This window comes from Procambarus clarkii, chromosome 22, assembly GCF_040958095.1.
Source record: "Procambarus clarkii isolate CNS0578487 chromosome 22, FALCON_Pclarkii_2.0, whole genome shotgun sequence".
NCBI classification, from domain to species: Eukaryota; Metazoa; Arthropoda; class Malacostraca; order Decapoda; family Cambaridae; genus Procambarus; species Procambarus clarkii.
In genome coordinates, this window is record NC_091171.1 from 17191435 (window position 1) to 17314784 (window position 123350).

Here is a 123350-nt window from a genome sequence, read left to right on the forward strand (position 1 = left end):
TTGTCCTCGTATCCCTTCCAAAGGCCATATAGCGTATCGGTTTCGTAATTACCGTACCTGCAGCCTCCACCGACGAAGGAGAGGCTGAGGTGCGGGATACCTAGATGCTCCTCGAACCTTCTCCAGGTAAACTGCAGGTGTATGCAGGTATCCTCACTCCTCAGCTCACCTAGGTCCTGCGCCACTCTGACTCTACACATCTCCGCCGTAGTGTGAGTGTGAATGATTAAACTCATCAGTTGATCATTCAGTAGGTTTTGTTTCAGCCACTTACGACGATACAGTTAAGAATAGTCTGGGTCGGGCGTTTGAGGTTGATGTGGTAATAACGAGTATTATTGTTGTGGGAAGGGATCATAGAACATAATTCCTGATATTGTTCCACGTGTGAAACGGATGAAAGTATTCAATGAGGAGAATGTGAATATAGTTTTGGGAAATATGAACGGCAGAGAAAGCGCAAGGCCATATAGTGTAAGATATAGAGAAACTATATACCAAACACCGGTGTGGGATGTAATTACAGATGTGGTCCTGGAGCATGATCTCAAGTAGCGTCATTGAGGGCCCTTAATTGTGAGCCGGAAAGTTTCGGTTGAGAGTAACTGGTGTGAGCGGGATCCTTCTCTCTCGGGCCAAGAGGTCCTCTGCTTGTTTACTCACCTAGTTGTGCTTGCGGGGGTTGAGCTCTGGCTCTTTGGTCCCGCCACTCAATTGTTAATCAACAGGTGAACAGGTTCCTGAGTCTACTGGGCTCTATCATATCTACACTTAAAACTGTGTATGGAGTCAGCCTCCACCACATCACTCCTAAGTGCATTCTATTTGTCAACCACTCTGACATTGAAAAAATTCTTTCTAATGTCTCTATGGCTCATTTGGGCACTCAGTTTCCACCTGTGTCCTCTTGTGCGTGTTCCCCTTGTGTTAAATAGACTGTCTTTATCTACCCTATCAATTCCTTTGAGAATCTTGTATGTGGTGATCATGTCCCCTCTAACTCTGCTGTCTTTTAGTGACGTGAGGTTTAATTCCCGTAGTCTCTCATTGTAGCTAATACCCCTCAGCTCGGGTACTAGTCTGGTGGCATACCTTTGAACCTTTTCTAGTTTAGGCTTACGCTTAAAAAGATATGGACTCCATGCTGGAGCCGCATACTCCAGGATTGGTCTGACATATGTGGTATACAAAGTTCTGAATGATTCCTTAGACAAATTTCTAAAGGCTGTTCTTATGTTAGCCAACCTGGCATATGCCGCTGATGTTATCCTCTTGACATGGGCTTCACGGGACAGGTCTGGCGTGATATCAAACCCCAGGTCGCCCCCCCCCCTCTCTCTCTCTCTCTCTCTCTCTCTCTCTCTCTCTCTCTCTCTCTCTCTCTCTCTCTCTCTCTCTCTCTCTCTCTCTCTCTTATCATCATCATCATCATCATCATCATCATCATCTCCCACATGATACGTTGTAGCTGATTTCATTCTCCCCACAATCTTTACATTTGCTTGGGTTAAACTCTAACAACCATTTGTTCGACCATTCCTTCAGCTTGTCCATGTCTTTTTGAAGCCTCAACCTGTCCTCCTCTGTCTTAATTCTTCTTATAATTTTGGCGTCGTCTGCAAACATTGAGAGGATTGAGTCTATACCCTCCTGGAGATCATTTAGTAATATCGGAAACAGGATGGGTCCAAGTACAGAGCCCTGTGGGACTCCACTGGTGACTTCACGCCAATCTGAGATCTTACCCCTCACTATAACTCTCTGCTTCCTATTGCTTAGGTACTCCCTTATCCACTGGAACACCCTACCAGTTACTCCTACCTGTTTCTCCAGCTTATGCATCTTCCTCCGAGGGGGTACTGTGTCAAAGGCTTTCCGACAGTCCAAGAAAATGCAGTCCCAACTTAACTTCCCTTATATCCGACTCATTTAGGGTAAATATCAGATCAAGTATGGCTGGTTCATCCTCTCTTCTTATTCTTGTCGGTCCCTTCATCCTTCTCTTTCTTGCTTAATCTTTGTCACCTGATCATGGAATTCTATTAAGCCTGCAAGGCAAGATTTACCCTCCCTGAACCCATGTTGATGGGTTGTCACGAAGTCCCTTCTCTCCAGATATGTTGCTAAGTTTTTTTCTCACACTCTTCTCCATCACCTTGCATGGTATACACGTTAAGGACACTGGCCTGTAGTTCAGTGCCTCTTGCCTGTCACCCTTTTTGTATATTGGGACTACATTAGCCGTTTTCCATATTTTTGGTAGGTCTCCCGTCTCCAGTGACCTACTATACACTATGGAAAGTGGCAAACAAAGTTTTTCTGCACACTCTTTCAATACTCACGGTGAGATTCCGTCTGGACCAACAGCCTTTCTCACGTCCAGATCCAACAGGTGCCTCTTGACCTCATCTGTTGTAATTTCGAACCCTTCCAAGGCCGCCTGGTTTATTGCCATCTCTCCTAGCACAGTGACCTCACCATGTTCTATTGTGACGACCTCCTGGAATCTCTTGTTGAGTTCTTCGCATACATCTTTGTTAATCTCTGTGTACCTGTCCTCACCCGTTCTAAGTTTAATCACCTGTTCTTTCACTGTTGTTTTCCTCCTGATATGACTGTAGAGTAGCTTTGCTTCGGTCTTGGCTTTATTAGCTATGTCATTTTCATACTTTTTCTCAGCTTCTCTTCTCACGCTAACATACTCGTTCCTGGTTCTCTGGTATCTCTCTGCTTTCTGGTGTTCTGTTATTTTGGAAGTTCGTCCACGCCCTTTGGGTCAGTTCCTTTGCTTTCATACATGCTCTGTTATACCACGGATTCTTCTTTTGCTTATCGGTTTTTTCCTGTTAAACCTGTTTACTGCCTCCTGATACTTTTGGGTGACATAGTCCATCATGTCTTGTACGGACTTAGTTCTGAGTTCTGTGTCCCATGGTATATCTCTTAGGAATTTCCTCATCTCCTCATAATTTCCCTTTCGGTACGCCAGCCCTTTGTTTCGTAGTTCTTTTTAGAGGAGATAATTCCTAGCTCAACCAGATACTCAAAGATCAATACACTGTGATCACTCATTCCCAAGGGTGCTTCCAACTTAACTTCCCTTATATCCGACTCATTTAGGGTAAATATCAGATCAAGTATGGCTGGTTCATCCTCTCCTCTCATTCTTGTCGGTCCCTTGACGTGTTGGCTTAGAAAGTTTCTTGTTGCCACGTCCAGCAGTTTAGCTCTCCGTGTGTGTGGTCCTCCATGTGGGTTTCTGTTCTGTGTGTGTGTGTGTGTGTGTGTGTGTGTGTGTGTGTGTGTGTGTAACCATATGCTACAACAGCAATGAACTGTAGAGATTTCACTTCAGCCAACTAATCTTTTCTGCGTTTTACTGTTGGCATAAAAGCATGACATACTATACATTTACTAAGCATGTATTTTCCGACATTTTTATGAGAGTGCACTTATATAAGGACTATTCCCTAGTGAGTGTGTGGGGTCAAGGGTCGCTCTTTGACCTGAGTTTTGGGGTCAAGAATGTTATAGCAAGTCAAGGGGCTGCTCTGTGACGCGGGTTTTATGGTCAAGGATGGTATTGTGGATCAAGAGACGCTCCGTAACCTGGGCTTGAGGGGTCAAGATTGATGTTACAGGTCAAGGGCCGGTCTTGTGACATGTTTTGCAGTCGTGAATGTCGTTGTAGGTCTAGGGAAGACGGACAGGTCGACAGACGCATTAACGTTACGACAGGTGATGTGTTCGTTCCCCCACGCTTACTCCTATCATCCAGGTGGTGTAAATCATGTACCAAGAGTCCTTATTAAACGAAGCAAGGCGCGTGGCAACCTCACCCGTCTCCTACACACAGACTGGGAAGGTTAGGTTTATGGAGTGCTCTCTGAAAGCTGTTTACTGTATGTGCACATGAAATATATAGAAGCATGTGACGTGATGTGTGGGAGGAGGAGGCAGCATGATGGTCGATACACACTGAATGCTAATGGTGTAGCGGGAGTGCCTGGGTGTGGCCCAGGGAAAGGGTGCCTGGGTGTGGCCCAGGGGGAAGGGTGCCTGGATGTGGCCCAGGGGGAGGGTTCCTGGGTGTGGCCCAGGGGGGAGGGTGCCTGGGTGTGGCCCAGGGGGAGGGTGCCTGGGTGTGGCCCAGGGGGAGGGTGCCTGGGTGTGGCCCAGGGGGAGGGTGCCTGGGTGTGGCCCAGGGGGAAGGGTGCCTGGGTGTGGCCCAGGGGAAAGGGTGCCTGGGTGTGGCTCAGGGGAAGGGTGCCTGGGTGTGGCCCAGGGGGGAGGGTGCCTGGGTGTGGCCCAGGGGGGAGGGTGCCTGGGTGTGGCCCAGGGGGAGTGTGCCTGGGTGTGGCCCAGGGGGAAGGGTGCCTGGGTGTGGCCCAGGGGGAAGGGTGCCTGGGTGTGGCCCAGGGGAAGGGTGCCTGGGTGTGGCCCAGGGGAAGGGTGCCTGGGATTTGGCCCAGGGGAAGGGTGCCTTGGTGTGGCCCAGGGGAAGGGTGCCTGGGTGTGGCCCAGGGGGAAGGGTGCCTGGGTGTGTCCCAGGGGAAAGGGTGCCTGGGTGTGTCCCAGGGGAAAGGGTGCCTGGGTGTGGCCCAGGGGGGAGGATGCCTGGGTGTGGCCCAGGGGGAAGGGTGCCTGGGTGTGGCCCAGGGGGAAGGGTGCCTGGGTGTGGCCCAGGGGGAAGGGTGCCTGGGTGTGGCCCAGGGGGGAGGGTGCCTGGGTGTGGCCCAGGGGGGAGGGTGCCTGGGTGTGGCCCAGGGGGGAGGGTGCCTGGGTGTGGCCCAGGGGGGAGGGTGCCTGGGTGTGGCCCAAGGGGAGGGTGCCTGGGTGTGGCCCAGGGGAAGGGTGCCTGGGTGTGGCCCAGGGGGAGGGTGCCTGGGTGTGGCCCAGGGGAAGGGTGCCTGGGTGTGGCCCAGGGGAAAGGGTGCCTGGGTGTGGCCCAGGGGGGAGGGTGCCTGGGTGTGGCCCAGGGGGGAGGATGCCTGGGTGTGGCCCAGGGGGAGGGTGCCTGGGTGTGGCCCAGGGGAAGGGTGCCTGGGTGTGGCCCAGGGGGGAGGGTGCCTGGGTGTGGCCCAGGGGGAAGGGTGCCTGGGTGTGGCCCAGGGGGAAGGGTGCCTGGGTGTGGCCCAGGGGGAGGGTGCCTGGGTGTGGCCCAGGGGGAGGGTGCCTGGGTGTGGCCCAGGGGAAGGGTGCCTGGGTGTGGCCCAGGGGGGAGGATGCCTGGGTGTGGCCCAGGGGAAGGGTGCCTGGGTGTGGCCCAGGGGGGAGGATGCCTGGGTGTGGCCCAGGGGAGAGGATGCCTGGGTGTGGCCCAGGGGAAGGGTGCCTGGGTGTGGCCCAGGGGGAGGGTGCCTGGGTGTGGCCCAGGGGGGGAGGGTGCCTGGGTGTGGCCCAGGGGGGGAGGGTGCCTGGGTGTGGCCCAGGGGGGGAGGGTGCCTGGGTGTGGCCCAGGGGAAGGGTGCCTGGGTGTGGCCCAGGGGAAGGGTGCCTGGGTGTGGCCCAGGGGAAGGGTGCCTGGGTGTGGCCCAGGGGGGAGGGTGCCTGGGTGTGGCCCAGGGGGGAGGGTGCCTGGGTGTGGCCCAGGGGGGAGGATGCCTGGGTGTGGCCCAGGGAAAGGGTGCCTGGGTGTGGCCCAGGGGAAGGGTGCCACGGGTGTGGCCCAGGGGAAGGGTGCCTGGGTGTGGCCCATGGAAAGGGTGCCTGGGTGTGGCCCAGGATGGCCAGGTTATGATTGTGGGTATGGTTGTTAGCGAGTGGTTGTGTGAATTACGGGCAAAGTAGGAAGATGGCTCATTCATTTCCAGACCAACAGAACCCAATGAGTAACTCAGTCCCCCCCCCCCCCCCCCAGGGTACTGTGCTTGCTCCAGTACTTCTTTTTCATCCTCATATTGGACCTAAACAGTCCAATACGAGGGATGTGGCACCACTCTGCCCCTCCACCCGAGTGCTTGTGGGTCACACGTAAACACTGGCTTCAGGAGGGACCTCTAGACTTGCTGTGATGTCAGTAGAAAACGGGTTGTAAGATTTTTTTTACCAAGTCAGTGGTGGTGGTCCAGTGGTAGTGTATGCGGCTGGCAGTGCTATGGGGCGTAGGTTCGCACCCACCTCACAGCCCTGGTGGATATTTTTCTCAATAGTATTATTGGTAGAAGGGGGTAGTGGGAGTAATAGTGGAGATGGTGGTGAAGGGGTAGCAGGAATTGTAATAATGGAAGTGGCATTCTTTCATTCTATTATATTCTTCCATTTCTATTCTTATCGGGAACACTACATATATATATTGTGACGGTAACGCGTTGGTGTTCGGCTGTTTAAGGCTAGGGGTATGGCCTCGTCACATAGTTATAAAAAAAAATAGAAAAAACTGGAACTTCGTCTGTGGTAAGGTAAGGAGAAGACACACAAAACACAAGTAAACTTTAACAATGAAATTTTAATTACGTTAAATAAATCAAAACATGAAAATAATGCACAAACAAATTCTTATAATAAAATCAATGAATCAAAATAATAAGAATACTTAAATGACACAATGAAAAGTTACGTTAAGTCAAAATAACAAGAAGTGCAACACAAAAGGTAAGTGGGAGGTGCTGGAATATTGGCTTAAAGCCACCACCTCTCTCAGTACACGCTAACGTCTAGCTGGGAGGAGTGCTGGCTACGAAAGCACGGAACATTCTGAGGACTGATGTTGGGGCGACCCCAGACATCAGGTAGTATTGGGGGGCGAGTGCAGGTGCAGCCAGACCGGCGACCAATCAGCGGAGCCGTAGCGATCAACGGGTAGTTTGGTGGTTGGAGTTCGAACAGGTGGCTGGATGCATACGTTTCTGCTCACCCTGGCAAGCCTTGCTGGTGCTGGTGTTGTTGTCGTTGTTTGACATTTCTTCCATAGTCTTTTATATAATTGTGACGACGTAATTATGAAGGGAAGAGCAGGCTCAATCTCTTGAAGGAGATTATTGTCACAATATATATATATATATATATATATATATATATATATATATATATATATATATATATATATATATATATATATATATATATATATGACAATGTCAGACCACGGTCGATATATATATATATATATATATATATATATATATATATATATATATATATATATATATATATATATATATATATATATATATATATCCCAGGATTCTGGGAGATATATTTGATCTCTGTGTTACGTCCTGTTTCTTCATTATGTATCCCGTTCATTGTGTTTGCTCGCTTTTCTGCTTCAAACCCTTTAGCACAATTATCTTTCTTCCAGCCCTTCTCTGTTCAATCTTTACTGTAATACATCTTCATCATCGTTTGTTTTCCATTTCATGAACCATTCCTCGATACTTGTCTCCTCCTTCGTTCTTGTCAGACTTTTGTTTTCCCCCTTATCTCCCTCTCGGCCCGTCCTCCTAAAATGGTGGCACCTGGTTAATCGTACGACCAACCGGGCCGCGGGGACGTTCATCCCCGAAGGAAGCAACAGGTATAGGCAGCTTACGGCAATAATTTTGTCAAACGTACGAAAATGGACTCTATGACTCGAAGAGGTTATAGTGTTTTGTGTTAATGATTTAGCCCAAATAACACACACTCCCAAATATTGAAAAGGTAACCTGGGCAAGCAATCCCAGGCCCTAATCCTTTCTTGCCCGAAACGCTATGCGTACTAGTGGCTTAAGGTATTGTATGTACTACCTCTATAAATCAATCACAATGTTTGTAACTCTGCATCTATGTATGTACTTTTCCTACATAAAATATTATTATTATTATTATTATAAACACCATCTTAGGTCATATTAAATCAGGAAATGGCCGATCAGGAAATCAGGAAAAATAAATCAGGAAACTAAAAACGTTCCTAGGCCATTTCCTGATTTAATATGGCCCTAAGATCGTGTTTATAATAAGAACGTTTTTAGTTTTTGGTTTTCAACATCTTGTTGGTGCCATCTACAAGGATAATAGCACAAAATATGAGCGTTGTTGGCAGCAACAATATATTTTTGTTCGTTCGACAAAATAGTTACTGTAAGTACTATCATTTTAGGACGATGGGTCGCATTTTCCTTTTTTTTTACCGTAGTTGCAACTTCCTCCTCCTCCTTGCCTAACTTGGATGGGGTTCTGGGAGTTTTTCTACTCCCTAAGCCCGGCCCGAGGTCAGGCTTGACTTGTGAGAACTTGGTCCAACAGGCTGTTGCTTGGAGCGGCCCGCAGGTCCACATATCCAGGTATGTGCTCAACTTTCTTCTTGTCTAGGGTCTTAGTCCTGGTTTCTCAACTGCATCTCCCAGCTGCTTAATCCTTCCTGCCTGACAGAGACAGACAGATAGACGGTTGAAAGGCGGGACCAAAGCGCCAAAGCTCAACCCCCGCAAGCACAACTAGGTGAGTACAAACAGGCAAGCAGGCAATCAGGCAGGCAAGCAGAGGAGTGTGCGGGGGTACAGGCGAGGGAGCGAGCGAGCGTGTGTTGATGAATGTGTCAGTAATGAAGGTCATTTAGACTCCCAGGACGATACGTGGGTGTCCATCCACCACCACACAATGCTCGTCCCCTGACACTCCCAGTGTCGCCTCTCTTGTTTATTTCAGAGAGGCTAATTAGTGTGGCGGAGGCGGCTGTCCGGGTGGTAAGGTGGGGGTGGTGGGTGGTGGGGGTGTTTGGTGGTGGTGGTGGTGGGGGGTGTTTGGTGGTGGGGGGTGAGCTAGTAGGCAATGGTGCGGAGTTAGGATGGTATAGTGTTGGTTGTGAGTGATGGGTTATGGTGTGGTTGTGTGATGAGGGAACAGGGAGGGGGGGCAGGAATGGTGTTACGTTACGGTTATAGTGAGGTAATGGGCTAAAAGTTAGAGGTATGTTGTGGCGGCGGGACAAAGTAGGTAATGGTATGATAGTGGGATGGGAGTTAAAGTTATGAAGTGGAATGTCAGCACGAAAGACGTATTGTGTGGTGGTGACGGTGGTGGTGGTGACAGTGATGGTGGTGGTGACGGTGGTGGTGGTGACAGTGATGGTGGTGGTGACGATGGTGGTGGTGACGGTGGTGGTGGTGGTGACGGACGGCGCTCGTCACAGGAGAAAGAATACATCAAGTGAAGTAATGCCTGCTGGTCTGATATGGGGCTGAGGACGATAATTAATGTTTCTAATGCTTTCTGAATGACGTATAGATGTTCAGGTTTATTCTTAGGGTCTGTGATTGAGCTGAGTGGAGATGAGGATGCTTGTGATACCAGCCGTGGGGGGGGGGGGACAGCATCAAAGCATCAGTAGACTCGAAATAACAGACGAGCGCCACGCCAAGTGAGAGGAGAGGGGGGGGGGAAGGGGATGAGACCAGAAATAAACCTCATAAAGAACAGTAGTAAAAAATATTAAAGGGATTGGCTGTGTTAAATATTAAAGGGACACACACACACACAAATCATGTAGTTTGAGACTATGCAGAACGTGCAAAATAGCCGCTTGAAAGTATGGTTATCTTGAGGTTATCTTGAGATGATTTCGGGGCTTTTAGTGTCCCCGCGGCCCGGTCCCCGACCAGGCCTCCACCCCCCAGGAAGCAGCCCGTGACAGCTGACTAACACCCAGGTACCTATTTTACTGCTAGGTAACAGGGGCATAGGATGAAAGAAACTCTGCCCATTGTTTCTCGCCGGCGCCCGGGATCGACCCCGGGACTACAGGATCACAAGCCCAGCGTGCTGTCCGCTCGGCCGACCGGCTCCCTGGTCGGTCGGTATGGTTGCAATACATATACTGAAAACTAAAAACAGGAAGTTTCTTGAAGCTTTTGAACACCTTCCCTCAACGTGTAAGTTGCAATATTAACAGCTCATTGTGTTAAGAAATTAAATTGACAAACGCCTGGAAAGGCTACCAGATAAGCCGGGCAGATGTGCCTACGTCTGACTGTGGGCCAAACATAAACAATCTGGTTGATCATGGCGTTAGTCAACAGGCAGTGATCTGAACCACCAACTCGTAGCAAGAAGGTAACTTTAAATGGCTGCAGACGATGAATCACAATAACGCGGCTGAAGAGTTGATGACCAAACTACTCATCAGAAGATGAGGAGACGACGACGTTTCGGTCCCTCCTGCACCTTTGTCAAGTCGTGTGATAGTGGAGAGGATGAGTGATGAAGATTGTCACCAAAATTGAGGTGGCACAAGCATGAGTAGCTTAGAATAGAGGATTGATTGATTGATGAAGTCACCACAAGAGGCTGCACGGGCATGAGTAGCCCGTAGGTGGTAAATGTTTGTAGTGGATGTGATCTTTTGGTCGTGAAAGGATATACTGTGTGCTGAGCACGCATTTAAACTGTCAATCCTTACTATGTGGCTGCTATCGCGGGGGAGGATACTGCTTGACAGTATTTATGAGGGTGTCCAGCTGCTGGACACTTTATTTGACCAGAAGAGTGGCAGTGTTGATGGCTTCAGGGTGGTTACTGCAAGATTCAGGGACTCTTAAAGCTCTTCTAAGGTCGTTGGTTGCTTTACATTCCAGGAGATAGTGAAGTAGGGGCTTTTCTGTGAGTGTTTGGCAGAAGATGCATTCTCAATGCTTCTTCTGCATTGTGAGATGTGAGTCGTTGTAGGTCTCGAGAGGGTTTCCATTTGTCGTTCTGTGACTGCTTTGAGCCTCTGCGGGTCACATGCTGAAATTTTAACTGGTAATCCTTCAATGATTATCTTTAGACTCGATTCTTCCCATGGAGGAGGCTGCTGAAAGTGTTGATATGGTCTATCAGTGCTGTGGTCTATCAGCGATATGGTGAGTGCCTATGTTTTTAATGGTCCATTTCAAGTCCACTTTCTCTATAATCTTCACAAGATTATCCGTCCATGCACTTGTTCTGTATTCAAGGTTTCTTTGAAGCGATCTGTGTATGCTATCTTTGATTGACAGTCTGGTGGTGGTTCTAATAAGTTTTGCTGTTATGGTGGCTATCCTTTGTTTGATCCTGTTTTCTAAGGCTGGTTAGTTGGTTTACATTCTTAGATTCTCTTGACACGTCCATATAGGTGCTCTCAGCATTCTTCTGGAAGAGAGGAAGGAACGGGCAAATAAACAAGGAAAGTGAGTGAGGTGAGAAGGTAAGAGTAAGGTAAAAGGCAAGAATAGGATGATAGGTACGAATGGGATAAATGTAAGAATGGGATGAGGTGAAAATAAGAGGATAGGAAGAAAATGGGATAGGCTGAGTCGGGTCACGTTTGTTAAGAAGGTTGGAGCATTTAAATATAAATGCTCCAACCTTCTTAACAAACGTGACCTGACTCAGCCTATCCCCCTTTTTTCTTCCCATCCTCTTATTTTCACCTCATCCCATTCTTACATTTATCCCATTCATACCTATCATCCTATTCTTGCCTTTCACCTTACTCTTAACTTCTTCTCTTACCTGTTCCTCACCTCACTCTTTCCTTATTTATTTGCCCATTCCCTCCTCTCTTCCTTACGGGCTATTCATGCCCGTGCCACCTCTTGGGTGGCTTAATCTTCATCAACCTCTCTTCCTGGGCACCGCTCCTGTGCCAGGTAAGTCCACTGCGGGCTCACCATAGTCCGTGCTACTTGCCCCGCTCCTGTGCCAGATAAGTTACGGGCTCACCATAGCCCGTGCTACATGCCACTTTTGTTCCGAGTAGCTGAATCTAAAACAACAACATCCTCTCTTCTATCACACTTGGTAATGGTCCCGGACGGAGCGAAACGTCGTCGTTTCTCCATTTTCTGATGTGTGGTTTGGTCACCATACCTTCATAATTGATGCTCTCTAGAGGGAAAACTTGGCTAAACATCAACCTGTCCTCGACTCAAGTCCATTCCATCCCGCCGTCGACCCCAAAGACGCATTCATACATTTTAACATGCTGTCCGTTCAAAATAGGAATGTTCTCAACTGTAAATTAATATTATAATATATTGGTATATTGTGCATATATAGGTATAGGTTTGGTTCTGTTGGCGATTATTTGTATTTGTAGTACGTGAGTGAAGCATTTACAGCGTTGTGGTTCGAACAAAATTCGTCAGTGAAGCACTTGTTCCGGAAGTGTTCGAACGAAATCAGTTGTGAGTCGTGTGTTAACTGTTTTTCATTCATAAACAGGGGGGTGTGGCGGGTGCATGGAATCACTTTTGGGTCTTTGTTTAGAGGACGGGCTGAGTAGGGTACGGCCAACCCATGAGCTATGGGAAGGGAAAGCTCTCAGCCTGCTAACAGGAGTCCGCAGTCGTCTGTTCCTATAGCCACCTGTGTTAAAAAAAAAAAACACTGACGTGGTCCAGCTTCTGGTGGTGTATTGAGAGCCCCAACGGGTCTCCCTGGGGTATTAAACTCTCCCTGGGGGCTCATAATCGGTTCAGGAAACGAACTATGGGGTTCAGTTCATGAACCGATTATGTGCCTCTGTAACTCTTTACACCACCGCCCAATGAATGGGTACTGGGTGCATAATAAAGAAATTGAATTGGACTTTAAGATATCCCTTGGACATTAATCAAGATATCCCTTGAACATTAATCAAGATATCCCTTGGACATTAATCAAGATATCCCTGGGACATTAATCAAGATATCCCTGGGACATTAATCAAGATATCCCTGGGACATTAATTAAGATATCCCTTGGACATTAATTAAGATATCCCTTGGACATTAATTAAGATATCCATGGGACATTAGGATATCCCTGGGGCGGTAAGATATCCCTGCGGGCGTTAAGATATCCCTGCGGGCGTTAAGATATCCCTGCGGGCGTTAAGATATCCCTGCGGGCGTTAAGATATCCCTGCGGGCGTTAAGATATCCCTGGGGCATTAAGATATCCCTGGGGGCGTTAAGATATCCCTGGGGGGCGTTAAGATATCCCTGGGGGGCGTTAAGATATCCCTGGAGGCGTTAAGATATCCCTGGGGCATTATGCGCAGGGAAACGGGTTGTAGAAAGAGCCCTAAGCAACTCTATCCTTTTGAGATGTATCTTGTTGTCTCAATAAAGGTACTCGAACCTGTCGAGCCGCTGAGCACAGACGAGTGCCACACGTCTTCCACTTCTCTTCGTGCCGTGGTTGTAAGGCTCGTGCAGCTTAGTCGTCCCTTACGTCGCTCTACCGTCCAGCTCAACCACTTGGGCTGGACGGTAGAGCGACGGTCCTGCTACATGGACGTCGGCGTTCAATCCCCGACCGTCCAAGTGGTTGAGGGCACCACATTCCCTTCCACCCGTCCCATAGCAAATCCTAATGCTGACGATTGTTTGATTGATAAAGATTAAGCCACCCAAGAGGTGGCACGGGCATGAATAGCCCGTAACTTATGCTGACCTGTTGTTGTCGTTATAGATTCAGCTACTCGGAACAAGTTCCAAGTAGCACGGGCTATGGTGAGCCCGTGGTGGACTTACCTGGCACAGGAGCGGGGCTGTGTGTGTCAAACTATGCTGTCTGATTGATTGATAAAGATTAAGGCACCCAAGAGGTGGCACGGGCCTATGCTGACCTCCTTCCAAGTGCTTTATAGTCGTAATGGCTTGACGCTTTCCCCTGGTAATTTCTTCCTTATGCTGATTAGCCAAGGCTGAGTGTGGTGGCGGGGCTCGCTGTAGACGTCGCCAGCGTCACAGTAATGGGGCCTACAGGATACAGCCTCTTAGTGTGTCAACTCGATTTAGTGTGGAGCATAGCACGTGTCTCTCGTACGTCTTGAGAGCAAGGAAGATTGATGGGGCACTTCCTCACTGACCCTAATCACCTTCATGATGTATTTAACTGGACCTTGTGAGGTTGAGTTATGAACGATGCGGTCAAGTCGTTTCTGAACATCAGCGATGTATAGTCTACTAAAATTAGGAATGAGGGTCAACCCATCCTCCTGATACAACGTCGCATTTTGACGAATACTCTTACTTAAAGCCAAAAATTGTCATAGAAATGGTAGCGGCTCGCGAAATTGACATACACTGTTCCGTTTTCTGTTCTGGATCCTCTGGTGGTTTAAGGCTAGAGGGGGACATTAGTACGACGGTTTCTTGACGTTGGGAAACCTTCGGAGGACGGGCTGGGGATCACATTGCTTGTTGTTGTTGTTGTTATAGATTCAGCTACTCTGAACAAGTTCCAAGTAGCACGGGCTATGGTGAGCCCGTAACTTACCTGGCACAGGAGTGGGGCAAGTAGCACGGACCATGGTGAGCCCGTAGTGGACTTACGTGGCACAAGAGCGGTGCTGTGTGTGACATTGTTTGTGTTATGATGTTGACCAGACCACACACAAAAAGGTGAAGGGACGACGACGTTTCGGTCCGTCCTGGACCATTCCGATCGACTTGAGAATGATCCAGGACGGACCGAAACGTCGTCGTCCCTTCACCTTCTAGTGTGTGGTCTGGTCAACTTACTTTAGCCACGTTATTGTGACTCCTCGCCTGCTTGTGTTATGAGGATCAGAACGTGCCACGCCAAACTGAAACGCTCAAACGCTAGCTTACCCTCGTATTGCAAGCCTCTGTGACCCTCTTCTGCGTTCATCCCGGCTTGAGAGGTTTTATTATTATTATTAACATCTTTTTTAACAAAGACGGTTTCTTGACAATTTTGCCTAATCTGAGGATTTCGATTAAGTCTTATTAAAGTGAGGATAATGCTGGTATTCACTGTCACGCTAGACTGAGGGGTCATACATAAGACAATAGGTCTAAACTGTAGGCTGAAGCACATGTATACCATGGTTACAATCAATGTTTTAATGTATGGATATGTGAAAACAACTTGAGAGGTGTTTGGGCCATGAAAGATATTGGCAAGTGTCTGTTTCCTTAGACATCCCGATATTTAAGGTCCTTCGCGAAACCTCAAGTTTCGTAAGATATCCCTAAGATATCTTTGGGATATTTTAAGATATCTAAGATATTTTACATATATGATTACGCTAATTATTGTTCCTGCTGCAAGAATTAGTTTTTATTTGTTGTACTTGTATCACACAAATGAGGTTGGTGTAGGTCTTAACTTAGTGAGACCTCTGCAAACATATTTAACGTTAAGCATATTGTTGCACGCGATTTGCATACGTTGCATCGCATTGCAAAAGCAACATAATTAGAAGTAAATTGACCTGTTCTCATTTACTCCCCCCCCCCCCGGCCCCTTCCCTTTGGAAAAGTGGTAATATATTTACTGTCTAAAAGCTTTGTTGATTTTTCCTGTTTTCAGGATCTTGTTATATATGAATATATATATATGATCTTGTTATATGTCTTAGAGAGCTGCCAGCTCAGGATCACTTCTTTGATGTGGACGAACTCAATCATCAATAGGTGCCCGCACTTGTGTGCGTTCTGAGAGAGACAGAGAGAGAGAGAGAGAGACAGAGAGAGAGAGAGAGAGAGAGAGAGAGAGAGAGAGAGAGAGAGAGAGAGAGAGAGAGAGAGAGAGAGCATTAGATCCAGGGGGCCCAGATTTCAGACAATGTTACAGTATTGAATTGGTCCCCCATACCATTTTTGTGTTCCTAATTCTGTACCTTCTACTGAAACTGTGTCGTGTGTTAAATCTAAAATATTTTCTCTTGTAATGCTTTCGTCTTGTTTACAAGTCATGCTCAGTGGTTTCAGAGCCACTATATGGCTCGTCTGGTTTTTCTCCTCGCATTTGCTCTTATTGAATATTTCGTGTATTTCGTGTATTCGTGTATGTATTCGTGTATTCGTGTAAATTTCGTGTATTTCGAGCACTGGTGTGTTAAGGGGCCACAAAGGTTACCATGGCAAGGAATTGTATAAAGCTGTTCTCTCCACACAATGTTTCCCTGATGCCTATAGGGAGGCTTTTTGTTCCCAATATGGCCGCCAAAATGGCCGCCAGGGCCAATTCGAGTGGTATCGGCAAATGGGCTTTTTTACCTTGGGAACTTCTGGCTGAAAATTGCCCAAAAAAGTCAATTGTTCAGAACTTTTTTGTTTTTTTTTGTTTCTCGTACATTTTAATGCACTTCCTCTTTAGTGGTTTACCCGTTATTATTTGTTTCATTGAACATAAATTGGGCTTTATCTACTTTTTATGTTTCAGCTTATGTGATACTTTTATGAGAGCACAAAGGTGTGGTATATATGGCAGCAAGAAGCACAAAGGTGTGGTATATGTGGCAGCAAGAAGCACAAAGGTGTGGTATATATGGCAGCAAGAAGCACAAAGGTGTGGTATATGTGGCAGCAAGAAGCACAAAGGTGAGGTATATATGGCAGCAAGAAGCACAAAGGTGTGGTATATGTGGCAGCAAGAAGCACAAAGGTGTGGTATATGTGGCAGCAAGAAGCACAAAGGTGAGGTATATGTGGCAGCAAGAAGCACAAAGGTGAGGTATATGTGGCAGCAAGAAGCACAAAGGTGTGGTATATGTGGCAGCAAGAAGCACAAAGGTGAGGTATATGTGGCAGCAAGAAGCACAAAGGTGAGGTATATGTGGCAGCAAGAAGCACAAAGGTGTGGTATATGTGGCAGCAAGAAGCACAAAGGTGAGGTATATGTGGCAGCAAGAAGCAGAAAGGTGAGGTATATGTGGCAGCAAGAAGCACAAAGGTGTGGTATATGTGGCAGCAAGAAGCAGAAAGGTGAGGTATATGTGGCAGCAAGAAGCACAAAGGTGTGGTATATGTGACAGCAAGAAGCAGAAAGGTGAGGTATATGTGGCAGCAAGAAGCACAAAGGTGTGGTATATGTGGCAGCAAGAAGCACAAAGGTGAGGTATATGTGACAGCAAGAAGCACAAAGGTGTGGTATATGTGGCAGCAAGAAGCACAAAGGTGAGGTATATGTGGCAGCAAGAAGCAGAAAGGTGAGGTATATGTGGCAGCAAGAAGCACAAAGGTGAGGTATATATGGCAGCAAGAAGCACAAAGGTGAGGTATATATGGCAGGAAGAAGCACAAAGGTGTGGTATATGTGGCAGCAAGAAGCACAAAGGTGTGGTATATGTGGCAGCAAGAAGCACAAAGGTGTGGTATATGTGGCAGCAAGAAGCAGAAAGGTGAGGTATATGTGACAGCAAGAAGCACAAAGGTGAGGTATATGTGACAGCAAGAAGCACAAAGGTGAGGTATATATGGCAGCAAGAAGCACAAAGGTGAGGTATATATGGCAGCAAGAAGCAGAAAGGTGAGGTATATGTGGCAGCAAAAAGCACAAAGGTGTGGTATATGTGGCAGCAAGAAGCAGAAAGGTGAGGTATATGTGGCAGCAAGAAGCACAAAGGTGTTATATATGGCAGTAAGAAGCACAAAGGTGAGGTATATGTGACAGCAAGAAGCACAAAGGTGTGGTATATATGGCAGCAAGAAGCAGAAAGGTGAGGTATATGTGGCAGCAAAAAGCACAAAGGTGTTATATATGGCAGTATGAAGCACAAAGGTGTTATATATGGCAGCAAGAAGCACAAAGGTGTGGTATATGTGGCAGCAAGAAGCACAAAGGTGTTATATATGGCAGCAGGAAGCACAAAGGTGATATAAGCCTCCTCTTCGCCAACTTGAGAACATTGGCCTTAACCACACCACAAACATGGCACCAGTGTTGCAGGACTTGATGCACGGATCAGTCCAACCAAAACGGGTCAAAACCAGAGACCAGTCTGCTCGAATGGTTTTCTGCCTTGTCCAGAATTCGAATGAATGATAGAGCGGGGAAGGGATGGGGGGGGGGGGGACACGCCATGCAGGAGAATCTCGCAGACTTGAGAAACTTGAAGCAGACTTCATGTAATGTCTTACAACCCCAGCTGCCGTTCTATGTGATTAAATTAGCCTCGTAGCAGTCTAATTCTTCCCTTGTATTTCAAGTACAATCGTCAACATAGGCTAGGAATGAACGCCGGTGCCACACGTGTTGCTAATGGCCTAAAATCGCTTGTGTTCAGCCTCCTGTTGTTCACGGTGGTCGAGGCTGCAGGGGGCGCCACCAGCTTCGCGTGTGCCGCTGATGGTATATTGTTATGCTGTGTGCTGTCTATGTGCGTGTGTGTTGTTGAGGTGGGGGGGGGGGTGGAATCATTGGCATGGACTTGCAAATTATTGGATATGTTGTTTTGCTTCTGTTAACAATATGTCATTATAGATAAATAATAGTCTCTCATTGCTCGACTCGTAATTAAATAGTGAGTGTCCCGCCATATACAATTCCTGCTAAGTCCTTAATTCCAGACAAGGACTGGGATGAGCACCTGGTTCGCTATTAAGGTCGGATCTTAAATCACCAAGCCTCGTTAAGCAGCCTTTATAATCAGTGCGTTGGAGTGCCGAGCGGGCCTGGCGGGCCCTGTAGCGCCTGGCCTCCGGGCGGGGAAGATAACGAACTCAAGCCATATATCACACGAGAAACTCGTCCTGAATCAGTGGTTGAGCGCCTTCAGAGGGTGAATCTCTCTAATTGGTGAGCTGGTGATGAGTGACGGGTGAAGGTGGCCAGGAACCCGCTTCATGCCTCCGTCTGTGAAGCTGTCTGAGGCCACCCTCTGACCTTCGTGATCTGGAAGATATCCTGATGGGATTTGTGAGTGTTCACCACAGAGGCTTGCGGTGGAGTTACCTGGTTGATACCTGGTTGATGGGGTTCTGGGAGTTCTTCTACTCCCCAAGCCCGGCCCGAGGCCAGGCTCGACTTGTGAGAGTTTGGTCCACCAGGCTGTTGCTTGGAGCGGCCCGCAGGCCCACATACCCACCACAGCCCGGTTGGTCCGGCACTCCTTGGAGGAATAAATCTAGTTTCCTCTTGAAAATGTCCACGGTTGTTCCGGCAATATTTCTTATGCTTGCTGGGAGGACGTTGAACAACCGCGGACCTCTGATGTTTATACAGTGTTCTCTGATTGTGCCTATGGCACCTCTGCTCTTCATTGGTTCTATTCTACATTTTCTTCCATGTCGTTCACTCCAGTACGTTGTTATTTTACTGTGTAGATTTGGTACTTGGCCCTCCAGTATCTTCCAGGCGTATATTATTTGATATCTCTCTCGTCTTCTTTCTAGTGAGTACATTTGGAGGGCTTTGAGACGATCCCAATAATTTAGGTGCTTTATTGCGTCTATGCGTGCCGTATATGTTCTCTGTATTCCCTCTATTTCAGCAATCTCTCCTGCTTTGAAGGGGGAAGTGAGTACTGAGCAGTACTCAAGACGGGACAACACAAGTGCCTTGAAGAGTACAACCATTGTGATGGGATCCCTGGATTTGAAAGTTCTCGTAATCCATCCTATCATTTTTCTGGCTGTCGCAATATTTGCTTGGTTATGCTCCTTAAACGTTAGGTCGTCCGACATTATTATTCCCAAATCCTTTACATGCTGTTTTCCTACTATGGGTACATTTGATTGTGTTTTGTACTCTGTATTATGTTTAAGGTCCTCATTTTTACCGTACCTGAGTACCTGGAATTTATCACTGTTAAACATCATGTTATTTTCTGATGCCCAGTCGAAAACTTTATTAATATCAGCTTGAAGTTTTTCAATGTCCTCAGCCGAGGTAATTTTCATACTGATTTTTGTGTCATCTGCAAAGGATGATACGAAGCTGTGACTTGTATTTTTGTCTATATCTGATATGAGAATAAGGAAAAGCAGTGGTGCAAGGACTGTACCCTGAGGTACAGAGCTTTTCAGTGTTGCGGGTGGTGGTGGTGTTCACCACAGAGGCTTGTGGTGGAGTGTTGCTGGTGGTGGTGTTCACCACAGAGGCTTGTGGTGGAGTGTTCCGGGTGGTGGTGTTCACCACAGAGGCTTGTGGTGGAGTGTTCCGGGTGGTGGTGTTCACCACAGAGGCTTGTGGTGGAGTGTTGCTGGTGGTGGTGTTCACCACAGAGGCTTGTGGTGGAGTGTTCCGGGTGGTGGTGTTCACCACAGAGGCTTGTGGTGGAGTGTTGCGGGTGGTGGTGTTCACCACAGAGGCTTGTGGTGGAGTGTTCCGGGTGGTGGTGTTCACCACAGAGGCTTGTGGTGGAGTGTTGCGGGTGGTGGTGTTCACCACAGAGGCTTGTGGTGGAGTGTTCCGGGTGGTGGTGTTCACCACAGAGGCTTGTGGTGGAGTGTTCCGGGTGGTGGTGTTCACCACAGAGGCTTGTGGTGGAGTGTTCCGGGTGGTGGTGTTCACCACAGAGGCTTGTGGTGGAGTGTTGCGGGTGGTGGTGTTCACCACAGAGGCTTGTGGTGGAGTGTTGCGGGTGGTGGTGTTCACCACAGAGGCTTGTGGTGGAGTGTTGCTGGTGGTGGTGGTGTTCACCACAGAGGCTTGTGGTGGAGTGTTCCGTGTGGTGGTGTTCACCACAGAGGCTTGTGGTGGAGTGTTCCGGGTGGTGGTGTTCACCACAGAGGCTTGTGGTGGAGTGTTGCGGGTGGTGGTGTTCACCACAGAGGCTTGTGGTGGAGTGTTGCGGGTGGTGGTGTTCACCACAGAGGCTTGTGGTGGAGTGTTGCTGGTGGTGGTGGTGTTCACCACAGAGGCTTGTGGTGGAGTGTTGCTGGTGGTGGTGGTGTTCACCACAGAGGCTTGTGGTGGAGTGTTGCTGGTGGTGGTGGTGTTCACCACAGAGGCTTGTGGTGGAGTGTTGCTGGTGGTGGTGGTGTTCACCACAGAGGCTTGTGGTGGAGTGGTGATGGTGTTCACCACAGAGGCTTGTGGTGGAGTGTTGCTGGTGGTGGTGGTGTTCACCACAGAGGCTTGTGGTGGAGTGTTGCTGGTGGTGGTGGTGTTCACCACAGAGGCTTGTGGTGGAGTGTTGCTGGTGGTGGTGCTACGGCAAGGTGTGGGCCTCCTATTATGGCCATGAAAGACTGTCAAATAAATATCTTGAGAGAGAGTTTCCCTCATTACCGAGGGAGTGGAGCGCCGTGTCGGCACAAAGTGGGAAAAGTGGCTAATATATATATATATTTTTTGTCCCTGGTATTCTGCATTGTTAAGTGGACAAGTGTTCCAGCCAACCTTACAGTAAACCGGTCAGGCTTCATACTGAAACAAGATGAAGGTGGTATTTCATACCCCCCCCCCACCCCCCACCCCACCCCCCCACCCCCCCACCCCCCACCCCCCCAGAAAATTTGATAATAAACCATAGTCTCTTAAGCACAGATTCACAGATTCATAAGCTCTTCACCAACAGCCTGAAGAAACAAACGTAGAATTATAATAATAATAATAATAATTTTTATTTAGGCAAAGGTACATACATAAAGAGATTTTACAAAGTTTGTTGGCTTTATAGATAGAGCTAGTACATACAATGCCTAAAGCCACTATTACGCAAAGCGTTTCGGGCAGTAATTGATAAGAATTTAAGAGAATATAAGAGAATAAGATAAGGACAGCAATTGATAAGAATCAATTGATAAAAAAAAATTCTGCCAATTAGAACCATCTGTTTCAATCGGCCGTTTATTAAACGCCCGTCGTCTGCACCTCGGTGGTACAGTAATTACCCCCTGACGACTTATTAATGCATTGACGGCTCACGGGATGGGTATGGGGTGCATAATAAAGAAATGAAATGGAAAAAAAATGGCGACTTGTTTTAGTGATGAGCGCCTGCCCGCGTGTGGTGGGTAGTTCATGGTGGTTACCAGTACTAATTGCCTTGTTAAGTAGTTGTATTATTTTTTGCATTTACTGGGAACATAATTATAGCAGCCGTTGAATTTGATTTACACTTTCGATTTGAGGTGGTGTGTGTGTGTGTGTGTGTGTGTGTGTGTGTGTGTGTGGGGGGGGGGGGTGTGTGTGTGTGTGTGTGGGTGTGGGTGTGTGTGTGTGTGTGTGGGGGGGGGGGGTATTATTTGGTGATTCTGATATAAGACAACATTTAAGATAAGAATCACATTGATATAAAATCAACTTGATTCTTAATTGTTGAACTAATCGTCTTCTGTTGTTATTTTTCGCTAAATCTTGGGTAATTAACGTGAAAATATTAATGTTGTGTGTTAATATTTTGTGTTAAGATCATAAAAGGACTAATATTTGATGAATGTTACGTAATTTGATGAATGTAATTTTGAGTGTGGATTCATTTGCATCCACATGACTGTGGCAGAAGGCTGAGTCGGGTCTGGCCAGTGTGGTCATGGTGGAGAGTTAAGTGGAAAACACACGGAAGATTTTCTTTATTTATTTTGTCTTTACTACCTGCATGTGTGTGTTTTTTAATCATCCGGTCGGAGCAGCTCAGCTCATGGGTCAATGACCTGGTTATTATAGAATTAGATAAAGTATTTAAGCCTCTCTCGTCAATATTTCCAAGTGTCTGTAGTTATCTAAGAGTGCTTGCGGGGGTTGAGCTATGGCTCTTTGATCCCGCCTCTCAACCGTCAATCAACAGGTGTACAGGTTCCTGAGCAGAACAGGTTCTGTACAGGTTCTGTGGTTACCTAAGAGTGCTGACGGGGTGGTGGTGCACTAGCTCTGCACCCCCAGCCCCTCTGCCTAGGTCCCGACTGGTACTGCTGTGGGATTTCTTTATCTCATCTGTGGCCGAGAATGTGGATGGAGGTGGCTTCCACTGCTGCCTCTTTGAGTGTGATGGTCAACCGGTCAAACTGTTCGGGTGTGTGACCTTGGTTCGAGGACCGTCCCCAGCTGGAGATGAGGTTTGTCATGTGGTAAATGGAGAAGTTATAAATTTAGTTTTGCAATTTAGAATTTCGATGTTGTTGCTGTGAGCGACTTTAACATCTCTCGTGTACTACAGGTGGTGTTAAGTGTCTTAAGATATAAGTACCTTTGGAGTTATATTTTGACTGGTGGGGGGGGGATCTGGGGTGGGTGTCATTTTGGTCTATAATCCATCACACTCGTATATTCCCTCACCTTCTCCCTCACCCTTATCTCCTCCTCCTCCCTCACTTCCCTCTCCCTCATCCCCCCCCCCCCCTTCCCCACTAGATGATATCTGCACACTATTAATGTCATCCATCAACGTCATGATTATAAACCGGTAATATTTAAGTAAAATATGATTCAAGTAAATAATGAAACCCTTTTTATTTTAGTCAATTTATAATAGCTTAGCCAAGAGTGATGAGGAGCCCGGCTCCTCGGGTTAGCTTGTCTTACCGTGTGGTGGTTCCGGGGATCAATGTTCCCGTGGCCCAGTCCACCAACTGGGCCTTCTTTCTGGTTGGTGGTGTAGTTAACTATAGGCTGTTAGACTCAGCCGCTCGCAGCCACCAGTATGAATCGGGTATTGTTTTGGAGGTGTTGATCAAGCTTGCTCTTGAACACCGGAAGAGGCCGGCCAGTTGTGTGTAGCGGGATCCCGCTCTTGTGTAGCGGTATCCCGCTCTTGTGTAGCGGAATCCCGCTCTTGTGTAGCGGGGTTCTCTCTTCCCCCCCCCCTCCCTCCCCCCGTCATGTGTAGCGGAATAGTGCTGAACAGTCTCGGGCCCTTGATGTTGACAGTTCTCTCTGAGCGTACCTATTGCGCATCAATGTTGGTGAAAGTAAGTTCTAGTGTGTTGTCGCCTCTAGTTTATTTGTTGGCTTCAGGCAAGTGTGTCACACTTCCGTAAGAGGTCATAGGTGTGTGTGTGTGTGTGTGTGTGTGTGTGTGTGTGTGTGTGTGTGTGTGTGTGTGTGTGTGTGTGTGTGTGTGTGTGTGTGTGTGTGTGACTGTTCATTGAGACGTCTTCCTGGGATTCTCTCGGATATAGCTGTATTTGCCACATTCTTAAATTTTAGGTGTCGTAAAGTCCCTAAGCAAGCTGAAAGGAAGGACAGGTCGGATGATGATGATCTGGGGTGACTGTGGCTGCATGGACTGATGACTGTGGTGGCTGACTGGATGACAGTTAATCATTTAGTGGCGCCACTTGTTATCTTTGAGGCTTGGGAGACGTTCCATGGCTGATTATAGTTCGTTACAATTGTCTCTTTGTGTTTGTGTCATGTGGAAAGGTTAGGTTAGTGGTAATTATGCAAATGAGCAAGTTAATGATGGGAAGATGCCTGCATTAGTGAGAGAGGTGGGAAGCTTGTCTAGTTATGACGTCGACAGCTTGAATATTCAACTGTGTACTCACCTATTTGTGTCTGCAGGATCGAGCATTGAATCTTGAATCCCGCCTTTCGAGCCATCGGTTGTTTAGAGCAATGACTCCGGTCCCATTTCCCTATCATACCTAGTATTTAATGAATGTAAGCAATTATCCTTTCTAGTATATTTGTAATATAATAAAGAACTTTTATCACTAAATTTTCCTAAAATATCTCAAATTTCTGATGCCAAATTCTGATTTAATAGTTTTATAATAGAAATATTATATCACCTATGATAAAAACAAAAACAAATAATATGACTTTTAGCAAAAGGATGTAATCCTTGCTTCCGTTTGTAATTAAGTTACTCTAAACACAAGTTTGAGAGCACCTGAGAGCACCTGAGAGCACCTGAGAGCCAGCTCAGCACACCAGATGTGGCTGAGACTACACATAAGGGGCATAACTGGCCGACCCCCTCACAGTGTTCAAGAGAGAACTGGATAAACACCTCCAAAGGATACCTGATCAACCAGGCTGTGACTCGTGCGTCGGGCTGCGAGCAGCCGCGTCTAGCAGCCTGGTTGATCAGTCCAGCAACCGGGAGGCCTGGTCGACGACCGGGCCGCGGGGACACTAAGCCCCGGAAGCACCTCAAGGTAACCTCAAGGTAAGGAGATCAGATTTGCCACGTGTCAAGCCAGTCGTCACCACGTACTGTGTATATACTTTTTCTTTGACATTCTTTGATGTCTTCCCTCGTGCCTATTGAACCTGATTTTGAAAATCCTGATTTTTTGGATTTTGGAAAATTTTGATTATTTACTACGTGCCACAGTAAATATAACCTACTATATAGTAGGTTATATTTACTGTGCTCTTGGTGTCTAAGGGTAAAAGTGCCAAGTTATCTCAAGGATTACTCAAGTTATCTTTGCGAGCAGCCGCGTCCAACAGCCTGGTTGACCAGGCCAGCACCTAGGTGGCCTGGTCGACGACCGGGCCGCGGGGACGCTAAGCCCCGGAAACACCTCAAGGTAACCTCAGGGCAAGGTAAGGATCTGGTTTCTTGACACATTGAATCAACAAGAGACCCAAAGATGCCAGATTCCTTTTCTCAGTGTGGAAGTGCAGTGGGGAAATGCTCACTGCATTCTTGATCCCTGACCAGCCTCCGAGATGACTGGAGAGCTCTGTCACTTGGGTAATACATGAGCAGATTAGTAACGGGTCATGTTTGTACCTTAAATACTGTGTAATAATTTGATTCCTGCAGCCCATCCTCCAGTTCAGGGAGTACTTATATGAGCGACGAAGACCATCGGGCATATATTGTCGTAGACCATCGGGCATATATTATCGTAGACCATCGGGCATATATTATCGTAGACCATCGGGCATATATTATCGTAGACCATCGGGCATATATTATCGTAGACCATCGGGCATATATTATCGTAGACCATCGGGCATATATTATCGTAGACCATCGGGCATATATTATCGTAGACCATCGGGCATATATTATCGTAGACCATCGGGCATATATTATCGTAGAAGGCGATTAGAAAGTAGATTATATATATTATATATTATTGATTATATATATTATATTTTATATATGTAGATTATATATTATATTCCCTATTGGATTTGAACCCGAAACGTTTTTGAAGTGATGTTGTAAAGAAAGCTTAACCTAACCTAACCTTCCTGGGCCTAATGGACGCTAACTGAGGCTTAATATAGTACATATATGTACTATGCTAGGTTGATTGTCTTGTGGAGGTTCTGGGGATCAAAGACCCAGCGGCCTGGTCGGATGGTTTGTCATCTGGTCAACCAGACTGTTGGACATGGCTGTTCGCAGCCTGACGTATGAATCACAACCTGGTTGATCAGCTATTCTTTGGAGGTGTTTGTCGAGTTCTCTCTTGAACTGTGAGAGCCGGTCGGTTATGCCACTTTTGTGTCGTGGAAATGTTGAAAAGTCTTGGGTCTGATACAGTTCTCCCTCAGAGTACCTATTGCGCCTCTGCTTTTCAGTTGGGGTATTGTGCACATCCTGCCATGTCTTCTGGTTTCACGTGATGTAATCACTTATAGAGTGGATTCTAGCTGTAAATGATCTTTGCCCGCTCTGTAGGTCAACCCACTTGACGGTAGAGCAACGGTCTCGTTTCGTGCAGGTCTGCGTTCAATCCCTGACCGACCATCCAAGTGGTTGGGCACCATTCCTTTCCTCGTCCCATCCCAAATCCTTATCCTGATCCCTTCCAAGTGTTGTATATAGTCGTAATGGCTTGGCACTTTCTCCTGATAGTTCCCTTCCCTTCTAGGTCAGCAATTTCTCCGGCTCTGAATGAGGCTGTTAAAGTGCAACACTATTCCACCCTAGAGAGCACTTGAAAAGTATCATCATTGGTATGGCGGCCCTTGTTTGGAAGGTCCTTGTTATCCAACCTGTCATTTTTCTTGCAGTCGTGACAACTGCTTTATGGTAACTTGTATAGGTAAGGTCTTCCGACATGATTACTCCTAGATAATTTACATTACTTTTTCGTTCTATTGTGTGATTTGATTTCACTTTATTAATGGTTTCCGTTTTTATATTTTCGTTTTGACCATAGCGCAGGAGCTGGAACTTATTTTCATTAAACATCATATAATCTGAGACCCAATGAAAGACCTGATTTACATCCGATTGGAGGTTTGCCGTGTCTTCTATATTGTCTACTCGCATGAAAATCCTTGTGTCATCTGCAAATGATGATACAGTGCTGTAGTTTGTATCCTTATCTGTCTGATATGAGGAGGAGAAAAAGTACCGGAGCAAGTAAGGTACCTTGGAGGGGACTGAACTTTTATCGGTTGATGATCTGGATTTGACTGTGTTGACTATTGCTCTCTGGGTCATGCTCGTTAGGAAGTTGAAGATCCATCTCTCTACTTTGCCAGTAATTCCTTTTGACCACAGTTTGTGTGCAATAACATCATTGCCACATTTGCCGAAAGCTTTTGCAAAGTCTGTGTATATTACATCTGCGTGTTGCTTGTCTTCCGTGGCACTTAAGGTCATGTTATAGTGATCTAGCAACTGTAAGAGGCAGGAGCGCCCTGTTCTGAACCCCGTGTTGCCCAGGGTGATGTAAATGTTGTGATTCCATGTGGTGTAGAGCTATTGACCTATAATTTGTTGCATCTACTTTACTACCTCCTTTGTGAAGGTTTAACAATTTCATAGATATTGCTTTGAGAGGTTTGTCATACTGTTAATGTTGGACTATCGAAAGAGGCAGCACACCTTTGGAAGTTTTTTTTTAGAGGATTACCGCATTGACATTCGAGCCCAAAGGTGCCCCTAGCAGCACACTGTTGGTGGGAACGATTACTGGGGCTCCTGGTAAGACGGTTCTTACTGCATCTATCCAGTATGATGCACTGATTTCGTACTGTGATCGACAGTGTATGTATGACCGGAGTCCCTACTCCTCTCCCTTATATTTCACCGGCTGTAGATACTCCTAGAAGGGACTCCTGTGTCCCTGTCAGGGTGCTATCGTTCAGTACTAAATGTTGAGCTCGCTGATCAACCTGCTTGTGACCTCTTTAGCAGCCATGCAGAAAAGAAAAGGGGCAAGTGGGTCTCCCTGCTGGGACACCTTGTGCCAGCTGTGTTGCCAGCTGCCCTGGCAACACGGCGCCGAAGTGTCACCCGCGGTAACTGGTCTGACTCCACCACCCTTCTTCAGGGCACTAAGGGATGCTACGACGAAGGCTTTGTGTCTGGGGATCAGCCCAGAGAGGCGGTCGTTGACAACCTTCGTGACCTCTGACAGTCGTGTCTCGGCATCTTGGCCGAGAACTGGGTTTGTCATCTTGAGGTGCTGAGGTCTTACTCCAGTGTACCCTCTGCTGAGCCTGGCGGAAATGACATGATGGCTTTGTATACACGTTAGACTTGTATCGAGATCCCTTTCTGCTAGGTGAACAGAGACATTAGGTGATAGGAAAAGTGCTCAACCATTTCTGTCCCGAACTATACTGCTGCCTCTTATGTTGTGCCTCCAGTTAAATAATGTTTTTAAATAGCTTTCTATGTTGGGTTAAACCGTTCATTCTTGTAGCAAGTTTTGGGCGTCCATTTAATAAATATGTACACTCATGATCTGGACCAAGATTCATAAAACATTTACATGTCTACTCACGAAACCTGTGTATCTTCCCTCGATAATAACGGCTAAGTTTTTATTTATTCAAGAGTTCATAGCAGTTTCGAATCGTGCGAGGTCGTACCCGATCTAATGTTATTATGGTTATAAACTTCATAGTTCATAACGTTTCGATAAAAACAGACAAAATCGCTGTGATTGATGAAAGATGTACACGTTTCGTAAGTGGTCACTAAGTGGTTGATGAATACAATCCTTGACCGGCATCCTTGTGTCGGTCGGTAGCAGGAAAAGAATATAAAGCCTAAGAGAAAACGGGTCTGCCTGAATGACTCAAGTTTTTTGTTGGGTGACTGACGTAATTATGGAGGTGGGAGGGATGGCCTTTACCGGCCAGTATTTTACCGCCTACTACACTTAGTGGGCGTTGAGCGTCTTGACAGGTGGAAGAGGTGAGTGAAGATTGTGGGGAGGACTTGCAGCAGTGACTAACACTACGCAACATCTGGACTATTTTTCAGAATAGTCCATTAGTGATGACGAGTATGTACATAAAAGTCAAAATTCCACCCCGGCCTCCAAAGATTTCCCAACGTCAAGAAACTGTCGTACTAAAGTGCCCTTATCCTAACTTACCAGAGGACCCTAAACAGAAAACGGGACAGTATGTCTATTGCGCGAGCCTTAACTATTTTCTAGTACAAGTTTGGCCTTAGGCAGAGTATACGTCAAAATGCGACACTCTATCAGGAGGACGGGTTCCAACCTACGGATTTCGCATTGGACGAGAATTTACACTATATAGCAATCTGGCAATCTTTCGGCAACCTAGTTATGTCATTAGTCCGGAATTGAAGCTGGTACTAGACACATGGGTGCAGTCCGGCCACTTGAAATTGGCCAACAAAAAAGTTCTAATGAACAAATCCGCAAGGGCCGTGACGAGGATTCGAACCGACGTCCGAGAGCATCTCAGACGCTGCCTTTATCGACTGAGCTACGACAGGGTATAAGAATTGCAACCAGAAATTCTACTGAATTTACTTGGATCCTGCAGCCTCTCCGAGACACAAACCAGGATTTTACACAATTCCCTCCATGCACTCGAGCTATGTCAATAGGCCGTTCACCCTCTTCGCCCTTCATTACACGGGGAGTACATGGAGGGAATTGTGTAAAATCCTGGTTTGTGTCTCGGAGAGGCTGCAGGATCCAAGTAAATTCAGTAGAATTTCTGGTTGCAATTCTTATACCATGTCGTAGCTCAGTCGATAATGGCAGCGTCTGGGATGCTCTTGGACGCAGGTTCGAATCCTCGTCACGGCCCTTGTGGATTTGTTCATTTGATGCATCATGTTATTGTGATTTCTGTGTGTAAAGAAGTTCTAGATCTGGGTCTGTGTACTTGAGATACTCTATCGCGGACTCTTGTCTTGGTTGGAGGCTTGTGATCTCTGACTAGCTCTTATAGTGCTCTGTATTTCCTCTCTCACTAGCTCTTATCTAACTCTCTATGGCCCCTCTCTCACTAGCTCTTATCAAACTCTCTATGACCCCTCTCTCACTAGCTCTTATCAAACTCTCTATGACCCCTCTCTCACTAGCTCTTATCTAACTCTATGGCCCCTCTCTCGCTAGCTCTTATCAAGCCCTATATGGCTCCTCTCTCGCTAGCTCTTATCTAACTCTCTATGGCCCCTCTCTCGCTAGCTCTTATCAAGCACTCTTTGGCCCCTCTCTAACTAGCTCTTTAAAAGCGGTGTAGTTCTATACTCAGTTCCATCCATTATTGTATCCTGAGATATATACATATATATATATATATATATATATATATATATATATATATATATATATATATATATATATATATATATATATATATATATATATATATTAGTATATTTTGGTAGCAGTCTTTCCTGTAGACATATATTATTAAATATGACCGAAAAAGTAAGATTAATAATTCTAACACGAATTTCTCAATCTTTCGTACATTTCTTTTCACTGTTGGTGGTAATTCAAAAATCAATTCTCCAAAATTCATTTTTATTTCTAGTCTGACGCGACACTTGAGCGCGTTTCGTAAAACTTATTACATTTTCAAAGACTTTAGTTAACACATACACAACTGAATAGAACTTACACATCTCCGATTTTGTTTATATCTACATTTGAGTGAGGTGGATGGGGTGAGGTGGTATTTAATAAGGTATTAATTTCATCAACACAAGCCAGAACATGAAACAATGGGTATTGAATAGAAGTGATTGTAGAAAGCCTATTGGTCCATATTTCTTGATGCTTCTATATTGGAGCGGAGTCTTGAGGTGGGTAGAATATAGTTGTGCATTAATTGGCTGTTGATTGCTGGTGTTGACTGACTTCTTGATGTGTAGTGCCTCGCAAACGTCAAGCCGCCTGCTATTGCTGTATCTATCGATGATTTCTGTGTTGTTTACTAGGATTTCTCTGGCGATGGTTTGGATGTGGGAAGAGATTATATGTTCCTTAATGGAGCCCTGTTGCTTATGCATCGTTAAACGCCTAGAAAGAGATGTTGTTGTCTTGCCTATATACTGGGTTTTTTGGAGCTTACAGTCCCTAAGAGGGCATTTGAAGGCATAGACGACGTTAGTCTCTTTTAAAGCGTTCTGTTTTGTGTCTGGAGAGTTTCTCATGAGTAGGCTGGCCGTTTTTCTGGTTTTATAGTAAATCGTCAGTTGTATCCTCTGATTTTTGTCTGTAGGGATAACGTTTCTATTAGCAATATCTTTCAGGACCCTTTCCTCCGTTTTATGAGCTGTGGAAAAGAAGTTCCTGTAAAATAGTCTAATAGGGGGTATAGGTGTTGTGTTGGTTGTCTCTTCAGAGGTTGCATGGCGTTTCACTTTCCTTCTTATGATGTCTTCGACGAAACCATTGGAGAAGCCGTTGTTGACTAGGACCTGCCTTACCCTACAGAGTTCTTCGTCGACTTGCTTCCATTCTGAGCTGTGGCTGAGAGCACGGTTGACATATGCGTTAACAACACTCCTCTTGTACCTATCTGGGCAGTCACTTTTGGCATTTAGGCACATTCCTATGTTCGTTTCCTTAGTGTGGAAACCTCCGCTCTTTTCCATGACTGTTACATCTAGAAAGGGCAGCTTCCCATCCTTTTCCATCTCGTAAGTGAAACGCAGCACGGAACTCTGCTCAAATGCCTCCTTCAACTCCTGCAGATGTCTGACATCAGGTACCTGTGTAAAAATTTCGTCAACATACCTGCAGTATATGGCCGGTTTCATGTTCATGTCGACTAAGACTTTTTGCTCGATGGTACCCATGTAGAAGTTTGCAAACAGGACACCTAGGGTAGAACCCATGGCGACCCCATCTACTTGCTTATACATGTGCCCATCCGGGCTCAAGAAGGGTGCCTCTTTAGTACAAGCTTGGAGTAGTTTCCTTAGGATATTTTCTGGTATGTCAAGAGGAGTACAGGCTGGATCACGATACACTCTGTCGGCTATCATCCCGATTGTCTCGTCCACTGGTACGTTAGTGAACAGCGATTCTACGTCCAACGAGGCTCTTATTCCTGTGGCCCGTGTGCCCCGCAGTAAGTCAACAAATTCCTTTGGCGACTTCAGGCTGAAGGCGCAAGGGACATAAGGAGTCAGCAGGCCGTTGAGTCGCTTCGCTAGTCTGTACGTGGGTGTGTGTATCTGGCTAATGATTGGCCGAAGTGGGTTTCCAGGCTTGTGTGTCTTGACATTTCCATACGCATATCCAGGTTTATATTCCCCAATAATCTTTGGCAGGTGGAGTCCTGATTTCTTGGCGTTCACAGTTTCGAATAGTCTGTTGACCTTTGCTTTCAATTCGGCTGTAGTGTCCTTCGTTACCCTTTGGAATTTAGTTTGGTCAGAGAGTATAAGGTTCATTTTCGCCAGATATTCGTCTTTTTTAAGAATGACGTATATTGGCGACTTGTCACCTCTTCTGACAACTATCTCCTTGTTCTCACGAAGGCTTTTGGCTGCCGCTTTGAGCTCGGGGGACAGTATGGTGCTTCTGTAATTGCCTCGATTCTTTCCTCCTTCCGCAATAAGTTCTGCTTGTAAGGTATCTTTGGTAGTGACCTTCTTTTGTGTCTCGAGGTCGAATATGTCGTCCAATAGAATTTCCAACTCCACTTTCCGGGCCATCTCACTCGGTCTGGACATAACGTGACAGTTTATGCCCAGATTTAGGAGAGTGACTTGGTCCTCAGTGAGGTTAATTCCTGCAAGGTTCAGGAAGCCATCTCTTGGTCGTGGAATTGCCATAGGTCCTCCATATAACGTTGTTAGTTTCTTGATAATCCTTGTTTCAGTGCTGAGGTGATGTCGGTCTGTAGATGATCGTCGGTGATGTAGTAGATCGTCGGCTTGACGTTTGCGAGGCATTACACATCAAGAAGTCAACACCAGCAATCAACAGCCAATTAATGCACAACTATATTCTACCCACCTCAAGACTCCGCTCCAATATAGAAGCATCAAGAAATATGGACCAATAGGCTTTCTACAATCACTTCTATTCAATACCCATTGTTTCATGTTCTGGCTTGTGTTGATGAAATTAATACCTTATTAAATACCACCTCACCCCATCCACCTCACTCAAATGTAGATATAAACAAAATCGGAGATGTGTAAGTTCTATTCAGTTGTGTATGTGTTAACTAAAGTCTTTGAAAATGTAATAAGTTTTACGAAACGCGCTCAAGTGTCGCGTCAGACTAGAAATAAAAATGAATTTTGGAGAATTGATTTTTGAATTACCACCAACAGTGAAAAGAAATGTACGAAAGATTGAGAAAATTCGTGTTAGAATTATTAATCTTACTTTTTCGGTCATATTTAATAATATATATATATACATATATATATATATATAAATATATATATAAATATATATCTATAAATATATATATATATATATAAATATATATATATATAATATATATATATATATATCATATATATATATATAATATATATATATATCAATATCAGGTTCAGCAGGTATCAGGTTTATATATATCAACAGGTTCCCTTGATGCAACTTATAACAAAGTTGTTACAACTTGTCAGAAGGATGGGGGGGGGGTTGTTACAAGTTGCGTCGTGTGTGTGACGGGATGTACTGCCTGTTCCCTCCTCCTCCCCAACTTGGTGATCCGACAACAAGGTCGAAGAGTCTCATAAATAAAGGTTTATGCCTTAACCTGTCCTGGACGGGGCATTGTTGCTGCTGGATACATGGCGTCCAGGTCGTTGTGTGCGTCCAGGTCGTTGTGTGCGTCCAGGTCGTTGTGTGCGTCCAGGTCGTTGTGGGCGTCCAGGTCGTTGTGTGCGTCCAGGTCGTTGTGTGCGTCCAGGTCGTTGTGTGCGCCCAGGTCGTTGTGTGCGTCCAGGTCGTTGTGTGTGTCCAGGTCGTTGTGTGCGTCCAGGTCGTTGTGTGCGTCCAGGTCGTTGTGTGCGTCCAGGTCGTTGTGTGCGTCCAGGTCGTTGTGGGCGTCCAGGTCGTTGTGTGCGTCCAGGTCGTTGTGTGCGTCCAGGTTGTTGTGTGACACAGTATTGGCCCGAGCTGCTGCTGGCTTCCTGCCTCTCATACTCCAGGCAAGCTGGCCTATATACACCCCATCATGTACTGTCCTCTACCCTTTGGTGTGTAGAGGTAACCTCTGTTGCTGTCGTCACTATATTAACCTCTGTTGCTGTCGTCACTATATTAACCTCTGTTGCTGTCGTCACTATATTAACCTCTGTTGCTGTCGTTACTATATTAACCTCTGTTGCTGTCGTCACTATATTAACCTCTGTTGCTGCCGTCACTGTATAAACCTCTGTTGCTGTCGTTACTATATTAACCTCTGTTGCTGTCGTCACTATATTAACCTCTGTTGCTGTCGTTACTATATTAACCTCTGTTGCTGTCGTCACTATATTAACCTCTGTTGCTGTCGTTACTATATTAACTCTGTTGCTGTCGTCACTATATTAACCTCTGTTGCTGTCGTCACTATATTAACCTCTGTTGCTGTCGTCACTATATAAACCTCTGTTGCTGTCGTCACTATATTAACCTCTGTTGCTGCCGTCACTATATTAACCTCTGTTGCTGTCGTCACTATATTAACCTCTGTTGTTGTCGTCACTATATTAACCCCTGTTGCTGTCGTCACTATATTAACCTCTGTTGCTGTCGTCACTATATTAACCTCTGTTGCTGTCGTCACTACTAGCCTCTGTTGCTGCCGTCACTATATTAACCTCTGTTGCTGTCGTCACTACTAGCCTCTGTTGCTGTCGTCACTATATTAACCTCTGTTGCTGTCGTCACTATATTAACCTCTGTTGTTGTCGTCACTATATTAACCTCTGTTGCCGCCGTCACTATATTTACCTCTGTTGCTGTCGTCACTATATTAACCTCTGTTGCTGTCGTTACTATATTAACTCTGTTGCTGTCGTCACTATATTAACCTCTGTTGCTGTCGTCACTATGTAAACCTCTGTTGCTGTCGTCACTATATTAACCTCTGTTGCTGTCGTCACTATATTAACCTCTGTTGCTGTCGTCACTATATTAACCTCTGTTGCTGTCGTCACTATATTAACCTCTGTTGCTGCCGTCACTATATTAACCTCTGTTGTTGTCGCCGCCATCCACTAACCCGAAAGCACAACCACAAACTGACAATAGATAAAATTAAACTTTAAAACCGATGACAGATAATTTACAGGTAACTTCGCATCGAAAACCGATAAGCCAATGACCACAAACCACTATGACAACCCACAGCCCACTGCCACAATCAACCATTACAAGCACACAAACAACGGCCACTCTCCAGCACCACACAGTGCGGCCAACCCACTCGCTACCAGAACAAATTCCAGAAGGAACATTAAGGGTCTCAAAAGTCGCTTGGATAAAGTTGGATATCAACAGGATGAACAACCCAGCGGGTTTTCTTCCTATTGGGAAGTGTTGTACATGCTGCTATGGCGGTGTGTCCACTCACAAGATGAGTGGCGCTGCCCAATACTGTCACTATGGCGGTGTGTCCACTCACAGGATGAGTGGCGCTGCCCAATACTGTCACTATGGCGGTGTGTCCACTCACAAGATGAGTGGCGCTGCCCAATACTGTCACTATGGCGGTGTGTCCACTCACAGGATGAGTGGCGCTGCCCAATACTGTCACTATGGCGGTATGTCCACTCACAAGATGAGTGGCGCTGCCCAATAAACTCGCCTCTCGGGGCAAAATTTATTTAACCATGGCTGCTGTCAGAGGCTACAAAATTACGTTGTTACTCGTTAGCTATAATTTACTTAAAACTCTGAAGACTGAAAATCGCCCAGAAATTTAGGAAAACAAAATATTGAAGATGAAAGAGGGAGACAGGAGAGCATGGTGAATTTACACCATAAAAGGAAAGAAATTACAGGAATTGGAAATAGAAAATATTTGGGAATGAACATAATGCCAACTCTGACACCAGAGGCACATCAAATCACAGAAACATCAGCGGCATATGGGATGCTGGCAGACATTGGAGCGGCGTTTAAAACCTAAATAATGACCATCTATATAGCCTACGTAAGACCAATAATACAATAAACAGCACCGGCATGGAATAATCATGGCCTGAAACCCAAAGCCGAATTTAAAATGTGCATTTATGGGAGCAGGTCAATGGCAGAGCTACGAGGACAGATTCAGAAAGCTAAATATTCCCAAAGCTAAGAGGAGAGAAGGAACAGGGTATATGATCACTACATACAAGATACTGGAGGGGGAGGGGAGATAATGTGGATAAGGCATTTTTATATATAAAACAGACATAAGTGGAAGCTTCAGACGTGAGCTTAATAACAATAAGACAATACTCGTACCCTCTATGGGCGGTCAACAAGTGGAGTGCGCTGAAAGCAGTCGTCGTGGAAGCCACCTCCATCCACAGCTTGGAGACAAAATAAATTAAAATTCTAATGCAAGGGTGGCAGGCGGGGCCATATAGAGCTATACTCTCTCTTACCTGTCTTCTTGGTTTGAACCTGTTGTTAGTTTCGCGGGGATCAACGTCCTCATGGCCCGGTCTCTGACCCGGCCTCCTGGTTAGGTGTCTGGTCAACCAGGCTGTTGGACGCAGCTGCTCGTAGCTTGGCGTAAGAGTCACAGCCTGGTTGTTCAAGTATCCTTTAAAGGTATTTAGCACGTTCTCTCGTGAACACTGTGAAAGGCCGGCCAGTAATGCCCCGGAAGTGAGATGAAAAGTCTTGGGCCTTTTGATGTTGATTTAATTCTCTCTCAACCATTGCAACTCATCATTTCAACAAGGCTATTTTGCACTTCCTGCCATGCCCCCTGGTCTCGTGTGGAGGTGTTTCCGTGTGTGCAGAATTCCAACCAGTCCCGCGAATATTTTCCAAGTGTAGATTGTTGTATAATACACTAACAATTTCCTTTGTTCTTCAGGTACGTGGTATTGAGAGATTGCAGTGCAGTCCTGCAGGTAAGATTATCAAATACAGTGTTGTATAATACATTTTTGATTATACATCAATGAAGTCTTAAATATGCCAACAAATAATGGTTTAATTAAGCGTAATTAACATTGAATTTCAAACAGCTTCATTAGCAGTGTTTAAAATATGTGCGTTGTTAATTATGGTATGTAACGGGGAGTTTAAGACCCCAGCCCTGCCTCCTCTCCCCCAGCCCTGCCTCCTCGCTCCCAGCCCTGCCTCCTCACCCGCAGCCCTGCCTCCTCACCCACAGCCCTGCCTCCTCACCCGCAGCCCTGCCTCCTCTCCCCCAGCCGTGCCTCCTCACCCCAGCCCTGCCTCCTCTCCCCCAGCCCTGCCTCCTCACCCCAGCCCTGCCTCCTCACCCGCAGCCCTGCCTCCTCACCCGCAGCCCTGCCTCCTCACCCGCAGCCCTGCCTCCTCACCCCCAGCCGTGCCTCCTCACCCCAGCCGTGCCTCCTCACCCCAGCCCTGCCTCCTCACCCCAGCCCTGCCTCCTCACCCCAGCCCTGCCTCCTCACCCCAGCCGTGCCTCCTCACCCCAGCCGTGCCTCCTCACCCCAGCCGTGCCTCCTCACCCCCAGCCGTGCCTCCTCACCCCCAGCCGTGCCTCCTCACCCCCAGCCGTGCCTCCTCACCCCAGCCCTGCCTCCTCACCCCAGCCCTGCCTCCTCACCCCCAGCCCTGCCTCCTCACCCCAGCCCTGCCTCCTCTCCCCAGCCCTGCCTCCTCTCCCCAGCCCTGCCTCCTCTCCCCAGCCCTGCCTCCTCTCCCCAGCCCTGCCTCCTCACCCCCAGCCCTGCCTCCTCACCCCCCAGCCCTGCCTCCTCACCCCCAGCCCTGCCTCCTCACCCTCAGCCCTGCCTCCTCACCCCCAGCCCTGCCTCCTCACCCCCAGCCCTGCCTCCTCTCCCCAGCCCTGCCTCCTCTCCCCAGCCCTGCCTCCTCTCCCCAGCCCTGCCTCCTCTCCCCAGCCGTGCCTCCTCACCCCCAGCCCTGCTTCCTCACCCCAGCCCTGCCTCCTCACCCCAGCCCTGCCTCCTCACCCCCAGCCCTGCCTCCTCACCCCAGCCCTGCCTCCTCACCCGCAGCCCTGCCTCCTCACCCCAGCCCTGCCTCCTCACCCCAGCCCTGCCTCCTCACCCCAGCCCTGCCTCCTCACCCCAGCCCTGCCTCCTCACCCGCAGCCCTGCCTCCTCACCCGCAGCCCTGCCTCCTCACCCCCAGCCCTGCCTCCTCACCCCCAGCCCTGCCTCCTCACCCCCAGCCCTGCCTCCTCACCCCAGCCGTGCCTCCTCACCCCCAGCCGTGCCTCCTCACCCCAGCCCTGCCTCCTCACCCCAGCCGTGCCTCCTCACCCAGCCGTGCCTCCTAACCCCAGCCGTGCCTCCTCACCCCAGCCCTGCCTCCTCACCCCCAGCCCTGCCTCCTCACCCCCAGCCCTGCCTCCTCACCCCCAGCCCTGCCTCCTCACCCCCAGCCCTGCCTCCTCACCCCCCAGCCCTGCCTCCTCACCCCAGCCCTGCCTTCTCACCCCAGCCGTGCCTCCTCACCCCAGCCCTGCCTCCTCACCCCAGCTCTGCCTCCTCACCCCAGCCCTGCCTCCTCACCCCCAGCCCTGCCTCCTCACCCTCAGCCCTGCCTCCTCACCCCCAGCCCTGCCTCCTCACCCCCCAGCCCTGCCTCCTCACACCCCAGCCCTGCCTCCTCACACCCCAGCCCTGCCTCCTCACCCCAACCCTGCCTCCTCACCCCAACCCTGCCTCCTCACCCCCAACCCTGCCTCCTCACCCCCTAACCCTGCCTCCTCACCCCAGCCCTGCCTCCTCACCCCCAGCCCTGCCTCCTCACCCCCCAACCCTGCCTCCTCACCCCAACCTAACCCTGCCTCCTCACCCTCAACCCTGCCTCCTCACCCCCTAACCCTGCCTCCTCACCCCAGCCCTGCCTCCTCACCCCTACCCTACCTCCTCACCCCCAAACCCTGCCTCCTCACCCCCTAACCCTGCCTCCTCACCCCAGCCCTGCCTCCTCACCCCAACCCTGCCTCCTCACCCCCTAACCCTGCCTCCTCACCCCAACCCTGCCTCCTCACCCCAACCCTGCCTCCTCACCCCCCCACAACCCTGCCTCCTCACCCCCCTAACCCTGCCTCCTCACCCCCCTAACCCTGCCTCCTCACCCCCCTAACCCTGCCTCCTCACCCCCCTAACCCTGCCTCCTCACCCCCAACCCTGCCTCCTCACCCCCTAACCCTGCCTCCTCACCCCAACCCTGCCTCCTCACCCCCCACAACCCTGCCTCCTCACCCCCTAACCCTGCCTCCTCACCCCCCCTAACCCTGCCTCCTCACCCCCCTAACCCTGCCTCCTCACCCCCAACCCTGCCTCCTCACCCCCTAACCCTGCCTCCTCACCCCAACCCTGCCTCCTCACCCCCCACAACCCTGCCTCCTCACCCCCCACAACCCTGCCTCCTCACCCCCTAACCCTGCCTCCTCACCCCCCTAACCCTGCCTCCTCACCCCCCTAACCCTGCCTCCTCACCCCCCTAACCCTGCCTCCTCACCCCCCTAACCCTGCCTCCTCACCCCCAACCCTGCCTCCTCACCCCCCTAACCCTGCCTCCTCACCCCCCTAACCCTGCCTCCTCACCCCCCTAACCCTGCCTCCTCACCCCCCACAACCCTGCCTCCTCACCCCCCTAACCCTGCCTCCTCACCCCCCTAACCCTGCCTCCTCACCCCCCTAACCCTGCCTCCTCACCCCCCTAACCCTGCCTCCTCACCCCCCTAACCCTGCCTCCTCACCCCCCTAACCCTGCCTCCTCACCCCCCTAACCCTGCCTCCTCACCCCCCTAACCCTGCCTCCTCACCCCCCTAACCCTGCCTCCTCACCCCCCTAACCCTGCCTCCTCACACCCCTAACCCTGCCTCCTCACCCCCCTAACCCTGCCTCCTCACCCCCCTAACCCTGCCTCCTCACCCCCAACCCTGCCTCCTCACCCCCCTAACCCTGCCTCCTCACCCCCCTAACCCTGCCTCCTCACCCCCCTAACCCTGCCTCCTCACCCCCCACAACCCTGCCTCCTCACCCCCCTAACCCTGCCTCCTCACCCCCCTAACCCTGCCTCCTCACCCCCCTAACCCTGCCTCCTCACCCCCCTAACCCTGCCTCCTCACCCCCTAACCCTGCCTCCTCACCCCCCTAACCCTGCCTCCTCACCCCCCTAACCCTGCCTCCTCACCCCCCTAACCCTGCCTCCTCACCCCCCTAACCCTGCCTCCTCACCCCCCTAACCCTGCCTCCTCACCCCCTAACCCTGCCTCCTCACCCCCTAACCCTGCCTCCTCACCCCCCACAACCCTGCCTCCTCACCCCCCTAACCCTGCCTCCTCACCCCCCTAACCCTGCCTCCTCACCCCCTAACCCTGCCTCCTCACCCCCTAACCCTGCCTCCTCACCCCCTAACCCTGCCTCCTCACCCCAACCTAACCCTGCCTCCTCACCCCCCTAACCCTGCCTCCTCACCCCCCACAACCCTGCCTCCTCACCCCCCTAACCCTGCCTCCTCACCCCCCTAACCCTGCCTCCTCACCCCCTAACCCTGCCTCCTCACCCCCTAACCCTGCCTCCTCACCCCAACCTAACCCTGCCTCCTCACCCCCCTAACCCTGCCTCCTCACCCCCCACAACCCTGCCTCCTCACCCCCCTAACCCTGCCTCCTCACCCCCCTAACCCTGCCTCCTCACCCCCTAACCCTGCCTCCTCACCCCCTAACCCTGCCTCCTCACCCCCTAACCCTGCCTCCTCACCCCAACCTAACCCGTGTGATAGGTGAGCGAAGAAGACATCCATTGGGGGGAACAATTAAGTTCAGGTGCGTGTCAACACCCGCGGTGTTCCGTGAGCAGTTACCCGTCCACTCTGCCCTCAGCAAGAGTCTTGAGGGTTACCATTGACGCCACATTAGTTACTTCTCCCGCCAGCGGCTCCTAACACCATGTGTGTTGCATCATCACAGGAGTGTTGCCGGCGGTGGATCAGATCTTGCAGGAGATGCTGCAGCTCAAGATGAGGTCACCTCCCCCCATCCTCTGGTAACATGATGGGTGTGCTCACCTATAGTTGTGCTTGCAGGGGGGTTGAGCTTTGGCTCTTTGGTCCCGCCTCTCAACTGTCAGTCAACTGGTGTACAGGTTCCTGACACACCCCGGGTGTGTGTCGCTGGGGTGGGGGGGGGGGTTGTCCGGCAAGGAGGGGGGTGTACCTGTATATATGATAATGATCAATAAATACGGAGTACATTTAAGGTGCTGAGAAGGGCATTTTAAGATGTCGTCCTCACAGGATGGTTAGTCGTGTAGGGCCTTGTGCTCGGTGTCGCCACCACTTTGGGTGTATTCCTCCTTTGGGTGTATATATATATATAATTTTTTTTTATTAACATTAGGTACATCTGCATTAGTGCAGCTGCCCTAGACTATATGAAGTGGAGTACAGTGTGTCAAAAAAGCTAACTAGGTGATGCCAAAAAATCCCCATCACACAGGATGGTTAGTCATACAGAGGCATGTGATAAGCAGTTTGCACTGGCAGACTCTGGAAGCATTTTGAGGATATCACCAACACAAGATTGAATAAGATAGCAGTGGTAATACAAGTCCCCATCTCGCAGGATGGTTAGTCATACAGGGCCATATGTTTAGTAGCCTGCACTGGCAAATTTTGGGTACACTGTGAGAATATCTTCAAGAATACGAGAGTGAATAAAGTAATTGCAAAGCTCCAGGTACCTCATGCCAACTGGTCTGAAAGGTCTAATAACTGGGCATTCAGTGATGTAGTGTGGGAGATCATGCCGTAGTTCCTGCTCAGAGTTTGCAAGTGGAGTGCTCAGGATTGGGAGATCCGTCACCTGCAGCCACCTGCCACAGGTAACGGTAACCCAACCTGATCCTTGCAACCACTGTGTCGCACAGTCTAGTGGACGTTTTGTGCTGCCCATAGATATAGGTTTCAGATCTGAACAAATCATAGCTTTTTATACTAGTACTTTCAGTAAGATTATCAAATACAGTGTTGTATAATACATTTTTGATTATACATCAATGAAGTCTTAAATATGCCAACAAATAATGGTTTAATTAAGCGTAATTAACATTGAATTTCAAACAGCTTCATTAGCAGTGTTTAAAATATGTGCGTTGTTAATTATGGTATGTAACGGGGAGTTTAAGACCCCAGCCCTGCCTCCTCTCCCCCAGCCCTGCCTCCTCGCTCCCAGCCCTGCCTCCTCACCCGCAGCCCTGCCTCCTCACCCACAGCCCTGCCTCCTCACCCGCAGCCCTGCCTCCTCTCCCCCAGTCGTTGGGAGTCAGTAATTTCTTTTCTATCAGACCTGAGTGTTTGGACCAATACAGTTTTGACAGCAGATATGGGGATACCTAGATCTAATTCAACTTCGTCTTTGTTACACGCTAATTTGGCTGCAATGTCTGTCTCATTATGATGGGTTATATTTATGTGTGAAGGTATCCATACAAAGGAGATTCGAGACCCTTTACTCTGTGCATCAATTAGGTCATTTATAATTGGGAGTATGAGGTTCTTGCTGTCGATCTTCCAGGAGAAGTTTTCGATTGCTTGAAGAGCAGACTTTGAATCACAAAATATTATTCCTCCTCCAATGTTTTTTAATGTACTGGTAGCTAAGTGCAATGCTGCTAGTTCTGCTTGTGTGGAGGTCAGCCACTTGTTTAACCTGACACTGACAGTCTTTGTGCAAATATTATTTCTATAAAACCTACATGCCGCTGCAGTCCGTCCAGTAGAGGATTGGACTGAGCCGTCGGTGTAGACACAGTGCTCGTGAGATCTTAGACTCTCGATGGAGGAGGCAATTGTTTCAAGAGTGACAGCTTTGAGAAGAGCAAGATTCTCATTATCTTTCTTGGTGACAGGTGTGTATGATACTTGAATGGTGGGGTACAGATAAAGAGGAATATCAGAGACTGGTAGATTGCACTTAAAAGGAATGTTAAGTTTAATGAGATTGTAAGCATTGTTGCTCAGCCAATTATCATAAAAGGAGTGAGTTGGTATATCGGCACCAGTCAAGAGGCTGTTAACAGCACTAAGTAATTTGTCTCTGAGCAATGCAGGAGATGTAGGATCTCTCATGACTTTAAGACAGAAGGTAGTGTTAACTTGCATTATTCTCTCAAGTATGGTTGGAAGCTTCAGTTCTTTCCGCATGTTGATGATTCTTGTGCATCTTGGAGCACCAAGAATTATCCTCATGGCCTCATTCTGTATTACTTCAAGTTTGTCCAACACAGAGGAGGGGAAATTAATTAAGTGCAGAGCATTATAATCAACGAGAGATCTAACGAACATCATATAGAATAGTCTAGCATATTTAATATTGATACCAATATTCTTACCAGTAAGTGTTCTCAATGGTTTTAGTCTTTCTTTTAACCTACGGTGTAGATCATTTACAATGTCACTGTTAATACCAACTCCAAGGTATTTGTGCTGCCCACACGTTTCAATGTTCTGGTTGTTGACCTTGAAAGCTATGGGGACATGAGTTTTTTCTTGGGGATGGAGAACTCTGGATTTAGTTATAGAGATAACAAGACCACATTCAATGCTTTTAGCAGCATATTTTATTTTTTAACATGCGTTCTTATCTTTAAATCTACGGCTGAACCAATTCACAGTTCATAATGTATGGGTTTGTGATCACTTTTCCTGTTAAGTCGGGCGTCCCTTGTGGCTAGTAGATAACGGTAAATATTGTTAGTTGCGTTACTATTGTGTAGTGAAGACCGAGACCTAAATGTGTTGTGGTCAACTGTTTATTATTATTGTGGTGTTAAGAATGACTGAATTTTGGGTTACATTTGTTAATTCTGAATGTCGGTAATTGCTAATATGTCAAATGAGCTTCGTCTTTGTCACCTGCAAGAAATGTTGTAAGAAATATTTGTGGGAAGATGAATATTGATTTCCCGAGCAAGAGTTGTCGAAAGAAGAACATTTATATTGAGAAGTATGGCAGTGACAGGTGCAATAGCTGAGGAAGTTTGTATATGCCTCACGTTGGAGGGGTTTCAATGGGCAGGCGGGCAGGTGGGCAGCCTAGCAGGCAGGCAGGCAGGCAGGCAGGCAGGCAGGCAGGTGGGCAACCTAGCAGGCAGGCAGGTGGGGAGCCTAGCAGGCAGGCAGACAAGCCGGTACGCAATAAGGAAGATAACGGGAGGTCGGCGGACCAGCAGGTATTGAGCTCGGGCAAGCAGGGACTTATGGAGGACAAGTATTAAAGCGTCTCTGGCGATTTCAATGCATCGTCCAGAAATAATCTCCCTCAGATCTGTGTTAATGAGAGAGAAGCAGCGACAGAGTATGATGTTACGACTGTGACGCCCCAGCCTGCGTCACCGTGCTCACTGTGACGCCCCAGCCTGCGTCACCGTGCTCACCGTAACCCAGCCTGCGTCACCGTACTCACTGTGACTCAGCCTGCGTCACCGTGCTCACCGTAACCCAGCCTGCGTCACCAATCAAATCAAATAAATGCTCTAAATTGCCCAAACCTAACCTAACCGAGGAGACACAAATAGAAAACGTGAACAGCCCGTCACCTTTGCAAGTCGGAATGATTTATAGTACATCATATTATGGCCGCCGGGGAAGTCATACGTCAAAATGCAATATGGTGTTCGAGAGGACAGGTGGCAGTGGTGCGTACTGTTGTGTGACGGTAACCTGTCCTCGGGCTCAAGGGGGCTCAACCTGTCCTCGGGCTCAAGGGGGCTCAACCTGTCCTCGGGCTCAAGGAGGCTCAACCTGTCCTCGGGCTCAAGAAGGGTCAACCTTTCCTCGGGCTCAAGGGGGCTCAACCTGTTCTCGGGCTCAAGGGGGCTCAACCTGTCCTCGGGCTCAAGGGGGCTCAACCTGTCCTCGGGCTCAAGGGGGCTTAACCTGTCCTCGGGCTCAAGGGGGGTTCAACCTGTCCTCGGGCTCAAGGGGGCTCAACCTGTCCTCGGGCTCAAGGCGGCTCAACCTGTCCTCGAACTCAAGAAGGCTCAACCTGTCCTCGGGCTCAAGGCGGCTCAACCTGTCCTCGAGCTCAAGGCGCCTCAACCTGTCCTCGGGCTCAAGAAGGTTCAACCTGTCCTCGGGCTCAAGAAGGTTCAACCTGTCCTCGGGCTCAAGAAGGCTCAACCTGTCCTCGGGCTCAAGAAGATTCAACCTGTCCTCGGGCTCAACCTGTCCTCGGGCTCAACCTGTCCTCGGGCTCAAGGCGGCTCAACCTGTCCTCGGGCTCAAGGGGGCTCAACCTGTCCTCGGGTTCAAGGGGGCTCAATCTGTCCTCGGGCTCAAGGCGGCTCAACCTGTCCTCGGGCTCAAGGCGGCTCAACCTGTCCTCGGGCTCAAGGCGGCTCAACCTGTCCTCGGGCTCAAGGTGGCTCAACCTGTCCTCGGGCTCAAGGCGGCTCAACCTGTCCTCGAGCTCAAGGCGGCTCAACCTGTCCTCGAGCTCAAGGCGGCTCAACCTGTCCTCGGGTAGTAGGTAGTAGGTCTAAGAGACCCAACAAGCGAGAAGGAATATTCAATCAATTCAATTTCAACAATAAGAGGATTGACTGGGAAAAAATAAATGTAGACCTTGCAACCATTCAATGGGAGACGGTCTTAAGCGACAAAACTCCCACACAGGGAATAGCTCAACTGACAGCTGAAGCTTACAAGGTCTGCTTGAAGCACGTACCTGTGAGGAGGGGCAGAAAGAGGACCACTCTAGAAAGAGAACGGAGACGACTGTACAGGAGAAGGAAAAAAATAACGGAAATGCTTCGGCAGACACAACTATCACAAGCAAGGAAAACAAGCCTAAGCAGGGAGATTGAGGAAATAGAACAAACGTTGAAGCGATCATATGAGTCTGAGGAAATGGAATTGGAACAGAAAGCTATACAAGAGATAAGGAAAAATCCGAAATATTTTTTCACATACGCAAAATCAAAATCCAAAACCTCGACCAGTATTGGACCGTTAATTACAAATGAAGGTACGTACACAGAGGACAACAAAGAGATTAGTGAAATTCTAAGAAGCCAGTATGAGGCTATGTTTAGCACACCAATAAACAACATGAAAGTTGATGACCCAGACAGCTTCTTTATGAATGACATTCAAGCTGCAGATAATATAACGGATATTACCACAAACTCGGAAGACTTTGAAAGAGAAATTGATAATATGCCTATGCACTCAGCTCCTGGGCCTGACTCATGGAATTCAATATTCATAAAGAAATGTAAAGTACCAGTAGCGAGAGCACTCAGCGTAATATGGAGAAAGAGCCTGGATACAGGGGAGATACCAGCAGCACTTAAATCTGCAGATATAGCTCCGTTGCACAAGGGGGGGAGTAAAGCCTTGGCAAAAAATTATAGGCCAGTTGCACTAACATCACACATAATAAAAGTGTTTGAAAGAGTGATTAGGAATCAAATTTCTAGTTTTATGGAAAACAATGAATTGCACAATCCAGGACAACATGGATTTAGAGCGGGAAGATCCTGTCTGTCACAGTTACTCAACCACTATGACAAAATCACAGAAGCCCTAGAAGAAAAGCAAAATGCAGATGTTGTATACACAGACTTTGCAAAGGCGTTCGACAAATGTGACCATGGGGTGATAGCTCACAAAATGAGGTCAATGGGAATAACTGGAAAAGTAGGACGCTGGATACTCAATTTCCTGTCGAACAGAACACAAAGAGTAACAGTCAATCAGATAAAATCGAGTCCAAGCGATGTTAAAAGCTCTGTACCTCAAGGTACAGTCCTTGCACCGCTACTGTTCCTTATTCTCATATCTGATATAGACAAAAATACACGCCACAGCTTCGTGTCGTCCTTTGCAGATGACACAAAAATCAGCATGAAAATTACCTCTGCTGAAGACATTGAAAAACTACAAGCAGATGTCAACAAAGTTTTTGATTGGGCAGCAGAAAATAACATGATGTTTAACAGTGATAAATTTCAGGTACTCAGGTACGGCAAAAATGAGGATCTGAAACATAATACAGGGTACAAAACACAATCGAATCTTCCCATAGTAGGAAAACAGCATGTCAAGGATTTGGGAATAATGATGTCCGACGATCTAACGTTTAGGGAGCATAACCAAGCAAATATCGCGTCAGCCAGAAAAATGATCGGATGGATTACGAGAACTTTCAAATCCAGGGATCCCATCACAATGGTTGTACTCTTCAAGTCACTTGTGCTGTCCCGTCTCGAGTACTGCTCAGTACTCACTTCCCCCTTCAGAGCAGGAGAGATTGCTGAAATAGAGGGAATACAGAGAACATATACGGCACGCATAGACGAGATAAAACACCTAAATTATTGGGATCGTCTCAAAGCTCTCCAAATGTACTCTCTAGAAAGGAGACGAGAGAGATACCAAATAATATACACCTGGAAAATACTGGAGGGTCAGGTCCCAAATCTACACAGTAAAATAACAACGTACTGGAGTGAACGATATGGAAGAAAATGCAAGATTGAACCTGTGAAGAGCAGAGGTGTCATAGGCACAATCAGAGAGCACTGTATAAACATCAGGGGTCCGCGGTTGTTCAACGTCCTCCCAGCGAGCATAAGAAATATTGCCGGAACAACCGTGGACATCTTCAAGAGAAAACTGGACGGTTTTCTAAGAGAAGTTCCGGATCAGCCGGGCTGTGGTGGGTACGTGGCCCTGCGGGCCGCTCCAAGCAACAGCCTGGTGGACCAAACTCTCACAAGTCGAGCCTGGCCTCGGGCCGGGCTTGGGGAGTAGAAGAACTCCCAGAACCCCATCAACCAGGTATCAACCAGGTATCGGGCTCAAGAAGGTTCAACCTGTCCTCGGGCTCAAGAAGGTTCAACCTGACCTCGGGCTCAAGAAGGCTCAACCTGTCTTCGGGCTCAAGAAGATTCAACCTGTCCTCGGGCTCAAGAAGGTTCAACCTGTCCTCGGGCTCAAGAAGGCTCAACCTGTCTTCGGGCTCAAGAAGATTCAACCTGTCCTCGGGCTCAAGAACGTTCAACCTGTCCTCGGGCTCAGGAACGTTCAACCTGTCCTCGGGCTCAACCTGTCCTCGGGCTCAAGGCGGCTCAACCTGTCCTCGGGCTCAAGGGGGCTCAACCTGTCCTCGGGCTCAAGGCGGCTCAACCTGTCCTCGGGCTCAAGGCAGCTCAACCTGTCCTCGGGCTCAAGGCGGCTCAACCTGTCCTCGGGCTCAAGGCGGCTCAACCTGTCCTATCACAAGTCAGGAATATAAACCTAAACAGGGAGGTAGTAGAAATAGAGCAGACGCTGAAGCGATCATACGAGTCTGAGGAAATGAAATTGGAACTGAAAGCTATATAATTTATTGGATGATAAAGAAACATACAAAATATTTTTTTTTTACATATGCAAAATAAAAAATTAAAAACCTTTACCAGTATTGGACCATTAATTACAGCTGAAGGTTCGTACACAGAGGATGACAAAGAAATTAGTGAAATTTTAAGAAGCCAGTATGAGGCTATGTTTAGCACACCAATAAATAACATGAAAGTTGAGGATCCAAACAGTTTCTTTATTAATGACGTCCTAGCTGCAGATAATATAACTGATATTAACAATAACTCAGAAGACTTTAAAAGAGAAATTAACAACATGCCCATGCACTCAGCCCCTGGTCCTGACTCATGGAATTCAATATTCATAAAGAAATGTAAAATACCAGTAGCGCGAGCGCTCAGTGTAATATAGAGAAAGAGCTTGGATACAGGGGGGTATACCAGCTGCACTTAAATCTGCAGATATAGTTCCTCTGCACAAGGGGGGGTTATCTTGAGATCTTGAGGTTATCTTGAGATGATTTCGGGCTTTTTTTTAGTGTCCCACGGCCCGGTCCTCCGCCAGGCCTCCACCCCCCAGGAAGCAGCCCGTGACAGCTGACTAACACCCAGGTACCTATTTTACTGCTAGGTAACAGGGGCATAGGGTGAAAGAAACTCTGCCCATTGTTTCTCGCCGGCACCTGGGATCGAACCCAGGACCACAGGATCACAAGTCCAGCGTGCTGTCCGCTCGGCCGACCGGGGTAGTAAAGCTTTGGCAAAAAATTATAGACCAGTTTCACTTGTCGTACTGGGAAGTTGAACTATTGTCACACATAATAAAAGTTGTTGAAAGAGTGATTAGAAATCAAATTTCTAGTTTTATGGAAAATAATGAATTTCACAACCCAGGACAACATGGATTTAGAGAGGAATAATAAGAATAACTGGTAAAGTTGGGCGTTGGATTTTTAACTTTCTGTTAAACAGAATGCAGAGTGAGACGGTCAATCAAATAAGATCAAGCCCAAGTGCAGTGAAAAGCTGTGTACCCCAGGGCACAGTCCTTGCACCGCTGCTATTTCTCATTCTTATCTCTGATATAGGCAAAAATACTAGTCACACCTTCGAGTCATCCTGATGATATAAAAATCAGCATGAAAATTTCCACTGAAGAAGACACTGAAAAACTACAGGCAGATATTAAGTCTTCGATTGGGCAACTGAAAATAACATGATGTTTAACGGTGACAAGTTCAGGTACTTTGGTATAGTGGAAACGAGGAAGTTAAACGAAACACAGTGTACAGGACACAATCAGACCTACTCATAGAAGGAAAGATCTACTCACAGAATGTAAAAGATCTGGGAATTATGATGTCTGTCATGACCTGACCTTTAGTGAACATAACCGAGGAAATATAGTGGCGGCCAGGAAAATGATCGGATGGATTATGAGAAGGTTCAAATCCAGAGATCCCACAGCAATGCAAATACTAGTTATCTGTCCAGTTTTCTGTTTTGGGTCCTCTGGTAAGTTAGGATAAGGACACTTTAAATTGACCGTTTTCTTGGCGTTGGGGAAACCGTAGAACGACGGGTTCTGCCATCATTCGAGTCGGGTGCAAACCATTTTTCATTCACAAACAGCAGGGAAAAAAAAAAAAAAAAAAAAAAAAGCAGGGGGAGGGGGGGGGCTATGTGGCTGTTGGAGTAACGAGCAGTTGTCCTTTTGTTGATGGGGACGGGCAGGTGACGGAGGTAATGACTGTTAAGGCGGTTATTGCTATGAAAACAGTATCGGAAACCCAATTGGGTCGTCAATTCAGCGCAAGTACCATGAGCCTTGTGGCGATAACTCAAGACTGCGGGTGATACGCCCCCACAGGTCTTGGGAATATCCAAGTGTTGTGTGCATGTGGTCTCCTCACCCATCTTAAGGCTCCTAGGAGAGAGAGAGAGGTGTTGTGATTTATTGTGTTACAAGTACTAGCGGGAGGTACCTATTAATTATAACCTGTTTTGGGTAGTGTATATATGAGTTATGTACCAGTAATGTGTGCTTGGTGGCGGTAACGTTTACACTCCGGATGGTAAAGATGTGTGTGTGTGTGTGTGTGTGTGTGTGTGTGTGTGTGTGTGTGTGTGTGTGTGTGTGTGTGTGTGTGTGAGTGTGTGTGAGTGTGTGTGAGTGTGTGTGAGTGTGTGTGAGTGAGTGTGTGTGAGTGTGTGTGTGTGTGTGTGTGAGTGTGTGTGAGTGTGTGTGAGTGTGTGTGTGTGTGTGTGTGTGTGTGTGTGTGTGTGTGTGTGTGTGTGTGTGTGTGCTTTTTTAATCAAATAATTTTTTAGAAATATTAACTTTATAATGTCTGATTTGAATCGTTCTGTCTTGACATTTATAGTGTTCATAGCGGTTAGTTTCTTATTGCCTGTTGGTGAGAATAACGAGGTGATTGTTCGCTAAGTACAGTTTTCCTGCTGGAGTTGAAGCTTAATACCGGCGTGCAAAATTATCTTTTATGACGTTTGTGTTTTTTTTAATATTAATTGGAGTAGTTATTACTGTTTCGCCATTACTAGTGGTGTTAAATTGTTACTAAACTGTCTTGTGAAGATTGAAGCATTGAAGCATTCTTGGTTCTTAGTTGAGTGAAGTGTTTGGTGCGACCAACTTATATATACAAGCTTGCTGGACCAAGTTATGACAAGTGGAGCCTGGCCCCAGGCCGGCCTTGGGGAATAGAACTCTTGAAACTCTCACCAGGTATGAAGGCATGGCTGGAGATGGATTGCACCTGGGAATACCTGGAGAGGGTTCTAGGAGTTCTACTCCCCGAGCTCGGCCTGAGGCCAGGCTAGACTTGTGATAACTTCGTCCAACAGGCTGTTGCTTGGAGCGACTCGAAGGTTCTCATATCCACTACAGCTCGGTTGGTCCAGCACTTCTTGCAGTAACTTATCTAAGTGTTTCTTGAAGATATCCACCTTCGTTCCGGCAGTACTGTGTTTCTAATGCTTGTTGGGACATAGCCTCATACTGGCCTTTTAAGATTTCACTGATTTCTTTGTCATCCTCTGTGTACGAACCTTCAGTTGTAAGTGAAGGTCCAATACTGTTGGAGTTTTTTTATTTTTATTTTTCATATGTGAAAAATATTTTTTATTTTTCTTTATCTCTTGTATAGGTTTCTGTTCCAATTCCAGTTCCTCAGACGCGTGTGATCGTTTCAGCATCTGCTCTATTTCTTCGATCCCCGTTTTAGATTTATTTTTCTTTATTTTGAAAGTTGTCTGGTAAAGAATTTCCGGGATTTTTCTTCCTGTACAGTCTGAGATCTCTTTCAAGAGTGGTCTTCTCTCTGACCCTCCTCACAGGACGGGAGACATCTCCCGTCACGCAGGGTGCAGTCGCACCTCCACAGATCTCCATTATCAGCTCTTGATACTGGTAATGAGTCAAAAGGGCCACCACTTACGGGATATTCATGCCCGTGCCACCTTTTGGGTGGCTTAATCTTCATCAATCAATCAATCAATCTCCTCACAGGCACGTGCTTGACGCAGATCTTGCCTGCTTCAGCTGGGGAGTACCTTGCCGTTGGTGGGGGGTATCTTGCCGTTGGTGGGGGGTATCTTGCCGTTGGTGGGGGGCACTTTGCCGTTGGTGGGGGTACCTTGCCGTTGGTGGGGGGCACTTTGCCGTTGGTGGGGGGCACTTTGCCGTTGGTGGGGGGTACCTTGCCGTTGGTGGGGGGCACTTTGCCGTTGGTGGGGGTACCTTGCCGTTGGTGGGGGGCACTTTGCCGTTGGTGGGGGGTACCTTGCCGTTGGTGGGGGGTACCTTGCCGTTGGTAGGGGGTACCTTGCCGTTGGTGGGGGGCACTTTGCCGTTGGTGGGGGGTACCTTGCCGTTGGTGGGGGGTACCTTGCCGTTGGTAGGGGGTACCTTGCCGTTGGTGGGGGGCACTTTGCCGTTGGTGGGGGGTACCTTGCCGTTGGTAGGGGGTACCTTGCCGTTGGTGGGGGGCACTTTGCCGTTGGTGGGGGGTACCTTGCCGTTGGTAGGGGGTACCTTGCCGTTGGTAGGGGGTACCTTGCCGTTGGTGGGGGCACTTTGCCGTTGGTGGGGGGCACTTTGCCGTTGGTGGGGGGTACCTTGCCGTTGGTGGGGGGCACTTTGCCGTTGGTGGGGGTACCTTGCCGTTGGTGGGGGGCACTTTGCCGTTGGTGGGGGGTACCTTGCCGTTGGTGGGGGGTACCTTGCCGTTGGTAGGGGGTACCTTGCCGTTGGTAGGGGGTACCTTGCCGTTGGTGGGGGTACCTTGCCGTTGGTAGGGGGTACCTTGCCGTTGGTGGGGGGCACTTTGCCGTTGGTGGGGGTACCTTGCCGTTGGTGGGGGGTACCTTGCCGTTGGTAGGGGGTACCTTGCCGTTGGTGGGGGTACCTTGCCGTTGGTGGGGGGTACCTTGCCGTTGGTGGGGGGTACCTTGCCGTTGGTGGGGGGTATCTTGCCGTTGGTGGGGGGCACTTTGCCGTTGGTGGGGGGCACTTTGCCGTTGGTGGGGGGTACCTTGCCGTTGGTGGGGGGCACTTTGCCGTTGGTGGGGGTACCTTGCCGTTGGTGGGGGGCACTTTGCCGTTGGTGGGGGGTACCTTGCCGTTGGTGGGGGGTACCTTGCCGTTGGTGGGGGGTACCTTGCCGTTGGTGGGGGGTACCTTGCCGTTGGTGGGGGTACCTTGCCGTTGGTGGGGGGTACCTTGCCGTTGGTAGGGGGTACCTTGCCGTTGGTGGGGGGTACCTTGCCGTTGGTGGGGGGTACCTTGCCGTTGGTGGGGGGTATCTTGCCGTTGGTGGGGGGCACTTTGCCGTTGGTGGGGGGCACTTTGCCGTTGGTGGGGGGTACCTTGCCGTTGGTGGGGGGCACTTTGCCGTTGGTGGGGGTACCTTGCCGTTGGTGGGGGGCACTTTGCCGTTGGTGGGGGGTACCTTGCCGTTGGTGGGGGTACCTTGCCGTTGGGGGGGGGTACCTTGCCGTTGGTGGGGGGCACTTTGCCGTTGGTGGGGGGTACCTTGCCGTTGGTGGGGGTACCTTGCCGTTGGTGGGGGGTACCTTGCCGTTGGTGGGGGGTACCTTGCCGTTGGTGGGGGGTACCTTGCCGTTGGTAGGGGGTACCTTGCCGTTGGTGGGGGGTACCTTGCCGTTGGTGGGGGGTACCTTGCCGTTGGTGGGGGGGTACCTTGCCGTTGGTGGGGGTACCTTGCCGTTGGTGGGGGGTACCTTGCCGTTGGTGGGGGGTATCTTGCCGTTGGTAGGGGGTACCTTGCCGTTGGTGGGGGGTACCTTGCCGTTGGTGGGGGGTACCTTGCCGTTGGTGGGGGGTACCTTGCCGTTGGTGGGGGTATCTTGCCGTTGGTGGGGGGCACCTTGCCGTTGGTGGGGGGTATCTTGCCGTTGGTGGGGGGTATCTTGCCGTTGGTGGGGGGCACTTTGCCGTTGGTGGGGGGTACCTTGCCGTTGGTGGGGGGTACCTTGCCGTTGGTGGGGGGTACCTTGCCGTTGGTGGGGGGTACCTTGCCGTTGGTAGGGGGTATCTTGCCGTTGGTGGGGGGTACCTTGCCGTTGGTGGGGGGTACTTTGCCGTTGGTGGGGGTACCTTGCCGTTGGTGGGGGTACCTTGCCGTTGGTAGGGGGTACCTTGCCTTGCAGTTGTGAGTGCACCATTCATGACCAGATGATTGCAGTGGTTCTGTTTTGTGGGACTATAATATTATTCCCCACGAGTCTAGTGATCAGCTTACGGGCTCGCCATAACCCGTGCTACATGGAAATTGTGTTCCAGTTGTTGAATCAGAAACATCATCATCATGATCTAGTGATCAGCGCAGATCTGAGAGTACCGTTGTCAGTCGCCTCCACGAGTGCCGAGAACCATCTACTCGTCAGTACATGTTTCAGACGAGAGTAATACTCATCATTCACTCAGCTAGACATGGTTGTCTAGTGGTGCACAGATTGTACTATTCACACACTCAAGCCACTAATCGGTGTGTGTGTGTGTGTGTGTGTGTTTACTAGTTGTGTTTTTACGGGGGTTGAGCTTTGCTCTTTCGGCCCGCCTCTCAACTGTCAATCAACTGTTTACTAACTACTTTTTTTTTCTTTTTTTTTTTCCCACACCACACACACACACACCCCAGGAAGCAGCCCGTGACAGCTGACTAACTCCCAGGTACCTATTTACTGCTAGGTAACAGGGGCATTCAGGGTGAAAGAAACTTTGCCCATTTGTTTCTGCCTCGTGCTGGAATCGAACCCGCGCCACAGAATTACGAATCCTGCGCGCTATCCACTAGGCTACGAGGCCCCCTAAAGTGTGTGTGTGTGTGTGTGTGTGTGTGTGTGTGTGTGTGTGTGTGTGTGTGTGTGTGTGTGTGTGTGTGTGTTTCACCTACAGCAGTCTGCAGTTTATATCTCATGCGAAATAGAACTAAAGTCAACTATGGCAATTCAGATAAAGGCTTAAACTGGTTCCTGAAAATGTAGCTCATGACTATGACAATAGGTTCTTAAAAAAAATGCTGCATATTGAACGAACGGTTCAACAATTCTTCTTCGTGTTCGCCGTGAGAGGCTGTTAGTGCCAGCGCTTGGCTGTGGACCTGCATTATATGCATTCATATTTCAGTGATGTGTTCTAGCGGCCCTGGCTTAATTAAGTCACATTTCGTCGTCCCCAGGTGAAAAAAAGTATCTTAATTTCCAGTAATTTTTTTATTCAATTTTTCATATCCTCTCTATTCTTCGTTCCTCTCCCGCCCTCTCCCTCCTCCGTCCCTCTCCATCCTCCGTCCCTCTCCCTCCTCCGTCCCTCTCCTTTTCCTCCTGGTGAGGAGTTGAGTGGGTGAAAGAGCCTGCCCATGCACGGAACGGAACGGAACTATTAGGGGGAAAGCGCCAAGCCATTAAGACTATATAGCACTAGAAAGGGGTCAGGATATGGATTTGGGATGGGACGCGGGGGAAGGAATGGTGCCCAACCACTTGGACGGTCGGGGATTGAACGCTGACCTGCATGAAGCGAGACCGTCGCTCTACCGTCCAGCCCAAGTGGTTGGACGACACACCAGGGAGCTGCAGTAGTCGAAACGGCGGCCAGGTACAGGCAGAATGTTACCATAACTCTGCCCTGCCCACCTCGCCCCGTGTTGACTCTTATCAGTAAACGCGGCCAGTGGTATGTCAGCTGCGTCCAGCGGATACACGACTTGCCGCCGCTTCCCTGTCGCTCCTGGGCGCCGGCGACTCAATTACGGAACCTCTGGAGCATGGTGATGCTTGCGTGCAACTGGGGTCAACAGGACAACACTGCGAGGGTCAGCCTCGGACACACACACATAGGTTAATCAAATGGAGTAATGAACAGCAAGTTAGCTTTAAATGTTTGATAATGGTATCAACGCTGACACTGGCTGATGCTCGCCCACTGTGAGAGGTCACGGGTGTGGAGGACGTGACCAGTGTGAGAGGTCACGGGTGTGGAGGCCGTGACCAGTGTGAGAGGTCACGGGTGTGGATGCCGTGACCTTGGGTGTGGCTCGCAAAATTAACATACTGTCCCGTTCTCTGTTGTGGGATCCTGTGGTAGGTTAGGATAAGGGCACTTTAGTACGACAGTTTCTTGACGTTGGGAAACCTTCGGAGGACGGGCTGCCCGACCCTTCACCCCCGGGATATCATAGGAGACGCAGGATATCCAAAAGAGCATCCCAGAACCACAGAGAGCTCCTGCGGATGCTGCAGCTCTTGGGGTGAATTTGTGTAAGAGCAGTGAGTTTGGAGGCGCTAAGTTCATGTTCAACACCGGTGATCTTGCTGGTGCTTCACCTTCATCAACACCGGTGATCTTGCTGGTGCTTCACCTTCGTCAACACCGGTGATCTTGCTGGTGCTTCACGTTCATCAACACCGGTGATCTTGCTGGTGCTTCACCTTCGTCAACACCGGTGATCTTGCTGGTGCTTCACCTTCATCAACACCGGTGATCTTGCTGGTGCTTCACGTTCATCAGCACCGGTGATCTTGCTGGTGCTTCACGTTCATTAGCACCGGTGATCTTGCTGGTGCTTCACGTTCGTCAACACCGGTGATCTTGCTGGTGCTTCACGTTCATCAGCACCGGTGATCTTGCTGGTGCTTCACGTTCATCAGCACCGGTGATCTTGCTGGTGCTTCACGTTCATCAGCACCGGTGATCTTGCTGGTGCTTCACGTTCATCAGCACCGGTGATCTTGCTGGTGCTTCACGTTCATCAGCACCGGTGATCTTGCTGGTGCTTCACGTTCGTCAACACCGGTGATCTTGCTGGTGCTTCACGTTCATCAACACCGGTGATCTTGCTGGTGCTTCACGTTCGTCAACACCGGTGATCTTGCTGGTGCTTCACGTTCATCAACACCGGTGATCTTGCTGGTGCTTCACCTTCATCAACACCGGTGATCTTGCTGGTGCTTCACCTTCGTCAACACCGATGATCTTGCTGGTGCTTCACGTTCATCAACACCGGTGATCTTGCTGGAGCTTCACCTTCATCAACACCGGTGATCTTGCTGGTGCTTCACCTTCATCAACACCGGTGATCTTGCTGGTGCTTCACGTTCATCAGCACCGGTGATCTTGCTGGTGCTTCACGTTCATCAGCACCGGTGATCTTGCTGGTGCTTCACGTTCATCAACACCGGTGGTCTTGCTGGTGCTTCACCTTCATCAACACCGGTGATCTTGCTGGTGCTTCACGTTCGTCAACACCGGTGATCTTGCTGGTGCTTCACCTTCATCAACACCGGTGATCTTGCTGGTGCTTCACGTTCATCAACACCGGTGATCTTACTGGTGCTTCACCTTCATCAACACCGGTGATCTTGCTGGTGCTTCACGTTCGTCAACACCGGTGATCTTGCTGGTGCTTCACGTTCATCAACACCGGTGATCTTGCTGGTGCTTCACCTTCATCAACACCGGTGATCTTGCTGGTGCTTCACCTTCGTCAACACCGGTGATCTTGCTGGTGCTTCACGTTCATCAACACCGGTGATCTTGCTGGTGCTTCACGTTCATCAGCACCGGTGATCTTGCTGGTGCTTCACGTTCATCAACACCGGTGATCTTGCTGGTGCTTCACGTTCATCAATACCGGTGATCTTGCTGGTGCTTCACCTTCGTCAACACCGGTGATCTTGCTGGTGCTTCACGTTCATCAACACCGGTGATCTTGCTAGTGCTTCACGTTCGTCAACACCGGAGATCTTGCTGGTGCTTCACGTTCATCAACACCGGTGATCTTGCTGGTGCTTCACGTTCATCAACACCGGTGATCTTGCTAGTGCTTCACGTTCGTCAACACCGGTGATCTTGCTGGTGCTTCACGTTCATCAACACCGGTGATCTTGCTAGTGCTTCACGTTCGTCAACACCGGTGATCTTGCTAGTGCTTCACGTTCGTCAACACCGGTGATCATGCTGGTGCTTCACGTTCTCTAGTCCACACACTGGGCGCTCATAAGTCTACCGAGCGATAATTATCGGTGATAATAATAAATAAAAGAAACTGATGTTGACTCTGCTGACGGAGATGAGTATTATTACCACAGTGTTAGTTATAATGCTAATAATTATATTTATTAATTGTGGTTAGTGATTGGTTCAGCCCAATGTCCGTCCACACACTAACGTTCACATCCTGTATACTCACACACACACACACACATACACACACACACACACACACACACATACACACACATACACACACACACACACACACACACACACACACACACACACACACACACACACACACACACACGTACGTTCACACGCTGTACACATACAGGAAGATCAGGTCCCAAATTTTCACAGTAGAATAACAACATACTTGAGCGAATGTTATGGAAGGAAATGCAGAATAGAACCAATGAGGAATAGAGATGCCATAGGCACAATCGGAGAACATTGAACATCACAGGTCATCATTGAACATCATTGAACATCATAGGCTGTTCAACACCCTCCGAGCAAGCATTAAAAGTATTCCCGGAACAAAGGTGGATGTCTTCAAGAAACATTTACATAAGTTCTTGCAAGAAGTACCTAATCAACCAGGCTGTAGTGGATATGTGGGCCCTGCTGGCCGCTCTAAGCAACAGCCTGTTGGACCAAGGTCTCACAAGTCGAACCTGGTCCCAGGTCGGAGCTCGGGGAACTGAGGAACTCCCAAAACCCTCTCCAGGTTTGTTCAAGAGAGAACTCAATAAGCACTTCCAAAGGATACCTGATCAACAAGGCTGTGATACATACGTCAGGCTGCGAGCAGCCGCGTCCAACAGCCTGGTTGACCAGACCATCAACCAGGAGGCCTGGGTCAGCGGCCCGCGAGGGACCTTGACCCCGGAATCAAGGCAGTCATGCATTGCGTTGGGCAACCAGCAATTGTGTAATATATTCCCAACCTCACGGTGTACAGGAGTCATCGCTGGGGTCATGAAGACCCATGAAGGTAGTGCTAGAGGAAGGGGGGGTTGGTGGGCCTAACGTACCCCCACACTGCTGAACTATGGACGTGTAATCAGTTTAATTACCTACGTTTTGCGGCTCTTCAAGCCGCTGTTATCATGGCAATGGAAAGGGGTCGAGCCAGCCACAGTTCAGCCGCATTTTACAACCGTTGGAAAGACTAATTGCGTAATAGGCATTCACAAATGCCATGTTGAGAATCGAACCTCCTTCCATGTAGGATGGAAATATGACAAGTGACCATTATCCAAGCAACAGCCTGTTGGACCAAGTTATCACAAGCCGTACCACCAACTGTGTAACTATTTTATTGACTCAGGTGTTCTGGACGACATCCTAACAATTTACCCAAAATTTGCTTGTCTATTTTAAAGAATGAAGAACAATTTTTATTTATATTACTTCTAAACTGTATCACTTATGAACCCATCCCTGCCCTTGTGTGGCAGTGCACAAGAGAAAATTGTTTTCACATATCCATACATTAAAACATTGATTGTAACCATGATATACATGTGCTTCAGCCTACAGTTTAGACCTATTGTCTTGTGTATGACCCTCTGTCCTGCGTGACAGTGAATACTAGCATTATCCTTAAGTTAATAAGACTATCAAAATCCTCAGATTAGGCAAAATTGTAATTAATTTTGTCAATAAAGATGTTAATAATAATAAAAAGCCGAGCCTGGCCCCGGGCCGGGCTCTGGGAGTAGAAGGACTCCTGAAAAGTAATTGTATTTTTTATTTCCAGTCCTGGAATTGTGTATACAAAGTTGTTGGTGGCACTGGTTCAGATCGTGCAGCGCGTGCTTCGCCATATTGGGCGGCCTGGCATACCTGTGTGTGTGTGTGTGTGTGTGTGTGTGTGTGTGTGTGTGTGTGTGTGCCGTAGCTGTGTTTTGTCCCTGTAGTGACAGTGGTGTTTGTGCCCGTTGAGGGTACAATGGCGTGTCGTTGTTATCGGGGTACAGAACCCGGAGTGTACCTGGATAAGGTTCTGGGAGTTCTAATACTTCCCCAGACTTGAGAGCTTGGTCCAACAGGCTGTTGCTTGGAGCGGCCCGCAGGCCCACATATCCACCACAGCCCGGTTGGTCCGGCAATTTTTGCACAAAAGTGTATAGTTTTAAGTTTTTGAAGACGTCCTCTTTTATACCAGCAATATTTCTTATAATTGCTGGATGGATATTGAACAATCGTGGACCTCTGATGTTCACACAGTTTCTGTGATTGTGCCTATATCACCTTTACTGTACCTTGGCTCTTTTCTGCAGTTCCTTCCATATCGTTTACTCCAGTATGCCAATTTACTGAGCCAATTTCGGATCTGGCCCTCCAATATCTTCCCATGTATATATTATTTGATACCTCTCTCGTCTCTTTCCTAAAGAATACATTTGGAGAGCTTTGAGACGATCCTAATAGTTTAGGCGCTTTACAGTGTCTATGCGTGCCGTGTATGTTCTCTGTATTCCCTCTATTTCAGCAATCTCTCCTGCTCTGAAGGGGGAAATAAGTATCGAGCTGTACTCAAGACGGGACAGCACAAGTGATTTGAACAACCATTGTGATGGGATCCCTGGATTTGAAAGTTCTCGTAATCCATCCTATAATTTTTTCTGGCTGTCGCAATATTTGCTTGGTTATGCTCCCTAAACGTAAGGTCGTCAGACATTATTATTCCCAGAGCCTTTACATGCTGCTTTCCTACTAATGGGCAGATTTGTACCCTGTATTTTGTTGAAGGTCGTCATTTTTACCATACCTAAGTACCTGGAATATATCACTTTTAAAAATATTGTTATTTTCTGCTGCCAATGGAAAAAAAAAATCATATCTGATTTTAGTTTTTTAAAGGCCTTCTACAGAATTAATTTTCATGCTGATTTATATGTCAACAGCAAAAGTTGACACGAAGCTGCGACTTGTGTTTTTATTTATATCTGAGATGAAAATAAGGAAAATCAGTAGTGTAAAAACTGTGATTTGGATATCATGCATCAAGAAGTTGTCCGGATCTTTAACTTTCATGCTGTTTATTGGGGTGATAAACATGTCCTCATACTGCTTTTTTTAGGATTTCACTAATTTCTTTGTCATCCTTTGCGTATGAATCTTCATTTGTAAGTATAAGTCCAATACTGGCGGAGGTACCTGATTTAGGTTCCACTTGTGTGAAGAAGTATTAAAGATTTTTTGTATCACTTGTATGACTTTGTTTTAATCGCAGTTCTTCGATATGATATGATTGCTTCAGTCTCTGTTCTATTTCTTCAAACTCTCTGTTTAAATTATTCTTTCTTTGTAGAGATAGTCGTGTCTGCTTAATCATTTCCGTTTTTCTCATTCTGTAGTATCGTCTGCGTTCAGTTTCTAAACTGGTCCTCTTTCTGGCTTTCCTCAAAGGAACATGTTTCAGGCAGACTTTATATGCTTCGGAAGTCAGTTGTTCAATTACTTGTGTATTTATACAGCATGCAGACGACACTACATAAGGAGAAAAACAGAAATTAATAAGCAGACACGACCATCTCTATTCCCGTGGTTGTAATTGCCAGATAGGTTTCCTGGGCATAATATTATTGTTTGCTATTGTCCATCTTAGACAGGGCATGTTGAAGTCTCCTAGGAAGATAATTTATGGTACTGAGTGTGCCAGAGTATCGAGGCTGTTCTCTGTTTTGTTCATCTGGTCTGTGAATTCCTCAGCCGTTGCATCAGGCGGTTTGTATATTCCAATAATAACCAAGTTTATTTATTCTCAGGTTTATTTTTACTTCGAGTGTGTCTACCACCTTATTTGTAGAGTTAAGGAGCTCCGAGCATTCAAGGTCCTCTTAATATACAATCCTATCATGAATCTGTAGTCATTGATTCGTCCTCAGTTCTATAACAGAATCAAATGATGTCTGATTTAAGAGCATTGTATTTCTAAAAGTCTAAATTTAGCAATACAGTAATTCTTCAAGTTTGACTGTAGCAGTGCATATAAAGCTCTCTAAAACTAACCTTTTAAACAGCTCAATAGCGCAACACACGGTTACTAAACTGGGCTGTTGAAAAGAGTACGAACTGGTGATCATTGTAGCGTATGATGAAGTGGGGGGGGGGTAGGGTTCAATATTTTGTTCATAGATTTGTGACACGGTCTCGAGACACCTGGTTGATACCTGGTTGATGGGGTTCTGGGAGTTCTTCTACTCCCCAAGCTCGGCCCGAGGCCAGGCTAGACTTGTGAGAGTTTGGTCCACCAGGCTGTTGCTTGGAGCGGCCTGCAGGCCCACATACCCACCACAGCCCGGCTGATCCGGAACGTCTCTTAGAAAACAGTACAGTTTTCTCTTGAAGATGTCCACGGTTGTTCCGGCAATATTTCTTATGCTTGCTGGGAGGACGTTGAACAACCGCGGACCTCTGATGTTTATACAGTGCTCTCTGATTGTGCCTATGGCACCTCTGCTCTTCACTGGTTCAATCTTGCATTTTCTTATACCATATAGACTTATAGACCATACACGTCCTCCAATAGTTGCAGCGACAGACAGACAGACAGACAGACAGACAGACAGACAGACAGACAGACAGACAGACAGACAGACAGAGACAGAGACTGACTGACTTTGCCACTGCCTAGCTCAAAGAATGTAGCCTAGGTATTTCACCTAGGGAGCCAAAAATTGGTTGAGAAGCTTTCTGTGCGGCTTCCAGCTCAGGAACCATTGATGGATAACATATACAAAATCCAACAAATGGCCTTCCAGAACACCCCCCCCCCCCCAAAAAAAAAATGGATTCCAAAATGGCGGACTTGGCCGGGGTTTTTTTTATGAACAAAAAAATCTTATGTTTTGATGGAAAGAGATGCAATGTTTTTTCTTGACAAAATGATTGAAATAAGTGTTTTTTAACAATATACAACACAATGGTTTATAATTTTGATGTCATAAAACTTGACACAGAATTTTAAAATAAACTATTATTTCAGCTCCTGTTCTGTTTATTACGGAAGTAATACCTGGTGACACGTACAGGAGTGACACCTGGTGACACGTACAGGAGTGACACCTGGTGACACGTACAGGAGTGACACCTGGTGACACGTACAGGAGTGACACCTGGTGACACGTACAGGAGTGACACCTGGTGACACGTACAGGAGTGACACCTGGTGACACGTACAGGAGTGACACCTGGTGACACGTACAGGAGTGACACCTGGTGACACGTACAGGAGTGACACCTGGTGACACGTACAGGAGTGACACCTGGTGACACGTATAGGAGTGACACCTGGTGACACGTACAGGAGTGACACCTGGTGACACGTACAGGAGTGACACCTGGTGACACGTACAGGAGCGACACCCGGTGACACGTACAGGAGTGACACCTGGTGACACGTACAGGAGCGACACCTGGTGACACGTAGAGTACAGGTCTTCTTCACTACTCTTCACTCTTCAACTCCACACCACCGAGAGATGTGTCGTCTTAATTGAGACTAAATATCACACAATGACTTACAAGGAGCGACCTCTCCAAGACTTGTAAAGTTAACCGCAAAACCAGGTTTCGTCTCACTTAAGGAGCTACATACGAGGGCAGAGGGAGCCCAGGAGCTAGGCGGCTCTTCAATATAATGTCTCAAGTAAAAAAATGTCTCGTGACTTTTGCTGTAACAGATGGAATTCTTCCTTTAGTCTACAAGAATAATTTTTTGTACATAAATTTATCTGAAATTATGTTTATTATTTATAATTGTGAAGAATTTCAAAGCTCCTTGACATTAATGGTGATTGTGAATAACTTTTGGTGGTTCACATTACTCAGCTATCGTGTGGATAACATGTTGCATGTTGCTTTGTACGTACCAGCGAGGGGAGGGTTCTGCCCCTTCCCTCCCTTCCCTCACAACAGGTCTTTACCCACTAACCCATCAGTAGGTAAGTACTGTTGTAGGGAGGACCCGTACTGTTGTAGGGAGGACCCGTACTGTTGTAGGGAGGACCCGTACTGTTGTAGGGAGGACCCGTACTGTTGTAGGGAGGACCCGTACTGTTGTAGGAAGGACTCGTACTGTTGTAGGGAGGACCCGTACTGTTATAGGGAGGACTCGTACTGTTATAGGGAGGACCCGTACTGTTGTAGGGAGGACCCGTACTGTTGTAGGAAGGACTCGTACTGTTGTAGGGAGGACCCGTACTGTTGTAGGGAGGACCCGTACTGTTGTAGGAAGGACTCGTACTGTTGTAGGGAGGACCCGTACTGTTGTAGGGAGGACCCGTACTGTTGTAGGAAGGACTCGTACTGTTGTAGGAAGGACTCGTACTGTTGTAGGGAGGACCCGTACTGTTGTAGGGAGGACCCGTACTGTTGTAGGGAGGACCCGTACCGTTGTAGGGAGGACCCGTACTGTTATAGGGAGGACTCGTACTGTTATAGGGAGGACTCGTACTGTTGTAGGGAGGACCCGTACTGTTGTAGGGAGGACCCGTACTGTTGTAGGGAGGACCCGTACTGTTATAGGGAGGACCCGTACTGTTATATACTTGACTGACATTATATATATAAGAACTGGGGATCATATTTTACAAATATCAAGACAAATCTGGAGATTAAGACGCAATCAGTTGTCTGACTCGTATACAATACAGTGATGATACAGTATACAATACAGTGATGATACAGTATACAATACAGTGATGATACAGTATACAATACAGTGATACAATACAGTGATAGTGATGATACAGTATACAATACAGTGATACAGTGATGATACAGTATGTGATACAGTGTACAATACAGTGATAGTGATGATACAGTATGCAATACAGTATACAATACAGTGATAGTGATGATACAGTATACAATACAGTGATAGTGATACAGTATATAATACAGTGATAGTGATGATACAGTATACAATACAGTGATAGTGATGATACAGTATACAATACAGTGACGGTAAAGCAGCAATATCTTCTCTTGGGGGGGGGAAGGGGTAGTTGATGGATGGTTACATTTGCAACTTGTAAGACAAAGACATTGATGATAACCACTTGATAGTGCCTTTGTTGTTTTAGATTCAGCTACTGGGAACAAAGAGTTCCCAAGTAGCACGGACTATGGTGAGGCCGTAGTGGACTTACCTGGCACAGGAGATGTGCCTGCGCCCCACTAGGACAGGGATGAGTGGCAGAGGAACTTAGCGCTCGGAGACCAAACATCTTCACGGTGACGTTTGATTCTTCAGTGATTCAACTACACATAAGGGGCATAACTGGCCGACCCCTCACAGTGTTCAAGAGAGAACTGGATAAGCACCTCCAAAGGATACCTGATCAACCAGGCTGTGACTCATACGTCAGGCTGCGAGCAGCCGCGTCCAACAGCGTGGTTGATCAGTCCGGCAACCAGGAGGCCTGGTCGACGACCGGGCCGCGGGGACGCTAAGCCCCGGAAGCACCTCAAGGTAAGGTAGCTAGAGAATCATACAAGAGGACACGCGCCATGACCGGTCCTAGCTCTCTGTGAGCCTTCCTTACCAGGGAGATGTTGGGGTGAAGATGGGGCCCGTTTGAGTTAAGTATCAGGCCATTGTTCTCAAGGTTACCTTCTTCCAATTTGGTGGCCAACCAGACTCAAGCACTTACAACGCAAGACGCTCAGTCAACATCAGCCTCACGTAATGTCTGCGCCATTCTCAACTCGATTAGAATTTGGAAAGATTTACCTTGACCAGAAGTTATTGTGAAAAGATCACTGCCCATATGGAGACTACTGCTTCACCCTCTACCTAATAAAGGTTATTCCCAATAAAACTAATAATAATTCCTTTATATATATAAGTAAGTTTCTAGGATCGGAGGGATCAAGTAAGCTGATAAGGATATTTGCTTTTAGTTCGGAACATCAGTATTATGCCTATTCTAGTCTTAGTTGAGAGAAAGAGAGAGAGAGAGGGGGAGGTAAAGAGAGAGAATGAGAGAAAATTTTTGATAATTCTCATAATAAGGAAGAGCAAGCAGAGACAAGAGCAGGAGATGACCCAGTCAACAACACTTGAAGTGTTACATAGGCGCATCGCAAGCACTCCCCCCCCCCCTCTCTCTCCCCTCTCTCTCCCCTCTCTCTCCCCTCTCTCTCCCCCCTCTCTCCCCTCTCTCTCCATATGTCTTGCTCTCTCGCCCAGCTTGCGGGTGGGTACGGGTCCAGCAGGCGGGTGACGAGGAGCGGGTCCCGGGGGAGGGAGGGCGGGGGCGCGGGTCGGGTTCGCCCGCCATAAAAGTTTTTGCCCAGTAACATAGAGGCGTGGAGCTGGCCCGGGCGCCGCCGCCGCCGCCCTCTAGTCTGATTAAACATCCGAGAATTTTGATTGTAGCCTCACCGACATTTGCATTCTGAACTCCCTCAGGATGTCGGGTGTCTGGATATATATATATATATATATATATATATATATATATATATATATATATATATATATATATATATATATATATATATATATATATATATATATATATATATGTCGTACCTAATAGCCAGAACGCACTTCTCAGCCAACTATGTATGGCCCAATTTGCCTAATAAGCCAAGTTTTCATGAATTAATGCTTTTTCGACTACCTAACCTACCTAACCTAACTTTTTCTGCTACCTAACCTAACCTAACCGATAGAGATAGGTTAGGTTAGGTTAGGTAGGGTTGGTTAGGTTCGGTCATATATCTACGTTAATTTTAACTCCAATAAAAAGAAATTGACCTCATACATAATGAAATGGGTAGCTTTATCATTTCATAAGAAAAAAATTAGAAAAAATATATTAATTCAGGAAAACTTGGCTTATTAGGCAAATTGGGCCTTGCATAGTAGGCTGAGAAGTGCGTTCTGGCTATTAGGTACGACATATATATATATATATATATATATATATATATATATATATATATATATATATATATATATATATATATATATATATATGCAAACAAGCCTGAATGGTCCCCAGGACTATATACAACTGAAAACTCACACCCCAGAAGTGACTCGAACCCATACTCCCACAACTGGTATGTACAGGGACGCCTTAATCCGCTTGACCATCACGACCGGACATAAGGAAGTGATAGCCGAGGCTATATGAACCACTTCCCCGCCGGCACTCGGATGGTAATCTTGGGCATAGCATTTTATCAAATCACCTCATTCTTTGGGGCACACGTGAGGAACACAAATGCAAACAAGCCTGAATGGTCCCCAGGACTATATACAACTGAAAACTCACACCCCAGAAGTGACTCGAACCCATACTCCCACAACTGGTATGTACAGGGACGCCTTAATCCGCTTGACCATCACGACCGGACATAAGGAAGTGATAGCCGAGGCTATATGAACCACTTCCCCGCCGGCACTCGGATGGTAATCTTGGGCATAGCATTTTATCAAATCACCTCATTCTTTGGGGCACACGTGAGGAACACAAATGCAAACAAGCCTGAATGGTCCCCAGGACTATATACAACTGAAAACTGTATATACAAATGCACAAATTTGAGATTTGAGAACACAAATTGCATTTGTGTTCCTCACGTGTGCCCCAAAGAATGAGGTGATTTGATAAAATGCTATGCCCAAGATTACCATCCGAGTGCCGGCGGGGAAGTGGTTCATATAGCCTCGGCTATCACTTCCTTATGTCCGGTCGTGATGGTCAAGCGGATTAAGGCGTCCCTGTACATACCAGTTGTGGGAGTATGGGTTCGAGTCACTTCTGGGGTGTGAGTTTTCAGTTATATATATATATATATATATATATATATATATATATATATATATATATAATGAGGTAAGAATTTGGTGTGGGGGACTCCTAACTCCTCCTAACTCCTTATAGAGGGACTCAAGGTGTATATGTCCTATATAGCCCGGCCGGTTATATAGTAAGTCGGTTACGCATATAGTCAATTCGGATGTCATCGTATATAGCGAGAGAGCTTTGCCGTTATCTTAAAACACACAACGAATGGGTCATTTACCCTTCGCTATTCTGATATTGTACAAAGCTTTTTTTTTTCCTACCCTATGTTTTGACTTTTTTTTTTTGGAAATGTGAACTTTTCATGGATTTTTTTCTGTTGGTTTTATTTGAATCATAAAGGTAATTCCTTATAAAATCTTTTGTTTTTGTTCACACGGATCTATTGTCTCCCAGTTCACGTGATTTGACCTTAAACATAGTTGTTTGTTTGGACTAATGTTTATTAAACACATTAATATGTATGTGACCTGTGTTGCTTGCAGGCACATATAGCAACACTGGTGGGTCTCTACACTGTGGTGGGTCTCCACACTGTGGCGGGTCTCCACACTGTGGCGGGTCTCCACACTGTGGCGGGTCTCCACACTGTGGCGGGTCTCTACACTGTGGCGGGTCTCCACACTGTGGCGGGTCTCCACACTGTGGCGGGTCTCCACACTGTGGCGGGTCTCCACACTGTGGCGGGTCTCTACACTGTGGCGGGTCTCTACACTGTGGCGGGTCTCCACACTGTGGCGGGTCTCCACACTGTGGCGGGTCTCCACACTGTGGCGGGTCTCCACACTGTGGCGGGTCTCCACACTGTGGCGGGTCTCTACACTGTGGCGGGTCTCCACACTGTGGTGGGTCTCCACACTGTGGTGGGTCTCTACACTGTGGCGGGTCTCCACACTGTGGCGGGTCTCTACACTGTGGTGGGTCTCTACACTGTGGTGGGTCTCTACACTGTGGCGGGTCTCCACACTGTGGTGGGTCTCTACACTGTGGTGGGTCTCCACACTGTGGTGGGTCTCCACACTGTGGTGGGTCTCCACACTGTGGTGGGTCTCCACACTGTGGCGGGTCTCCACACTGTGGCGGGTCTCTACACTGTGGTGGGTCTCCACACTGTGGCGGGTCTCTACACTGTGGTGGGTCTCCACACTGTGGTGGGTCTCCACACTGTGGTGGGTCTCTACACTGTGGTGGGTCTCCACACTGTGGTGGGTCTCCACACTGTGGTGGGTCTCCACACTGTGGTGGGTCTCCACACTGTGGTGGGTCTCCACACTGTGGTGGGTCTCCACACTGTGGTGGGTCTCCACACTGTGGCGGGTCTCCACACTGTGGCGGGTCTCTACACTGTGGTGGGTCTCCACACTGTGGCGGGTCTCTACACTGTGGTGGGTCTCCACACTGTGGCGGGTCTCTACACTGTGGTGGGTCTCCACACTGTGGCGGGTCTCTACACTGTGGTGGGTCTCCACACTATGGCGGGTCTCCACACTGTGGCGGGTCTCCACACTATGGCGGGTCTCCACACTGTGGCGGGTCTCCACACTATGGCGGGTCTCCACACTGTGGCGGGTCGCCAGCTGTTCAAGAGCCGGGGAGATGGACCCACATGTTTTGTTTGTCCTCAAATATTTGTTTTCTTATTTCAGTTTATCGAAAAAGTTCAGATGATAATATGCGATTTTGATTTACTTGATTTATTCGGTGTTTTTTCTTTATTGTTTTGTTTGGTCTGACTTTTAAGGAAGATTGTGTGGGGGAGAACTGCGATTTGTAGGGAATTTCCGCTGGTTGGTTTTCAAGGGAGTGGTTGGGTGTGCCCTTCTCTCCCCCGCCTTCTTTCCCTGCTCCCTCGCTCTTCCCCCGTTCCCTTCCCCCTCACTTATCTCTCCTCTCCCTTCGTCTCCTCTCCCTTCGTCTCCTCTCCCTTCGTCTCCTCTCCCTTCGTCTCCTCTCCCTTCGTCTCCTCTCCCTTCGTCTCCTCTCCCTTCCTCTCCTCTCCCTTCGTCTCCTCTCCCTCCCTGGGATGCCAGAGGTAAACACGAGGTGATGCTGGGCACTTGGAGCGGACACGTGACCTAACACGCCAAGCTTTCATCCTTGAGGAGTTAAAGGTCAACCTTGAGCGGAAAAGAAAAGTAATAAGGTGTTCGATTATGGTTGTGAGCGGACAGAATGGTGGCGGGGGGGGGGGGGGGGGTCAAGTGTGAGGGTGTGGGCGGGCAGAAAGGGGGTCAAGTGTGAGGGTGTGGGCGGGCAGACAGGGTGTCAAGTGTGAGGGTGTGGGCGGGCAGACAGGGGGTCAAGTGTGAGGGTTTGGGCGGGCAGACAGGGGGTCAAGTGTGAGGGTGTGGGCGGGCAGACAGGGGGTCAAGTGTGAAGGTGTGGGCGAGCAGACAGGGTGTCAAGTGTGAGGTTGTGGGCGGGCAGACAGGGTGTCAAGTGTGAGGGTGTGTGAGAGGATTGGGAATTAACTTTCCTATACTCTCCATATACGTTCTATACCCGCGTATATGGGGGGGGGGATCAGGAGATTTACCAGAGTTACCCCCAAGAAGTGAACGATCGTTGCCCGTTTTCTATGTGGGGCAGCTTCTCCAGCCTTTTAAGGGGGTGCTCTCGATATCCGTCTTATCATCATCTTGACCCCTGAAGCATCGGGTAATTTTGTTTTTGTAGAGGATTATACGAGCGGACACGATATATATATATATATATATATATATATATATATATATATATATATATATATATATATATATATATATATATATATATATATATATATATATATATATATATATATATTTATATGTCGTACCTAGAAGCCAGAACGCACTTCTCAGCCTACTATTCAAGGCTCGATTTGCCTAATAAGCCAAGTTTTCATGAATTGTTTTTCGGCAACCTAACCTACCTAACCTAACCTAACCTAACTTTTTCCGCTACCTAACCTAACCTAACCTATAAAGATAGGTTAGGTTAGGTTAGGTAGGGTTGGTTAGGTTCGGTCATATATCTACGTTAATTTTAACTCTAATAAAAAAAATTGACCTCATACATAATGAAATGGGTAGCTTTATCATTTCATAAGAAAAAAATTAGAGAAAATATATTATTTCAGGAAAACTTGGCTTATTAGGCAAATCGGGCCTTGAATAGTAGGCCGAGAAGTGCGTTCTGGCTACTAGGTACGACATATATATATATATATATATATATATATGTATATATATATATATAATATATATATATATATATATATATATATATATATATATAATCTCACACACACACACACACACACACACACACACACACACACACACACACACACACACACACACACACACACACACACACCTACCACTAGAGTATTATCTCATTGATATATATCACGTTAATGTAATTCCTGTGTGTGTGTGAGAACCCTTCAAGAGGTTGATATTCGACTAACACCAAACCAGTGATTAGATATTACATTTTTTCTCCGATCACTGGCTGTTTCTGGCGGGCACATCATGCCAAGATGTTAACTCTCTGCCAACGCAGAGCTGGAGTTTGGTACCTTGAGCGGGGGGTACCTTGAGCACACTTCCTGCCGTCCATGCAACAACAGGCTTGTTGCATGGGTCTGCAGGAAGTCTCTTGTGGCAGGCTATGTCCAGTGTTATAATTTGTAGTTGTCAAGAGCAGACGAATATCTTCATGTCTCTGTGATCTTCCAACCCCCAGTGTTGATGTGCGAGTGAAAGTTTATTTTTATTTTTTTTGAGATATATACAAGAGTTGTTACATTCTTGTACAGCCACTAGTACGCGTAGCGTTTCGGGCAAGTTCTTAATCCTATGGTCCCTGGAATACGATCCCCTGTCGCGAAGAATCGTTTTTTCATCCAAGTACACATTTTACTGTTGCGTTAAACAGAGGCTACAGTTAAGGAATTGCGCCCAGTAAATCCTCCCCGGCCAGGATACGAACCCATGACAGCGCTCGCGGAACGCCAGGCGAGTGTCTTACCTCTACACCACGGAGACTGCTAGTGAGGTCTTCACTGTGTGTCCGACAGGCAACGGTGATGGAGCTGTTCGCCAATACGGGAAGGTTTACCGGTTTAGTTTACCTCAGGTTTTCTTCTGCTCTACTCTTGTGATCAATTGATCTGTAAGGCTATTATTGCTTGCAGCGGCTTACAGGTCTACACGTCAGTAACAACCCTGTGGTTAATAACCCGGCTAACCCGGCTCTAGCTTTGGTTAGTGTGAGGGTGTGTGGTGGTGGTGGGCGGCCCTGTGGTTAGTGTGAGGGTGTGTGGTGGTGGTGGGCGGCCCTGTGGTTAATGTGAGGGTGTGTGGTGGTGGTAGTGGGCGGCCCTGTGGTTAGTGTGAGGGTGTGTGGTGGTGGTGGGCGGCCCTGTGGTTAGTGTGAGGGTGTGTGGTGGTAGTGGGCGGCCCTGTGGTTAATATGAGAGTGTGGTGGTGGTGGTGGGCGGCCCTGTGGTTAATATGAGAGTGTGGTGGTGGTAGTGGGCGGCCCTGTGGTTAGTGTGAGGGTGTGGTGGTGGTGGTGGGCGGCCCTGTGGTTAATATGAGAGTGTGGTGGTGGTAGTGGGCGGCCCTGTGGTTAGTGTGAGGGTGTGGTGGTGAGTAGTAGGGAAGGCGCCTCACAGACGATATTTTTTTTCAGGTCAAATATCGTCTGTGCGCCCCAAGGGTTTCAGGTAAATTTAGAATATCCCCTGTGCGCCCCAAGGGTTTCAGGTCAAATATCCCCTGTGCGCCCCAAGGGTTTCAGGTAAATTTAGAAAATCGTGTGTAGCGCTTGGGGGTTTTCAGGTAAATTTTGTCAGTCGCAGATTTTAGAAGTAAGGATTTCTTATGAGAAAAATAATTTCCGAGACTTAGAAGTTTGTTAAAGCCTTATGGGAGAAATTCAAATAACGTGTGTAGCACTTTAGGGCTTCCAGGAGAACTCTACGAACATATTTTACATGTTTTCAACTTACAAAATCGTCTATGTAAGCCTTAGTTATTCATATAAATTTAGAAAATCACCTGTGTAAGTCAGGGTTTTCAAGTCTCGTACATCACACCCCCCTCCCTCCCCCCTTACCTCGCAATCTGTCGCGTCACCTTTATTTACTTTGCGCCCAGCCAGCCAGTCGGCTCTTAATCTTATCTTATCTTCATAATATCTGGACCGTCCCTCCTCTCTCTCTCTCTCTCCTTTCATTCAGTTCAACTATTTTCCAACATCGTATGTTTGCTCCTTTTCATTAAGCAAGTCAGTATGTTTGCTCCTTTTCATTAAGCAAGTCAGTTTTACACAAATAAATCATGTTAGTAAGCAAGTTCTAGCTCACGTTCCCCACCTTAGTCCCCTGTCGTATAAAGAATACTATCATTCCAATCCCTCTAAAATTTAAAAATAATCATATTTCAAATGTAGTTCAATACAGTAATTAGTTACCAAGCTCCAGCTCTTGTCCTCCGCCTTAGCTCTCTCTCGTATCTTCGTTAGTATCAGTCCAATTTCCCTGAAATTTCTACCCTCTGTATTTCAGACATAGTTTAGTAAATGCAAACAATTATCAAACACTAGCTCTTGTCCCCAGCTTAGTTCATTTGTACAAAATCATTAGTAACAGTCCAAATTCCCTGAGATTTTTAGCCTCTGTATTTCAGACACCGTAAATAAGATCAAAACAGTTACCAAGCTCCAGCTCTTGTCCTCCGCCTTAGCTCTCTCTCGTATCTTCGTTAGTAACAGATCAATTCCCCTGAAATTTCTACCCTCTGTATTTCAGACACCGTAAATAAAATCAAGTCAGTTATCGAGCTCCAGCTCTCGTCCCCGCCTTAATTCTCTTTCGTATCTTTGTAAATAACCCATCAATTTCCCTAAAATTAAAAGCAGACATACTTCAAAGTTAGTAAATAAGATCAAGTCAGTTACTGAGCTCCAGCTCTCGTCCCCCACCCTCTTCCACCCTCAAGTCTTTGTAAATAAACCATCAATTTCCCCCGAAATTTTTACCCTCTGTATTTCAGACATAGTAAATATGAAGTAACAATTATAAAACTCTAGCTCTTGTCCTCTGTCCAAGTTCACTCATGTAAATTCATTACTATCAGTCCAAATCCCCCTGAGATTTAAACACCCAACTACATTTTCAGACATAGTAAATAAAAACCAGTTCAGTTATCAAGTTTCAACTCTTGTGCCCCCAGCTTAGTTCATTTTGTACAAGTTATTTATTTTCCAACTAAATCACCCTGAGATTTAAGATCACCTTATTTCTAACGTAGTAAAATTAACCAAGCTACATTTCCTCTGTCTTAGATCATCAGACATAATTATATCCGACCAAGTTCCTCTCCAGCCTATCTGTTTATCAGAATAATTACAGTACCCTCCCCTCCCCAACGTACCCAAACCTTCAATAATCATACTGTATTTGCATATTTTCTCTATATTCAGCTGTGTTCTTCACTTTTTGTCCATGTTTTCTGTGTTCATTCCATGTTCTACAGATGTTCACAGCATGCTCAGTTCAAATTTTTTCTGCCGTTTTCCCCGTATGTTCACTATGTTCTTTGTCATGTTTTCATGTGCATCATATGTTCTCTGTATAACTTTTATACTCAATATTCATGTTCTCAATGTTCTTAGCGCTTTCTTCACATTTTTCCATGTTTTTCTGCATTCATTCCATGTTCTATAAATGTTCACAGCATGCTCAGTTCAATTCTTTTCTACCGCTTTCCCCGTATGTTCACTATGTTCTTTGTCAATATTCATGTTCCTCTACAAGTTCATATTCCCAGCATGTTCACTGTATTCATCAACTTTTCTTACATATGTTCTTTGCCATGTTCCCCATATGTTCTCTGGGTTTTTCCCCTTACATGTTATCTAACGTTCCTTAACTAAAAAATCTTTCACCAATCAACTAAAACATAGTCACTTTCGTCATTTCTCAACTAAACTTATTATCCAGTCAACTAAAAATAGTCAGAAATAGCCTCGTTCAACACTGTTCTTAACTAAAACAACCTTTCTCTTAGCTAAAAATTGTCAAAGGAAACTTTTTTCAGCACTTTCTTAACAGGCGCTATGTTTCATCAAGAAAAATTGTCAAAGGAAACTTTCCAAAACTGTTCATAACTAGCTTTTATCCATCGTCAATCAACTAAAAATAATAACTTTCATCATTTCTTAACTAAACATATTCCCCATTCATCAGAAAATAACCGTGTTCATCATGTTTCATTGTCAGTTCATAACTAAAATTATCTGCCAATCATCAGAAAAAGTCATGTTCATCATGTTTTGGCTTTTGCTCAACTAAAAGTATTCATCGGTCAACTAAAAATAGTTACTTCATCATGTTTCCTTGTCATTTCTTAACTGAAATATCACTTCTCTCATCTGAAAATAGTCAGGATTAACCTCATTCAACACCGTTCTTAACTAAAACAGCCTTTCGCTTAGCTAAAAATTGTCAAAGGAATCTTTTCAGCACTGTTCATAACTAACTTTATCCATAGTCAAGTAAGAAAATATAGTCAAAGATATCTATCATCGTCGTTCTTAACTGACATTTATACTTTGTGGAGCACTAAAATAGTCAAATGTAACTTTTTCAACACTTTCGTAACTAAAATTATATGTCGCTACGTAAGAAAAATAGTCAAAGGTGCTCTCCGTTACACCAAAGTTACTCTTCGAGAAATCAAAGACACTCTTCAATACATCAAGGACTTACTCAAAGACACCAAAGTTATTCTCAGAGTCATCAAAAGTTAATCTCAGTCATCAAAATGCTATTCTCCAAGTAGCCTTTCATTCATCAGAGAACTTTCTAAGACATCTTCGTTCATTAAAGTTAATCTCAGAGGCATAAAAGTTATTCTCGGAGCTATCAAAAAGTTAATCTCTAAAACAACAAAAGTTAAGCTCTGTCATCAAAGTTGATCTGCAAGATATCTTCGAGTCATCAAAGTTACTTTTCATTACATCAAAGACGCATTCAAATACTACCCATGTTCTCAGAAGTCATTCTCAAAGTCATCAAAAGTTATTCAAAGAGCTAACAAAAGTTATTCTCAGAGTCACCTTCGTTCTTCAGAGAAACTTTCCAAAACATCTTTGTTCATCAAAGTTAATCTCAGAGTTAACAAAGGTAATCTCTAACTCACTCTCAGTCATCAAAGTTAATCCAAGAGACGTCAAAGTTAATCCAAGACATCATCTTTCATCAAAGATATTCTCTCTAAGCCATCAATGTTCTTCTCTAAGACATAAAAGTTATTCTCTATGTCAACAAAAGTTATTCTCTGAGCTAACAAAATACTACTCATGTTCTCAAAGACATTCTCCAATTCATCAATGTTGTTTCAAAGACATCAAAGTTAATCTCAGAGTTATCCAAAGACATTCTCAAAGTCATCTAAAGTTATTCTCTAAGCCCTCAAAGTTATTCCCAGAGTCATCAAAAAGTTATTCTTCAAAACATAAAATTTGCTCTGTAAGATATCTTCGTTCATCAAACTTATTCTCAGAGATATCTAAAGTTATTCTCAGAACAATCAAAAGTTATTCTAAGACAACAAAGTCTTTCTCAGAGTCATCAAAGTTATTCTCAGAGTCACCTTTGTTATTCAAAGAAGCCTTCTGAGACATCCTCGTTCAACAAAAACTGTCCTCAGAGCCATCAAAAAGTTAAATACAGTCGTCAAAGTTATTCTCTAAGTATCTTTTCGTTCATCAGAGAAGCTTTCTAAGACATCTTTGTTCATCCAAGTTGTTCTCTAAGACATCAATCTTGTTCTCTAAGACATCAAAGATGTTCTCTAAATCATAAAAGTTAATCTCTAAGTTACCTTCGTTCATCAGAGAAACTTTCCAAAACATCTTCGTTCATCAAACTTGTTTTCAAAGTCATCAAATGTTATTCTCGAAGTCATCAAAGATATTTTCAGAGACATCTAAAGTTAATTTCTATGTTATAAAAGTTATTCTCAGAGACATCTAAAGTTAATCTTGGTCATCAAAGTTGTTCTCTAAACATCAATGTTGTTCTCCAAGACATCAAAGATGTTCTCAAAATCATAAAAGTTATTCCCAGAGCTATCAAAGTGATCTCTAATTCATCTTCGTTCTCCCAAAGTTGTTCTCTAAGACACCTTCGTTCATCAAAGAAACTCTCCTTCTTCCATCATGTTATTCTTTAAGACATCTTCAGTCATAAAATTTTCTCTCCAAAATGTAACTAGTTCAGCTTTTCATACCAAACCTGCATTTCTGTTAAAATATATTTTCGCAGACACTTTACCCTAAAACTGTTCTCTGAACTATCCTAACTTAACTTACCTTACCTTACCTATCTTACCTAACTTTACCTATGTTACCTTACCTTACCTACCTTTCCTAACTTAACCTGCTTAACCTATCTTACCTAACTTTACCTATGTTACCTTACCTTACCTACCTTTCCTAACCTAACTTTACCTATGTTACCTTACCTTACCTACCTTTCCTAACCTAACTTTACCTATGTTACCTTACCTTACCTACCTTTCCTAACTTATCCTGCTTAACCTATCTTACCTAACTTTACCTATGTTACCTTACCTACCTTTCCTAACTTAACCTGCTTAACCTATCTTACCTAACTTTACCTATTTTACCTAACTTTACCTATGTTACCTTACCTTACCGACCTTTCCTAACTTAACCCGCTTAACCTATCTTACCTAACTTTACCTATCTTACCTAACTTAACTTTCATAACCTAACTTTACCTATCCTAACATAACTTACCTTACCTTCCCTATCTTACCTAACTTTACCTATCCTAACATAACTTACCTTACCTTCCCTAACTTAACCTAACTTTACCTATCCTAACTTAACTTACCTTTCATAACCTAACTTTACCTATCCTAACATAACTTACCTTACCTTCCCTAACTTAACCTAACTTTACCTATCCTAACTTAACTTACCTAACTTATTCTGCTTAACATAACTTACCTTACCTTCCCTATCTTACCTAACTTTACCTATCCTATCCTAACCTAACTTGTCTTACCTAACTTAATCTTACTTTCCCAAACTGATGTATCCTAACTTATCTAGTCCAACCAGACATGCTCTAACTTACATAAGTATTCCTTCTTGTCTTTTGTGTTTCGTCAATCATTGTCTCCTATTCATTTACTCATTTCATTAGTTAATTTCTCAAATGGTCACTTATGCATTTCAAGTGCTATTTGTTAGAGATTGGATATTTAAGCATTTCAAAGAATTTTTGTTATATATGGGCATTTACTCATTTCAAGGGATAATTTCTCAAATGGACGTTTTTGCATTTCAAGTGTTATTTGTTTAAGATTGGGTATTTAACCATTTCAAAGGATTTTTGTTATATATGGGAACTTACTCGTTTCAAGGGCCAATTTCTCAAATGGTCATTTTTGCAGATCAAGGGTTATTTGTTAAAGTTCATCAAGTTGCTCATAAGTTGTATTTAGTAGGTTCTATCATATGTTCTTATTCCCCAACCCTTTAACCTAACCTTTCAGATGTAGTTTGTTGAATATATTATCCTTTTCCTAACCTTTCAGATGTAGTTTTGTTTCTCCTTTTTGTATATTTTTACCCAAACCATTTTTCCTTCTTTACTTTGTTTTCACATATAAGTTCATTCTTTATCATAGTAATAATAAAAATTACAATAGTAAAGAATTAGATCTACTAAGACTTGAAATTGAGAAACAAGAGCTCAAGGGAGTGAGAGCATGAAAGAAGAGCAAGGAGTAAGAGAGAGGGGGCGGAAGAGAATGGGACCAAAGAAGAGAGAATGAGAGAGAGTGTGGGCATGGGAGCACTAAGACTTGAATTGAGAAAAAGAAAAACTAAGTGAATGAGAGTAAGGGTGTGAGAATGGGAGCAATAAGACTTGAATTTGAGAAACAAGAGAGCATTTGAGCAAATGAGGGAGAGAGAGGGGGAGGAAGAGAAAGAATAAGGGAGAGAGATAGAAAAGGAGGGTTAGAAGGAGTAGGAGAATCAAAGTAAAGAAGGAAAAATGGTTTGGGTAAAAATATACAAAAAGGAGAAACAAAACTACATCTGAAAGGTTAGGAAAAGGATAATATATTCAACAAACTACATCTGAAAGGTTAGGTTAAAGGGTTGGGGAATAAGAACATATGATAGAACCTACTAAATACAACTTATGAGCAACTTGATGAACTTTAACAAATAACCCTTGATCTGCAAAAATGACCATTTGAGAAATTGGCCCTTGAAACGAGTAAGTTCCCATATATAACAAAAATCCTTTGAAATGGTTAAATACCCAATCTTAAACAAATAACACTTGAAATGCAAAAACGTCCATTTGAGAAATTATCCCTTGAAATGAGTAAATGCCCATATATAACAAAAATTCTTTGAAATGCTTAAATATCCAATCTCTAACAAATAGCACTTGAAATGCATAAGTGACCATTTGAGAAATTAACTAATGAAATGAGTAAATGAATATGAGACAATGATTGACGAAACACAAAAGACAAGAAGGAATACTTATGTAAGTTAGAGCATGTCTGGTTGGACTAGATAAGTTAGGATACATCAGTTTGGGAAAGTAAGATTAAGTTAGGTAAGACAAGTTAGGTTAGGATAGGATAGGTAAAGTTAGGTAAGATAGGGAAGGTAAGGTAAGTTATGTTAAGCAGAATAAGTTAGGTAAGTTAAGTTAGGATAGGTAAAGTTAGGTTAAGTTAGGGAAGGTAAGGTAAGTTATGTTAGGATAGGTAAAGTTAGGTTATGAAAGGTAAGTTAAGTTAGGATAGGTAAAGTTAGGTTAAGTTAGGGAAGGTAAGGTAAGTTATGTTAGGATAGGTAAAGTTAGGTAAGATAGGGAAGGTAAGGTAAGTTATGTTAGGATAGGTAAAGTTAGGTTATGAAAGTTAAGTTAGGTAAGATAGGTAAAGTTAGGTAAGATAGGTTAAGCGGGTTAAGTTGTTGTGGTGAGGCTCAGTGTTGGTGTTACAGGTGTGTTGTGGTGAGGCTCAGTGTTGGTGTTACAGGTGTGTTGTGGTGAGGCTCAGTGTTGGTGTTACAGGTGTGTTGTGGTGAGGCTCAGTGTTGGTGTTACAGGTGTGTTGTGGTGAGGCTCAGTGTTGGTGTTACAGGTGTGTTGTGGTGAGGCTCAGTGTTGGTGTTACAGGTGTGTGTGGTGGTGTGAGAAGGTTGGTGCTGTGTTTGGTAGTGTTGGTGCTGAGCTCTGTGTGTAGCTCTCCTCTCTTGTGTCAGTTTGTTTGATGACGTCCTCTCGCTCTACACAGGGGCGGGGGGGGGGGAGATAGTTGTGTATGATTTAGACGGCCTGGTCGAGGACCGGGCCGCGGGGGATGCTAAGCCGCGAAATCATCGCAAGGCAACCGCAAAGTATAATTGATTACACACGCCCAGGCGCACGCACACAACCCCACCCTCCTACTTTGGAACCTTGCGGCTGAGTGGATAGCGCTCGGGGGTTGTAGTCCCAAGGACCCGGGTTCGATTCCCGGCGGAGGCGGAAACAAATGGATAGTGTTTCGTTCACCCTAATGGTCCTGTTCACCTAGCAGTAAACAGATACCTGGGAGTTAGACAGCTGCTACTGGCTGCTGCCTGGGGATGTGCTCACCTAGTTGTGCTTGCGGGGGTTGGGCTCCCCTGTGGCGCCCCCGGTGTTTACCGCATAAATCCTGTATTCCAGAGTGAGCTGTAGCGTGTGGCTGTGTTTGTCTGTGGCCCAGCTCACCATGGTGACCACTAGGGAGCCGGTCGGCAGAGCGGACAGTACGCTGGACTTGTGATCCTGTGGTCCCGGGGTCGATCCCGGGGGCCGGCGAGAAACAATGGGCAGAGTTTCTTTCACCCTATGCCCCTGTTACCTAGTAAAATAGGTACCTGGGTGTTAGTCAGCTGTCACGGGCTGCTTCCTGGGGGTGGAGGCATGGTCTAAGACCGGGCCGCGGGGACACTAAAGCCCCAAAATAATCTCAAGATAACCTCAAGATAACCAGGGGTGGTGAGTGGACCAAGATGTCCTCCCAAGGTGTAGTGTCTTAGTGTAGTGCTGGTTGGTATAGTAAGTTGTTTGTTGTATTGAGGTCAGCCCCCGAGTGTGTGTGTACTCACCTAGTTGTTCTCACCTGGTTGTGCTTGCGGGGGGGGGGGGGTTGAACTCTGGCTCTTTGGTCCCGCCTCTCAACTGTCAATCAACTGGTGTACAGATTCCTGAGTCTACTGGGCTCTATCATATCTACATTTAAAACTGTGTATGGAGTCAGCCTCCACCACATCACTGCCTAATGTATTCCATTTACTAACTACTCTGACACTGAAAAAGTTCTTTCTAACGTCCCTGTGGCTCATTTGGGTACTCAGCTTCCACCTGTGTCCCCTTGTTCGGGTACCACTCGTGTTAAAGAGTTTATCCTTTTCTACTGTCAATTCCCTTGAGAATTTGTAGGTAGTGATCATGTCTCCCCTTACTCTTCTGTCTTCCAGTGTCGTAAGGTGCATCTCTCGCAGCCTTTCCTCGTAACTCATGCCTCTTAGCTCCGGGTCTAGTCTAGTGGCATACCTCTGAACTTTTTCCAGCTTGGTCTTGTGCTTGACAAGGTACGGGCTCCATGCAGGGGCCGCATACTCCAGGATTGGTCTTACATATGTAGTACACAAGTTCTTGAATGATTCTTTGGACAAGTTCCCGAAGGCAGTTCTGATGTTAGTCAGCCTTGCATATGCAAGCAAGGCTGTGTATGTGTGTGTGTGTATGTGAGTATGTGTATGCGTATGCGTGGGTGCGTGTGTATGCGTGCATGCATACACACGTTGGTATGTGCATGTTGGTACATCTGCTTGTGTGCCCCACTGAGACAGGACCCCCTGACCCCTGGGGGAACATTACTCCCACATTCCTGGTGCAGTAGTGTGGTGTGGCGGCCTGGCGATAGCGTCATCTGTGGTGCTCATTACTCCAGGCGGCCCGGCAGGGTGACGGAGGAGAGTGACATACCACAATGCTGCTACCAGGGGTCACGGGGGTCACGGGAGACGTGGGGTGGTGGGAGCCGTGCTGGGGGCAGTGTAGGAGGTGTCTGGGGTGTTGGGGGCAGTGTGGGAGGTGTCTGGGGTGCTGGGGACAGTGTGGGAGGTGTCTGGGGTGCTGGGGGCAGTGTAGGAGGTGTCTGGGGTGCTGGGGGCAGTGTGGGAGGTGTCTGGGGTGCTGGGGACAGTGTGGGAGGTGTCTGGGGTGCTGGGGGCAGTGTAGGAGGTGTCTGGGGTGCTGGGGGCAGTGTAGGAGGTGTCTGGGGTGCTGGGGGCAGTGTGGGAGGTGTCTGGGGTGCTGGGGACAGTGTGGGAGGTGTCTGGGGTGCTGGGGGCAGTGTAGGAGGTGTCTGGGGTGCTGGGGGCAGTGTAGGAGGTGTCTGGGGTGCTGGGGGCAGTGTGGGAGGTGTCTGGGGTGTTGGGGGCAGTGTGGGAGGTGTCTGGGGTGCTGGGGACAGTGTGGGAGGTGTCTGGGGTGCTGGGGGCAGTGTGGGAGGTGTCTGGGGTGCTGGGGGCAGTGTGGGAGGTGTCTGGGGTGCTGGGGGCAGTGTGGGAGGTGTCTGGGTTGCTGGGGGCAGTGTGGGAGGTGTCTGGGGGTGCTGGGGAGGTGTCTGGGGTCGTGGGACAGTGTGGGGGAGAAGTCTGGGGTGCTGGAGACAGTGTGGGAGGTGTCTGGAGGCAGTGTGGGGGAGAGGTCTGGGGTGCTGGGGGCAGTGTAGGAGGTGTCTGGGGGCAGTGTGGGGGAGAGGTCTGGGGTGCTGGGGGCAGTGTAGGAGGTGTCTGGGGTGCTGGGGGCAGTGTAGGAGGTGTCTGGGGTGCTGGGGGCAGTGTAGGAGGTGTCTGGGGTGCTGGGGACAGTGTGGGAGGTGTCTGGGGTGCTGGGGGCAGTGTAGGAGGTGTCTGGGGTGCTGGGGGCAGTGTAGGAGGTGTCTGGGGTGCTGGGGGCAGTGTGGGAGGTGTCTGGGGTGTTGGGGGCAGTGTGGGAGGTGTCTGGGGTGCTGGGGACAGTGTGGGAGGTGTCTGGGGTGCTGGGGGCAGTGTGGGAGGTGTCTGGGGTGCTGGGGGCAGTGTGGGAGGTGTCTGGGGTGCTGGGGGCAGTGTGGGAGGTGTCTGGGGTGCTGGGGGCAGTGTGGGAGGTGTCTGGGTTGCTGGGGGCAGTGTGGGAGGTGTCTGGGGGTGCTGGGGAGGTGTCTGGGGTCGTGGGACAGTGTGGGGGAGAAGTCTGGGGTGCTGGAGACAGTGTGGGAGGTGTCTGGAGGCAGTGTGGGGGAGAGGTCTGGGGTGCTGGGGGCAGTGTAGGAGGTGTCTGGGGGCAGTGTGGGGGAGAGGTCTGGGGTGCTGGGGGCAGTGTAGGAGGTGTCTGGGGTGCTGGGGGCAGTGTAGGAGGTGTCTGGGGTGCTGGGGGCAGTGTAGGAGGTGTCTGGGGTGCTGGGGGCAGTGTGAGTGGTGTCTGGGGTGCTGGGGACAGTGTAGGAGGTGTCTGGGGTGCTGGGGGCAGTGTAGGAGGTGTCTGGGGTGCTGGGGGCAGTGTAGGAGGTGTCTGGGGTGCTGGGGGCAGTGTGAGTGGTGTCTGGGGTGCTGGGGACAGTGTAGGAGGTGTCTGGGGTACTGGGGACAGTGTAGGAGGTGTCTGGGGTGCTGGGGGCAGTGTAGGAGGTGTCTGGGGTGCTGGGGGCAGTGTGAGTGGTGTCTGGGGTGCTGGGGGCAGTGTAGGAGGTGTCTGGGGTACTGGGGACAGTGTAGGAGGTGTCTGGGGTGCTGGGGGCAGTGTAGGAGGTGTCTGGGGTGCTGGGGGCAGTGTGAGTGGTGTCTGGGGTGCTGGGGGCAGTGTAGGAGGTGTCTGGGGTGCTGGGGGCAGTGTGAGTGGTGTCTGGGGTGCTGGGGACAGTGTAGGAGGTGTCTGGGGGCAGTGTGGGGGAGGTGTCTGGGGTACTGGGGACAGTGTAGGAGGTGTCTGGGGTGCTGGGGGCAGTGTGAGTGGTGTCTGGGGTGCTGGGGGCAGTGTAGGTGGTGTCTGGGGGCAGTGTGGGGGAGAGGTCTGGGGTGCTGGGGGCAGTGTAGGAGGTGTCTGGGGTGCTGGGGGCAGTGTAGGAGGTGTCTGGGGTGCTGGGGGCAGTGTGAGTGGTGTCTGGGGTGCTGGGGGCAGTGTAGGAGGTGTCTGGGGGCAGTGTGGGGGAGAGGTCTGGGGTGCTGGGGACAGTGTAGGAGGTGTCTGGGGTGCTGGGGGCAGTGTGAGTGGTGTCTGGGGTGCTGGGGACAGTGTGGGAGGTGTCTGGGGTGCTGGGACAGTAAGTGACACATGGTGACAATATACACACACATGCACCATATTACACAGGATTAGGTACTGCATGGTACCTTGTTGCACAAAGTGCACATCCCTGCTATAGTGACCCATTCACTGATGGTATTACAGCTACCATGTATTCTTGTGGCCAGAGTGGCAGAGTGTACGGACCGTTGGTCAGACTCGGGGCCAGTGAGCGCCCACACATATATAGAGAGGATTTCACACAGAAATCACAATTAGCGTGATGCATCGATTGAACAAATCCACAAGGGCCGTGACGAGAGTTCGAACCTACGTCCGAGATGTAGGTTCTCGGACGTAGGTTCGAATCGTCGTCACGGCCTTTGTGGGTTTGTTCATATAGAGAGATATAGATATATATAGATATACCTGGAACTCTGATATTTTTATGGAACTGATCGATCATGGGAAAGTGGTTTGTGTTATCTCAGTCGTGTTCTTTGTTTACGATTGGGTTGTGTACCTTATCTTGAGGTTACCATGAGGTGCTTCCGGGGCTTATTGTCCCCGCGGCCCGGTCGTCGACCTCCTCCTTGCTGGACTGGTCAACCAGGCTGTTGGACGCGGCTGCTCTCAGCCTGACGTATGAATCACAGCCTGGTTGATCAGGTATCCTTTGGAGGTGTTTATCAAGTTCTCTCTTGAACACTGTGAGGGGTCGGCCAGTTATGCCCCTTATGTGTAGTGGAAGCGTGTTGAACAGTCTCGGGCCTCTGATGTTGATAGTTCTCTCTTGAACACTGTGAGGGGTCGGCCAGTTATGTCCCTTATGTGTAGTGGAAGCGTGTGGAACAGTCTCGGGCCTCTGATGTTGATAGTTCTCTCTTGAACACTGTGAGGGGGTCGGCCAGTTATGTCCCTTATGTGTAGTGGAAGCGTGTTGAACAGTCTCGGGCCTCTGATGTTGATAGTTCTCTCTTGAACACTGTGAATGGTCGGCCAGTTATGCCCCTTATGTGTAGTGGAAGCGTGTTGAACAGTCTCGGGCCTCTGATGTTGATAGTTCTCTCTTGAACACTGTGAGGGGTCGGCCAGTTATGTCCCTTATGTGTAGTGGAAGCGTGTTGAACAGTCTCGGGCCTCTGATGTTGATAGTTCTCTCTTGAACACTGTGAGGGGTCGGCCAGTTATGTCCCTTATGTGTAGTGGAAGCGTGTTGAACAGTCTCGGGCCTCTGATGTTGATAGTTCTCTCTTGAACACTGTGAGGGGTCGGCCAGTTATGCCCCTTATGTGTAGTGGAAGCGTGTTGAACAGTCTCGGGCCTCTGATGTTGATAGTTCTCTCTTGAACACTGTGAGGGGTCAGCCAGTTATGCCCCTTATGTGTAGTGGAAGCGTGTTGAACAGTCTTGGGCCTCTGATGTTGATAGTTCTCTCTTGAACACTGTGAGGGGTCGGCCAGTTATGCCCCTTATGTGTAGTGGAAGCGTGTTGAACAGTCTCGGGCCTCTGATGTTGATAGTTCTCTCTTGAACACTGTGAGGGGTCGGCCAGTTATGTCCCTTATGTGTAGTGGAAGCGTGTTGAACAGTCTCGGGCCTCTGATGTTGATGTCATCCTTGCTCTTTGTTGACTGTTGGTTTGAATTCTGTCATTCTTATGTATCGTGTTCTTGTGAGAGGCCATGAACACATTACAGTGTTCTGTACAAAATTATCTGAGTGCTTCTTGCCGTATAGTTTTTGTGCAATATATATAATAATATATCTTATTATATAATATATAATACAATATATATAATCGTAATATATCTGTGTGTAATTTTGTTGCGTTATTCTGAAGTACAGCAAAATCAATTACGGGCTCACCATAGCCCGTGCTACTTGGGACATTGTTCCAGGTAGCGAGTCTATTTAGTGAGAACTAATGTTATGTGAATTAGCCATTCCTTATGAAGCAGGAATTGGACTGCATCTGTCATTGATAAAATGCCATTTTGTAAAATGGCTCCAAAGCTGTTGGAACTCATTACAGTTAAGTGAATAGTGATTGAGGGAATGACCATTTGGTCGTCCAGAATCTATCCTGTTGTTAACCGAGAACTTGATAAACACCTCCAAGGGATACCTGATCAACCAGGCTGTGATTTCACACGTCAGGCTGCGAGCAGCTGCGTCCAACAGCCTGGTTGACCAGTTCAGCAATCAGGTCGAGGCTTGGTCGAGGACCGGGCCTTGGGGGCGTGTTGAAGCCCTTTAGTTCTCCAAAACTCATTTTCGTTATTTCAAGGTGAAGAATGAACCATGTAGGTTCGAAACGTTGTGCAAATTGTATAAATAAGTGTAATACGTTCTATAGTAATTCACTTTTTTCTTCAACTTGAAATAACGAAAATGAGTATTGAGATATATATATATATATATATATATATATATATATATATATATATATATATATATATATATATATATATATATATATAGTTTCATTTTCAAAAGAATGAGGTGATTTGGTAAAATGCTATGCCCAAGATTACTATCCGAGTGCCGGCGGTGGGGTGGTTCAAATAGCCTCGGCTATCACCTCATTATGTCCGGTCGTGATGGTCAAGTGGATTAAGGCGTCTTGTACATACCAGTTGCGTTGCTCCTGGGAGTATGGGTTCGAGTCACTTCTGGGGTGTGAGTTTTCAGTTGCATATTGTCCTGGGGACCATTCAGGCTTGTTCGCATATATATATATATATATATATATATATATATATATTATATATATATATATATATATATATATATATATATATATATATATATATATATATATATATATATATATATATATATATATATATATATATATGTCGTACCTAGTAGCCAGAACGCACTTCTCAGCCTACTATGCAAGGCCCGATTTGCCTAATAAGCCAAGTTTTCATGAATTAATTGTTTTTCCACTACCTAACCTATCTAACCTAACCTAACCTAACTTTTTGGGCTACCTAACCAAACCTAACCTATAAAGATAGGTTAGGTTAGGTAGGGTTGGTTAGGTTCGGTCATATATCTACGTTAATTTTAACTCCAATAAAAAAAAATTGACCTCATACATAATGAAATGGGTAGCTTTATCATTTCATAAGAAAAAAAATAGAGAAAATATATTAACAAAGGAAAACTTGGCTTATTAGGCAAATCGGGCCTTGCATAGTAGGCTGAGAAGTGCGTTCTGGCTACTAGGTACGACATATATATATATATATATATATATATATATATATATATATATATATATATATATATATATATATATCTGTGGGAGGAGCCAGCGGAGCCCAGCCCAGCTGACTAATAGCATGAAGATGGTGTATGCAGATCATATTTCTGCGTGGAACAGCAACAAAAAATATATATATATCACCCGAGTTGCTAGACGCGAAAACATCTTACCATTGGCATAAAATCTTTAACGAGAATTTACTTGAGGCAATTTTTTTTTTTTTTTTTTTTTTACATATATCGTTGCTTTGGTGTCAAGGTGCCATTTATCCCTCCCTATTTTGGGTACAGGGTTCGACCCCCAGGGATGATTATTGATGGCCAGGTGTGGCCCCTAGTTGGACACCAGGTGGAGGGAGGTGATTGACTCGCCTCGCCTTCGTCCTTGGCTAGTATGGGTGTGATTCTTAGTGTAACAGCTGGGATGAAAGCCTTTGTTGCGGACCTGGCCCCCCTGCTGTGGTCCAGTCCTGGACTCACCTAGTTGTGCTTCCGGGGGTTAAGCTTCGGCTCTCTGGTCCCGCCTCTCACCTGTCAATCAACTGGTGTACAGATTCCTGAGCCTATTAGGCTCTATCATACATACACACACACACACACACACACACACACACACACACACACACACACACACACACACACACACACACACACACACATATTTGAAACTGTGTATATGAGGAGTCAGCCTCCATCACATCACTGCCTAGTGCATTCCATTTGTTAGCTACTAGCTGACACTAAAAAAGTTCTTTCTAATATCTCTATGGCTCATCTGGCGTACTTTATTTCCACCTGTGTCCCCTTGTGTGCGTGTGTGTGTGTGTGTGTGTGTGTGTGTGTGTGTGTGTGTGTGTGTGTGTGTGTCGATGAATGTAGATCTTATCAGCACAGGGCGTCCAACTTCGGATATATCGGGTTTACTTTTGACAGGCATCACCATTACCAATCATGAATATATAAGCCATCCTTATAGAGTCACAAGGTCAGAGTCCAGATCCATACACACACACACAGGTCAAGAGTGACTAACAGAATCAGGAATTTGCCTTGTGACTGTTTATTAATATTATTATTAATAATATTATTGTAAGTGAAAGTTTTCCTTCAAAGGGCGCCATAGTTAACATCAAAAGGTCACCTTACCTTGAGGTTACCTTATATCTTACCTATTAACTCGTAATTAATCTGTAATTCTCAAGAGTAAGTCATCTAAGGTCGTGGTTTCTGTTTACTGGACTTGTTCCTCACGAGTCAAGGACAAATATGTCGGTAAATTCTTCAGTGTAACAATGATGATGTTGGCAGCAGATTAACATCAATTAGCTGCCCTCTGTAATTATCCTTTTGGTACATAATATTCAGATCTAGGTACACTTGGTTGAACTCTCATGAAACAGGCTTTTCAACAGGGGTTTCTACTGTCAGGGTGGACAGTGGTTTGGCTCCATGTTGTATATGTGGTTGATGTTAGGGTTAATTATTAAGGCGACAAATTGGTGAATGTGAGATCGACCTCATTATAAATGGTAAACAGCGGTGTTGACCTTGATCAGTCACTATATGGCTGGCTGTCTGGCTGGCTAAAGATGGCTGGCTGGCTGACTGTCTGGCTGGCTGTATCTGGCTGTCTGGCTGGCTGGCTGGCTGTATCTGGCTGTCTGGCTGGCTGGCTGGCTGTGACTGACTTATTATAATAAATAATGTATTATAATATTATAATTATTATAAATAATCACATTATTATAATGCAGTATTTTTGGCCGAGGTTGTAGACCAGGTAATGTTTCTTCAATTAACTCTTATTTTTCTCCTTTTCAGGTAGGAGAGCATGATTGGTGTGGGCGAGGCAGGGAGAGGCAGCCATGGTCAGTGTTGCAACTAGTCACTACGCGACTGAATAAGTAATATTAGTTAGGTGTGGTATGACTTAGTGTGTTTACAAGGTAGGTTATGTTAATGCAACTTCTTTGAGAATGGGAGAGGAGAGAAGGCCAAGCTAGCAGGAAATGGATTAATAAATTATTGCGTTTTGAGAGTCAGTCTCTCTCTCTCTCTCTCTCTCTCTCTCTCTCTCTCTCTCTCTCTCTCTCTCTCTCTCTCTCTCTCTCTCTCTCTCTCTCTCTCTCTCTCTCTCTCTCTCGCACTAGGGTTCATAAAGGACTGTCAAATGACGTATCTAGGGAAACTGCAGGTAAGAGATGTTATCCTTCGTAAGATCTGAAGCCAGCTCCTAGAAACTCATTTATTTCATGAGAATGAACTTAGAAACTATCACATAGGGAACTATGATACAAGAACTATCATAAAAGGAACCTGGTGAAACTTCAAGCAGGAGTTGGGACAGGTGCAGAACTTTGAGGATGTTGGCCTTGCACATTACTGTAAGACCACCAATGTCACGTCGGTGTTGCAGACTATGGTGTTCAGACCGTTCCCGCCAGACTTGGTCAAGACTAGAGATGAGCCTCCTTGCACGTCTCTCCACTTTGTCCAAGTCTGATGAATGATAGGGAGCAGGCGATGCAGGAAAGGGGTGCATATTCCATATGAGCGAACTTGTGCTTCATATAAGGTTTCGCAGTCTCTGCTGTCCAGGTGTGAGATGCGCCGTAGGGCTGTAAGTCTCCTGGCTGTCTTTTGGGCTAGGTTAAGCACGTGGCTCTTCACTGTCATTGAAGAGTCGAACATCATTATCAAGATGTCAGTTTTATCTGTGAGTTCTAGGGTTTTGCCATCCATTTGCGAGCCTGTCTGATTCGCCGTGTGCAGTCTAGTTATCCTTATCGCTTGTGTCTTCTCAGCCACAAATGTGACCTGCCATCTCCTACCCCCAGACAGAAATCGCTGAAAGTTGGTGATTGATGATTCTTGCAGCAGTTGTCATTTCTTCCTTTCTGTATGTGAAGGTTAGAGTGAAGTCATCAGCATAGGCTTCACCTACAGGTTCGAGGTGAAGTAGATCGTTGAAGTCAACATTCCACAGCAGAGGGCCAAGCACACTACCCTGTGGAACCCTGGCGCCAATTGAGTGGCTTTCGGATTCTGCTCCATTAAGGACCCAACCCGTCCTCTTGTAAATAACGAAACTTTTCGTTCCTAACCCTTAGTCTGTTCTAGAAAGTAGTCATTTATAACTCTTAAGATGGAGCCCGAGATGCCTAGTACTTGAAGCTTCACTACTAATCCAGAGTGCCAGACCTGATCAAAGGCTCCTGCTGTGTCTAGAGCAACAACACAGCTGATCTTGGACTCATCCAGTGACTGATACCACTTAGTGGAGAGATTTAACAAGAGATCAACAGCAGATTGACCTTTCCTAAAACCATACTGTCGATGATCAAAAAATTATATCAATTGCTGGGCAGTTAATGATTCCTTAATTTTGTCAGTAATGGAGAGCAATGATACTGGTCTGTAGTTACCAACCACTGAGCGGCAGCTCATTTTGTGCATTGGAACAATGTGTGCCTTCTTCCATAAGGAGGGCCACATTCCTTGAGGTAGGCAGAGGTGGAAGAGTCACGCGAGAGGAGGAGCCGACAGGTCAGCGCAGCTGCGTAGTAGTCTTGGACTGACCTTATTCCCTCTCTCCCTCCCACCTCCCTCCCTCCCCTCCCCTCCCTCCCTCCTCCCCCCCTCCTCCCCCCCTCCTCCCCCCTCCTCCCCCCCTCCTCCCCCCCCTCCTCCCCCCCCCTCCTCCCCCCCCCCTCCTCCCCCCCCCCCCTCCTCCCCCCCCCCTCCTCCCCCCCCTCCTCCCCCCCTCCCCCCCTCCTCCCCCCCTCCTCCCCCCCCCTCCTCCCCCCCTCCTCCCCCCCTCCTCCCCCCCTCCTCCCCCCTCCTCCCCCCCTCCTCCCACTCCTCCCCCCCCTCCTCCCCCCCCTCCCCCGCTCCCTCCCTCCCTCTCACACACACACACACACACACACACACACACACACACACACACACACACACACACCACACACACACACCACACACACACACCACACACACACACCACACACACACACCACACACACACACCACACACACACACCACACACACACACCACACACACACACCACACACACACACCACACACACACACCACACACACACACCACACACACACACCACACACACACCACACACACACACACCACACACACACACCACACACACACACACCACACACACACACACCACACACACACACACCACACACACACACACCACACACACACACACCACACACACACACACCACACACACACACACCACACACACACACACCACACACACACACACACCACACACACACACACACACACACACACACACACACACACACACACACACACACACACACACACACACACACAATGTGGTGGAGGCTGACTCCATACACAGTTTTAAATATAGATATGATAGAGCCCAGTAGGCTCAGGAACCTGTACACCAGTTGACAGTTGAGAGGCGGGACCAAAGAGCCAAAGCTCAGCCCCCGCAAGCACAAATAGGTGAGTACAAATAGGTGAGGACACACACACACACACACTCTTCCCCTCCCCACTCTCTCCCCCTCTCTCCCTCCCTCTCTCCCACTCTCTCTCTCTCCCACTCTCTATCTCTCCCACTATCTCTCTCCTGCTCTCCCTCTCCCTCTCTCTCTCTCTCTCTCTCTCTCTCTCTCTCTCTCTCTCTCTCTCTCTCTCTCTCTCTCTCTCTCTCTCTCTCTCCTTTCCCCTCCCTCTCTGCCCACACACACACACACACACACATCTACACACATCTACACACATCTACATACATATACACACATATACACACACACACCTCCCCCCCCCTCTCTCCCTCACCCGTTCTCTCCCTCACCCACTCCCTCTCCATCTCTCACCCTCTCCTCTCTCTCCCTCTCTCCCTCCCGCCTCTCTCTCCATCTCCTCCCCCCCCTCCCCTTCTACTTCTCACTTCAGTGGAAGGGTCGGATCCCCCCCACCCACCCATTTATCTCTCCCTCTTATCACTCCCTTCTCTCTCTCTTTCTCTCTTCCTCTCTCTCTCTCCCTCCCCCATCCGGCACTGCCCTCCTGACAAATCCTTTCACGGCACAAGTATAGGAACAGGGTCAAGCATGGCAGCCAGAGGTACCAGGGGAACAGGGAAGAGCCAAGGTGATGAAATGAAGGAAATGTTCGCCCAGTTTCTGGAGGACATCAAGAGTGAGATGCAAGAAATGATGCAGGAAATGAAGAACGAAATAAGCAACCTGAAAAGAGAGCTGACAGTAGCAAAGGAGGAGATTAGAGCCCTCAAAGAGAATGGTATCAAGGCTGAGAATCAGAAAACCATCCAGGGAGAAGGTGGTAATAGTTTTTTGGATGAGAATGCCACAATAAAAGCAACATTTGCGGAAATACTAAAAAAAAATAACTCTGAAGTAATGACTGCAGTGATGGAGGTGGCCATGAAAGCAGCTACCTCACAGGAGGCGGCACGCTCCACTAGCCAACTGCTGGAAAGGAACAGATCAGTGGTTGCTGTGGGTATTAAAGAGCAGGAAGGCTCTAATAGGACAGAGTGGAATGACAAGGATAAAGCAGCAGTGAATGAAGTACTAAAGGCACTAGACATGGAAGGGGCTGAGCATAGCATTGAGAAGGTTTTCAGGCTAGGTTGGTACAACAAAGACCGAGACCGAATGATAAAGATAGTGTTTGCAAACGAGAGCACAAAGGAGAAGATCCTATCAAGGAAGAGCTCCCTGAAAAACGTGGGAAAATTCAAAAATGTATTCCTCCAGAGAGACATGACAAGGGAAGAGAGAGCCGTGGTGGCAGAAGCAAGGAAGAGGCACAGGGCGAGAGGGGAAAACCAGGAAGTCACAGCTCCCAACACAACACCCCAGAAGCGAGGGGGGGAACCCACAACCAGCTACCCAGTAACACCAGAAGGGAGGACAACCCCGCCTCCCTCCTCTGCATAGAAACCCCCCTACCCCAAACCCTCCCTGCCCCCACTCAAATGTTCAGCCAAATCTCCCTCCCCCCACACCCAATCCCCACCCTTCTACCCCTCCCCTCCTCCCGAGTTCTCCCTCCCCCCCCTTTCCTTCCCGTCCTCCCTCCCCTTTCTCCCCCTTCACTGGATCCCCCGCCCCTCATCCCAGTATCCTCTGAGACCCTGTTATCCACCTCACAGGTCCTCACACCCATGGAACAGCCTCCCCCACCAGCAGAACACTCACCAAGGAGGCGATTTGAGAAGGGACAGAAGAAAGTGAGCCTCAAAGCGATGTACACTAACATAGATGGAATTACAAATAAAGCAAATGAGCTTGGAGAACGGGTACTAGAGGAAAACCCAGACATAATAGCCCTCACGGAAACAAAGATCACGAAAACGATAACAAACGCAGTGTTCCCACAGGACTATTATGTTATGAGGAAAGAGAGGGAAGGAAGAGGTGGGGGTGGTGTAGCTCTGCTGGTAAGAAAAGGCTGGGATTTTGAGAAGATGGATATTCAGGGCTGTGAAGGTTTCAGTGACTACATAGCAGGTCCCGTAACAAATGGAGGGAAAAAAATTATAGTCGTAGTCATATATAATCCACCACCAAATGACAGAAGACCTAGACAGGAATATGATAGAAACAACATGGCCACCATTAACATAATAGAAAGAGCAGCTTCTGTTGCTAGCAGGAATGGATCTGGACTACTAATTATGGGAGACTTCAACCATGGGAAGATAGATTGGAAGAACAGAGACCCGCATTGAGGACCAGAAACATGGAGGGCTAAGCTGCTGGACGTGGCAACAAGAAACTTTCTAAGCCAGCACATCAAAGAACCAACAACAATGAGAGGAGAAGATGAACCAGCAATGCTTGATTTGATATTTACCCTAAATGAGTGGGATATAAGAGAAGTTAAGATGGAAGCGCCCTTGGGAATGAGTGACCACAGTGTATTGAACTTTGAGTACCTGCTAGAGCTAGGACTTATCTCCCCCAAAAAAGAACTAGGAATCAAAAGGCTGGCATACCGAAAGAGAAATTATGAACAGATGAGAAGTTTCCTAAGTGAAATACCTTGGGACACAGACCTCAGAGATAAGTCTGTACAGGGTATGATGGACTATGTTACCCAAAAGTGTCAGGAGGCAGTAAACAGGTTCATCCCGGCCCAAAGGGAAAAATCCGAGAAGCAACAGAAGAATCCATGGTATAATAGGGCATGTATGGAAGCGAAGAAACTGAACAAAAGGGCGTGGAGGAACTTCCGGAATAACAGAACACCAGAAAGCAGAGAGAGATACCAGAGAACCAGGAATGAGTACGTCAGGGTGAGAAGAGAAGCAGAGAAAAGTTTTGAAAATGATATAGCAAACAAAGCCAAGACCGAACCAAAGCTACTCCACAGTCACATCAGAAGGAAAACAACAGTGAAAGAACAGGTATTGAAACTTCGAACAGGCGAGGACAGGTATATAGAGAATGACAGAGAGGTGTGTGAAGAACTCAACAAGAGGTTCCAGGAGGTCTTCACAATAGAACAAGGTGAGGTCACTGTGCTAGGAGAAAGGGAGGTAAACCAGGCGGCCTTGGAAGAGTTCGAAATTACGAGAGAGGAGGTCAAGAGACACCTGCTGGATCTGGATGTTAGAAAGGCTGTTGGTCCAGATGGGATCTCACCATGGATACTGAAAGAGTGTGCAGAGGCACTTTGCTTGCCACTCTCCATAGTGTATAGTAAGTCACTGGAGACGTGAGACCTACCAGAAATATGGTAGACGGCGAATGTGGTCCCAATATACAAAAAGGGCGACAGGCAAGAGGCACTGAACTACAGGCCAGTGTCCTTGACTTGTATACCATGCAAGGTGATGGAGAAGATCGTGAGAAAAAACCTGGTAACACATCTGGAGAGAAGGGACTTCGTGACAAATCGCCAACATGGGTTCAGGGAGGGTAAATCTTGCCTTACAGGCTTGATAGAATTCTACGATCAGGTGACAAAGATTAAGCAAGAAAGAGAGGGCTGGGCGGACTGCATTTTCTTGGATTGTCGGAAAGCCTTTGACACAGTTCCGCATAAGAGGCTGGTACATAAGCTGGAGAGACAGGCAGGTGTAGCTGGTAAGGTGCTCCAGTGGATAAGGGAGTATCTAAGCAATAGGAAGCAGAGAGTTACGGTGAGGGGTGAGACCTCCGATTGGCGTGAAGTCACCAGTGGAGTCCCACAGGGCTCTGTACTCGGTCCTATCTTGTTTCTGATATATGTAAATGATCTTTCAGAGGGTATCGATTCATTTCTCTCAATGTTTGCGGACGATGCTAAAATTATGAGAAGGATTAAAACAGAAGAGGACTGTTTGAGGCTTCAAGAAGACCTAGACAAGCTGAAGGACTGGTCGAACAAATGGTTGTTAGAGTTTAACCCAACCAAATGTAATGTAATGAAGATAGGTGTAGGGAGCAGGAGGCCTGATACAAGGTATCATCTGGGAGAGGAAATTCTTCAGGAGTCAGAGAAGTAAAAAGACTTGGGGGTTGATATCACGCCAGACCTGTCTCCTGCAGCACATATCAAGCGGATAACATCAGCGGCACATGCCAGGCTGGCCAACATACGAACGGCATTCAGAAACTTGTGTAAGGAATCATTCAGAACTTTGTATACCACATATGTCAGGCCAATCCTGGAGTATGCAGCCCCAGCATGGAGTCCATATCTAGTCAAGGATAAGACTAAACTGGAAAAGGTTCAAAGGTTTGCCACCAGACTAGTACCCGAGCTGAGAGGTATGAGCTACGAGGAGAGACTACGGGAATTAAACCTCACTTCGCTGGAAGACAGAAGAGTTAGGGGGGACATGATCACCACATTCAAGATTCTGAAGGGAATTGATAGGGTAGATAAAGACAGTCTATTTAACACAAGGGGAACACGTACAAGGGGACACAGGTGGAAACTGAGTGCCCAAATGAGCCACAGAGATATTAGAAAGAATTTTTTTAGTGTCAGAGTGGTGGACAAATGGAATGCATTGGGAAGTGATGTGGTGGAGGCTGACTCCATACACAGTTTCAAGTGTAGATATGATAGAGCCCGATAGGCTCAGGAATCTGTACACCTGTTGATTGATGGTTGAGAGGCGGGACCAAAGAGCCAGAGCTCAACCCCCGCAAACACAACTAGGTGAGTACAACTAGGTGAACTAGGGGAGTACACACACACACACACACAGATATAGAGGTGACTGCAGAGGAGGTAATGAAACAGTTAACACTGGATGCAACTAAAGCGGTTGGGCCAGACAAAGTATCACCGTGGATACTAAAAGAGGCAGCGCTGTCTCTCAGCGTGCCTCTGGCAATGATCTTTAATGAGTAACTTATGTCGGGAGAATTGCCCAATTGCTGGAAGGAGGCAAATGTCGTACCGATTTTCAAGAAAGGTGATAGGGAGGAGGCACTTAACTACAGACCCGTATCACTGACAAGCATCCCCTGCAAAATACTTGAAAGAATAATTAGGCTAAGACTTGTTGAGCACCTGGAGAGCACTGGGTTTGTAAACAAGCACCAACATGCGTTCTTGACAGGTAAATCATGCCTAACAAACCTTTTAGAATTCTATGACAAAGTAACAAGGATAAGGCAGGACAGAGAAGGCTGGGCAGACTGCATATTTCTTGACTGCTAAAAGGCCTTTGATTCAGTACCGCACATAAGACTGCTATACATACTTGAGAGGCAGGCAGGAGTAAGCAGAAAGGCCCAAGCATGGGTAAGGAACTACATAACAGGAAGGAGCCAGAGGGTAAGGGTCGAGAAGTCGAACTGGCGAACAGTAACGAGTGGAGTACCTCAAGGATCGGTGCTGGGACCAATCCTCTTTCTAATTTACTTAAATGATATGTTTACAGGCGTGGAATCCTACATGTCAATGTTTGCGGATGACGCAAATTTAATGAGAAGAGTTGTGACAGATGAGGATTGTAGGATCCTCTAAGAGGACCTGGACAGGTTGCAGAGATGGTCAGAAAAATGGCTACTGGAGTTCAACACGAATAAATGTAAAGTTATGGAAATGGAATCAGGTGAAAGGCGACCAAAGGGACAGTACACAATGAAGGGGAACTGCCTACCTGTAACGATTCGAGAAAGAAACCTGGGACTGGACGTAACACCTCATCTAACTCCTGAGGCACATATAAATAGGATAACGACAGCGGCGTACTCTACACTGGCGAAAGTTAGAACTTCATTCAGAAACCTAAGTGAGGAGGCTTTTAGGACGCTTTACACTGCCTACGTGAGACCAGTCTTAGAGTATGCGGCGCCATCATGGAGCCCCCACCTGAAGAAACACGTAAGGAAACTGGAAAAGGTTCAGAGGTTTGCGGCGAGGCTTGTCCCAGAGTTATAAGGGATGGGATATGAAGAGCGTCTGAAGGAACTGAACCTTACGACACTAGATAAAAGAAGGGAAAGAGGAGATATGATAGGGACATATAAAATACTCAGGGGAATTGACAAAGTGGAAATAGATGAAATGTTCACACGTAATAATAACAGAACGAGGGGACATGGGTGGAAGCTTGAAACTCAGATGAGTCACAGAGATGTTAGGAAGTTTTCTTTTAGCGTGAGAGTAGTGGGAAAATGGAATGCACTTGGGGAACAGGTTGTGGAAGCAAACTCTATTCATATTTTCAAAATTAGGTATGATAGGGAAATGGGACAGGAGTCATTGCTGTAAACAACCGATGGCTGGAAAGGCGGGATCCAAGAGTCAATGCTCGATCCTGCAAGCACAAATAGGTGAGTACACACACACAAATAGGTGAGTACACACACACACACACACACACACACACACACACACACACACACACACACACACACACACACACACACACACACACACACACACACACACAAGACGAACATCGGAAAGGGACTATGAGAACGATATTGCAATCAAAGCGAAAAAACAACCTAAGTTACTACACAGTCATATAAGAAGAAAAATGTCGGTGAACGACCAAGTGACAAGACTAAGGAAGACAGAGGGGGCATATACTGAAAGTGACAAGGAAATCTGCGAGGCACTGAATGCCAGTTTCCATGGAGTGTTCACTACCGAGCCTGAGCAGCTCCCATTGTTGGAAGAGGTTACCCTAGATGAAAGACTATCAGATATAGAGGTGACAGCAGAGGAGGTAATGAAACAGTTGACAACTCTAGATGCAACTAAAGCAGTTGGACCAGACAAAGTATCACCGTGGATACTAAAAGAAGCAGCACAGGCCCTCAGCGTGCCTCTGGCAATGATCTTTAATGAGTCACTTATGTCAGGAGAATTGCCCAGTTGCTGGAAGAAGGCAAATGTCGTGCCGATCTTCAAGAAAGGCGATAGGGAGGAGGCACTTAACTATAGACCTGTATCACTGACAAGCATCCCCTGTAAAATACTGGAAAGAATAATTAGGCTACGACTGGTTGCACACCTGGAGAACATTAGGTTTGTGAACAAACATCAACATGGGTTCTGGACAGGGAAATCGTGCCTAACAAACCTTCTGGAATTCTATGATAAAATAACGAGGATAAGACAGGACAGAGATGGTTGGGCAGACTGCATATTTCTGGACTGCCAAAAAGCCTTTGATACAGTACCGCACATGAGACTGCTGTTCAAGTTCGAGAGGCAGGCGGGGGTGGGGGGAAAGGTCCTAGCATGGATAAGGAACTACCTAACAGGAAGGAGCCAAAGAGTTACGGTAAGGGGCGAGAAGTCGGACTGGCGAACAGTAACAAGTGGAGTACCACAAGGATCGGTGCTGGGACCAATTCTATTTCTTGTATATGTTAACGACATGTTTACAGGCGTAGAGTCCTACATGTCGATGTTTGCGGATGATGCAAAGTTGATGAGAAGAGTTGTGACAGATGAGGATTGCAGGATCCTCCAAGAGGACCTGAACAGATTGCAGAGATGGTCAGAGAAATGGCTACTAGAATTCAACACGAGCAAATGTAAAGTTATGGAAATGGGACTAGGAGATAGGAGACCAAAGGGACAGTACACAATGAAGGGGAACAGCCTACCTGTAACGACGCGTGAAAGAGACCTGGGGGTGGACGTAACACCTAATCTATCTCCTGAGGCACATATTAATAGGATAACGACAGCAGCGTACTCTACACTGGCAAAAGTTAGAACATCATTCAGAAACCTAAGTAAGGAGGCATTTAGGGCGCTTTACACTGCCTACGTAAGGCCAGTCTTAGAGTATGCCGCCTCATCATGGAGTCCCCATCTGAAGAAGCATATAATGAAACTGGAAAAGGTTCAGAGGTTTGCAACGAGACTCGTCCCAGAGCTACGAGGGATGGGGTATGAGGAGCGCCTGAGGGAACTGTGCCTTACGACACTAGAAAGAAGAAGGGAGAGGGGGCTGACATGATAGGAACGTATAAGATACTCAGAGGGATTGACAGAGTGGACATAGACGAAATGTTCACACGGAATAGTAACAGAACGAGAGGACATGGATGGAAGCTTGAAACTCAGATGAGTCACAGAGATGTTAGGAAGTTTTCTTTTAGCGTGAGAGTAGTGGGGAAATGGAATGCACTTCAGGAACAGGTTGTGGAAGCAAATACTATTCATAATTTTAAAACCAGGTATGATAGGGAAATGGGACAAGAGTCATTGCTGTAAACAACCGATGCTCGAAAGGCGGGATCCAAGAGTCAATGCTCGATCCTGCAGACACAACTAGGTGAGTACACAAATAGGTGAGTACACACACACACACACACACACACACACACACACACACACACACACGCACACGCACACGCACACGCACACGCACACATGCACACGCACACGCACACACACCAGAGCCCAATAGGCTCAGGAATCTGTACACCAGTTGCTTGACGGTTGAGAGGCGGGACCAAAGAGCCAGAGCTCAACCCCCGCAAGCACAATTAGGTGAGTACACACACACACACACACACACACACACACACACACACACACACACACACACACACACACACACACACACCAAAGAAAAAAAAAGGAAAGGATCAGTGGTAGCTGTGGGTATTAAAGATCAGGTAGGCTCTAATAGGACAGAATGGAACGATATGGACAGAGCAGCAGCGAATGAAATACTAAGGAGACTAGAGATGGAAGGGACTGAACATAGAATTGAGAAGGTTTTCAGGATGGGTTGGTACAACAAGGACAGAGACCGTGTGTTAAAGATAGTGTTTGCAAACGAGGCCACAAAGGAGAAGATTCTAACAAGGAAGAACCACCTGCAATATGTTTGAGAATTAAAAAAAGCATTCCTCCAGAGGGACGTGACGAGGGAAGAGAGAGCCGTGGCTGCAAAAGAAAGGAAGAAGCGCAGGGCGAGAGGAGAAAATCTGGAAAACACAGCTCCGAACACAACATCCTCAGTTGTGAGGGGGGAACCCACAACCAGCAACCCAGTATCACCAGAGGGGAGGGGAACTCCACCACCCTCCTCTGCATAGAAACCCCCCCTACCCCAAACCCTCCCTGCCCCCATTCAAATGTTCAGCCAACTCTCCCTCCCCCTCTCACCCCACTCCCACCCTGCGACCCCTCCCCTACTCCCACCGTGTCCCCCTCCCTCCCTCCCTCCCTTTCCCCCACTGTCCTCCCTCCCCCTTCATCCCATACCTTCCCTGTCCCCCCTTCACGTGACCCCCCCCCACCCCTCACTCCAGGATCCCCTTGAGACCCCGTTACCCACCCCACAAATCCTCACGCCCATGGAACAGCTTGACCCATCAGCAGAACGCTCACCAAGAAGGGAACACGAGAAGGGATAGAAGAAAGTGAGGCCCAAGGCAATGTACACTAACATAGATGGGATTACAAATAAAACAAATGAACTTGGAGAATGGGTACTTGAAGAAAGCCCAGACATAATAGAGGCACTCTGCTTGCCACTCTCCATAGTATATAGTAGGTCACTGGAGATGGGAGACCTACCAGAAATATGGAAGGTGGCTAATGTGGTCCCAATATACAAAAAGGGTGACAGACAAGAGGCACTGAACTACAGGCCAGTGTCCTTAACTTGTATACCATGCAAAGTGATGAAGATCGTGAGAAAAAATCTAGTAACACATCTGGAGAGAAGGGACTTCGTGACAAATCGCCAACATGGGTTCAGGGAGGGTAAATCTTGCCTGACTGGTTTAACATAATTCTACGACCAGGTGACAAAGATTAAGCAAGAACAAGAAGGCTGGGCGGACTGCATTTATTTTTACTGTCGGAAAGCCTTTGACACAGTCCATCATAAGAGGCTGGTACATAAGCTGGAGAGACAGGCGGGAGTAACTGGTAAGGTGCTCCAGTGGATAAGAGAATACATAAGTAGTAGGAAGCAAAGAGTTACAGTGAGGGGTGAGACCTCAGATTGGCGTGAAGTCACCAGTGGAGTTCCACACGGCTCTGTACTCGGTCCTATCCTGTTTCTGATAAACGTAAACGATCTCCCTGAGGGTATAAAATCATTCCTCTCAATGTTTGCTGACGATGCCAAAATTATGAGAAGGATTAAGACAGAGGAGGACAGCTTGAGGCTTCAAGAAGACCTGGACAAGCTGCAAGAATGGTCGAACAAATGGTTGTTCGAGTTTAACCCAAGCAAGTACAATGTAATGAAGATAGGGGTAGGCAGCAGGACAAGGTATCATTTGGGAGATGAAATACTTCGAGTCTGAGAGAGAGAAAGACCTGGGGGTTGATATCACGCCAGACCTGTCCCTTGAAGCTCATTTCAAGTGGATAACAGCAGCAGCATATGCCATTTTGGCTAACATAATAACTGCCTTTAGAAACTTGTGTAAGGAATCTTTCGGAACATTATACCTTGAGGCTACCTTGAGGTGCTTCCGGGGCTTAGTGTCCCCGCGGCCCGGTCGTCGACCAGGCCTCCTGGTTGCTGGACTGATCAACCAGGCTGTTAGACGCGGCTGCTCGCAGCCTGACGTATGAGTCACAGCCTGGTTGATCAGGTATCCTTTGGAGGTGCTTATCCAGTTCTCTCTTGAACACTGTGAGGGGTTTGCCAGTTATGCCCCTTATGTGTAGTGGAAGCGTGTTGAACAGTCTCGGGCCTCTGATGTTGATAGAGTTCTCTCTCAGAGTACCTGTTGCACCTCTGCTTTTCAACGGGGGTATTCTGCACATCCTGCCATGTCTTCTGGTCTCATGTGGTGTTATTTCTGTGTGCAGGTTTGGGACCAGCCCCTCAATTATTTTCCACGTGTAAATTATTATGTATCTCTCCCGCCTGCGCTCAAGGGAGTACAGATTTAGGCTCTTTAGTCGGTCCCAGTAATTTAGATGTTTTACTGAGTGGATTCTAGCAGTAAAGGATCTCTGCACGCTCTCTAGGTCAGCAATTTCTCCAGCTTTGAAAGGGGCTGTCATTGTGCAGCAGTACTCCACCCTAGATAGCACAAGCGTTTTGAAAAGTATCATCATCGGTATAGCATCTCTAGTGTGAAAAGTTCTTGTTATCCAACCTGTCATTTTTCTTGCAGTTGTGACGGCTACTTTATTGTGTTCTTTAAAGGTAAGGTCTTCCGACATGAGTACACCCAGGTCCTTTACATTGCCTTTTCGTTCTATGTTATGATTTGCCTGCGTTTTGTACGTGGTTTCTGTTTTTATATTTTCAATTTTTCCGTAGCGCATGAGCTGAAACTTATCCTCGTTGAATACCATATTATTTTCTGTAGCCCATAGAAAGACCTGATCTACATCTGATTGGAGGTTTGCCGTGTCCTCTATGTTGCCAACTCTCATGAAAATCCTAGTGTCATCTGCAAAGGATGATACAGTGCTATAGGTTGTGTTCTGGTCTATGTCCGATATGAGGATGAGAAAAAGTACTGGAGCAAGCACAGTACCCTGGGGGACTGAGCTCTTCACGGTTGATGGGCTGGATTTTATTTTGTTGACTATTACACATTGGGTTCTGTCAGTCAGGAAATTGTAGATCCATCTGCCTATTTTCCCGGTAATTCCTTTTGAACGCATTTTATGTGCAATAACACCATGGTCACATTTATCAAAAGCTTTTGCGAAATCTGTGTAAATTACATCAGCGTTTTGTTTGTCTTCCATAGCATCTAATGCCATATCATAGTGGTCCAGCAACTGCGACAGGCAAGAGCGCCCTGTTCTGAAACCATGTTGTCCGGGGTTATGGAGATGCTGTGATTCCATGTATTTTGTGATCTTACTTCTTAGCACTCTCTCAAAAATTTTTATGATGTGCGATGTTAGTGCTATCGGTCTGTAATTTTTTGCCTCTGCCTTATTTCCTCCTTTATGGAGTGGTGCTATCTCTGCTGTTTTTAGTATGTCAGGGATAACGCCAGTATCTAGACTTTGTCTCCACAGAATGTGAAGGGCCTGCGATAGTGGTTTTTTACAGTTCCAAGAATCCGGGCCTGGTGCAGAGTGCATAGGCATACTGTTTATGGCTTCTTCAAAATCTAGTGGGGATAGGGCGACGTCTGATATGTGATTTGATGTTGGTATCATATCCATGAAAAATTCATTTGGGTTATCAATCTTTAGTGCATTTAATGGCTCACTGAAAACAGAGTCGTACTGCTTCCTCAGTAACTCGCTCATTTCTTTGTTGTCATCTGTGAAAGTTCCATCTCCCTTTCGCAGGGGCCCGATACTAGATGTGGTTTTTTATCTTGATTTTGCATAGGAGAAAAAATATTTCGGATTTCTCTCTATTTCACTGATGGCCTTTTGCTCTCTTTGCCTCTCCTGGGTTTTGTATGATTCTTGTAGCTTGAGTTCAATTGTTTCTATTTCTCTACCTAACCTTCTTCGCCGTTCTTGAGATAGGATGCGACTCTCAAGTTGTTCCGCGATTCGTTTTCTTCGCCTATATAGGGAACGACGTTCCCGTTCCAATCTGCATCTCTTTCTCTTTTTTCTTAGGGGTATGCGGTTTGAACATATTTCTAGTGCTACTGAGCTTATTTTTTCCAGGCACTGGTTCAGGTTTGCATTTCCTAGCTGTTCTTCCCAGTTTATTTCTGTGAAGTCCTGGTTTATTTGCTCCCAGTTTATCCGTTTATTATTGAAGTTGAATTTGCTGAAATCTCCTCCACCGGGAATCTGGACTGGTTTTGAAGGTCCATTTCCCATGGTTGTCAGAACTTCAATTAAGTTGTGATCTGAGTAACAGGTATTTGTAATCATTATGTTCCCGATCAACTCATCATTATTAGTGAAAATGAGGTCCAGCGTGTTCTTCCTAGTTGGTTCTACTATTTGCTGGTTTAAGGCAAACCTATCGCACATCCGTAGCAGGTCATTTGCATGTGCCTGCTCATTTAGGCTACTTCCTGGTATTCTTTCTGATATTACTGTATTAGCCAGGTGCTTCCATTTCAGGTGCCGTAGGTTGAAGTCCCCAAGCAGGATGATGTTCGGAGCTGGATTTGTGAGGTTTTCCAAGCAGTGCTCTATTTTCATTAGTTGGTCTTTAAACTGCTGAGGGTTTGCCTCCGGTGACTTATATACAAGGACAACAACTACATTTAGGATCTCTATTTTGACTATCAGCACTTCCACCATATCATTTGAGGTGTTTAGCAGCTCAGTACAGATGAGTGTGTCTTTGATGTAGAGGCTGACCCCACCCTGAAGCCGGTGTTTCCTATCACATCTGAAGAGATTGTATTCTGGGATCCATATTTCACCATCAAGGTAGTCCTTTGTGTGAGTTTCCGTTAGGGCTGCAAACACTGCATTTGCCTCATGAAGGAGACCATCTATAAAATGAACTTTGTTGGATTTGCGTGTTTTTATACCCTGGATGTTGGCAAATATAAATGATGTTATCGTGTTAGTGGAAGTGCTGGATGCTTTAATTGGTGTTAATATCTGAGGCTCTGGTAAGGATGCCACTGTGTTTGCGTCCTCTCTAGCATTTGACCGAGTTGGTGGTAGAGTCTGGTCATTTTTAGCCATTCTTCTCCTCCTCCTCTTGCTAAAAAATTATCCCGGTTGATGGAGTAGTGGCTGTTTTCATAGTGGTAGTCTGTCGGTTTTATTCGCCTGGTACCTCTTATATGAAAAGCTGGGCATTCAGCATTGAAGCACTCTTTCCTGTCCAAAGAGTTCTTGCAAATTTCTGGGTGAAAGAATTCACAGCTTTTGGTACATTTACCTGTATTGAGGAGGTTTCTGCACTTTCTAGGGTGATCGTGTGTACATGTTCCATTTATTCTTCCCGATTCCCCATGCTTACAGGTAGCCCATCTGTAATACCAACAGATTTTGGGGCCTTGTTTTGTTTGTTTCCCTCTGCCAGGGACCGCACTCTGCTGCGGCGCCCCCGACACTGTGCCCTGCTCCGGTGCCTGTGACACTGTGCCCTGCTCCGGTGCCTGTGACACCGCGCTCTGCTCCGGTGCCTGTGACACCGCGCTCTGCTCCGGTGCCTGCGACACCGCGCACTGCTCAGGGGTCCCCGACTCCGTGCCCTGCTCAGGCATCCCCGACTCCGCGCCCTGCTCAGGCATCCCCGACTCCGTGCCCTGCTCAGGCATCCCCGACTCCGTGCCCTGCTCAGGCATCCCCGACTCCGCGCCCTGCTCAGGCATCCCTGACTCCGTGCCCTGCTCAGGCATCCCCGACTCCGTGCCCTGCTCAGGCATCCCCGACTCCGCGCCCTGCTCAGGCATCCCCGACTCCGTGCCCTGCTCAGGCATCCCCGACTCCGTGCCCTGCTCAGGCGCCGCTGCCACAGAACTCTGTGCTACAGCTGGTTGTACCTTGGTGTCATGTACAGTTTGTTTGAAGACATTAGAAATTGCTATGCAGGCATTAATTAGTAATTCTCTGTTTTCGGCGGGAGTTTTATCCAGGATTTCCATCAATTTCAAAAAAGTTACATCATCCTTTTTGCAGAGCCAGTACACAGAGTGGTCACTGGGACCATTTCTCCTTGAATTGTTAGTCATGTTGGCACATTTTTTGTGTATGGCTGCTGAACAGAGTTGGCATTGAAAACTCTGTTGGTAATCTACCTTCATGTTGCATTCTATGCACGTTTTTATCAAAGCCATTTTTTGAACACTTCTGTTCAGTGGTGATGGTCTTACAAGGTGGGGTGTTGACCGGTGGGGGAGTTGACCGCGGGTGCTGGCCGTGGGAGCTGGCCGTGGGTGTTGACCGTGGGTGTTTACCAACTTGAGATAGGCCTGGAAGAGGCTGTATGGACGGCCACTGTTGCTACCACGTGTCGCACTCTTAATTTGTTTTGTTCACTTGTTAGATTACATTACTTGCATTTTCCCACTAGTTATCATACAGTAGAGGCGTCTAGTTTCTGTGTCTGGGCACTAGTTACCTGAGTACGTTACACTATTTGAAAGAATACACACACAAGAGGGTACTGGGGTGGGCCTACCTCCAAGTGGCCCTTGTTTACATACACACGACGGACTTATTTTGTGTGTAATTTGTTCACTTGATATTAGACTATGTTATCTTTATTTTTGTTATAATAGACACAGGTTTTGCATAGAGAGCTTAGCACTATGGGCACTGATTACTTGATGTTTCAATAGCGAGAGATGTGATTTATTGACGACTTGGCAACTATCGCCACATATGTCAGCATATGGCAACTATATACCATATATGTCAGACCAATCCTGGAGTATGCGACTCCAGCATGGAGTCCATATCTGGTCAAGCATAAGACTAAACTGGAAAAGGTTCAAAGGTTTGCCACCAGACTAGTACCCGAACTGAGAGGTATGAGCTACGAGGAGAGACTACGGGAATTAAACCTCACGTCACTGGGAGACAGAAGAGTTAGAGGGGACATGCATGATCACCACATACAAGATTCTCATTGATAGGATAGATAAAGACAGGCTATTTACCACAAGGGGCACACGCACTAGGGGACACAGGTGGAAATTGAGTGCCCAAATGAGCCATAGAGACGTTAGAAAGAATATTTTAATGCATTAGGAAGTGATGTGGTGGAGGCTGACTCCATACACAGCTTCAATTGTAGATAGGATAGAGCCCAGTAGGCTCAGGAACCTGTACATTAGTTGATTGACAGTTGAGAGACGGGACCAAAGAGCCAGAGCTCAACCCCCGCAAGCACAATTAGGTGAGTACATACACACATTCCCTCAAAAATTATACCTGAGAATTACTCTCTCCTCTCCCACCACATTCCCAGGTGTTCATCAACATGCGCCGCAGGACCTGTGCGCGATGTTATCGCCACCAAAATATCTTGCTACATGAAAGTAAATACAAGAATCTCACGTGTTGGAAAATATTACCTTTACAACAGGCTATGGAGCTGTGTTGTGGTATATATAGAAAGCACGTTTTATTCACCACGTTAAATATTTTGGAATTATTCGATTTTCTCCCTGTTGTAAACAATGTTGTTGTCCTGGCGGTTCCTTGTCCTGATGCTGCCCCATTGCCCTGGTGGTGCCCTGTTGTCCTCGTGGTGCCCCGTTGTTCCGATGCTGCCCCATTGTCCTGGTGGTGCCCTGTTGTCCTCGTGGTGCCCCGTTGTTCCGATGCTGCCCCATTGTCCTGGTGGTGCCCTGTTGTCCTCGTGGTGCCCCGTTGTTCCGATGCTGCCCCATTGTCCTGGTGGTGCCCTGTTGTCCTCGTGGTGCCCCGTTGTTCCGATGCTGCCCCATTGTCCTGGTGGTGCCCTGTTGTCCTCGTGGTGCCCCGTTGTTCCGATGCTGCCCCATTGTCCTGGTGGTGCCCTGTTGTCCTCTTGGTGCCCCGTTGTTCCGATGCTGCCCCATTGTCCTGGTGGTGCCCTGTTGTCCTCGTGGTGCCCCGTTGTTCCGATGCTGCCCCATTGCCCTGGTGGTGCCCTGTTGTCCTCGTGGTGCCCTGTTGTCCTCTTGGTGCCCCGTTGTTCCGATGCTGCCCCATTGTCCTAGTGGTGCCCTGTTGTCCTCGTGGTGCCCTGTTGTCCTCGTGGTGCCCTGTTGTCCTCGTGGTGCCCCGTTGTTCCGATGCTGCCCCATTGTCCTGGTGGTGCCCTGTTGTCCTCGTGGTGCCCCGTTGTTCCGATGCTGCCCCATTGTCCTGGTGGTGTCCTGTTGTCCTCGTGGTGCCCCGTTGTTCCGATGCTGCCCCATTGCCCTGGTGGTGCCCTGTTGTCCTCGTGGTGCCCCGTTGTTCCGATGCTGCCCCATTGTCCTGGTGGTGCCCTGTTGTCCTCGTGGTGCCCCGTTGTTCCGATGCTGCCCCATTGTCCTGGTGGTGCCCTGTTGTCCTCGTGGTGCCCTGTTGTCCTCGTGGTGCCCCGTTGTTCCAATGCTGCCCCATTGTCCTGGTGGAGATCCATTTTCCTGATGCTACCCGTTGTCCTGGTGGTGCTTCGTTGTCCTGAAGCTGCCCCATTGTCCCGGTTGTGCTCCAGGACAATGAGCATCTCATGGAAGGAAAATGACATGTAAAGCATCTGGGAATACTGATGCCAGACGACCTGGTGTTTAGCGTGCCTAACAAAGCTCAGCCAGGGAAAATTGTACATTTGGACAGCTTTGAGACGTCCCAATAATTTAGGTGCTTTATCGCATCTCTGCGTTCCATTTATGTTCCCTATACTCCCTCTATTTCAGCAATCTCTCCTGCTCTGAAGGGGAAAGTGAGTACTTGGCAGTACTCAAGACGGGACAGTACAAGTGATTTGTATAGTACACCCATTGTGATGGGATCCCTGGATTTAAAAGTTCTCGTAATCCATCCTATATTTTTTTTCTGGCTGACGCAATATTTGCTTGGTTATGCTCCCTAAACGTTAGGTCGTCAGACATAATTATTCCAAAATCCTTAACATGCTGCTTTCCTAATAAGGGCAGATTTGATTGTGTTTTGTACCCTGTAATATGTTTCAAATCCTCATTTTTACCGTACCTGAGTATCTGGAATTTATCACTGTTAAACATCATGTTTTTTTCTGCTGCACAGTCGAAAACTTTATTAATATCTGCTTGTAGTTTTTCAATGTCTTCAGCAGAGGTAATTTTCATGCTAATTTCATGCTGATTCGGTGTCATCTGCAAAGGATGGTATGAAGCTGTGACTTGTATTTTTGTCTATATCTGATATGAGTATGAGGTAAAGCAGTGGTGCAAGGACAGTACCCTGAGGCACAGAGCTTTTAACTGCGCTTGGACTCGGTTTTATATGGTTGACTGTTCTCTTTGTTCTGTTCGACAGAAAATTGAGTATCCAGCGTCCTTCTTTACCAGCTAATCCCAATGACCTCATTTTGTGTGCTATCAATCCATGGTCACATATGTCGAATGCCTTTGCGAAGTCCATGTATACCACATCTGCATTCTGTTTTCCTACTAATGCCTCAGTGATTTCGTCGTGGTGGTCAACTTCGTGTGAGAGGCATGAACTTCCTGCTCTAAATCCATGTTGGCCTGGGTGGTGAAGGTCATTGGTCTCCATGAATCTGGTGACCTGACCCCTGATCACTCTTACAAATATCTCTATTAAGTGGGACGTTAGTGCAACGTGGAAAATAGTAGAGGCGCTGGTCCCAAACCTGCACACAGAAATAACACAACATGAGACCAGGAGGCATGGCAGGATGTGCAGAATACGCCCGTTGAAAAGCAGAGGTGCAACAGGTACTGTGAGAGAGAACTCTGTCAACATCAGAGGCCCAAGACTGTTCAACACGCTTCCACTACACACAAGGGACATAACTGGCCGACCCCTCACAGTGTTCAAGAGAGAACTGGATAAACACCTCTAAAGGATACCTGATCAACCAGCCTGTGACTCATACGTCAGTATGACGTATGAGACCAACAGCCTGGTTGACCAGTTAAACAACGAGGAGGCCTAGTCGAGGATCGGGCCGCGGGGACGCTAACCCCCGAAACCATCTCAAGGTAACCTTAAGGTAGGTCTATAATTCTGTCAATGTTTTGCTCCCTCCCTAGTGTAGAGGGGCTATGTCTGCTGATTGAAGTGCATCTGGTATCTCCCCCGTGTCCAAGCTCTTCCTCCACACTATACTGAATGTCTGTGCTACTGGCACTTTGCATTTCTTTATAAATATTGAATTCCATGAGTCTGGTCCCGGGGCTGAATGCATGGACATGTTGTCATACATGACCCTGATTATGTCTTTTCTCTTTCAAAATCTGCCACGCTCGTGTTGATATCAGTTATATTTACAGGGGATTGGATATCACGCATAAAGAAGTTGCCCAGATCTACCACTTTCATGTTGTTTATTGGAGGGCTATACATGTCATCATTCTGTTTTTTTAGGATTTCACTGATTTCTTAGTTATCCTCAGTGTATGAATCTTCACTCGTACGAATAGGTCCAATACTGACAGTGTTTTTTTTGTTTTTGGTTTTAACCCAATAATTTGGGTTTTTCTTTATTTCTTCAAATGCTTTCAATTCTAGTCGCCATTTTTTCAATCTGATATGAATGCTTCAGTCTCAGCTCGATTTCTTCAATCACATTGTTTAAATTATTCCTTCTTTGTATGGAAAGTCGTATCTGCTTCAGCATTTCCGTTATTTTATTTCTTCTTTTGTAGTGTCGTCTGCGTTCTCTGTCTACGTTGGACCTATTTCTGGCTTTCCTCAAAGTAGCGAGTTTCAGACAGACTTCATATGCCTCAGAAGACTGTTTTTTCTATTCCTTGTGTAGGATTTTTATTACTTAGAACATTTTCCCATTGAATGTCTTTAAGTACCTTGTTTATTTTCTCCCAGTCTATCCTTTTATTATTAAAATTTAATTAATTGAATAGCCCCTCTCGCTTGATCATTGTTTTAGGTCTATTCTGAGTATTGATGGTAGTTTTTCAGCATATTTTCTGTAAGTAGTTTGCACTTCATTGAGTTAGTGATCTGAGTATGTGGTATCTGAGATCGTAATGTCCCTGATTATGTCTTCATTGTTTGTGAAGACCAGATCTAGAATAATTTTGTTCCTAGTTGGCTCTGTTATCTGCTGGTTGAGTGAACATTTGTCACAGAATCTAAGTAGTTCTCTAATCTGTGGTTGGTTTTGTCCCGATAGATTTCCTGGTATAATATTATTGTTTGCTATTCTCCATCTTAGACTAGGCAGGCTGAAGTCACATAAGAAAATAATATCAGGTATTGGGTTTGCCAAATTTGCCAAAAGTTGTCAAGTTTGCCAAAGGTAAGACGCCTTAAAGTCATGTTTGACCAATCAGTTGGCAGACGGGTGTTGTCTTGCCAGAAATTACTTTGGTAATTAGTTTACCTATAGTAACCAAGGTATTGATGAATTAGTTGTTTTCTTGGATTTCAGTTGCCTAAAATCTTAAAACCACGGCAAGATATTAAGTTGAATTACATAACTTTGAAGTAATTTTTTCTCAGACCCGAAATATTCGATTTTTGATGATCTTAAACACGTGGATAAAGTCTCCTCTGGTTTCTTCCCCTTTCTGGACAGAATAAATATATCTTTTCTAAATTGGTTTCATCTCGCTAAATTTTCTTCTTAAATGTGTCGATATAGTACGCCAAATATGGTGAGACACTGTACACAACATTCTGGGACACACACGAACGAACGGTGCAGAATGAACAGGATTTTATCATGTCAAAACTCTTAAACTTTTACAATTGAACATAATAATGCCAATTTTGTTATCAGTACCGGGATACACTGCCCGCTTGGACTGGTGGGTACAGCCATGGCCTTGTTTCTTGCAGAGTCAGCGTTCGATCCCCGATGGTCCAATTGGCCTTGGTCCTTCGGTTTCGCTTTCTTTCAAAGTGTTTCATAGCAATACGGGCATAGTATTTTATCCTCACAATTATCTTACTGCCACACACAAGTTAGCAGTAAGACGAATTTTTTATCTTACCACCATGTTAACGCAGTTTACCACTCCGTGCAAAATTCACACATTTTGCCCAACCAGATACGTACGAACCGAAGCAACCCACCTAACCTATGGAAGCCGATTCACCTTTGGTCTCTACTGTTCTTGAGTGTCGCCTGAGAACACTCATGATGAACAACGGAACCCGATATTGATGTCATTTAGATAGTTCGTCGTCGAATGAGTTGGGTTATAAACTAGTTAGCGTAATTAAGGACTGTAGAGCAACTTTTCTACAGTCTTCAAAGGTGCTACAGCGTGGTAGCTCTTCGGCTACCACACTTCACTTCCCCCGCTCGCTCTGTGGTTGCCTGGTCCTCCCAGCCACCACAGGTATGGTTGACTGGTCCCCCAGCCACCACAGGTATGGTTGCCTGGTCCCCCAGCCACCACAAGTATGGTTGCCTGGTCCCCCAGCCACCACAGGTATGGTTGACTGGTCCCCCAGCCACCACAGGTATGGTTGACTGGTCCCCCAGCCACCACAGGTATGGTTGACTGGTCCCCCTGCCACCACAGGTATGGTTGACTGGTCCCCCAGCCACCACAGGTATGGTTGACTGGTCCCCCAGCCACCACAGGTATGGTTGTCTGGTCCCCCAGCCACCACAGGTATGCTTGCCTGGTCCCCCAGCCACCACAGGTATGGTTGACTGGTCCCCCAGCCACCACAGGTATGGTTGACTGGTCCCCCAGCCACCACAAGTATGGTTGCCTGGTCCCCCAGCCACCACAGGTATGGTTGACTGGTCCCCCAGCCACCACAGGTATGGTTGACTGGTCCCCCAGCCACCACAGGTATGGTCGTCTGTCCCCCCCCAGCCACCACAGGTATGGTTGACTGGTTCCCCAGCCACCACAAGTATGGTTGCCTGGTCCCCCAGCCACCACAGGTATGGTTGACTGGTCCCCCAGCCACCACAGGTATGGTTGACTGGTCCCCCAGCCACCACAGGTATGGTCGTCTGCCCCCCCCCCCCAGCCACCACAGGTATGGTTGACTGGTTCCCCCCCCCAGCCACCACCAAGTACATCATATGGTTGTTAAACGAGGGTATTGACATTCAACTGTCAGTCAACCTAAATTGTTATGATCGACATGACTTGTCGAGTCGATAATTGGCGATGCCGCGATACCTGGTACACGTGGCCGGTCCTCGGGGGAGTAGAACAATTCTTGAAACGCCCTCCAGGTATGTTCCAGGTATCCATGTTGCCCGCTGCCTTCCTTCCTGCACTGCCTCTTGTGCTATCACCACCCCCCCCCCCCCTCGTGGTTCCTGAGATTACTGCTTCATTATCGATATATTGCTCCCTCTAGTGTGCCTCTAGTGTGCCTTTAGTGTGCCTCTAGTGTGCCTTTAGTGTGTGTCTAGCATGCCTCTAGCGTGCCTCTAGTGGTCTCGTTTCATGAGATAACAGGAGGTACAAGAGCCAGGCGGCTTGTTATCTGCTTGCCATATCTATCACGATATTGTCTACTGCAGCGGACGTATGGCGTGGGGGGGGGGGGGGGGGGGGTGGCGTGGGTGTTGGCCGAGAGGTCCATAATTGACGTACGTGTGTGTGTGTGTACTCACCTAGTTGTACTCGCCTAGTTGTGTTTGCGGGGGTTGAGCTCTGGCTCTTTGGTCCCGCCTCTCAACCGTCAATCAACAGGTGTACAGGTTCCTGAGCCTATTGGGCTCTATCATATCTACACTTGAAACTGTGTATGGAGTCAGCCTCCACCACATCACTGCCTAATGCATTCCATTTGTCAACCACTCTGACACTAAAAAAGTTATTTCTAATATCTCTGTGGCTCATTTGGGCACTCAGTTTCCACCTGTGTCCCCTTGTACGTGTTCCCCTTGTTGTAAATAGACTGTCTTTATCAACCCTGTCGAATCCCTTGAGAATCTTGAATGTGGTGATCATGTCCCCCCTAACTCTTCTGTCTTCCAACGAAGTGAGGTTTAATTCCCGTAGTCTCTCCTCGTAGCTCATACCTCTCAGCTCGGGGTACTAGTCTGGTGGCTAACCTTTGAACCTTTTCCAGTTTTGTCTTATGTCTGACTAGATATGGACTCCATGCTGGAGCCGCATACTCCAGGATTGGTCTGACATATGTGGTATATAATGTTCTGAAAGATTCCTTACACAAGTTTCTAAAGGCCGTTCTTATGTTAGCCAGCCTGGCATATGCTGCTGATGTTATCCTCTTGATATGAGCTACAGGGGATAGGTCTGGCGTGATATCAACCCCCAAGTCTTTCTCTCTGACTCTTGAAGTATTTCATCTCCCAAATGATACCTTGTATCTGGTCTCCTGCTTCCTACCCCTATCTTCATTACATTACATTTGCTTGGGTTAAACTCTAATAGCCATTTGTTCGACCATTCCTGCAGCTTGCCCAGGTCTTCTTGAAGCCTCAAGCTGTCCTCCTTGCTGTGTACTCACCTAATTGTACTCACCTAATTGTGCTTGCGGGGGTTGAGCTCTGGCTCTTTGGTCCCGCCTCTCAACCGTCAATCAACTGGTGTACAGATTCCTGAGCCTATTGGGCTCTATCATATCTACATTTGAAACTGTGTATGGAGTCAGCCTCCACCACATCACTTCCTAATGCATTCCATTTACTAACTACTCTGACACTGAAAAAGTTCTTTCTAACGTCTCTGTGGCTCATTTGGGCACTCAGCTTCCACCTGTGTCCCCTTGTTCGCGTCCCACCAGTGTTGAATAGTTCATCCTTGTTTACCCGGTCGATTCCCCTGAGGATTTTGTAGGTTGTGATCATGTCCCCCCTTACTCTTCTGTCTTCCAGTGTCGTGAGGTGCATTTCCCGCAGCCTTTCCTCATAACTCATGCCTCTTAGTTCTGGGACTAGTCTAGTAGCATACCTTTGGACTTTTTCCAGCTTCGTCTTGTGCTTGACAAGGTACGGGCTCCATGCTGGGGCCGCATACTCCAGGATTGGTCTTACATATGTGGTGTACAAGATTCTGAATGATTCCTTACACAGGTTCCTGAACGCCGTTCTGATGTTAGCCAGCCTCGCATATGCCGCAGACGTTATTCTCTTTATGTGGGCTTCAGGAGACAGGTTTGGTGTGATATCAACTCCTAGATCTTTCTCTCTGTCTGTTTCATTAAGTACTTCATCTCCTATTCTGTATCCTGTGCCTGGCCTCCTGTTTCCACTGCCTAGTTTCATTACTTTGCATTTACTCGGGTTGAACTTCAACAGCCATTTGTTGGACCATTCACTCAGTCTATCCAGGTCATCTTGTAGCCTCCTACTATCATCCTCTGTTTCAATCCTCCTCATAATTTTTGCATCGTCGGCAAACATTGAGAGGAACGAATCTATACCCTCTGGGAGATCATTTACATATACCAGAAACAGTATAGGTCCAAGGACTGACCCCTGCGGGACTCCACTTGTGACGTCTCGCCAATCTGAGGCCTCACCCCTCACACAGACTCGTTGTCTCCTGTTGCTTAGGTATTCCTCTATCCACCGGAGTACCTTCCCTCTCACTCCAGCCTGCATCTCCAACTTTCGCACTAGCCTCTTGTGTGGTACTGTATCAAAGGCTTTCTGACAATCCAAAAATATGCAGTCTGCCCACCCTTCTCTTTCTTGCCTTATTTTTGTTGCCTGGTCGTAGAATTCAAGTAACCCTGTGAGGCAGGACCTGCCATCCCTGAACCCATGTTGATGCTGTGTTACAAAGTTCCTTCGCTCCAGATGCTCCACTAGTTTTTTTCGCACAATCTTCTCCATCAGCTTGCATGGTATGCAGGTTAGGGACACTGGCCTGTAGTTCAGTGCCTCCTGTCTATCCCCTTTCTTGTATATCGGGACTACGTTAGCTGCTTTCCAAATATCTGGCAGTTCCCCTGTTGCCAGTGATTTGTTATACACTATGGAGAGTGGTAGGCTCAGTTCTCTTGCTCCTTCCTTTAGAACCCAAGGGGAGATTCCATCTGGGCCTATAGCCTTCGTCACGTCCAACTCTAGTAAACACTTCCTTACTTCCCCACTGGTAATCTCAAACTCTTCCAGTGGTTCCTGGTTAGCTATTCCCTCACTTACCTCTGGAATTTCTCCTTGTTCTAAGGTGAAGACCTCCTGGAATTTCTTATTCAATTCCTCACACACTTCCTTGTCATTTGTAGTGAATCCTTCCGCCCCTATCCTTAATCTCATAACCTGTTCCTTTACTGTTGTTTTTCTCCTAATGTGGCTATGCAACAATTTAGGCTGAGTCTTTGCCTTGCTTGCGATGTCATTTTCGTATTGTCTTTCTGCCTCTCTTCTCATCCTGACATATTCATTCCTGGCATTCTGGTATCTTTCTCTGCTCTCCAGTGTCCTGTTATTCCTATAGTTTCTCCATGCCCTTTTACTTTGCTGCTTAGCTAGCCTACATCTTTGATTAAACCATGGGTTTCTCATCTTCATTTCTCTGTTTTCCTTTTGGACTGGGACAAACTGTGACTGGGACTGGGACTGTGTGTGTGTGTGTGTGTATGTGTATGTGTGTGTGTGTGTGTGTGTGTGTGTGTGTGTGTGTGTGTGAGCGCCTGCAGGAACTGAACCTTACGACACTAGAGAAAAGAAGGGAGAGAGGAGATATGATAGGGACACATAAAATACTCAGGGGAATTGACAAAGTGGAACTAGATGAAATGTTCACACGTAATAATAACAGAACGAGGGGACATGGGTGGAAACTGGAAATTCCGATGAGTCACAGAGATGTTAGGAAGTTTTCTTTTAGCGTGAGAGTAGTGGAAAAATGGAATGCACTTGGGGAACAGGTTGTGGAAGCAAATACTATTCATACTTTTAAAACTAGGTATGATAGGGAAATGGGACAGGAGTCATTGCTGTAAACAACCGATAGCTGGAAAGGCGGGATCCAAGAGTCAATACTCGATCCTGCAAGCACAAATAGGTGAGTACAAATAGGTGAGTACACACACACGTACGTACATATGCCCCAGCCTACCTACCCCACATGCCCCAGCATGGAGCCCGTACCTTATCAAGCACAAGGCGAAGCTTGAAAAAGTTCAGAGATATGCCACTAAGCTAGTTCCTAAGCTAGAACTAAGAGGCATGAGTTACGAAGAAAGGCTGCGAGAAATGCACCTCACGACACTGGAAAACATAAGAGTAAAGGGAGACATGATCACTACCTGCAAAATTCTCAGAGGAATTGACAGAGTAGATAAGATAAAGTGTTTAACACTGATGGTACGCGAACAAGGGGACACAGGTGAAAACCGAGTACCCACATGAGCCAAAGGGACGTTAGAAGGCACTTTTTCAGTGTCAGAGTAGCTAACGGATGGAATGCATTAGGCAGTGATGCGGTGGAGGCTGACTCCATACACAGTTTCAAATGTAGATATTATAAAGCCCAGTAGGCTCAGGAATCTGTACACCTGTTGATTGGCGGTTGAGAGGCGGGACCAAAGAGCCAGAGCTCAACCTCCGCAAGCACAATTAGGTGAGTACACACACATCCCCAGGAAGTAGTCCGTAGCAGCTGTCTAACTCCCAAGTGCCTATTTACTGCTAGGTAACAGGGGGCATCAGGGTGAAAGAAACATTTTGCCCATTTGTCTCCGCCTCCACCGGGGATCGATCCCGGAACCTCAGGATAACGAATCCGAAGCGCTGTCCACCCAGCTGTCAGGCGCCCTAGGGTGAAAGAAACTCTGTCCATTTGTCTCTGCCTAGTCCGGGATTCGAGCCCGGTCCACAGGATTACGAGTCCCGCGCGCTGTCCACTCAGCTACCAGACCCACCCACCCCCAGCTACAAGTGTGTACTCACCTAATTGTACTCGCTTAATTGTGTGTGCGGGGGTTGAGCTTTGGCTCTTTGGTCCCGCCTCTCAACTGTCAAGCAACTGGTGTACAGATTCCTGAGCCTACTGGGCTCTATCATATCTACACACACACTACACACACACAGTGTGTGTAGTGTGTGTGTGTGTGTGTGCGTGCGTGTGTGTGTGTGTGTGTGCGTGTGTGTGTGTGTGTTGAGTGATGTTTGGGAAGGTTTTGCTGTTTGTTTCGTTGGTGTGTGTGGGGTGGGTTGAGGGAGGGGGGGGGGGGGGAGGGGGGGGGGTTGGGAGAGGATAGTGTGGGTAGTGGCGTGGTCAGGGAGGCTGTGGCGTGTTGTGTGGGACGGGGTGATACAATTAGCATGTGGGGATGGAATGGGGGCGGAGTTTGATGTGGGAGATTGGGTAGGGAAGGGTGTAGTGATAGGGTGGGGGAGTGGGGTGTGTGTGGGGGGAGGGTTAGTGACAGTCTTGGTCATATGGTTGGGGGGGGGGTAAGTTCTTATATATTTAAAAAAAAATTACAAATATATTTTAAACAATTAAAAAAAAATTGTATTAAAAAAATTAAAAAACAAAATTGTAAAGATGGAGAGATACAGACAAAGGAAAAGTTTAGACATGGGAAATTTAGCAGGAGTTATTATAGTGGGTTGTCCGCCTTACCTGATAAAATGTGTGTCGGGTAGCTACCTTACCTACTTTGTCGTTACCCTACGTTGAATCCGGGGGTCAAGCCCCCATGACATATGAACCACAGCCTGGTTGATCAGATATCCTTTGGAGGTGTTTATCGAGTTGTCTCTTGAACACTGCGAGGGATCGATCAGTTATATCCCTTATGTGTTGTGGAAGCGTGTTGAACAGTCCCGGGCCTCTGATGTTGATAGTTCTCTCTTGAACACTGTGAGGGGTCGGCCAGTTATGCCCCTTGTGTATAGTGGAAGCGTGTTGAACAGTCTCAGGCCTCTGATGTTGATAGAGTTCTCTCTCAGAGTACCTGTTGCACCTCTGCTTTTCAACGGGGATATTCTGCACATTCTATTGGGGAAAAATAAATATAGACCTTGCAAACATTCACTGGAAGACATTCTTAAGCGACAAAACTCCCACACGGGGAATAGCCCAACTGACAGCTGAAGCATACAAGGTCTGCTTGAAGCACGTGCCTGTGAGGAGGGCCAGAAAGAGGACCACTCTAGAATGAGAACGCAGACGACTATACAGGAAAAGGAAAAAATCGCGGACATGCTTAAACAGACAAGATTATCACAAGAAAGGAAAATAAATCTAAATAGGGAGATGGAAGAAATAGAGCAGACGCTGAAGCGATCATACCAACCCGAGGAATTAGAAAGTGAACGAAAAGCTATACAAGAGAGAAAGAAAAATCCAAAATTGTTTTAAACATATGCGAAATCAAAAGCAAAAATTTCCTCTAATATTGGAAGTTATTTACAACTGAAGGTTCGTACACAGAGGATGACAAAGAAATTAGAGAATTCCTTCCTTAGTTCCTTCCTTCGTTCCTTCCTTCGTTCCTTCGTTCGTTCCTTCCTTCCTTCGTTCCTTCCTTCGTTCCTTCGTTCCTTCCTTCCTTCCTTCCTTCCTTCCTTCCTTCCTTCCTTCCTTCCTTCCTTCCTTCCTTCCTTCCTTCGTTCCTTCCTTCCTTCCTCCCTCCCTCCCTCCCTCCCTCCCTCCCTCCCTCCCTCCCTCCCTCCCTCCCATCCCTCCCTCCCTTCCCTCCCTCCCTCCCTCCCATCCCTCCCTCCCTCCCTCCCTCCCTCCCTTCCTTCCTTCCCTCCCTCCCTCCCTCCCATCCCTCCCTCCCTTCCCTCCCTCCCTCCCTTCCCTCCCTCCCTTCCCTCCCTCCCTTCCCTCCCTCCCTTCCCTCCCTCCCTTCCCTCCCTCCCTTCCCTCCCTCTCTCCCTCTCCTGCCTTCTCTACTCACCACATTTTCACCACAAGTCTAACACCCACTTCCATATACATTTTGTCTTCCCGAAGACACTCGTTCCGTGCTACCATGTTCCCTGGGACGTTCCCCGTCCCGTGCCTGGTCGTGAGGGCCGTAAACTGGAGGAGATGAGGCGCGATAATGAGGAGTGAGGGAGATGAGTGTGTGCTTGGCTCACGGCCCTGGGGTGCCAGAGCCCCTTGATGGCACTCATGACACCCCTGCCCCTCTCTGGTATTGTATCCTAGTCGAGAGGGGCGAGGGTGTGGTGGCGGGAAGAGGGGGGAGATACAGGTGTGTGCTCCTGGTGAGTGTGGGGGGGATACAGGTGTGTGCTCCTGGTGAGTGTGGGGGAGATACAGGTGTGTGCTCCTGGTGAGTGTGGGGGGGAGAGACAGGTGTGTGCTCCTGGTGAGTGTGGGGGAGATACAGGTGTGTGCTCCTGGTGAGTGTGGGGGGGAGAGACAGGTGTGTGCTCCTGGTGAGTGGGGGGGAGATACAGGTGTGTGCTCCTGGTGAGTGTGGGGGGGAGAGACAGGTGTGTGCTCCTGGTGAGTGTGGGGGGGGGGAGAGGTGTGTGCTCCTGGTGAGTGGGTGGGAGGGGGGTAGACAGGTGTGTGCTCCTGGTGTGTGTGGGGGGGAGATACAGGTGTGTGCTCCTGGTGTGTGTGGGGGGGAGATACAGGTGTGTGCTTCTGGTGAGTGTGGGGGAGATACAGGTGTGTGCTCTTGGTGAGTGTGGGGGAGGGAGACAGGTGTGTGCTCCTGGTGAGTGTGGGGGGAGATACAGGTGTGTGCTCCTGGTGAGTGTGTGGGGGGAGATACAGGTGTGTGCTCCTGGTGAGTGTGTGGGGGGAGATACAGGTGTGTGCTCCTGGTGAGTGTGGGGGAGGGAGACAGGTGTGTGCTCCTGGTGAGTGTGGGGGGAGATACAGGTGTGTGCTCCTGGTGAGTGTGGGGGAGGGAGACAGGTGTGTGCTCCTGGTGAGTGTGGGGGAGATACAGGTGTGTGCTCCTGGTGAGTGTGGGGGGGGAGACAGGTGTGTGCTCCTAGTGAGTGTGTGGGGGAGATACAGGTGTGTGCTCCTGGTGAGTGTGGGGGAGGGAGACAGGTGTGTGTGCTCCTGGTGAGCGTGGGGGGGGAGGTAGACAGGTGTGTGCTCCTAGTGAGTGTTAGGGGGGAGGTAGACAGGTGTGTGCTCCTGGTGTGTGGCCGGAAGAGTTGAATAAACTGGTTCAACAGAACTGGGAACAACGAAGCAGAAGATCTTCCAGAACCAAGAGACGATTGCTTCCTCAAGCAACACATCAAGGAACCAACGCGTTACTGTACCTTCCTCGTTAACGTACCCTGTGTTTCGTTTACCGTACCCTGTGTTTCGTTTACCGTACCCTGTGTTTCGTTTACCGTACCCTGTGTTTCGTTTACCGTACCCTGTGTTTCGTTTACCGTACCCTGTGTTTCGTTTAACGTCCTCGTTTCCACCATATCTAAGTACTTGGAACTCGTCACCGTTAAACATCATGTTATTATCAGTTGCCCAAGCGAAAACTTTATTAATATCTGCCTGTAGTCTTTCAGTGTCTTCTACAGAGAAAATTGTCATGCTTATTTTTTATCATCTGCAAAAGATGACACGAAGCTGTGACTAGTATTGTTGTCTATATCAGAGATAAGAATGAGAAATAGCAGCGGTGCAAGGACTGTGCCCTGGGGTACAGAGCTTTTCACTGCACTTGGGCATGATCCTATTTAATTGACGTCACACTGCATTCTATTTGACAAAGTTGAAAATCCAGCACCCCATTTTACCCGTTATTCCTACTGATTTGCAGTTTAATGGAAAAGAATGAACTTCACAGCCCAGGTCAACATGAATTTACAGCGGGAAGATCATGTTTGTCATCATTACTCAACCAGTATGACAAAATCACAGAAGCATTAGAAGGAATAACAATGCAGGTGTTGTATACACAGACTTTGCAAAGGCAATCGATAAATGTGACCATGGAATACTAGCCCATAAAATAAGATCAAATTCTTTTTAAACAGAATGCAGTGAATAAGAGTGACGAAGTTCTGGGGCGCCATCTATGATCCAGGTTCAGAGTTATATACAGTTTATCCTCCCATTAAGAATGTTTCCCACCGTTTAGTCTGCTGTTCTGGGAGGTGATGAGGTACCGGTGACTGGTCGCAGACGACAGTGTGTGAAGCAGTGAACTGGTCGACCTTTGGCCGTCTCTGCTGGAGAGTGCAAGATAGTGTACTAGAGGAGCGCTGGAAGACCTCGTTAGTGGAACGTATATACTGCTAGTTGTAGTTAATAATAAGGGGTATTTTTGTGCTGCCATTTTATTCTTCTAACCTTAAACACGTCATTGCATTTTCACAGAGGTTGTGGCTCTCTGGACTTGGGAAGGATCAGAGTTTAAAAGAACCCGGTTACACATGATGAGTTAGTAGCAGTTAGTTAACAAAATCAAGTCTAACGTAGTGAAAAGCTCCGGTATGAGAATAGGGAAAAGCAGTGGTGCAAGGACTGTACCCTGAGGTACGGAGCTTTTAACTGCGATTGAAGTCTATTATTTGGTTGACTATTAGTCTTTGTGTTCTGTTCGACAGAAACTTGAATGTCCACCGTCCTACTTTACCAGTTAGTCCCATTGACCTCATTTTGTGTTCTACCACTCCATGGTCACATTTATCGAATGGCTTTGCGAAGTCCGTGTATACCACATCTGCATTATGTTTTTCTTCCAATGTCTCAGTGATTTTGTCATAGTGCTCAAGTAGCTGTGAGAGGCATGATCTTCCCGCTCTAAATCCATGTTGGCCTGGGTTGTGGGGGTCATTGGTCTCCATGACACTTGTGACCTGACTACTAATCACTCTCTTAAATACTTTTATTGTGTGGGACGTTAGTGCAACTGGTCTATAATTCTTTGCCAGTGCTTTGCTCCCTCCCTTGTGTAGAGGGGCTATGTCTGCTGCTTTAAGTGCATCTGGTATCTCCCCCGTGTCCAAGCTCTTCCTCCACACGATACTGAGTGCCTGTGCTACTTGATATCTGCTTGATGGGGTTCTGGGAGTTCTTCTACTCCCCAAGACCGGCCCGAGGCCAGGCTTGACTTGTGAGCTTGGTACACCAGGCTGTTGCTTGGAGCGACCCGCAGGCCCACATACATATCCACCACAGCCCGGTTGGTCCGGCACTCCTTGGAAGACTACTGGCACTTTGCATTTCTTTATAAATATTGAATTCCAT

The 123350-nt window shown here is 47.2% G+C and overlaps 2 protein-coding genes across 2 annotated transcripts; both read right to left on the reverse strand.

Moving 5' to 3' along the window:
• Window positions 1-26443: 26443 nt before the first annotated feature.
• On the reverse strand, window positions 26444-27151 carry LOC138367426 (uncharacterized). The gene has a single exon (XM_069329078.1). The coding sequence runs from the start codon at window positions 27149-27151 to the stop codon at window positions 26444-26446; it is 708 nt and encodes a 235-aa protein (XP_069185179.1).
• Window positions 27152-51180: 24029 nt separating this feature from the next.
• On the reverse strand, window positions 51181-121688 carry LOC138367427 (serine-rich adhesin for platelets-like). Its single transcript, XM_069329079.1, has 6 exons — window positions 121432-121688; window positions 109702-109927; window positions 109285-109427; window positions 82944-84017; window positions 68112-69242; window positions 51181-51337 (listed from the first exon to the last, which is right to left on the reverse strand). The coding sequence occupies exons 1-6, from the start codon at window positions 121686-121688 to the stop codon at window positions 51181-51183; spliced, it is 2988 nt and encodes a 995-aa protein (XP_069185180.1).
• Between the last annotated feature and the right edge of the window lie 1662 nt (window positions 121689-123350).

Bases quoted from the DNA above. Each gene is read 5' to 3' on its own strand.
- LOC138367426 (XM_069329078.1), bottom strand. From the start codon at position 27,151: ATGACCTTAAGTGCCACGGAAGACAAGCAACACGCAGATGTAATATAC.
- LOC138367427 (XM_069329079.1), bottom strand. From the start codon at position 121,688: ATGACAATTTTCTCTGTAGAAGACACTGAAAGACTACAGGCAGATATT. The intron at 69,243-82,943 runs GTCCCACGACCC...CAAATATTTGAG, and splicing joins CCAGACTTCTCCCCCACACT to GACAAACAAAACATGTGGGT. The intron at 51,338-68,111 runs GTGCCTGCAAGC...AAACTCCAACAG, and splicing joins ACCCACCAGTGTTGCTATAT to TATTGGACCTTCACTTACAA.